This window comes from Arachis hypogaea, chromosome 5 (assembly GCF_003086295.3).
Source record: "Arachis hypogaea cultivar Tifrunner chromosome 5, arahy.Tifrunner.gnm2.J5K5, whole genome shotgun sequence".
Taxonomy (NCBI): domain Eukaryota; kingdom Viridiplantae; phylum Streptophyta; class Magnoliopsida; order Fabales; family Fabaceae; genus Arachis; species Arachis hypogaea.
The window spans coordinates 116211612-116329098 of record NC_092040.1 but is presented as its reverse complement, the minus strand read 5'-3'; the positions used below and the strand labels follow the sequence as shown (position 1 = coordinate 116329098).

General features: G+C 36.0%; 3 protein-coding genes, 7 long non-coding RNA genes and 1 other non-coding gene across 14 annotated transcripts; 3 read left to right on the top strand and 8 right to left on the bottom strand.

Moving 5' to 3' along the window:
- Positions 1–30508: 30508 nt before the first annotated feature.
- Positions 30509–32011, top strand: LOC140184780 (uncharacterized). The gene is made up of 2 exons (XR_011882469.1): positions 30509–30647; positions 31549–32011. It is a non-coding gene; the product is annotated as an uncharacterized lncRNA (long non-coding RNA).
- A 3924-nt stretch (positions 32012–35935) lies between these two features.
- On the bottom strand, positions 35936–40050 carry LOC140184779 (uncharacterized). Of its 2 annotated transcripts, none has more exons than XM_072237949.1 (7): positions 39727–40050; positions 38912–39030; positions 38477–38821; positions 38199–38245; positions 37761–37823; positions 37502–37634; positions 35936–36404 (listed from the first exon to the last, which is right to left on the bottom strand). In XM_072237949.1, exons 2-7 carry the CDS (start codon positions 38988–38990, stop codon positions 36388–36390), a joined length of 684 nt encoding a protein of 227 aa, XP_072094050.1. In that variant the 5' UTR covers positions 38991–39030; positions 39727–40050; the 3' UTR covers positions 35936–36387. The 2 variants fall into 2 exon arrangements, with proteins under 2 accessions (XP_072094050.1, XP_072094049.1); XM_072237948.1 differs by having other exon boundaries at positions 38912–39020.
- A 922-nt stretch (positions 40051–40972) lies between these two features.
- LOC112726196 (uncharacterized) lies at positions 40973–43563 on the top strand. 2 transcript variants are annotated; one of them, XR_011882468.1, is made up of 4 exons: positions 40973–41475; positions 41853–42400; positions 42945–43062; positions 43232–43563. It is a non-coding gene; the product is annotated as an uncharacterized lncRNA (long non-coding RNA). The 2 variants fall into 2 exon arrangements; XR_003165200.3 differs by lacking the exon at positions 43232–43563 and having other exon boundaries at positions 40975–41475; positions 42945–43170.
- Positions 43564–47088: 3525 nt separating this feature from the next.
- Positions 47089–49034, bottom strand: LOC112726197 (uncharacterized). The gene is made up of 3 exons (XR_011882467.1): positions 48971–49034; positions 48712–48844; positions 47089–47557 (listed from the first exon to the last, which is right to left on the bottom strand). It is a non-coding gene; the product is annotated as an uncharacterized lncRNA (long non-coding RNA).
- A 653-nt stretch (positions 49035–49687) lies between these two features.
- Positions 49688–59989, bottom strand: LOC140184776 (uncharacterized). Its single transcript, XM_072237945.1, has 8 exons — positions 58255–59989; positions 57820–58164; positions 57099–57161; positions 56912–56972; positions 54210–54426; positions 51585–51724; positions 50118–50226; positions 49688–50027 (listed from the first exon to the last, which is right to left on the bottom strand). Exons 1-3 carry the CDS (start codon positions 58331–58333, stop codon positions 57154–57156), a joined length of 432 nt encoding a protein of 143 aa, XP_072094046.1. The 5' UTR covers positions 58334–59989; the 3' UTR covers positions 49688–50027; positions 50118–50226; positions 51585–51724; positions 54210–54426; positions 56912–56972; positions 57099–57153.
- Positions 59990–60722: 733 nt separating this feature from the next.
- Positions 60723–63816, bottom strand: LOC140184775 (uncharacterized). Its single transcript, XR_011882466.1, has 3 exons — positions 63257–63816; positions 61273–63130; positions 60723–61182 (listed from the first exon to the last, which is right to left on the bottom strand). It is a non-coding gene; the product is annotated as an uncharacterized lncRNA (long non-coding RNA).
- A 159-nt stretch (positions 63817–63975) lies between these two features.
- On the bottom strand, positions 63976–66699 carry LOC140184635 (uncharacterized). Its single transcript, XR_011881735.1, has 3 exons — positions 66392–66699; positions 64408–66265; positions 63976–64317 (listed from the first exon to the last, which is right to left on the bottom strand). It is a non-coding gene; the product is annotated as an uncharacterized lncRNA (long non-coding RNA).
- A 411-nt stretch (positions 66700–67110) lies between these two features.
- Positions 67111–69834, bottom strand: LOC140184634 (uncharacterized). Its single transcript, XR_011881734.1, has 3 exons — positions 69527–69834; positions 67543–69400; positions 67111–67452 (listed from the first exon to the last, which is right to left on the bottom strand). It is a non-coding gene; the product is annotated as an uncharacterized lncRNA (long non-coding RNA).
- Positions 69835–70245: 411 nt separating this feature from the next.
- LOC140184633 (uncharacterized) lies at positions 70246–72949 on the bottom strand. The gene is made up of 3 exons (XR_011881733.1): positions 72662–72949; positions 70678–72535; positions 70246–70587 (listed from the first exon to the last, which is right to left on the bottom strand). It is a non-coding gene; the product is annotated as an uncharacterized lncRNA (long non-coding RNA).
- Positions 72950–81761: 8812 nt separating this feature from the next.
- On the bottom strand, positions 81762–90819 carry LOC140184778 (elongation factor G-2, mitochondrial-like). Of its 2 annotated transcripts, XM_072237946.1 has the most exons (12): positions 90176–90819; positions 89247–89468; positions 88565–88686; positions 88327–88477; positions 87621–87692; positions 86681–86776; positions 85565–85653; positions 84796–84862; positions 84304–84389; positions 82538–82663; positions 82131–82251; positions 81762–82019 (listed from the first exon to the last, which is right to left on the bottom strand). In XM_072237946.1, the coding sequence occupies exons 2-12, from the start codon at positions 89328–89330 to the stop codon at positions 81846–81848; spliced, it is 1188 nt and encodes a 395-aa protein (XP_072094047.1). In that variant the 5' UTR covers positions 89331–89468; positions 90176–90819; the 3' UTR covers positions 81762–81845. The 2 variants fall into 2 exon arrangements, with proteins under 2 accessions (XP_072094047.1, XP_072094048.1); XM_072237947.1 differs by lacking the exon at positions 87621–87692.
- A 15754-nt stretch (positions 90820–106573) lies between these two features.
- On the top strand, positions 106574–106677 carry LOC112731738 (small nucleolar RNA R71). The gene has a single exon (XR_003167502.1). It is a non-coding gene; the product is annotated as a small nucleolar RNA R71 (small nucleolar RNA).
- Positions 106678–117487: the final 10810 nt, after the last annotated feature.

Below are 117487 nucleotides of genomic sequence, written 5' to 3'. Positions count from 1 at the left end.
TGTTTTACGTTTTCCCTCCCTATTTTTGTGCTATGATTGAAAACATGCCTCTTTGGCCTTACATTTGCTAATTTTAATCCTCTCTTATTACCATTCGATGCCGTGATATGTGTGTTAAGTGTTTCCAGGGTTTATAGGGCAGGAATGACTTAGAAGATGGAAAGGAAGCATGCAAAAGTGGAAAGAATACAAGAAATTGAAGGAACTACTGAGCTGTCCAGCCTGACCTCTTTGTACTAAATCGATCATAACCTAAGCTATAGAGGTCCAAATGAGGCGGTTTCAGTTGTGTTGGAAAGCTAATATCCGGAGCTTCGAAATAATATATAATTTGTCATAGTGGCCATGCAGCTAGGCGACGTGCACGCGTGCATTGGTGCAGAAGACCCTTGACGCGCACGCGCACCTGGCGCATACGCGTTACATGCGCATAACACAATCGACGCGCTGTACCTGCAGAAATCGTTGGGGGCAATTTTTGGGCTGTTTTTGACCCAGTTTTCAGCTAAGAAAACATAGATTAGAGGCTGCAGAGTGGATCGCTCATCATTCTCTCATTCATTCACATAATTTTAGGTTTAGATGTAGATTCTAGAGAGGGAGGCTCTCTCCTCTCTCTAGGTTTTAGGATTTAGGATTTCTTCTTTCAATTTTTTCTCAAATCCAGGTTCAATGTTCCTTTAATTTAGTTTTCTTATACTTTTATTTATTCTATTAATTTAGTTTATCTTCTTCTCTTGTTAATTTATTAATACAAAGAGTATTTTTCTATTTAATTTCTTTATTTGCTTGATTATCTCAATTCAATTCTAATTATTATGTCTTCTTTCTACCCCTTGTATGTGTATGTGAAATTGGCATCCATGTCAATGGAGTAGACTTCCAACTTGGCTTTGGAGTTGATGAATATTTAATAGGAGACCTTTGAGTTGGAATACTCAAGAGTTAATTGTTAATTGGAAGTTGTTGGCTGGCTCTCTAGTTGCTAATGCTAATCCTTCCCAAAGGAGAGGATTAGGACTTGTGAATAGAAGTTGGCTTAATTACTTGACTTTCCTTTATTCGGTAAGGGTTAACTAAGTAGAAACAACAACCTATTACTATTAATCTTGGGAAATCCAACAAGGATAGAACTTTCGATTAATCTTCTCCTAGTCAAGGTTTTTTATTGTTATTTTATTTTTTCTGCAATTTACTTTCCCTGTTTCCTATCCAAAACCCCAAAACACACTTTTCCATAACCAATTATAAGCACACTTCCCTGCAATTCCTTGAGAGACGACCCGAGGTTTAAATACTTCGGTTATTATTTTTAAGGGGTTTGTTACTTGTGACAACCAAATTTTTGCATGAAAGGATTATTATTGGTTTAGAAATTATACTTGCAACGAGAATTTATTGTAAAATTCTAGACCACACAAAAGTCCGTTCGTCATATGTATAGGATGATGGTTATATAAATTTTAAAATTTAATTTTATTTATTGGATTTTAATAATTATAGGGGCGGGTTAGGGTTCAACATTTTACTACCCGCGGGTAGGAGCGGGGCGGGTTCTATGCGGGTTGTTGTACGGCGGGGTGGGGTCGAGTAGAGCAAAAGCCCACCCCTACCCGCCCCATTGCCACCCCTACTCATTAGCATGCAGATAGAGCTTGAAGATGAGCAACTGACTCATCTCTTAGCAGCCCCCAAAAATCTGTAACTCAATATCTCTTTTGTAGAGGTATTGGAGAAGAAAACCCCTTGATTGAAACCAATTCAATCCCTCCTAAGACCAAAAAAAAAAATTTGGTGTTGGATGTACACCATCCACCAATAAAGAAAGGCTCCAAAAGGAAGACGCATAAGGGTTGGAAAAACAACAATATCCATCAGAACAAGATCTTGACCCAGCAGGTCAATATGATCTCTCAGCATTTGATTGGAATGCAAGCTGCAGCTGACAGCACTCAGGAAGCTTCTTTTGAAGTAGAAGCTTATGATCCTGATCAACCCACCATGGAGGAGGTGAATTACATGGGAGAACCCTATGGAAACACCTATAATCCCTCATGGAGGAACCATCCTAACCTTTCATGGAAGGATCAACAAAAGCCTCAGCAAGGCTTCAATAATAATCAAGGTGGAAGGAACTAGAATAGGTTCAACAAGAGACTCAGCAACGACTATGAAGTTTGCCGGGATGTAGTAGTCTTCAACCTTCACCAAGAGATCCTCTACTAAGCCATATGGCTTCTTCATTGACTTGTCTGCCATCTCTAGTGAGATGTTTGCAGCTTGTACCTCAAAAATTTCCAGCTTCTCTGTACAGAGAGTGGCATGAGATTTATGCTTGACCCTAGGTCACACAGAGCCTTCTCAAAGGTCATGGTGCCTATGGTGCAAGGAATCAGGAAGCGTCCAGGATCTGGAAGCTTCTGAGGTAGCTTCTGCTGAACCAAAGCATTAAGTTCTTTAGAAAGCAATGGAGGTTCTTCCTCCAAAGGCTTTGTACTAAATAGCTTGGCATTCAGCTTCATGAGAGCTCCTAGGTACCGAGCAACTTGTTCTTCCCTAGTGTCTTCATCCTCATCAGAGGATGAGTATTCATTAGAACTCATGCATTGCAGAAGTGCATGCAAAGGAACCTCTATGGTCTCTATTTGAGCATTGGCTTCCTTTAGTTCTTGGATAGAGATTTCTTGAGTAGGTATTGAGCTCTCAGAGGGTGTGCTTTTACTGGCGTTCAATGCCAGCTCTAATGGCTCTTTAGGCATTGAATGCCCATGTTGTATACCCTTACTGGCGTTTAACGCCAGTTCCCTTACCATTTTGGGTGTTGAACGCCCAGCAGGGGTGTCCTGGCTGGCATTCAATGCCAGCTTCCCTGGATGTTTGGGCATTGAACGCCCAGTGAGGGCTTCCTCACTGGCGTTCAACGCCAGCTTTGCTGTCTGGTTGGGCGTTAAACGCCCAGTGGGGGCTTCCTCACTGGCGTTCAACGCCAGGCTTGTTACCAGGATGGGCATTGAACGCCCAATGAAGGCTTTCTCACTGGCGTTTAGCGCCAGGCTCTTAGCCATTTTAGGCATTGAACGCCCAGTGAGATCTTCCTCACTAGCGTTCAATGCCTTCCCAGCCTCTCCAGATTCGGCCTCTACCTCAGTGATGATGGCCTTGCACTCTTCTCTTAGGTTTACTTCAGTGTTACCAGGAAGAATGTCAGGAGAAGTCTCAGGGATCCTCTTGCTCAATTGACCAACTTGAATCTCCAAATTTCTGATGGAGGATCTTGTTTCAGTTATCAAACTGTAAGTAGTCTTTGAGAGGTTGGAGACTAGAATGGCTAAGTCAGAAAGGCTCTGCTTAGGAGTCTCCATATTCCCTTGAAAAGATGGGATAGTGGTCTCTTGTTGAACCTATTCTAGTTCCTTCCACCTTGATTATTATTGAAGCCTTGCTGAGGCTTTTGTTGATCCTTCCATGAAAGGTTAGGATGGTTCCTCCATGAGGGATTATAGGTGTTTCCATAAGGTTCTCCCATGTAATTCACCTCCTCCATGGTAGGTTGATCAGGATCATAAGCTTCTACTTCAGAAGAAGCTTCCTGAGTGCTGCCAGCTGCAGCTTGCATTCCAGTCAAATGCTGAGAGATCATATTGACCTGCTGGGTCAAGATCTTGTTCTGATAGATATTATTGTTTTTCCAACCCTTATGCGTCTTCCTTTTGGGGCCTTCCTCCTTGGTGGATGGTGTACATCCAACACCAAATTTTTTTTTTAGTCTTAGGAGAGAATGAATTGGTTTCAATCAAAGGGGTTTTCTTCTCCAATACCTCTACAAAAGAGATATTGAGTTACAGATTTTTGGGGGCTGCTAAGAGATGAGTCATTTGCTCATCTTCAAGCTCTCTATGCATGCTAATGAGTAGGGGTGGCAACGGGGCGAGTAGGGGTGGGAATTTTCTCAACTCGACCCCACCCCGCCGTACAACAACCTGCATAGAACCCGCCCCGCTCCTACCCGCAGGTAGTAAAACGTTGAACCCTAACCCGCCCCTGCGGGTACCCACCCCTATAATTATTAAAATCCAATAAATAAAATTAAATTTTAAAATTTATATAACCATCATCATATACATATGACGAACGGACTTTTGTGTGGTCTAGAATTTTACAATAAATTCTCGTTGCAAGTATAGTTTCTAAACCAACAATAATCCTTTCATGCAAAAATTTGGTTGTCACAGGTAACAAACCACTTAAAAATAATAACCGAAGTATTTAAACCTCGGGTCATCTCTCAAGGAATTGTAGGGAAGTGTGCTTATAATTGGTTATGGAAAAGTGTGTTTTAGGGTTTTGGATAGGAAACAGGGAAAGTAAATTGCAGAGAAAATAAAATAACAACAATAAAAAACCTTGACTAGGAGAAGATTAATCGGAAGTTCTATCCTTGTTGGATTTTCCAAGATTAATAGTAATAGGTTGTTGTTTCTACTTAGTTAACCCTTACCGAATAAAGGAAAGTCAAGTAATTAAGCCAACTTCTATTCAAAAGTCCTAATCCTCTCCCTTGGGAAGGATTAGCGTTAGCAACTAGAGAGCCAGCCAACAACTTCCAATTAACAATTAACTCTTGAGTATTCCAACTCAAGGGTCTCCTATTAAATATTAATCAACTCCAAAGCCAAGTTGGAAGTCTACTCCCTTGACATGGATGCCAATTTCACATACACATACAAGGGGTAGAAAGAAGACATAATAATTGGAATTGAATTGAGATAATCAAGCAAATAAAGAAATTAAATAGAAAAATACTCTTTGTATTAATAAATTAACAAGAGAAGAAGATAAACTAAAGTAATAGAATAAATAAAAGTATAAGAAAACTAAATTAAAGAAACATTGAACCTGGATTTGAGAAGAAATTGAAAGAAGAAATCCAAAATCCTAAAACCTAGAGAGAGGAAAGAGCCTCCCTCTCTAGAATCTACATCTAAATCTAAAATTATGTGAATGAATGAGAGAATGATGAGTGATCCACTCTGCAGCCTCTAATCTATGTTTTCTTGGCCGAAAACTGGGTTAAAAATAGCCCAGAAATTGCCCCCAGCGATTTCTGCAGGTACAGCGCGTCGATTGTGTTATGCGCATGTCACGCGTATGCGCCAGGTGCGCGTGCGCGTCAAGGGTCTTTTGCACCAATGCACGCGTGCGCGTTGCCTAGCTGCATGGCCACTATGGCAAATTATATATTATTTCGAAGCTCCGGATATTAGCTTTCCAACGTAACTAGAACCGCCTCATTTGGACTTCTATAGCTTAGGTTATGATCGATTTAGTACAAAGAGGTAAGGTTGGACAGCTCGGCAATTCCTTCAATTTCTTGTGTTCCTTCCACTTTTGCATGCTTCCTTTCCATCTTTTAAGCCATTTCTGCCCTATAAACTCTGGAAACACTTAACACACATATCACAGCATCGAATGGTAATAAGAGAGGGTTAAAATTAGCAAATGTAAGGCCAAAGAGGTATGTTTTCAATCATAGCACAAAATCAGGAAGGAAAATGTAAAACATGCAATTTCTATGAATAAGAGTATTAAAGATTGATAAAATCCACTCAATTGAGCACAAGGTAAACTGTAAAATAGCGGTTTATCAAATCTCCCCACACTTAAACATTAGCATGTCCTCATGCTAAGCTCAAGAGAACTAAAAGAGTGAAGGCAAAATGGTAGGATGTATGAAATGCAACCTATCCGTATGAATTCAGCTAAATGCAAAATGCTTTTACCTACTTGGTGAAAAGTAAATAAACCTTTCAAGAACAAATATGAACTGGATTTCACTAATTCAAATCATAAAAATGAAGTACAAATAGACTTGCAGAAGAAAATAGCTCACGAAAGCTGGGAACAAAAGATCGAGCATCGAACCCTCACTGAAAATGTATACACTCTAATCACTCTAGTGTTTGAGGGTCGAGTCTCTCGGTTCTCTACTAATCTTGCTCTCTAAGGCTTGCTTTTCTTCTACCAATCAACATAATTTAATGCACAAATACACATATCAAGAGGTCTTTTCAAGGGTTGTAATGGGGTTAGGGTCAAGGTAGGAATGTATTTTGTTAAGTGGACTGAAATTCAAATCCTTGATTAACCTCAACTTCTCACTTAGCCTAAGACATTCCATGTAATTACAATACAAAATCTAACTGCCCATTAACTATGTTTACCACATATTCATGCATCCCAAATTCAAGTACAACTCATATGCATTGATATTATTACTTAACTTAAGGAATTTTGTCCCTTTTTATTATTATTATTATTATTATTTTCTTTTCTTTTTCTCTTTTTATTTTTTTTTTATTTTTTTTTTGTTTTTCTCAATGCATATGATTAAGTGATTGAATGCGAGAATATGTGCTTAACTATCTCTTTCATAGAAATATATAATACCCAATTCCCAAACCAAATATTTCCAACCCAATTTCCCCACACTTAAATCATGAACACTCTCACTAGTCTAAGCTAACCAAGGATTCAAATTAAGGACATTAGTGTTTTCCGATTAGAGTTAGTGATGTGCTAAAATAAAGAACAAATGGGGTAAAATAGGCTCAAATTGGTTTGTAAAGGATAGTGAAAGGTTAAGGCCATTTGGGTATGTAAGCTTAGTGAAACAAGGCCTCAATCATATAAGTGCATATATACATCAAGCAATGAAAATATAGAATTAGGCAAGACAAAGATCACAATTTTAGAGAGAATAACACACACCAAAAATAAAATATTGGTTGATAAAATGCAACCAATCACAATAGGCTCAAAATCTCACTGGTTTTGCGTGTTCGAGCTCTAAACCATGTTCCAAAATAAATTTCTTCAAACAAGTTTAACACAAAAATTTTAATTCAAATTAGTGAAATATTATAAAAAGTTTCTTGAAAAAGTAAGTATTACTTCAACCAAGTAGTGGTAAAATATGCACAAAATCAAACAAACATGCAATTAAACATGCAAATACAACAACTAATTTAACAAAGAAAATTTAAACATTGGTGTTGAGTCAGAAAGTAGTTACCCGCGGAGGTCGGTATCGACCTCCCCACACTTAAAGATTGCACCGTCCTCGGTGCATACAGAGATGTACAAGTGGACGGGTGGCTCCAACTGATGCATTTTCTCCAAAGATTGTGCGGCAGACTTGTTTATTACTCTAGTTAGAAACTTTTCCTTTTCCCTCTTGGTGGCCATCCTGAAAGAAGAGAAAAAGGAAGGGAAAGAACCCACAAGGAAAGATATGAAAAGAAATAAAACATATGTGGGCTAGTGCCAAATAATAAGGTTCTCAACTACATGGTAGCTACAACATGTAAGTGAGAAAATAATAAAAGCACAGGGCATGTCAACTAAATAGCAAACAAGTCAAGGAGCACCCAAAATAATGCAAGAAATATGCAACAGTTGAGTAAGAAAATTTTAACACCAATGTGAAAACAACAAATATAGAAAAGAAAAGGAGAAGAAACAATGAAGTTAAAATGCCCTGAATGCGAGTATGCAAATGTAACAAATAGAAGAAAAGAAAGGGAATAAGGATGAGAGGGAAAGAGAAGAAAAAAAGAATTAGGATTTGAAAAGAGAAGAAAGGAAGGAGGAAAATGCAGAACAGGGTTGCGTGCTGAATAAGCGATGCGACACAACCGACGCGCACGCGTACTGCGTGCGTTCGCGTGGATGTGCACAAAAGGAAGGGGACGTGGAAGCGTCCCGTACGCGTGCGCGTGCTTGGGGCGGTGCCTTTAGCGCGAGTCCAGCCCCGCGCACGCACAACTTTCTGTAACTTTTGCACAGTGGCCAAAATTTCGTACGACGCGTGCGCGTGGATGACCATGAAGTGAAAGGGATGCGCACGCGTCATGCACGCTGACGCATGGGTCAATTTGTGCTTCTGGCACAATACCCACGCCAGGCCAGCACAACTGTCGGCCAAACACCCTTTTACGTCGATTTCAGGGGCACGCGTACGCGTCATGTACGCGTCCACGTCGAAGGCGGCTTTTTTTTTAATGCAGAATGCAGGTGATGATGCAGAATTTATGAAGTAACACTGAGAAAAATCAACTAGAATAAAACTAAGAATAGAAAGGGACGATCTTACCATGGTGGGTTGTCTCCCACCTAGCACTTTTAGTTAAAGTCCTTAAGTTGGACATTTGGTGAGCTCTTTGTCAGGGCGGCTTATGCTTGAACTCTTCCAGGAATCCCCACCAATGCTTACAATTCCAATAGCCTCCGGGATCCCAAACTAGGCGCATAAAGCCTTCAAGCAAGTTGAAGCAAGTGACAAGGCCCCAAGAGTGTTGATTGCTAGAATGAATTCCGGGGTCCCAAACCTTGCTTTTGCACCCGTCTTCGCATTGATCATCGTTGTTCCAATCGGGTGGCAAGCAATCTGAATTCTCAATGAAGTACCCAAACGAATTCCTATACCCATTCAATCGAGATCTACACCAATCCTTGCACTTTAACTTGGAGCATACAACCATATTGAACCTTGCATGACAACTCCAACCACTAACCATCTTCCTCTTACTCTTAATGCCACAAAGAGCCCTAAGTTGACCATCTGTCTCAAGTAAACCATATTCAAGTGGAATGAGAAAGCTAAGGGACATGAATTTTACCCACTTGAATGTTGTGAAGGATGATGGCGACTTAGGGGCAGGGGTCTCCAACAACTTTGGCAAGGTGATTTCAAGCTCCACTCCCGTGTGTTCTTTCTTGACAACTTCCACCTCTTTGCAAGCTTCTTCAACATCAACCTTTCCCTCTTGGTAGCTTTCTTCCATATCAATCTCTTCTTCATTGCTCACCAAGGGCATGGGAGGTTGTGCTTCTTCTTCTGTAATCTCCATGTCAAGTCCAATGGGAGAGGATTCAATTGTAGATAAGGATTCATCAATGATTGAATCCATCTCTTGATCAACCTCTTTAAAGTCTTCAACCATGATATGCCTTGGAGGTTGTACACCCTCCTCAACATCAATTTCAAGTGTCTTGGAAGGAGGTTCTATGACTTGAGTTTCCCATGGGGGTTCTGCATCTCCTAAGTCTTCAACCACTTCCTCCTCTTCTATAATTTCGGCTTTCTCCACTTGCTCTAATACAAAATTGAAATCCTCCTTGATGTCTTCCTTTACTAATTCTTCAACTACTCCTTCAACTTCAAGGGTCTCTCCTACCTCCACCTTTTGGGCCTCCTCTTGCTTATCTTGAAGTATGGTTGCGTGAAACCGATCGATTACGTCCCTAAGACGACCCCTTCTCTCTTGTTCCATATCAATAGCATAATTGGGATCATGTTGCTCTTGGATTGATGGATATAGATGTTCTTCCATAGAGGGGGGTGGTGGTGCACTAGAGCTTGAGGGTTGAGTATTCGAGGTAGAGGATTGGTCCATGCGGGATATAAGGGCTTGGAGAGTAGAGGTGAGATTAGTGAGAGTAGATGTAAGTGTGGTTTAAAGCTTTATTTGCCCTTGGTGAATAACATGAAGGGTGTTGCTATCCAGTAGGGGTTGGGGTGGATAGGAGGGTTCATTATTTTGGAGAAAGGGTTCATAATTGGAGGGTGGTTCATCTTGATAGGGATATGGAGGTGGTTCTATATGTGGTTCATATGGCTCATAAGGTGGTTGGTATGGTGGATATGGGTTAGGGTCATATGGAGGTGTTTGGTGGTAAGGGGCTTGTGAGTATGGTGGTTCAAAGTTATGTTGAAGAAGGGGCTCATAGATATGTTGTGGTGGGTATTGATTGTCACGAAAAGATCCACCATAACCATTGTCTTAGTATGCATCATGGAATGGTTGTTGCTCGTAGTACATTGGAGGGGGTTGTTGCTAAGACGGTTGATCAAATCCTTGTGGCTCCTCCCATCTTTGATTGTCCCAACCTTGATGCATGTTCTCATTGTAATATCCTCTTCCTGCAACATAATTATAACCACACTCGTAGCCAAAGGGGTGAGAATTCATAGTAGAAAAGAGAAACAAAAACTAATAAAAATAAGTAACTAAGTCCTAAAACTAACAAGAACTAACAAACAAGTAAAAAGCAAATATTTACAATAACCAATAACTGCACACGTTTGCAATTCCCCGACAACAGCGCCATTTTGACGAACGAACTTTTGTGTGGTCTAGAATTTTACAATAAATTCTCGTTGCAAGTATAGTTTCTAAACCAACAATAATCCTTTCATGCAAAAATTTGGTTGTCACAAGTAACAAACCCCTTAAAAATAATAACTGAAGTATTTAAACATCATGTCGTCTCTCAAGGAATTGCAAGGAAGTGTGCTTATAATTGGTTATGGAAAAGTGTGTTTTGGGGTTTTGGAAAGGAAACAGGGAAAGTAAATTGCAAAGAAAATAAAATAACAACAATAAAAAGCCTTGACCAGGAGAAGATTAATCGGAAGTTCTATCCTTGTTGGATTTCCCAAGATTAATAATAATAGGTTGTTGTTTCTACTTAGTTAACCCCTACCAAATAAAGGAAAGTCAAGTAATTAAGCCAACTTCTATTCACAAGTCCTAATCCTCTCCTTTGGGAAGGATTAGCGTTAGCAACTAGAGAGCCAGCCAACAACTTCCAATTACCAATTAACTCTTGAGTATTCTAACTCAAGGGTCTCCTATTAAATATTAATCAACTCCAAAGCCAAGTTGAAAGTCTACTCCATTGACATGGATGCCAATTTCACATACACATACAAGGGGTAGAAAGAAGACATAATAATTGGAATTGAATTGAGATAATCAAGCAAATAAAGAAATTAAATAGAAAAATACTCTTTGTATTAATAAATTAACAAGAGAAGAAGATAAACTAAAGTAATAGAATAAATAAAAGTATAAAAAAACTAAATTAAAGGAACATTGAACCTGGATTTGAGAAGAAATTGAAAGAAGAAATCCTAAATCCTAAAACCTAAAGAGAGGAGAGAGCCTCCCTCTCTATAATCTACATCTAAACCTAAAATTATGTGAATGAATGAGAGAATGATGAGTGATCCACTTTGCAGCCTCTAATCTATGTTTTCTGGGCCGAAAATTGGGTCAAAAACAGCCCCCAGCAATTTCTACAGGTACAGCACGTCGCGCATGTCACACGTACGCGCCAGGTGCGCGTGCGCGTCGATTGTGTTCTGCGCATGTCAAGCGTACGCGCCAGGTGCGCGTGCACGTCAAGGGTCTTCTGCGCCAATGCACACGTGCGCATCGTCTAGCTGCATGGCCACTATGACAAATTATATATCATTTCGAAGCACTGGATGTTAGCTTTCCAACGCAACTGGAACTTTCTCATTTGGATTTCTGTAGCTCATGTTATGATTGATTTAGTATGAAGAGGTCAGGCTGGACAGCTCAGCAATTCCTTCAATTTCTTGTATTCCTTCCACTTTTGCATGCTTCCTTTCCATCCTCTAAACCATTCCTGCCCTATAAACCTTGGAAACACTTAACACACATATCACAACATCGAATGGTAATAAGAGAGGATTAAAATTAGCAAATGTAAGGCCAAAGAGGCATGTTTTCAATCATAGCACAAAATCAGAAAGGAAAATGTAAAATATGCGATTTCTATGAATAAGTGTATGAAAGATTGATAAAATCCACTCAATTGAGTACAAGATAAACCGTAAAATAGCGATTTATCAACATAACCTAAATTAAAGTAAAAATTTAATTATGATATATTATTATTAATCATTTACTAATTATTTTACATATATTATACATATTATATATTAAAATTATATATATTATATATATAGCGGGGCGGGTAGGGGCAGGTATTACCTAAACCCGACCCCGCCTCACCCCTCCCAAGAACCCGCCCCGGTGCGGGACGGGTAATTACCCGCCCCGAGCGGGTAGGGGCAGGTTGGGTACCCGTGGGTTCGGGTGGTATTGCCATCCCTACCAATGAGAAATGGCTCTTGAGGCTCTTTCACCTCTGTAGGGGCATGCTCCTGAGGTTCGGTCTCCTTGGTGAAGACTACTGTCCTACCTTCTTTTAAGGTCTCCATGTCTAGAACTTCTGTCCTAGCTGGGATCTGAACATCTGTTGCTAACTTAGCCAATCTCTGCGAGGGAGAGAACCTTTTCAGGAATTTGTTAGCAACCTGATCCCAGGTGTTCATACTTCCTCTGGGTACCTGATGAGCGGATAATTTATACGCTTTTTGGCATTTTTTTTAGGTAGTTTTTAGTAGGTTCTAGCTATTTTTTAGTATGTTTTTATTAGTTTTCACGAAAAATTCACATTTCTGGACTTTACTATGAGTTTGTGTGTTTTTCTATGATTTCAGGTATTTTCTGGCTGAAATTGAGGGATCTGAGCAAAAATCTGATTCAGGCTGAAAAAGGACTGCTGATGCTGTTGGATTCTGACCTCCCTGTACTCGAAATGGATTTTCTGGAGTTACAGAAGTCCAATTGGCACGCTCTCAATTGCGTTGGAAAGTAGACATCCAGGGATTTCCAGTAATATATAATAGTCCATACTTTTCTCGAAGATAAAGGACGTAAACTGGCGTTTAACGCCAGTTCCATGTTCCATTCTGGCGTAAAACGCCAGAAACACGTTACAAGTTGGAGTTAAACGCCCAAAACAGGTTACAACCTGGTGTTTAACTCCAGAAACAGCCCAGGCACGTGAAAAGCTCAAGTCTCAGCCCCAGCACACACCAAGTGGGCCCTGGAAGTGGATTTCTGCACTATCTATCTTAGTTTACTCATTTTCTGTAAACCTAGGTTACTAGTTTAGTATTTAAAACAACTTTTAGAGATTTATTTTGCACCTCATGACATTTTAGATCTGAACTTTGTATCTTTGACGGCATGAGTCTCTAAACTCCATTGTTGGGGGTGAGGAGCTCTGCTGTGTCTCGATGAATTAATGTAATTACCTCTGTTTTCCATTCAAACACGCTTGTTTCTATCTAAGATATTTATTCGTACTTAACCGTGATGAATGTGATGATCCGTGACACTCATCACTATTCTCAACCTATGAACGCGTGCCTGACAACCACTTCCGTTCTACCTTAGATTGAATGAGTATCTCTTGGGTTCCTGGCTCGCAAGTCTGATTGCCTCTCCTGATAACAGAGCATTCAGATCCGTGAGATCAGAATCTTCGTGGTATAAGCTAGAATCTATTAGCAGCATGCTTGAGATCTGGAAAGTCTAAACCTTGTCTGTGGTATTCCGAGTAGGATCCAGGAAGGGATGACTGTGACGAGCTTTAAACTTACGAGTGCTGGGTGCAGTGACAGACGCAAAAAGATCGATGGATCTTATTCCAACACAAGTGAGAACCGACATATGATTAGCCATGTACATGGACCTTTTTCACTGAGAGGACGGATGGTAGCCATTGACAACGGTAATCCACCAATATACAGCTTGCCATGGAAGAAGCCTTGCGTGCGTGAAGAAGATGACAGTAGGAAAGCAGAGATTCAGAAGGCAAAGCATCTGCAAAACTCCAACATATTCTCCATTACTGCATAACAAGTATTTATTTCAGGCTCTTTTGTTCATTTGCAAGTCAAACTGATAATTATAATTGATATCCTGACTAAGAGTTACAAGTATTTATTTCTTGGACGACCCAGTGCACTTGCTGGTTAGTTGTGCGAAGTTGTGAAGAATTGTGATTTCCAATTTCGTGCACCAAGTTTTTGGCGCCATTGCCGGGGATTGTTCGAGTTTGAACAACTAACGGTTTATTTTGTTGCTTAGATTAGGAATAATTTATTTTGCTGTGTTTAGAGTCACTAGGATTGCATCTTATATTTTTCCTTTCAAAAAAAAATCCTTTAAAAATATTTTTTTTCCTTATTAATTTTTAATTTTTCTTTGAGTTTAGTTTCATATTTCAAGTTTGGTGTCCATTGCATATTTTTATTTTTCTTCATAATTTTTGAATTGCATGCTTTTTATTTTCCTTCAATTTTTCAAAAATACCTCTCTTTTGTTTAGTCCATGCATTTGTTGAATGTGTCTATGTTCTTGTGAATAGTTGCTCCTTTGAGTCTTTCTTTCTAAAATCTTTTCAAAAATTTATATATTAAATACCTTATTAAAATATGTTAAATTTGTAGCTCAATTGGCTAGAGCGTTGTGCCTATATTCTTGGTAATTGGGTATCTTCCTTTTAAAACTTTTTCAAAAATAATTTTTCTTTGATTAAATCTTGTGTCAATCTTTAAGTTTGGTGTTCTCTTGTCAATTTTTCCTTTATTTTTTGAAAATTTTATCTTGGTTTTCTAAAAATTTTCTTTGAGTCTTTGAATTTTTGTTCTTCGTGTTCTTGTGAATCTTCAAAGTGTTCTTGAGTCTTCTTTGTGTTTTGATCTTAAAATTTTTAAGCTTGGTGTTCCTTAGTGTTTTCCCTCCAAAATTTTTGAAAACAAGGAGCATTAGATCTAAAAATTTTAAGTTGTGTGTCTTTTGTGTATTTTTCTCTTTCATCATAAAATTCAAAAATAAAAAAAATATCTTCTCTAACTATTTTTAAGCAAAAATTTCGAAATTTTTCAAAAAAATTCAGATTTCAATTTCAAAATTTTATCTTATCATATCTTAGTTGTCAAGTTTTTAAAAATCATATCTTTTTCAAATATTTTCTCTTATTTATTTTCCTACAAGTATCTTCAATTTTAAGACATATCTTTTTCAAAACCTCCTAACCACTTTTTCTCTCTCTTCATTTTTCGAAAATCCTCACTCATTTTTCATTTATTTTATTTTATTTTATTTCATTTTTTTTATTTCCGTTTTCAAAAAAAATAAATAAATAAATTTAAAAATATATTTTTTAATAATACTATTTGAATCTCTAATTCACATCATCTCCCTTTCTCCATCATGGACCTAAGTGGAAATGAACAGTCCAGAAGGACTCTAGGATCATATGCTAATCCCACTACTGCTTCATATGGGAGTAGTATCTGTATACCCTCCATCGGAGTCAGTAGTTTTGAGTTGAATCCTCAGCTCATTATCATGGTGCAGCAAGATTGCCAGTATTCCGGTCTTCAACAGGAAGAACCTACTGAGTTTCTGGCACAGTTCTTACAAATTGCTGACACAATACGTGATAAGGAGGTAGATCAGGATGTCTATAGATTGTTACTGTTTCCTTTTGCTGTAAAAGATAAAGCTAAGAGGTGGTTAAATAACCAACCCACAGCAAGCATAAAGACATGGAAACAGCTGTCAGAAAAATTTCTGAATCAATATTTCCCTCCAAAACGGATGACACAGCTAAGGCTGGACATCCAAGGCTTTAAACAAAGAGATAATGAACCTCTCTATGATGCCTGGGAGAGATACAGAGAGATGCTAAGGAAATGCCCCTCTGAAATGTTTTCAAAGTGGGTGCAGTTAGACATCTTTTACTATGGGCTTACAGAAAAGGCTCAGATATCTCTAGACCACTCAGCTGGTGGATATATACACATGAGAAAGACAATTGAAGAGGCTCAAGAGCTCATTAATACAGTTGCCAGAAATCAGCATCTGTACTTAAGTAGTGAGTCTTCCATGAAAGAAGAGGCTAAAATAGTAACTGCTGAACTCAGTCCTGCAGAACAAGTTACTGAATTCAATCAGCAATTAGATTTTCTAACAAAACAGCTAGCCGAATTCAAGGAGATGCTACAAGACACAAGAATTGCTAATATGAATATGGAAGTACAGTTGAAGCAAACAAAATAGCAGTTATCAAAACAGATAACAGAAGAGTGCCAAGCAGTTCAATTAAGAAGTGGAAAAACATTAAATACCTCACTTCAAGGAAGCAGAAAGCCAAGAAATGAACAAACTGCTACCCAAAATCCCTCTGAGGACAATAAGAGCCCAGAGAGGAATAATTCTGGCGTTCAAAAGCCAGAAAAGGGTGAAAAGCTGGCGTTAAACGCCCAATGGAAGCTCAGATCTGGCGTTCAGATGCCAGAAACAGGTAAGGAGTTGGCGTCCAACGCCAATCCAGCTTCCAACCCTGGCATTCAAACGCCAGTGAGGGATCAGACACATACAAGTGCTGATAGCAACCCCTCTAAGAAGGCTTCTCTAACCACCTCTGTAGGAAATAAACCTGCAGCAACTAAGGCTGAGGAATACAAAGCCAAGATGCCTTATCCTCAGAAACTCCACCAAGCGGAGCAGGATAAGCAGTTTGCCCACTTTGCAGACTATCTCAGGACTCTTAAAATAAAGATTCCGTTTGCAAAGGCACTTGAGCAAATATTCTCTTATGCCAAGTTCATGAAAGAGATCTTGAGTCATAAGAAGGATTGGAGAGAAACTAAAAAAGTTTACCTCACTGAAGAATGCAGTGCAGTCATTCTGAAAAGCTTACCAGAGAAGCTTAAAGATCCTGGAAGCTTTATGATACCATGCACATTAGAGGGCACTTGTACCAAGACAGCTCTATGTGATCTTGGGGCAAGTATCAACCTAATACCTACATCCACTATCAGAAAGCTTGGCTTGACTGAGGAAGTCAAACCAACCTGGATCTGTCTTCAACTTGCTGATGGCTCCATTAAATATCCATCAGGTGTGATTGAGGACATGATTGTCACAGTTGGGCCATTTGCCTTTCCCACTGACTTTGTAGTGCTGGAAATGAAGGAGCACAAGAGTGCAACTCTCATTCTAGAAAGACCTTTCCTAGCAACTGGACGAACCCTCATTGATCTCCAAAAAGGGGAAGTAACCCTCAGAGTCAATGAGGATGAGTTCAGGCTGAATGCTGTTGAAGCAATGAAGCATCCAGACACATCAAATGACTACATGAGCGTTGATGTTATCGACTCCCTAGTAGAGGAGATCAACATGGTTGAGAGTCTCGAATCAGAGCTAGAGGATATCTTTAAAGATGTTCAGCCTGATTCGGAGGAACCAGAGGGAATAATAGAACCTCTGAAAATTCCTCAGGGAGAGGAGAAACCTCCTAAACCCGAGCTCAAACCATTACCACCATCCCTGAAATATGCATTTCTGGGAGAAGGCGACATTTTTCCTGTAATCATAAGCTCTGCTTTAAAGCCACAGGAAGAAGAAGCACTGATTCAGGTGTTGCGGACACACAAGACAGCTCTTGGGTGGTCCATAAGTGATCTTAAGGGCATTAGCCCAGCCAGATGCATGCACAAGATCCTATTGGAGGATAATGCTAAGCCAGTGGTTCAACCACAGAGGCGGCTAAATCCAGCCATGAAGGAGGTGGTGCAGAAAGAGGTCACTAAGCTACTAGAGGAAGGGATTATTTATCCCATTTCTGATATCCCCTGGGTAAGCCCTGTCCAAGTCGTCCCTAAGAAGGGTGGCATGACAGTGGTTCATAATGAAAAGAATGAATTGATTCCTACAAGAACAGTTACAGGGTGGCGTATTTGTATTGATTACAGAAGGCTCAATACAGCCACCAGGAAGGATCATTTTCCTTTACCATTAATAGACCAGATGCTAGAAAGACTAGCAGGTCATGATTACTACTGCTTTCTGGATGGCTATTCAGGTTACAACCAGATTGCAATAGATCCCTAGGATGAAGAGAAAACAGCATTCACATGTCCATCTGGAGTGTTTGCTTACAGAAGGATGCCATTTGGTCTGTGTAATGCACCTGCAACCTTTCAAAGGTGCATGCTCTCTATTTTCTCTGATATGGTGGAAAAGTTTCTGGAATTCTTCATGGATGACTTCTCAGTATTTGGAGACTCATTCAGCTCCTGTCTTGACCATCTAGCACTTGTTCTGAAAAGGTGCCAAGAGACTAACCTGGTTTTAAACTGGGAAAAATGTCACTTTATGGTAACTGAAGAAATTGTCCTTGGGCACAAAATTTCGAACAAAGGGATAGAGGTGGATCAAGCTAAGGTAGAGGTAATTGAAAAATTACCACCACCTACCAATGTTAAAGCAATCAGAAGCTTTCTGGGGCATGCAGGATTCTATAGGAGGTTTATAAAGGATTTTTCAAAAATTGCAAAACCTCTGAGTAATTTGCTAGCTGCTGACATGCCATTTATCTTTGATAAGGAGTGTCTGCAGGCGTTTGAGACTCTGAAAGCTAAGCTGGTCACAGCACCAGTCATCTCTACACCAGACTGGACATTACCATTCGAACTAATGTGTGATGCCAGTGACCATGCCATTGGTGCAGTGTTGGGACAAAGGCATGACAAGCTTCTGCACGTCATTTATTATGCCAGCCGTGTTCTAAATAACGCACAGAAGAACTACACTACCACAGAAAAGGAATTGCTTGCAGTGGTTTATGCCATTGACAAGTTTAGATCCTATTTAGTAGGATCAAAAGTGATTATGTACACTGACCATGCTGCTCTTAAATATCTACTCACAAAGCAGGATTCAAAACCCAGGCCCATAAGATGGGTGTTGCTTCTGCAAGAGTTTGATATAGAAATAAGAGACAGAAAAGGGACAGAGAACCAAGTAGCAGATCACCTGTCCCGAGTAGAATCAGTAGAAGGGGCGTCCTCCCTCTTACTGAGATCTCTGAAAACTTTTCGGATGAGCAACTCTTTGCCATCCAGGAAGTACCATGGTTTGCAGACATTGCAAACTATAAGGTTGCAAGGTTCATACCCAAGGAGTACAGCAGGCAGCAAACGAAAAAATTAATTTCTGATGCAAAGTACTACTTGTGGGATGAACCATATCTCTTTAAGAGATGCGCAGATGGAATAATCTGCAGATGTGTGCCTAGAGAAGAGGCGCAGAAGATCCTTTGGCACTGCCATGGATCACAATATGGAGGACATTTCAGAAGTGAGCGAACTGCCACAAAAGTCCTCCAATGTGGCTTCTACTGGCCTACCCTCTATAAAAACTCCCGAGAGTTTGTACGTAACTGTGACAATTGCCAGAGAGCTGGTAATCTGCCTCATGGTTACGCCATGCCTCAACAAGGGATCTTGGAGATTGAGTTGTTTGATGTATGGGGTATTGACTTTATGGGGCCTTTCCCACCATCATACTCAAATACCTATATTCTGGTAGCAGTGGATTATGTATCCAAATGGGTGGAGGCTATTGCAACACCCACTAATGATACTAAGATGGTGCTGAAGTTCCTCCAGAAACATATCTTCAGCAGGTTTGGTGTCCTAGAGCACTAATCAGTGATGGGGCACTCATTTCTGCAATAAACAGCTTTACTCTGCTATGGTCTGATATGGAGTTAGTCACAGGGTAGCAACTCCATATTATCCACAAACAAATGGGCAAGCTGAAGTCTCTAATAGAGAATTAAAAAGAATCCTGGAACGGACTATAATTGCCCAAAGAAAGGATTGGGCAAAGAGCTTTGATGATGCTCTATGGGCATACAGAACAGCATTCAAGACTCCGATAGGAACTTCTCCATACCAGCTTGTTTATGGTAAGGCCTGTCATCTGCCCGTGGAACTGGAGCATAAGGCCTACTGGGCAACCAGATTCCTAAACCTTAACGCCAAATTAGCTGGAGAGAAAAGATTGCTCCAGCTAAATAAGCTAGAGGAGTTCAGACTCAATGCTTTCGAAAATGCTAAGATTTATAAAGAGAAAGCAAAAAGGTGGCATGACAGAAAATTATCATCTAGAGTCTTTGAACCAGGACAGAAGGTCCTGCTATTTAACTCCAGGCTCAGGTTATTCCCTGGGAAATTAAAATCCCGGTGGAGGGGACCATATATGATTACAGGTGTGTCACCATATGGATATGTAGAGCTTCATGATATTGACTCTGACAAAAAGTTCATTGTTAATGGACAGAGAGTCAAGCATTATCTTGAAGGCAACATTGAGAAAGAATGCTCAAAACTGAGACTAGATTAAAGCTCAGTAAAGTCCAGCTAAAGACAATAAAGAAGCGCTTATTGGGAGGCAACCCAATTTTATTTATCTATGTTAAAATTCCATTGTTATTTTATGTTTTCTTTAGGTTGATGATCATGTGAAGTCACAAAAACAACTGCAAAAATTAAAGAAAATCAAAAACAGCATTAAAAACAGCATACCCTGGAGGATAAGCTTACTGGCGTTTAAATGCCAGTAAGAAGCATCAGACTGGCGTTTAACGCCAGAAAGGAGCATCAAGCTGGCGTTAAACGCCAGAAACAGGCTGCAAGCTGGCATTTAACGCCAGAAACAAGCAGCAGTCTGGCGTTAAACGCCAGGATTGCACTAAGAGGGCGTTTTACACGCCTAAATGGTGCAGGGATGAGAAATCCTTGACACCTCAGGATCTGTGGACCCCACAGGATCCCCACATACCTCACCATTCAAATTCAAACCATTTCCCTCCCAAACCCACCCATTCACACACCTCCATCTCCTCCACTTCTCCTTCTACTCCCTTCTTTCTTCTTTTGCTCGAGGACGAGCAAACCTTTTAAGTTTGGTGTGGAAAAAGCGTTGCTTTTTGTTTTTCCATAACCATTTATGGCACCTAAGGCCGGAGAAACCTCTAGAAAGAGGAAAGGGAAGGCAGTTGCTTCCACATCTGAGTCATGAGAGATGGAGAGGTTCATCTCAAGGGTCCATAGTTCAGTGGTAGAGCATTTGACTGTAGATCAAAGAGCCTTGAGGGAAGAGCAACAAAGGCAAGGAAGAGACATAGAGGAGCACCATTAGATCTTCAAGAGGAAGAACAAGCCGCCATCACTAAGGTGGACTCATTCCTTAACTTCCTTGTTCTTATTTTTCTATTTTTTTTATTTTCATACTTTATGTTTGTCTATGTTTTGTGTCTTTACTACATGATCATTATTGTCTAGTGTCTATGTCTTAAAGCTATGAATAACTCCATGAATCCTTCACCTCTCTTAAATGAAAAATGTTCTAAAAAACAAAAGAACAAGAAGTACATGAGTTTCGAATTCATCCTTGAAATTAGTTTAATTATATTGATGTGGTGACAATACTTTTTGTTTTCTGAATGAATGCTTGAACAGTGCATATTTTTTATATTGAATTTTATGAATGTTAAAATTGTTGGCTCTTGAAAGAATGATGAACAAGAGAAATGTTATTGATAATCTGAAAAATCATAAAATTGATTCTTGAAGCAAGAAAAAGCAGTGAATAACAAAAGCTTGCGAAAAAAATGGCGAAAAAAAAATATAAAAGAAAAAGAAAAAGCAAGCAGAAAAAGCCAATAGCCCTTAAAACCAAAAGGCAAGGGTAAAAAGGATCCAAGGCTTTGAGCATCAATGGATAGGAGGGCCCAAGGAAATAAATCCAGGCCTAAGCGGCTAAATCAAGCTGTCCCTAACCATGTGCTTGTGGCATGCAGGTCCAAGTGAAAAGCTTGAGACTGAGTGGTTAAAGTCGTGATCCAAAGCAAAAGAGTGTGCTTAAGAACTCTGGACACCTCTAATTGGGGACTTTAGCAAAGCTAAGTCACAATCTGAAAAGGTTCACCCAGTTATGTGTCTGTGGCATTTATGTATCCGGTGGTAATACTGGAAAACAAAGTGCTTAAGGCCACGACCAAGACTCATAAAGTAGCTGTGTTCAAGAATCAACATACTAAACTAGGAGAATCAATAACACTATCTGAATTCTGAGTTCCTATAGATGCCAATCATTCTAAACTTCAAAGGATAAAGTGAGATGCCAAAACTGTTTAGAAGCAAAAAGCTACTAGTCCCACTCATCTAATTAGAACTAAGCTTCATTGATATTTTGGAATTTATAGTATATTCTCTTCTTTTTATCCTATTTGATTTTCAGTTGCTTGGGGACAAGCAACCATTTAAGTTTGGTGTTGTGATGAGCGGATAATTTATACGCTTTTTGGCATTGTTTTTAGGTAGTTTTTAGTAGGTTCTAGCTACTTTTTAGTATGTTTTTATTAGTTTTCACGCAAAATTCACATTTCTGGACTTTACTATGAGTTTGTGTGTTTTTCTATGATTTCAGGTATTTTCTGGCTGAAATTGAGGGATCTGAGCAAAAATCTGATTCAGGCTGAAAAAGGACTGCTGATGCTGTTGGATTTTGACCTCCCTGCACTCGAAATAGATTTTCTGGAGCTACAGAAGTTCAATTGGTGCGCTCTCAATTGCGTTGGAAAGTAGACATCCAGGGCTTTCCAGCAATATATAATAGTCCATACTTTTCTTGAAGATAAACGACGTAAACTGGCATTTAATGCCAGTTCCATGTTCCATTCTGGCGTAAAACGCCAAAAACACGTTAAAAGTTGGAGTTAAACGCCCAAAACAGGTTACAACCTGGCGTTTAACTCCAGAAACAGCCTAGGCACGTGAAAAGCTCAAGTCTCAGCCCCAGCACACACCAAATGGGCCCCGAAAGTGGATTTCTACACTATCTATCTTAGTTTACTCATTTTCTGTAAACCTAGGTTACTACTTTAGTATTTAAAACAACTTTTAGAGATTTATTTTGCACCTCATGACATTTTAGATCTGAACTTTGTATATTTGACGGCATGAGTCTCTAAACTCCATTGTTGGGGGTGAAAAGCTCTGCTGTGTCTCGATGAATTAATGCAATTACCTATGTTTTCCATTCAAACGTGCTTGTTTCTATCTAAGATATTTATTTGTACTTAACCGTGATGAATGTGATGATCCGTGATACTCATCACTATTCTCAACCTATAAACGCGTGCCTGACAACCACTTCCGTTCTACCTTAGATTGAATGAGTATCTCTTGGGTTCGTGGCTCGCAAGTCTGATTGCCTCTCCTGACAACAGAGCATTCAGATCCGTGAGATCAGAATCTTCGTGGTATAAGCTAGAATCTATTGGCAGCATCCTTGAGATCCGAAAAGTCTAAACCTTGTCTGTGGTATTCCGGGTAGGATCCGGGAAGGGATGACTGTGACGAGCTTCAAACTTACGAGTGCTGGGCGTAGTGACAGACGCAAAAGGATCGATGGATCTTATTCCAACACAAGTGAGAACCGACAGATGATTAGCCATGTACATGGACCTTTTTCACTGAGAGGACGGATGGTAGCCATTGACAACAGTAATCCACCAACATACAGCTTGCCATGGAAGAAGCCTTGCGTGCATGAAGAAGATGACAGTAGGAAAGCAGAGATTTAGAAGGCAAAGCATCTCCAAAACTCCAACATATTCTCCATTACTGCATAACAAGTATTTATTTCAGGCTCTTTTGTTCATTTGCAAGTCAAACTGATCATTACAATTGATATCCTGAGTAAGAGTTACAAGATAACCATAGCTTGCTTCAAGCCAACAATCTTCGTGGGATCGACCCTTACTCACGTAAGGTATTACTTGGACGACCCAGTGCACTTGCTGGTTAGTTGTGCGAAGTTGTGAAGAATTGTGATTTACAATTTCGTGCACCAGTACCGCATACCACCAATATTTCACTCAATCTTTCATAGAAAATGGGAATGGTTTTAGCTTGAGTAATTCAGGGTTCATTCCATTGGTCTCTGCAGTGTCACAGAACTGCAGGAAGTCAGTGATGAACCTACTGTGGGTGTCCGTGAAACTGAAACTTCTACAATACTAAGGCAATCAGTTGTGGGTTGAGCTCAAAGCTGCTTGCTCTGATATGACGTATGGAGATACTTCTTCCATACAGGTCAAAAGTTGTTACAATGAAGTCACCAAGAACTTGTGTTGCATCTCCTCCATTGTTAGGTTCGCTGTCATGTCTGTATTTCTTGTTTCTTGTTCAAATAACTCTGTGAGGTTCCCTCTGGAGTATTGTGCTCTAATTTGTTGTAAGCTTCTCCTTAAAGTCCTCTCAAGTTCATGATCAAGATTAAAGATGGATTCTTTATCCCTGTTCCTAGTCATAAACAAGAAAAGAAGAAACCAAGGACAGAAAAGAATGGGAGCTCTATGTTCAAGAACAGAGGACTCCCTGTGAGATGTGAAAAAAGAAGAGGAAGAGAGAAGAATAAAGATAGAGGAAGGGGGAAGAATAATTCGAATAAATAGAAGTAGAGAGAAGAAGAATTAGAAATAGAAAAGATAAACAAGAATTAAAATAATTTTGTTTTTGTTGTATTTATTAATGCAATTCAAAAATAAAGGTTAATTAATCAAAAAGGAATTGAAAATTAGTTAATGAATTTTGAAAAAGAAGAGAGAGAAATAGAAGAAGGATTTTCAAAAATTAGGAGAGAGAAAAATTAGTTAGGAAGTTTTGAAAAAGAAGAGAGAGAAGATAAGTAACTAAAAGATTTGAAAACAAGATAAGATAGAAGATTAGAAAATATTTGAATTTAAAAATAATTGAAAAGTCAATAAGATAAGGTAAGAATTGAAAAGATTTGAAAAGTTTTTAAAATTAAAATTTAAAAGAAGATAAGATAGAAAAGGTTTTGAATTAAAAAGAAGATAATTTAGGTAAGAAAGATAAGATAAGGAAGTTAAGAAAAGATAAGTTTTAATTCAAAAAGATTTGAATTTAAAATTTGAAATTTAAAAATTAAATTTCAAATTTTGAATGTTGAAATTGAAATTTGAATTTTTGAAATTTGAATTTTAAATTTTAAATTTTGAAAAAGTCAATAAGATAAGATAAAGATTTAAAAAAGATTTGATTTTTGAAAAGGTTTAATTTTGAAATTTGGAATTTGAAATTTAAATTTTGAAATTTGAATTTTAAAATTTGAAATTGAGATAAGATAAGATAAGATTTTTTAATTTTAAATTTTAAATTTTGAATTTTTAAGAAAGATAAAAAGATAAGATAAGAATTGAAAAAGATATGATTTTTTTGAAAAGATTTGATTTTGAAATTTAAAACTAGGATAAGATAAGATAAAAATTTAAAATTAAAATCTGAATTTTTAATGAAAATTTCAAAAATTAATTAAAATAAAGATAGAAAAGATATTTTTTATTTTTGAATTTAATGAAGAAAGAGAAAAACAAGTAAAAGACACAAAACTTAAAATTTTTAGATTTAGAACCCTAAATTTTCGAAAATTTGAAGACAAACACCAAAAAGACACCAAACTTAAAATTTTTAAGATCAAAACAAAAAGAAAAACAAGAACACTTTGAAGATCAAGAAGAACACCAAGAACAAAACTCAAAAAATTCAAAAAACACAAGAACATGCAAAAGGCACCAAACTTAAAATTTTTGATAACCAAGAACAAAATTTTCAAAAATTTCAAATAAAAGATATAAGAAGACACCAAACTTAAAGATTGATATAAGATTTAAACAAAGAAACTATTTTTGAAATTTTTTTAGAAAGAAAGACTCAAAGAATTTTGAAAATTCAACAAAGAACATAAACAAAAGACTTAAACTAAAAACAAAGATTAAACAAAGAAAAGAAAAAAATTTGAAAATTTTTTTTATTTTTTCGAAAAAAAAAAGAATAAAATAAAATAAAAGACTCTAACAAAATTAAAGATAATACCTAATCTATGGAACAAGATAATCCGTCAGTTGTCTAAACTCGAACAATTTCCGGCAACAGCGCCAAAAACTTGGTGCATGAATCCCCACACTTTGTACAACTGTACCAGCAAGTGCACTGGGTTGTCTAAGTAATACCTGAGCGAGTCAGGGTCGATCCCACAAGGATTGTGGTTTGAAGCAAGTTATGGTTATCTTGTAGGTCTTAGTCAAGCGGATAGAAGAGTTGTTGGATTTATGAGATCTGAACTAGGTTGATATGTTTACAATGATAGTCTTAAATCTTAGATGGTTAAGGCTTGGAGTTGCTTTGTCCTTCTGGATTAACTCTGGTCTTACTGTCTTATTCAATTGTGAATGATTTCTTCTATGGCAGGTTGTATGTGATCAACGTCGTACGGCCGTGGTCGCCAATCTCCTCTGCTTCAGATCAAACACCGGGTCAACGGTCATCCAATCTGAATGAGGGTGAAGCTCCTGCAATTCATTCTCTTTGGTGATCCTACTCAAAATGTCACAGACAATGTCGAATCTTCCGGATCAGAGGATGCTGCGCCTTGGTTCTAGCCTCTACCACAGAGACCCTAATCTCCCCATACCTCGACTGAACTGGTGTCTTGAGAAGTCCCCAATGAAGTCGTAGATTAACCGTCTAAGAGATGTATAATCAAGCTAGTGATTCGATGCTTTCCAGTCACGTATTCCCACAAACCCAAGAAGAACACGGGTGGTTGTCAGGCATGTGGTCTTAGTATGAAGAACGAAGATAATTGTCACGGGTCATCCCGTTCATCATGTTGAAGAATGAATATACATCTTATAATTAAATCAAACACAGATTAAAGAGAAACAGTAATACTTTTATTAATTCATAGGACTCAGCAGGGCTCCTCCCCTCAACCTAGGAGGTTTAGAAACTCATACTGATAGGAAATACAGTGATAAATTTGAAATATGCTGGAAGAGATATAGATGTTCCCCGAATAGTATAAATCTAATCCCTTAAATAATAAACTAATGAGTAATGACTAAGGATTACATAAGAAGGATAAAACAGTCTTTTAGTGCTAAAATCCACTTTTGAGGCCCACTTGGTAAGTGTTTGGGCTGAGCCTTGATGAGATCCACATGCTATGAAGCCTCTAGGGGGTTGAAAGCTGGCCAGGGGGTCCTCTCTGGGTGTTTGGACGCTGGTCTCTTCTCCTTGGGCGCTAGACGCCTGGAAAGGGGCAGGACGCTGGCGTTGGACGCCAGTTTTGGGCCTTCTAATTTATACTTTTGTATAAACTATTATATATTTCTGGAAAGCTCTGAAAGTCAGCTTTCCATAGCCATTGAAAACGCTCCATTTGGACTTCTGTAACTCCAGAAAAGCTCTTTCGAGTGCAAGGAGGTCAGATCCGGACAGCATCTGCAGTGCTTTCTCTGTCTCTGAATCAGACTTTTGCTCCAACTCCTCAATTTCAGCCAGAAAATACCTAAAATTGCATAAAAACACACAAACTCAAAATAGAATCCAAAATGTGAATTTAACACTAAAACCTATAAAAACTTAATAGAAATTAAACAAAACATGTTAAAAACTATATGAAAATGATGCCAAAAAGCGTATATAATATCTGCTCATGAGGTGTCTTGAAATATACACTCTTTTCCTCCCTCCTTTAATTTTGATATAAGTACACTACTTACTTCTCCATGAATTTCTATTTCAGAACTTTTAGAGGCAAACAACTCTTTGGAACCGGTACCAACATACTAATTTTTTCGTATTCTATGGGTTTTTGCATGCGGTGATGTTACATTATTAACTTATCTAACTAAGTTTACCCAAGTTGGTCTAAAAGAGACACGTAAGAAGAAAAAAAATTCGGTTATACTTGATTACAAAAATTACTTGTTCGCATAGAATTGTTATATTTTATTTCACTTGATAAGTTATGGGATGGTTAATTTGTGTTTTAGTTTTACTCTCACTTAGTATGACTGCAGCTCATAACTCCATACTTGGTTTTCCCTGTTTAATTGCAATTTTACTCCCTCAATCTCAAATTAATTGTTGACTTCAACTCTGTTTATGGATACATCGGTTTTCTAATTTGCCAAAAGAGTGACAGTGATGATTAATTTGAAATGGAGGAAGTACTTGATGGTTAATGATATTGTGGTAGTTTGATCTTCGCTGTTGGTTTGTGTTGATTATTTATGTTAGAACGTTGGTTTCTTGTAATCTTGTTGATTATCTGTTATCGTTCTAATGAATACTTCATTGCTTTGTGATGAAATTGAACTTATTAAGTATTTCCCTAGCTGTAAAGGTGGAAAAGGATCAGTTATATGGATCATGTTAGAATATAATTAGGATCAATTAGCATTATTTAACATATCTGAATATTTATTATAGGATATTAAGCGCAGACGGAACTGCCACGAGAGAACGCAGACGGAACTACCGAAAGAGAGCGAAAACTATATCATTTCTTCGTGAGAATAGGTAAGCAGCGTGTAAGGGGTAAGATTTAAGAATAGAGAAGAATTAATTAATCAGAGAGAATTAAGAGGGAGAGAGATAATTCCATGAAAGGAATTCCAGAAAAGGAACTATATTCATTACCCAATTCATCCTTCCCTATTACATTTCTGTTATATCTATTTATAGTAAATCAATTACTAATGAATTGGGCCTTGGCCTATATTTTACTCATTACATTACATTCCCCTTAACGACAACCTTGCCCTCAAGGTTGTTGAAAAAAAAAAATTATAAACCCTAATTACAATTAATAAAAGTAACAATTAATCTTAAAGTAACATTTTTTTTTATTCCTATTCTACTGTCTAAAATAAAAAATTACCTCCAGGATCCCACTGTTTAAAAAAAACTAGGCCCTCCATCTTTTTAAAATATTTTTTGGTAGGCCTAAATCTATTTGTTGATGTGAATTGGACTCTTGTTGAGGTAAATTGGGCTTGGCACATTGGGAAAAGGCCCAACCCTTGAGGAAGGAACAGCTCCTCATTCTCTGCTTTCTCATTCTCGTTGCTGCTCTTGAGAAGAGAAGGCACCATTCCAAAACAGCCACCACTCATCTCTTGACCACTCTGCATCTCCGCCGTCTGCTTTGCCTGGGTAGGCTCCTGTGCTGCTGCTTGGTCCATCGCCACCCACGGAGACAACACCTCGTCCCGCTTCTTCTCTGTGCTGCCTCTATGCTCGCGGTCCCATGGAAAAACCGCCACCGTGAGTGGTGGTGGTTTGGCCACGATTGAGGGAACACAATGGAACAGAACGCCTCTTCTAACCTTCGCCGCTTCGTCAACTCGGGTCGTCGCGAGCTTTGCCTTCGCGGAGGCGCCGCTTGCTACCACCGCGTCGTTCGTCTTCCGTGGTCTTGGTTCTGGTGCGGGCTTTCTTGCAGCTGCTCCGCCTCTGACCACCGCGTCCGTAAACCTGCAAGGCGGCTTTGGTGTCGGTTCCCGATCCCATAGATCTGTGTCATCCACCTTCCCCTTCGCGACGGCGCCGTCCTCGGCGCCACTGTTGGCCTTGCTGAGCCTGCCGTCACTACTTCGAGCGGTTCTGTCGACGTGGACGTCGTCGTCCTCCGCAACGGGTGCTGTTTCCCTCCACGTACGATCGCTGGCGTTGAGAGGTCGCGGTCCGGCATTCAGGGAGGTCGTTTCTTGAATCTGAAGCTCCCTTCGCAGATCTGGAAGTGCTGTTGTTGATGCTGAAAACTGTTGTTGAGGTATTGAATTAGATAGTTGAATTCTTGAGGATGTAAAATCTGTATCCGCAGTCTGTAATTTCGCTTGATCTTGAGTTTGGATTGATGATTCTGCTTCTGAATTTCTGATTTTGTGTTCTGTTGATGATTTTTCTCTGGTGTCTACTGTGGAATTCTGGATTTGAATTTTTGCTTGAAATGCGGATTCTAGACTTTGATACAGTGATTGATAGGAAATTTTTGTTGATGAACTTTTCTGGATCTGGTGCTGAGATGATAATTTTGGCTTTGAAATTTCTGAAAATGGATTGCTCCAGCGTTCTTCATAATACTTTGCCAAATAAAATGCATCAGAAAGAGTTTTAGGATCATCAAAGATAATTTCTCTATGGATATAAGTTTCCAATCCATTGAGAAATGTCTTCAATATTTCAGTATCAGTCCAAATTACTCTTTGAACAGAAGACAAAAAAGCAGTAAAATATTCAGCTACACTTCCAATTTGCTCCATTGGAGGTGAGATCGCCAAACCACCATGAAAATAGAAAAATGGTGGTCAATGAAAGCACCAGCGTAAGGGGTAAGATTTAAGAATAGAGAAGAATTAATTAATCAGAGAGAATTAAGAGGGAGAGAGATAATTCCATGAAAGGAATTCCAGAAAAGGAACTATATTCATTACCCAATTCATCCTTCCCTATTACATTTCTGTTATATCTATTTATAGTAAATCAATTACTAATGAATTGGGCCTTGGCCTATATTTTACTCATTACACAGCGGATGACAATGGTGTTTGATCATTAATGCTAATTAATCCTAATTATATTCTAACAGATCAAACGATTCCATTGTTTCTTATCATGAATCATGTTTGAATTCACCCCACTAGGGGGAATTCTGATACTACAGAGTGACAATTTTTACATCTTGCCTTCTTCATTAGATTTTTCACTCCTACCATCCATGATGCACATACCTTTATGTAATTGTCGCCTTAATTTACAATGGCTTTGTGTTACGAGATGATTTACTGTAGGAGGATAAAGTGGAAGGATGTGCAGTGACTTATGAATAATGACAAACATAAACCATAGATGATGTGCCTTAACTACCTTAAATTGAAAATCGATGATGTTTTGGTTTCAGGTTTTTCATATGTCATCGTCTTTTATGTTGATGCAAAACTGAATCAGGATAAAATTTATGATGATACCTCAAAATACTTGACCATTTTCACACTGAGATCAAGGGAATTGCATTATGTGTATTGGGCAGTTGCTTAACCGTGTTCCATGTGTTATGTCTAGTCAGTTCTCTATCATTTAACTGTTTGGTTTCGAAGTCTAAAGTTCAAATTATGTTTCTCTTGCGCATCTCTTTGATTCTTTGCAGTACTATCTCAACTGATCTGGATGGAGCGCCCTTTGGGTAAGCATTTCCTACTTTTATCTGGCTGAATTCAGGAAAATTGCTTTTTACCAAGTGATTTTGAAAAGGCTGAGATTGTCGATTTCTTGGAAAAGAATAGTTGTTATTTCATCTTTGCACAACTGCATACTATTCGTTGTATGCGGCCAATGAAAACGAAATGGCAAAATAAATGCTAATCTCAATTGCTATATTTCATCTTTGACCCAGAGAACACTACGTGTTCAAAAATTACTCTAACTGGATAGGTGTGTGAAAAAAAATGAAATTCTGGTTGAATATATTCATGTAGGTGTTGCCGCTATGGTTTTCCATTAGTTGATCTTGGTCATTTTGTTCTTCAAATTTTCAGTCTTCCTTCATGCTAGGTTTTTCTCTTTGGTTGTTTTCCACCTCCAGACTAGTTGAACATGATGTTTCGGGCGAAAATAAAATTAACATTACGTCTAGTGGCCAACTAATGATGTAGCAATATCTATGGATCTTAGTCCTTCTGTATAAATTTTTCATTGAATCTCCAGCTTGTGGATTATTTCTTCAAAAGGAAAAGCAAAAGAATGACATTATAATGGACAATGCTACCCTTTTTACTCATATACTTCTTTCCTATCAATTATAAGAGATAATGTGAACCACACTATATAAATTGATGCAGATTTTTACAAAAATATCCTTCATATAGGTGCAAGGTCTGGTTTCTGAAGAACATTTGTGGTCATATTTAAAAGTCTGTAGTTCATTGATTTGTAAATGCCAACTTGTTTTCTTGTGCTCTTGTATAATACGTTATGTTCAAAGTTTTAAACAACTTTATTTGAGGAAAGGGAAAATCATAAAGAAATTTTGTGCTTCCTTTGATGATAAGTAACATGGATTTTGATAGCTGTCTCTTGTGTTTCAGCTTAAATTGGTTGATGATTCCGAGGAAGCCGAATTTGCAAGAATTTCCTTGTTTTCCAAGCACTGAGATGCAGGATAATACCTGAAAATCATTAAATTAGATTAGAATCCTATGTGTTTTATGTAGGATATTTGACTAGTTGCAAATTTTCAATGACCAGCTTTCTCCTCATTATATATTTGATTCTTGCTAAAAAAAACTTATTTCTGCTATTTTAATTTTGGTATTCTTTAACAGGTTGAACTGAGGGTCACAACTTTCAAGTCTTCAAATTAGAAATAGAAGATATATTTCTAATCGATTGGTATGGCGGTCCTAAACCTCTCAGTGTGGACGAGTACCTGCATCCCAAAATGTAGGTACTGCAGCAGAAATAATTTCCTTTAAATGGCAATGATATAACATGATAACCCCCCACCCTAAACAGTAACAAATGAATAAAAGTTTTATGCCATTTACGAAATTCTCATCTATGATTTCGTAATTAATTTTTATTCAATTCTGGTGGGTTATGTCATCCACAGGAACAGTTTTGGCTTCATTGTGTGAATGCTCTTCTAAGTCATTTCTATTTTGGGCTATCTGCAAATGCACATATTCATTGGAGCTATTGTAAATATAAGATAAGTTGTATATGTTGTTTCAAATCTTTGCATTCCTTCCCAAATACTCTTGTATTCTTGTACCATCGCTATATATCCCTTTGCCATTTGAGATGCTTCTCCAAGCATCGTAATGTTGAAGAGGAAACAGCGTAAGCTACTGCGGTTAACCCTCTACTTTTAGCTTTTTATATAGACAAGCAAATTGTGTATACTTGACCAGTGTGGCTATTAAATATGAACATATGTTGCAATGGTTCAGTGTGCCCTATTTTATTCGACCTCTTTTATGTTACCAGTATCATCTATGTATCAGTTGTCAGGTGAATGTTATGTATCAGTTACCTCAGGAGAATCTGATACGCTCATACGCACAACTTCTTTCTAATTTTTAATCATTATTTTTGTTTTTTAATTAAAAATTGCCTATGTAGATAAAAAATAAAGAATAAATGCACTAACCCGTTTAAGCTGTTGTTCTGGGAACTAAACTGAAAATCAGTTCGGTTAATTAGAAATCGATCACCAAATCATCGGTTCGATTCAAGATAAAAATCGTTTAGCAATGAACCGATCAAAAATTGAAAAAATCAATCTAACAATTAGTTAAGTTAAATTAGTCTTATTTTTTAACGGTTAATTGATTAAAAATAACAAAATTATTATTTTTAAATTATATATTTTATACATAAATATATTATTTTAAGTTTAATTGGTCCATATTTATTAAATTTATAAATAAGTTCTTATATTTTTTTTTTCAATTGGATCCTGAAGGTTGTTATATTTTTTTTTTTAATTGGATTCCGAAAGTTGTGTTTGTTTCTAGAGACGAAGACTGAGACTAGGCAATTAGTACTTAGGCAGCGTTTGTTTTAAGGTATTGAGACAAAGACTGAGAGATTCAGATTTGGTATCATGTTTGTTGGTTCAGAGACTGGTACTAAAATTTTTGTCTCTGTCCCTAAAATTTCAGTATTTCAGTACCTTCAAAAAGTATGGACACAGAGGACTAAAATTTTTAGAGATGGATACTGAAACTTTAGTAACATTTTATACCTAAAATATCCTCATTTCAATTAATTAATTCCAATTTTACCCTTTGTACAAATTAAATTAGAGCTTCATTCTTGTTTCAATTTATGTCTCCTACTTTGCACCAAACAGAATATTGAGATTTATTTCAATCTCTGTCTCTTAGTCTCTGTCTCTCAGTTTCAGTCTTTCTGTCTCTGTCTCTGCACTGAAATTTCTAAAAACAGACATTGAAACTTTACTAATATTTAATCTCGAAAATGCCCTCATTCAAAACGGTGGTTTCTGGGCAGTTCTGGCGGCCGAGTTTGATGATCACATGAAAACGGTAGAGACTCCTCCTTCCCTGCATTCCTGCCTTCCCAATAGTGCTCTCTCTCTCTCTCTGGCGTTGTCACTGCCTTCCTCTTCTTTTGACGAGCATCTCTCTCCTTTGTATTCTCTCTCCTGCTATGTGCGCACTCTCTCTCTCTCTCTTCGATTCTTCTCGAATCCTCTCCCCCTCTTCTTTGTCTTCTTCCAACAACCGTAGTAGTAATAGTGACTCCAATGGAATGGGTGTTCAAATCTAAACCGATCCAAATCAAACCGCTTATCCAATTCAAACCGAAACCAATTAAAACTGCATTAATTTGGATTTGATTGGATATTATTCTTGGCAAACCGCATGGATTGAATCGGATTCTAAATCTACCTCTTAAAACTAATTCAATCCAATCCAAACCACACAATGTGATATAATATAACTTTTTATTATTATATTTAAAATTTTACGTGTAATATGTTCAATTTGTTATACATTTTTATCTTATTCATGTATTATTATTATCGAGGTGAATACTAAATCGGTACCTGAAAGATTCTAGCACTGACAAGATGGTATCTGATTTTTGTTATTGACAAAATGGTCCCTAAGAGATTTTAAAATTTGACAAGCATGTCCCCAAGCTCACCGGAGCAAATCTTCAGCAAGCATAATGCTAACGTAGCCACTGTATTTTGGTGATCTGACAAACCACCCCCAAACCCCTAATCCCTTCCTCCCCAACGGACACTCACCCCTCCTTCTCCCTTCCTATCGCAGTCCTCCCTTCCACCTGGTGTCTCCCTTGAGGATGCTGCTAGTCTGCTAGTCTTCCTGAGGGGGGGCTGCGATGGGGAAGGAGAAGAAAGGGGGGCTGTGATTGGGAGGGGGGAGCAGGGAGTGTGGGAAGGATTAGTGTTTGGGAGTGATTTTCCAGTTCACCAAAATATGGTGGCCACGTCAGCATTGTACTTGTAGGAGATTTGCTCCGGCGAGTTCGGGGACACGCATATCAAATTTTAAAATCTTCTAGAGACCATTTTGTCAATAATGAAAGTCAGGTACCATTTTATCAGCACCAGAGTTTTTTGGATACCGATTTGGTATTTACCTCTATTATTATTATTATTATTATTATTATTATTATTATTATTATTATTATTATTATTATTATTATTATTTAATGAATATTTTATGAATTAAAAAAATTATTTATTTATTTTTACCAACTTATAAATTTTATTTCTATTATGTTATTGTTGATTTTTCGTTATACTATTGATATTCGTTATGTTGTTGTTGGTTATTTAAAATTTGATGTTGAAACTTATTATATTTAATTTTATTTACAAAACCGCAAATCTAATTCCATCCAAACTGCACCGCAAGTAAAATTAGTATTCGAATCAAGTGAATGTTTGACTCAAAACTTATCTAAACTGCACGAACACCCCTACCATTGGCGTCGTCTCTCCCTCCCCTCTTTTTTCTTTTTCCTTCCTTTTTTCTCTATCTTTTTGTTGTCTCTGCTCTCTCTTTCTTTGTTTCTTTTGTTTTCAATGTGTGGGATAACCGAATGAAAATTTTATTCTAATTTTAATTTTTTTTATTAGTAAAGATATTTTAGTAATTTTGTTTATTTCAATTTCTATATTTATCTTCAACTAAACAGGATCCTGACATATAACTTATTTTTATATACTTCCCACTAAATATAATACAGAGACTTTATCTTTGAGCGAAAAGTATGCCAATAGTCAGGCCATGGATTAAACACCAACTGCTTCAAGATAAAAAAAAACACCAACTATTTGCAACATAAGAAAAAATATTACGACGTAAACTCTATTAAACTCTAAAGTAGTCATTAAAATTGGCTGCTTGCATCGAAAAAAATCACCAAAATTTTAATTGCACTATAAAAATCTCTAAGATTAAAAAAATTGCACCACGTGGTTCCTATCCCCTCTCTGTCGAGTTACACATCATATCTTGAATAACTTGAATTAGACAAAACGACGTTACTTTAGTTTTGACGATAAATATTTGTTGAAATGATAATAATACAATTTTTTTAATCTTAAAGATATTTATAATGTATTTAAAATCTCAAAAACTTTTCCGGTGCAAACGAACAATCTTAAATGTATTTAATCCAAATTCTACATTGCAAACGTCGATAGGGTGAAAAAGGAGAAAGATTTATTGCACAATCAACTTACGTCTACCTTTTTATTTTCTTTTTTTATGGGATTGTATGCCGCTTGCTATTATTCTATTGCTTCTGCTATTACTTTCAAATTAAATACTACATGATGGTTTTCATAACAATATAAAACATCTATTAGCAAAGAGAATACACAATTCAAATTATTAAAATTTATAACACGAAGGGTTAACGAATGTCAATAGCCAATGGAATGCACGGAGGCTCAAACAAATTGAGTAGGCTGGGAGAAAAATCTAAGCATAAATTTAAAATGAGGTTGACGGATACAATCAATCATAGCTATCACTTACATACTCATTTTAAGTAGTTTGTACTACTCTTAACAGAATGAAACCAATCCTAACAACATATTTAGGAGAATAATTCTCATTACTGACTAAATAACTGAACCTCAATGTAACTATGTAATAATCTAACAATTATGCTTCCCCAAGTATAAACCAACACTGAATTTGAAACTATATGGTATAAGCAACTTTGTAGAATGGTCTAGCAACTGAAAACCAATACTTGCATTTCTTCGATCTAATTAGTCAATGGCATTCATCTAAAACTGTAGAACATTAAATGAAAAATGATGAACTAAGAGCCACCAAATTTACATGGCCATCCTCTAAGGAGATGAAGAGGATGGTACTGTTTGTGCGCATAATAGCTTTAGCAGGCATTTAATCTTCTTCTGACTCTGCAGATAATAATAGATATCATAACTAGAGTATTCTGGAAGATTCCAGGATTTTCATTCAGTGTGAAAGAACAAAAACAAAATCAAGGGTTGAATTTACGCAAAGTCAACCCCAAAATTGACAATGCTCAAACACAGCTTGATAATATTTAGCTCAACTCATGGTTTGACTGATTTATTATCGAGCTTAATCTTATTATGGAATCTTGATGCACGAGTAAAATTTCAAAGACCATTTTAAACATTAACCCTTAGATATTAATTAAGCTTTTGGCTATAAGTACATACTTATTTTCAACATATTTAATCTACAAGACACATTATGCAAATAATTGAGATATTATATATTATTATTGATAATATATAATGATATAGGTGATATTATGCCAAGGTCTCAAGCATCTACATATCTATGTGAACCGATAAATGAATATACAACCCTGCTCATGGAACATAGCAAAGTTAAGTTTGACTCATTTAATAAATGAGCTCAAATTTTTAGCTCAAGCTCAGTAGCTCACCGGCTCAGGAGCTTAGCTTATAAAGTAAGTAACAAATTGAGCTAAAAATAGCTCACATGCTATTAGGAACAAGGTAAACTACCAAAATTGCACCAAAAAACTCATATCGCTATGAAAAATAACCAAATAAGATTTCTATGAATGACAAAGAAGTCTCAAAAGATTTAAAAACGTGACAAAATTAACAAAAATATCATATTTTTTTTACATAAATGATAAAGGAATTTTGTATTTAGCAAACAACTTGTGCATTTTATTTTAACTATGACAAAGTCTCCTTTTTCTAATAATACTTACAAAAAATCGCATCGAAATCTAATATCTAAAGTATTTTATGAAAAAATATAACTAATATCCAGTTAGTTTTCTCACTTTTTAAATCTCTTGGAGCTTATTTGTTATCTTTCCAGGTTATTTTTATTAGTGGCATAAACTTTCGAGTACCATCTTGGAAGTTTATGTTTGGGAAAGTATGCAGATGTTAAACAAAAAGAGTTGTCGCCTTCTCTTAATGCAACAAGGAAACTAAATGAACAAGATATAGCATTAGTTTCAAATAGAACATTTGCTTCATACCATATATAGCTTCCATGTTATTTTCCTTGTAAACACCAAGAGGTGATCCATGGACAGAGAGAAGCATCTCGCCAGGTTTCGGCAGCCTAAGGGTTTTGGGTGTCATCCCAACAGACAAGCGCTGACTACTCACCTGCAAAAGGCAACAAAGCCAAATCAATCACAGCTGTTTAAAAAATAGCCTCAGCAATGAATACTAGAGTTCATAAAGTCATCCATAAAAAACATAAGGTAAAAAATAAAGGGAGAAAATACAGACATTGGGAGTCTGAAGACCTTCTTGACTTGTGAGAGTCTGAGCTTCACATGGCTCCTCAAAAACCTATGTAACAGACATTCAATCAATTCATATTATCACAATACATTGCAATCACTAATTAGTTGTTATTTGCAAGCTGTTTAAGTTAGTCATAATAGATTTAGCAGCATATGCAAAGAAACTAGTAATAGAGGTAAGTTCTCTTCCATCTGTACATGAAACAATCCTAAATGAATAGCAACATTTCTCATTCAAATCAATTCATGGATGTTTCAGCACATGATGGAAATGAGAATGGAAGTGCTATATTAATGCTGCTCTTACACAGCTACCCCAATTTTATGTCGCATCAAGTCCTGCGTAAGTGACCCAAACAAGCCAGCTAGGATGTTACAAAATACAATTAATCAAAGTGCATAGAGAAGATAGAGAACATACAAAGTCCTTAAAATGAAGATTTTCATCACTAAGAAATCCTGTTCTCCCTGCCAACAAAGAAGTAAACTAATAGGTATCAACTACAATCTATGCCAAAATGTATAAGAACTATAATATCTATAGTAAAATCGTTCAAAATTGAAGGAAGCCAAACAATTTAAGGGGCATAGAACAATAGTATGTTTCGTATCACACATTTCCATTTTTTTTAATTCAATTTAAGAAACTTTAATTCAGATATGAAATGAGTTAAATCGAAAGAGAAAACTAAACATTACCAGTATTGCTAGAGTATTCAAAACCACCAAACTGAGGAACCGAAGAAGGACATTCCGAAGGAAAAGCAATCGAAAGTCTCTGGAACAGAGAAGCGTGCAAATCTCTTCCTACACCACCACAGGTCGTGGACATTTTGCTCCCTCCCTCTTTCCACTTCACATCGAATTTCCCATTCCCTTCATCTTTCACAATTGAGAGATTCGGTAAGGTTTCTTCGAAGACCTGCAGCATTGGCTTCCGGAGCTGTTCCTCACTGAAACACGACCGAACCAAACGAAGTTCCATCAACAATCGTTCGATGTCAACATCACGAACCACCCTAATTGCACTGATTTGACGCTCCACTGCCACAAACACACAGGTAGAGTTTTAATGAAAATAAATAGTGAAAACTTTATGCTGATCAAGAAATTTGTTATTTGATCTTGCTGTACCTTCGATTTCAAGCTCCTTGAATTGAGGTTTCTGCGTTTGGGTTTTAAGTTCCTTCAATTGAGTTGACTGTTTGACCATTTTCTTTGATATACGCCTTGGAAATTTTGCCTTTAATATACTAAAAATAATATAGTAAGAAAAAATGGCTACAATCTACAATCATAGTTATCAGCATAGTTGTAAAAACCGAACCGATGATCGAATCGGTCAGGTTACTGGTTCACTGGTTCAACCGATAAACCGCTGGTTGAACTGATAAAACCGGTTTCACATAAATAAAAAATATAAAATACTAAAAATAGTCATAAACTTAATAAATTCAAAATACATATTGTTAGTTCTTCCCCAACATTTTAAAAACAACCAAATTTCAAAGTCTAAATATAACTAATACAAAGATAAACATTCAAAATACATATTGTTAGTTGCCTTAATTCCTATTTTAAAACAATAGCAATCCTAAATTTCCTAATTCCTATTCCAGTATTCCCTATTCAGCAAGACAGCAACCTTAAAGGCTTAAATAGTTAAATTCACAGCAATCTTAAATAGTTAAATTCACAGCACAAGCATATTCATCCTAGACAAGCATTAGTCAACAAGCAATCTTAAATAGTTAAATTCCCTATTCAGCAAGACAAGCATATTCATAAATCATAACAGAACAATATTAGATTAACATTATTCATAACAGATTCAAGCTTTCAAGTTTCAACAAGCATGTTCATCCCAGAAATTTCAACAAGCATAAATATGCATAACACTGTAACAGCAAGAAGTGCAGAACAGACTACAGAGGAGAACTGGAGCTAACCTGTTTGACAGAGCAGAAGAGCGAGGCAACGGCGAGATCGACGGCGCAGCAACGGCGAGGGCGACGGTGCGGCGACGGCGATGAGAGACAGCCGCGGGTCTGTCTCTGTCCTGTTCCTACTTCGTTGGTTCCTTCAGACTTCAGAGTTCTGACCGGCGGTGAGACGAAGAGGACGACGGCGGGCGGCTGGCGGCGGTGGCTGGGTGAGTGACGTAGAATGAGGTGAGGCGGAGAGGGTTAGCAGTTCGCACATTAGGGTTGGGGGGAGGGGAAAAGTGGAACTGGGGTTGGGGTTTGGGGCTGGGGTCCGTAATTACGAGGACCTTTCTTTTTTTAATTTCTTTTTTTTTTAAAATAAACCAAAACGACGTCGTTTTGGAAAAGGAATAAAAAAAAAACGTTTTCGAACCGGTCGGTTAATCAGAAACCGCCGGTTTTCCGGTTTTCAGCAAAACCAGCCGGTTCAACCCGGTTCTCAACGGTTCTCTTTCTTATCCGGTCATACCACTTGTCCGGACTAGTTATGGGTCCAGTTCACCGGTTTTTACAACTATGGTTATCAGAACCGAACCGATAATCTACCCGGTCATATGACCGGTTCACCGGGTCACTGGTTCAACTAGTGAGTTACTGATTCACCCGGTTGACTCGGTCATAATTTAAAAAATATAAAATTATATAAATGAAATTAAAATTACATACTAAAACTTAAAATGCAAGTCTTTACAAACATATTAATAATAATCAAATGTTAATTTTTGACAACTAATAATGTAAAAAGAGATAATAAACTAGTTTCTAGTACAAAATACTTTCTCTATTTAAATAAATAAGAGCAAGCAAAAGATAACATAATCGATAATCAAGTCCAAGTGATCTTAAAATCTACATCTATATCTTCATAGGACAAATTTGGAGCTTGATCAACATTTTCCTCATCTTATATGCAATACATCATAGAGGTCACATTCAATAATTTGATTGACTTGAAGCTCATTAAAAAAAGAAATAAAAATTAAAACCAAGGTTCTAAAAAACGGACCGGACCGGCCGATTCGACCGGTTTAACCGCAAACCGACGCTGCAAACGATCCAGTCCTCATCTGAAAACTGTGCACAGAAGAACCGCTCAAGAACCGGTGAACCGGTCAAAAACCAGCTAGTTGGACCGAACCGGTGACCGGCCGGTTACGCTGAACGACGCCGTTTTATGAGTTTTAAAAAAAAATAAAAAAATGAACCCGACCCGACTCGCTCGTGGAGCACCCAGAGCACCCCACCCCCCTTTCTTCCCCCGACCCCATTCATTCATGATTCATCTGAATCATCTCCAATGGATAACCCTAGCCGCCCTGAACCATAGCCCCCCTGTCGCCATCCTTCGTCCCTGCGGTCACAGGTCGTCAGCGCCACCGCCATCGCCTGGACCTCAGCCCCAGTAACCCTCCATCGTCGCCTGGTTCCCTGCCCAGTAGCCCTCCATCTCCATCGTCTTCATCTTCTCAACACCAGCAAGCAGTAGCCCTCTCATCGCGCGGTCCTCAACAGTCAACACCGGCAGCCCTCCATCCCCCATTCATTCGTCTCAGTCTCGTCTCGTGAACCCTAGCTCTGAAGCATTCATAAATCCCAGCCCAGTAGCCACCGCCGTCGCCGGGGTTCTCAGGTCGTCAGCGCCACCGCGGTCGCCTAGTCTCTTGCTTCGTCTTCGCTGACCTCTTGCTTCGTCTTCGCTTCGTCAGCACCCAGGTGAGTGACTCCTCTGTTTCATACTTTCATCTTCTATGTTAGAATGTATGGTTCTGATTCCAGAACGCGTCGTCTTCGCTGGCCTCTTACTTCGTCTTCATAATCTTCGTCTTCGCATAATGTTCTGTTTCATACATTCATGTTTTTGTGTTTTGCTTTGTTACTCTGTTTCGGTGTTTTGTCAAGGCTGGAAAGTGGATATTTACTCTATTTAAAAAAAAGTTGAATGGGTGAATGCTGTAGGCAGAATTGTATTGTGTTGAATGGCTGAATGTTGTAGGCAGATAAGGTGTTGTGTTGAATACTTGAATGGCTCCTGAGTGTTTCTCAAATAAACTAGTTATTCTTAACCAAGCATATGATGGTTGATTGTGCAGGCTTTTCAGCAGTTTACAGGCATTAACACAGTAATGTACTACAGCCCAACGATTGTGCAAATGGCTGGCTTCCGCTCTAATGAGTTAGCTCTTCTTCTATCCCTCATAGTTGTGGCTTGAATGCTTGCGGCACCATTCTTGGCATTTACCTTATCGACCACGCAGGGCGAAGAAAACTGTCCCTCTATAGCTTAGCAGGAGTAATAGTATCACTGATCATCCTGTCCATTTCATTTTTCAAGCAATCATCTGAAAATGCTTTGTATGGATGGCTTGCGGTTCTAGGATCGGCCCTGTATATTGCATTCTTCTCACCGGGGATGGGGACTGTGCCTTGGACAGTAAACTCAGAGATATATCCCGAACAATACCGAGGAATTTACGGCGGCATGTCTGCAACTGTCAATTGGGTTTCCAATTTGATTGTAGCAGAGTCATTTCTGTCAATTTGATTGGGCAGAACCTCTGTGGACCCCACCGACCAGGGTGGTGCTGGTCTCCTCTTTGGGACCCACTTTCAGGATGCTTGGGATGATCTTGTCCTTCAGGTAATTATTCTCTGTTCTACTCCTACACTACATTTTTATGCCTCTCTCTCTATGCAACAGTGTGTTGCACTTGCACACTACTTATTAGACCATGTTTTTCTCATTGCCAAACCCAAAACAATTTATAAAGCCTTGGTTAATCATGTGTTTTCTTAGGTGTATTTCTGAGTTGTTTAATTTAGTGTAGGTTGATTCTAATGAATTAAAATAGCTACTGCATATAACAAATGTGACTCAAAATAAATATATAATTCGTGATATAGATTAATTTGAATCATATGAGTAATAATTTTATTCACGTATATTAGAATTGAAATGATGTGAACTTAATTCAACTCCAAAAACTAATTTATAAAATAAAAAATATCTTATATTTATAAATTATCTAAACACCTTCATTAAATTAGATTAGAATCCTATGTGTTTTATGTCGGATATTTGACTAGTTGCAAATTTTCAATGACCAGCTTTCTCCTCATTATATATTTGATTCTTGCTAAAAAAAACTTATTTCTGCTATTTTAATTTTGGTATTCTTTAACAGGTTGAACTGAGGGTCACAACTTTCAAGTCTTCAAATTAGAAATAGAAGATATATTTCTAATCGATTGGTATGGCGGTCCTAAACCTCTCAGTGTGGACGAGTACCTGCATCCCAAAATGTAGGTACTGCAGCAGAAATAATTTCCTTTAAATGGCAATGATATAACATGATAACCCCCCACCCTAAACAGTAACAAATGAATAAAAGTTTTATGCCATTTACGAAATTCTCATCTATGATTTCGTAATTAATTTTTATTCAATTATGGTGGGTTATGTCATCCACAGGAACAGTTTTGGCTTCATTGTGTGAATGCTCTTCTAAGTCATTTCTATTTTGGGCTATCTGCAAATGCACATATTCATTGGAGCTATTGTAAATATAAGATAAGTTGTATATGTTGTTTCAAATCTTTGCATTCCTTCCCAAATACTCTTGTATTCTTGTACCATCGCTATATATCCCTTTGCCATTTGAGATGCTTCTCCAAGCATCGTAATGTTGAAGAGGAAACAGCGTAAGCTACTGCGGTTAACCCTCTACTTTTAGCTTTTTATATAGACAAGCAAATTGTGTATACTTGACCAGTGTGGCTATTAAATATGAACATATGTTGCAATGGTTCAGTGTGCCCTATTTTATTCGACCTCTTTTATGTTACCAGTATCATCTATGTATCAGTTGTCAGGTGAATGTTATGTATCAGTTACCTCAGGAGAATCTGATACGCTCATACGCACAACTTCTTTCTAATTTTTAATCATTATTTTTGTTTTTTAATTAAAAATTGCCTATGTAGATAAAAAATAAAGAATAAATGCACTAACCCGTTTAAGCTGTTGTTCTGGGAACTAAACTGAAAATCAGTTCGGTTAATTAGAAATCGATCACCAAATCATCGGTTCGATTCAAGATAAAAATCGTTTAGCAATGAACCGATCAAAAATTGAAAAAATCAATCTAACAATTAGTTAAGTTAAATTAGTCTTATTTTTTAACGGTTAATTGATTAAAAATAACAAAATTATTATTTTTAAATTATATATTTTATACATAAATATATTATTTTAAGTTTAATTGGTCCATATTTATTAAATTTATAAATAAGTTCTTATATTTTTTTTTTCAATTGGATCCTGAAGGTTGTTATATTTTTTTTTTTAATTGGATTCCGAAAGTTGTGTTTGTTTCTAGAGACGAAGACTGAGACTAGGCAATTAGTACTTAGGTAGCGTTTGTTTTAAGGTATTGAGACAAAGACTGAGAGATTCAGATTTGGTATCATGTTTGTTGGTTCAGAGACTGGTACTAAAATTTTTGTCTCTGTCCCTAAAATTTCAGTATTTCAGTACCTTCAAAAAGTATGGACACAGAGGACTAAAATTTTTAGAGATGGATACTGAAACTTTAGTAACATTTTATACCTAAAATATCCTCATTTCAATTAATTAATTCCAATTTTACCCTTTGTACAAATTAAATTAGAGCTTCATTCTTGTTTCAATTTATGTCTCCTACTTTGCACCAAACAGAATATTGAGATTTATTTCAATCTCTGTCTCTTAGTCTCTGTCTCTCAGTTTCAGTCTTTCTGTCTCTGTCTCTGCACTGAAATTTCTAAAAACAGACATTGAAACTTTACTAATATTTAATCTCGAAAATGCCCTCATTCAAAACGGTGGTTTCTGGGCAGTTCTGGCGGCCGAGTTTGATGATCACATGAAAACGGTAGAGACTCCTCCTTCCCTGCATTCCTGCCTTCCCAATAGTGCTCTCTCTCTCTCTCTGGCGTTGTCACTGCCTTCCTCTTCTTTTGACGAGCATCTCTCTCCTTTGTATTCTCTCTCCTGCTATGTGCGCACTCTCTCTCTCTCTCTTCGATTCTTCTCGAATCCTCTCCCCCTCTTCTTTGTCTTCTTCCAACAACCGTAGTAGTAATAGTGACTCCAATGGAATGGGTGTTCAAATCTAAACCGATCCAAATCAAACCGCTTATCCAATTCAAACCGAAACCAATTAAAACTGCATTAATTTGGATTTGATTGGATATTATTCTTGGCAAACCGCATGGATTGAATCGGATTCTAAATCTACCTCTTAAAACTAATTCAATCCAATCCAAACCACACAATGTGATATAATATAACTTTTTATTATTATATTTAAAATTTTACGTGTAATATGTTCAATTTGTTATACATTTTTATCTTATTCATGTATTATTATTATCGAGGTGAATACTAAATCGGTACCTGAAAGATTCTAGCACTGACAAGATGGTATCTGATTTTTGTTATTGACAAAATGGTCCCTAAGAGATTTTAAAATTTGACAAGCATGTCCCCAAGCTCACCGGAGCAAATCTTCAGCAAGCATAATGCTAACGTAGCCACTGTATTTTGGTGATCTGACAAACCACCCCCAAACCCCTAATCCCTTCCTCCCCAACGGACACTCACCCCTCCTTCTCCCTTCCTATCGCAGTCCTCCCTTCCACCTGGTGTCTCCCTTGAGGATGCTGCTAGTCTGCTAGTCTTCCTGAGGGGGGGCTGCGATGGGGAAGGAGAAGAAAGGGGGGCTGTGATTGGGAGGGGGGAGCAGGGAGTGTGGGAAGGATTAGTGTTTGGGAGTGATTTTCCAGTTCACCAAAATATGGTGGCCACGTCAGCATTGTACTTGTAGGAGATTTGCTCCGGCGAGTTCGGGGACACGCATATCAAATTTTAAAATCTTCTAGAGACCATTTTGTCAATAACGAAAGTCAGGTACCATTTTATCAGCACCAGAGTTTTTTGGATACCGATTTGGTATTTACCTCTATTATTATTATTATTATTATTATTATTATTATTATTATTATTATTATTATTATTATTTAATGAATATTTTATGAATTAAAAAAATTATTTATTTATTTTTACCAACTTATAAATTTTATTTCTATTATGTTATTGTTGATTTTTCGTTATACTATTGATATTCGTTATGTTGTTGTTGGTTATTTAAAATTTGATGTTGAAACTTATTATATTTAATTTTGTTATTTACAAAACCGCAAATCTAATTCCATCCAAACCGCACCGCAAGTAAAATTAGTATTCGAATCAAGTGAATGTTTGACTCAAAACTTATCTAAACTGCACGAACACCCCTACCATTGGCGTCGTCTCTCCCTCCCCTCTTTTTTCTTTTTCCTTCCTTTTTTCTCTATCTTTTTGTTGTCTCTGCTCTCTCTTTCTTTGTTTCTTTTGTTTTCAATGTGTGGGATAACCGAATGAAAATTTTATTCTAATTTTAATTTTTTTTATTAGTAAAGATATTTTAGTAATTTTGTTTATTTCAATTTCTATATTTATCTTCAACTAAACAGGATCCTGACATATAACTTATTTTTATATACTTCCCACTAAATATAATACAGAGACTTTATCTTTGAGCGAAAAGTATGCCAATAGTCAGGCCATGGATTAAACACCAACTGCTTCAAGATAAAAAAAAACACCAACTATTTGCAACATAAGAAAAAATATTACGACGTAAACTCTATTAAACTCTAAAGTAGTCATTAAAATTGGCTGCTTGCATCGAAAAAAATCACCAAAATTTTAATTGCACTATAAAAATCTCTAAGATTAAAAAAATTGCACCACGTGGTTCCTATCCCCTCTCTGTCGAGTTACACATCATATCTTGAATAACTTGAATTAGACAAAACGACGTTACTTTAGTTTTGACGATAAATATTTGTTGAAATGATAATAATACAATTTTTTTAATCTTAAAGATATTTATAATGTATTTAAAATCTCAAAAACTTTTCCGGTGCAAACGAACAATCTTAAATGTATTTAATCCAAATTCTACATTGCAAACGTCGATAGGGTGAAAAAGGAGAAAGATTTATTGCACAATCAACTTACGTCTACCTTTTTATTTTCTTTTTTTATGGGATTGTATGCCGCTTGCTATTATTCTATTGCTTCTGCTATTACTTTCAAATTAAATACTACATGATGGTTTTCATAACAATATAAAACATCTATTAGCAAAGAGAATACACAATTCAAATTATTAAAATTTATAACACGAAGGGTTAACGAATGTCAATAGCCAATGGGATGCACGGAGGCTCAAACAAATTGAGTAGGCTGGGAGAAAAATCTAAGCATAAATTTAAAATGAGGTTGACCGATACAATCAATCATAGCTATCACTTACATACTCATTTTAAGTAGTTTGTACTACTCTTAACAGAATGAAACCAATCCTAACAACATATTTAGGAGAATAATTCTCATTACTGACTAAATAACTGAACCTCAATGTAACTATGTAATAATCTAACAATTATGCTTCCCCAAGTATAAACCAACACTGAATTTGAAACTATATGGTATAAGCAACTTTGTAGAATGGTCTAGCAACTGAAAACCAATACTTGCATTTCTTCGATCTAATTAGTCAATGGCATTCATCTAAAACTGTAGAACATTAAATGAAAAATGATGAACTAGGAGCCACCAAATTTACATGGCTATCCTCTAAGGAGATGAAGAGGATGGTACTGTTTGTGCGCATAATAGCTTTAGCAGGCATTTAATCTTCTTCTGACTCTGCAGATAATAATAGATATCATAACTAGAGTATTCTGGAAGATTCCAGGATTTTCATTCAGTGTGAAAGAACAAAAACAAAATCAAGGGTTGAATTTACGCAAAGTCAACCCCAAAATTGACAATGCTCAAACACAGCTTGATAATATTTAGCTCAACTCATGGTTTGACTGATTTATTATCGAGCTTAATCTTATTATGGAATCTTGATGCACGAGTAAAATTTCAAAGACCATTTTAAACATTAACCCTTAGATATTAATTAAGCTTTTGGCTATAAGTACATACTTATTTTCAACATATTTAATCTACAAGACACATTATGCAAATAATTGAGATATTATATATTATTATTGATAATATATAATGATATAGGTGATATTATGCCAAGGTCTCAAGCATCTACATATCTATGTGAACCGATAAATGAATATACAACCCTGCTCATGGAACATAGCAAAGTTAAGTTTGACTCATTTAATAAATGAGCTCAAATTTTTAGCTCAAGCTCAGTAGCTCACCGGCTCAGGAGCTTAGCTTATAAAGTAAGTAACAAATTGAGCTAAAAATAGCTCACATGCTATTAGGAACAAGGTAAACTACCAAAATTGCACCAAAAAACTCATATCGCTATGAAAAATAACCAAATAAGATTTCTATGAATGACAAAGAAGTCTCAAAAGATTTAAAAACGTGACAAAATTAACAAAAATATCATATTTTTTTTACATAAATGATAAAGGAATTTTGTATTTAGCAAACAACTTTTGCATTTTATTTTAAATTCAATCATTCACAAAACACATTGAAAAAATTCCTTGACAAATCACCAAATTTTAACTATGACAAAGTCTCATTTTTCTAATAATACTTACAAAAAATCGCATCGAAATCTAATATCTAAAGTATTTTATGAAAAAATATAACTAATATCCAGTTAGTTTTCTCACTTTTTAAATCTTTTGGAGCTTATTTGTTATCTTTCCAGGTTATTTTTATTAGCGGCATAAACTTTCGAGTACCATATTGGAAGTTTATTTTTGGGAAAGTTTGCAGATGTTAAACAAAAGGAGTTGTCGCCTTCTCTTAATGCAACAAGGAAACTAAATGAACAAGATATAGCATTAGTTTCAAATAGAACATTTGCTTCATACCATATATAGCTTCCATGTTATTTTCCTTGTAAACACCAAGAGGTGATCCATGGACAGAGAGAAGCATCTCGCCAGGTTTCGGCAGCCTAAGGGTTTTAGGTGTCATCCCAACAGACAAGCGCTGACTACTCACCTGCAAAAGGCAACAAAGCCAAATCAATCACAGCTGTTTAAAAAATAGCCTCAGCAATGAATACTAGAGTTCATAAAATCATCCATAAAAAACAGAAGGTAAAAAATAAATGGAGAAAATACAGACATTGGGAGTCTGAAGAACTTCTTGACTTGTGAGAGTCTGAGCTTCACATGGCTCCTCAAAAACCTATGTAACAGACATTCAATCAATTTATATTATCACAATACATTGCAATCACTAATTAGTTGTTATTTGCAAGCTGTTTAAGTTAGTCATAATAGATTTAGCAGCATATGCAAAGAAACTAGTAATAGAGGTAAGTTCTCTTCCAACAACATGAAACGATCCTAAATGAATAGCAACATTTCTCATTCAAATCAATTCATGGATGCTTCAGCACATGATGGAAATGAGAATGGAAGTGCTATATTAATGCTGTTCTTACACAGCTACCCCAATTTTATGTCGCATCAAGTCCTGCGTAAGTGACCCAAACAAGCCAGCTAGGATGTTACAAAATACAATTAATCAAAGTGCACAGAGAAGATAGAGAACATACAAAGTCCTTAAAATGAAGATTTTCATCACCAAGAAATCCTGTTCTCCATGCCAACAAAGAAGTAAACTAATAGGTATCAACTACAATCTATGCCAAAATGTATAAGAACTATAATATCTATAGTAAAATCGTTCAAAATTGAAGGAAGTCAAACAATTTAAGGGGCATAGAACAATAGTATGTTTCGTGTCACACATTTCCATTTTTTAATTCAATTTAAGAAACTTTAATTCAGATATGAAATGAGTTAAATCAAAAGAGAAAACTAAACATTACCAGTATTGTTAGAGTATTCAAAACCACCAAACTGAGGAACCGAAGAAGGACATTCCGAAGGAAAAGCAATCGAAAGCCTTTAGAACAGAGAAGCATGCAAATCTCTTCCTACACCACCACAGGTCGTGGACATTTTGCTCCCTCTCTCTTTCCACTTCACATCGAATTTCCCATTCCCTTCATCTTTCACAATTGAGAGATTCGGTAAGGTTTCTTTGAAGACCTGCAGCATTGGCTTCCGGAGCTGTTCCTCACTGAATCACGACCGAACCAAACGAAGTTCCATCAACAATCACTCGATGTCAACATCACAAACCACCCTAATTGCACTGATTTGACGCTCCACTGCCACAAACACACAGGTAGAGTTTTAATGAAAACAAATAGTGAAAACTTTATGCTGATCAAGAAATTTGTTATTTGATCTTGCTGTACCTTCAATTTCAAGCTCCTTGAATTGAGGTTGCTGCGTTTGGGTTTTAAGTTCCTTCAATTGAGTTGATTGTTTGACCATTTTCTTCGCTATACGCCTTGGAAATTTTGCCTTTAATATACTAAAAATAATATAGTAAGAAAAAAGGGCTACAATCTCCAATCATAGTTATCAGAACCGAACCGGCAATCCACCCGGTCATATGACCGGTTCACCGGGTCACTGGTTCAACCAGTGAGTTACTGATTCACCCGGTTGACCCGGTCATAATTTAAAAAATATAAAATTATATAAATGAAATTAAAATTACATACTAAAACTTAAAATGCAAGTCTTTACAAACATATTAATAATAATCAAATGTTAATTTTTAGACAACTAATAATGTAAAAAGAGATAATAAACTAGTTTCTAGTACAAAATAATTTCTCTATTTAAATAAACAAGAGCAAGCAAAAGATAACATAATCGATAATCAAGTCCAAGTGATCTTAAAATCGACATATATATCTTCATAGGACAAATTTGGAGCTTGATCAACATTTTCCTCATCTTATGTGCAATACATCATAGAGGTCACATTCAATAATTTTATTGACTTGAAGCTCAATAAAAAAACAAATAAAAATTAAAACTCCTTGATTCTTCATTTCTTTGGCAACCAAATGATTGAAAAGATAAGTGAACATAGACCAAATATGCAGAGGTTGAGCACTAACATTTTGAAAATTAGCAATACTCAACATCTAAAACAGAGAGAACAATTGTACAAAAATAGATATTAACAGTTAATAATTTGTAGAAGCATTGACATTTGCTTATACTATTGTTGTGAAACATGATCATTAATAAACTTCAATACATGGAATTCATGTAAGTTGTTTATGCTATTTTTGCATAACTCATGACATTTGCTTATGTTTTTTTGTGGGAATTAACTTAATATTCTATAGTTTGTGGAAGCTTTCTACTCCTTTTAGTTTCTTTTTTTCAATGGAAACAAGATTTAACAACAATAAAAATTCCATCATTCATTTTAATCAATTCAAAACAAGATACAACTTGGCAAAATTTAACTAAAAAATTTAATAAATAAATTCAGTTTAATACAATAGAGAAGACTCAATCATTCATATAAAAGCTCATGCTTTAGTATCATTTTAACAAAGTGATTACATTGAACAAATAAAAGCTCACACCTCACCATAATTTTAACAAAGATTAGTAACATTTTCAGCAGACAGCAGATTGATCAAAATTTTAACATAATTAACAAAGAATTATCAAAGTTTCAGTATAATTATTTCAATACAGCATAGAAAAAAAACCAAACAGAGTACAGCACAGCAGTAGCAACAGAGTTAATCATTCAACAATAGTGTTAACAGTAGTAAAACCCTAAACACTTCGTTCTCACTTCTGAACAGAGCATAAAAAAAGAAGAACAAGCAATAGCAATGTGCATCGACCTTCGATCTGAGCAGTTGAGTGCGACAGCGAGTAGACGACGGCGAGCAGGACGGCCACCAGACGACGACCACTGTTATTCCTTCTTCTCCACTTCACCACTTCCTCAAAAATTAAAAAGAGCAGCAGCAGAGTAACAAATCTATTTTAACAACACAAAATCAACCATTTAATTTCAATCCACATTCAGAAATCAGTAAATCACTAAACAGAGCATAAAAGCAAGAACCGAAGAAGTGAAAAACCCTGTAAGCCTGTAAGCAGTGCCACTAATTCTACTTCAGTTATCCAGTAACAAATTCTACTTCCAGCAACAACCACATTTATGATAGGTTCAGCATCAAATTCAACTTACAGCTGACAACAAATTCTACTTCTAGAGTTCTAGCAATAAATTCAGCTATGATAACTATGATAACTTTAAGATAGCAACAAAAAAAACAAGAAAATTGAAACAGAAAAAACAGGGAAAACTCACTAACAAATTCAAGGTTCATGATAATCAGTAACAAATTTTAGCATCACGTTCAACTTTTAGCAACAAATTATTTTGGCAACAAAATCAAAGTGCAGTAATGCAGCAACAAAATTGAAACAGAAAGAACAGGGGGAACTCACCAAATCGGTTTGCACGAAGGAATCTGACGGCAAGGCTCAAAGCAAGAAGACGACAACGAAGACCAGCCCACCAGGATCTGTTGCCTCTGTTACCGGCGATGAAGAGCGTAGGGAAGGGAGAGATTGAGACCAGGTGTGAGGCAGAGACCGTGAGAAGCAAGAAGATGACCACTACCACCACCCAAGGGACCAGATGCGGTTCCATTTGCTTCTGCCGCCAGCGAAGCGAGCGCATGGGTATGGGATCGTGACGACGACCAAGGTGAGTGGACGAGGTGAGAGACTGAGAGAGCGACGAGGTGAGGCCGTGAGAGATTGAGAGTGACGACTGTCGAGGTGAGGGGAGAGACGAGAGAGGGACTATTGAGTACTGAGTTCTGACTACCGAGCTAGAGATGGAGAGAGCACAGAGACTAGCTGGGTTGGGGGGTTCTACTCAGACTCTCAGAGTCAAGAGTATCAGATTTGGCATTTGGGCATATGGTTTCATCGAAAGGGAAAGGGGAGGAGGGGGTTATGAAATGATGCCAGACTGGGTTAAATTAACTGGTCGGGTTACCGGGTTTCACAAAAACCCGTCGAGTCGAACCGGGATTCGACCGGGTTTGTTGCACAATCGGTTCAACGAGTGGCTCGGCCCGGCCAGGTGACCGGAGTCAAGCCGAGTTTGATAACTATGTCTACAATAGACCACAAATAAAAACACAAATATCCTAAATAATATAATTTGCAACATCCATGTACAGGTCTCCAACATTCATTAAAAGTTTTCACCTATCGTCATTTTAATCTACATTATTACTTAATAGACCAAAAATTACAGCAGATGGATAGCTTTTTGTCATCTCCCAAAGCAATCACTCAATATTTCCTCACAACATCCTTCATTATTTTCCCTCCATCTTAGGTTATATGTCCATTCCCTTTGTAGCATTTAGCAACATGATACATATATAGAAATATCTTTTAGTCATCACAATATGTTTTTAGATGCCCTTTATATCAATGCATATCTCAACTTTTCTTTCTTACTTATTTCTTTCTCTTTTTTTGCTTAACCCATTTTCTTCCTTAACACCTTTTGATTGTAAACTATTATTTTTTTTAATCTAAAATGGGACAAAAGTTATCCCAGAGATTGTGTTTCTTCAACTTCTCAACTTTTTCAATGAATAATAATATTCTGTGTGATCTGATATATTTCAATTAACAAATTAACATAGACAATAATAAAAGACAAGAATATGGTTAGTTTAACAAGCAGTCATCAATTGCATAGCCATAAAGGAGTCTCATTACATGAATAAAAGATAAATTGAGAATTGCAAACAATCATATGCAAGACACTTATTACATTGTATTTAATGAAGATGGATTAGTGAACCTAAATGGTAAGGCAAACCGAAGCAAACTAAGGCCTTCATTCTTCCATTTGTCTTTAATTAAATTCAAATGACAAGCAGATTAAGGCCCCAAAATGTTAACTAGTTCATTCTTTTATAAAGCAACAAGGTTTAATCATACACAAGCAAATTAAGGCTCTATTTTGAAAGAACACATCACAAATATTAAAAAGCTCTCACTGAATTGAATAAAGTTTAATTACACTGTATTTTTATCTTATAAAAAGACAACCCAGAACTAACCTAATAAAAAAGATAGATGAACAAAGAAATTTAAAAATACAACTAATCCATATTCTTAACTGATCAACTCGTCAATATTCAATAATCAATTAATCAAAAATCAAGAGATGCACAAAAAAATAGAAGAAGAAACACGCTATCAATGTCCATTCCATTAAGCAAATTCTAGTGCCAAAGTTCTATCATTCCAGAAAATGACACAAAACAATCATACAAAATACCATAGTTTAAAAATAAATAAATTCAATTCATAGAGGAAGAGAAAAAAAACAAATATTTAGATAAAATAAAATAAGAGACACAAATTTAGGTTCCAAAATGAGAAATGACAACAAATAGAAGATGAAGAAAGAGAACGCATACCTAATTTTCTGAAGGAAGGAGACATTTGTTGCAGTGCTGGCAGCAGAGTTTGCAGGCGGCAGCCGAGGCTGCTAGTGGATAGAACAACGGCGGTGTGCGTAGAGAAAGTAAAAGGTTGGAGAGAGAGTACATAGTAGAGAGCAGATCGGCATCAAGCTCAAAGGTTGCAGCCTCAACAGCAACAGCAACAATGTACAATGAAGAGATCGGAGGGATGCTGAAGAAAGAAATGGCTGCCGTTATGGTCTATGACAGAGCGGGAGACTGAGGGGCTGTGGAAGAAGAAGATTGGGGATTTGAAAGTAGTGGATATTGTTGGGTAAGCAAAGAGAAAATGGGATGTCATAGTCGTTGGGGTATTTTTTGGGGGGTTTGCCACTCATGTATTAATTTGAAATCTTTAGATTTTTCATTTTTGTTAATAGTTCATTAGTTTAACAATATTTTTTTATATTTAAAGATAAAATTAAAAATATGATTAAAAATCAAATATTTAAAATTTAAACAATAAAATTTAAGTGGCTAAATTGGAATAATTTAAAATAGTTTGAATACTTTAACAATAAACTATGTCAAAATATGATAAATTAGAGGATGAGAGATTGAGTGTGACTAATTTACATCTTATATATGTATATGTTATAAAAATATGTTATAGATGGGTATTAAAACAAGGACCTCTCACTTGGTGAAAAATCCTAGAAAAATCCTAAAAAATCCTAAAAAAATCTTAGAAAACCTTAAAATATCCTGGAAAACCCTAGAAAATACAAAAAAAAAACCTAGAAAACTTTAGAAAAACACTAGAGAACACTAGAAACCCCTAGAAAAACCCTGGAAAACAATAGAAAAATCCTAAAAAATCTAAAAAATTCTGAAAATCTTAAAAACCATAAAAAAAAACCTTAGAAAACCCTAAAGCCCTAGAAAAAACCTAGTAAACACTAAAAAATCCTAGAAAAATCCTAAAAAACTTAGAAAACCCTAGAAAATCCTAGAAAACTCTAGATAACACTAGAAAAACCTAGAAAAAACCTAGAAAATCCTAGAGAATTCTAAAAAACACTAAAGAACCCTAGAATACCCTAAAAAATCCTAAAAAACCCTAGAAAATTCTAAAAAAACCGAAGTATCCTAACAAACCCTAAAAAACTCTAGAAAATCCAAGAAAAACCCTAAAAACTCTAGAAAACCCTAGATAATCTTATAAAAATCTAGAAAATCCTAGAAGAATCTTAGAAAACCCTACAAAATCCTAAAAAACCCTAGATAACCCTAGAAAACTTTAAAAAAAATCCTAGAAAATCCAAGAAAACAATAGAAAAATCCTAAACCTTCGAAAAATCTAGAAAACCCTAGAAAAATCCTAAAAAACCCTAAAAACCATAAAAAAATCTAAAAAAAACTAAAAACCCTAGAAAATCGTAGAAAACCCTAGAAAAATCCAAAAAATCATAGAAAACCTTAGAAACCCTAGAAAACCCTAGAAAAATCCTAAAAAACCCTAGAAAACTCTAGATAACCCTAGAAAAACTTAAAAATTCTAGAAAATTCTAGAAGATCCTTGAAAACCCTAGAAAATTCCAAAAAATCCTAGATAACACTAGAAAAACACTAGATAACCCTAGAAGATCCTAAAAAACCCTAGAAAACCCTACAAAACCCTAGATAACCTTAGAAAATCCTAGAAAAACCCTAGAAAACTCTAGAAAACCCTAAAATCACCCTAAAAATCCTAGAAAAATCCTAAAAAACCCTAAAAACTCCTAGAAAAACTCTAGAAAATCCTTAAAACCCTAAAAATCCTAAAAACCCTAGATAACCCTAGAAAAATCTAGAAATCCTAGAAACCCCTAAAAAATCCAAGAAATTCTAGAAAACCCTAGAAAACCTTAAAAATCCTAAAAATCATAAAAAATCCTAAAAATCCTAGAAAATCCTAGAAAAACCTAGAAAACACCAGATAACCCTAGAAAACCAAAGAAAATTCTAGTAAAATCCTAGAAAATCCTAGATAACCTTAGAAAATTTTAGAAAACCTTAGAAAACCCTAAAAAACCCTAGAAAAACCTAGAAAACCCTAAAAAATCCTAGAAAACCCTAGATAACCCTGAAAAATCATAAACAACCCTAGAAAATTCTGGGTAACATAGAAAACCCTAAAAAAACTAGAAAATCCTAGAAACTCCTAAAAACCCTAGAAAACCTTAGATCACCCTAGAAAACCCTAAAAAATCCTAAAAATCCTAGAAAACCCTAAAAATCCTAGAAAACCCTAAAAATCCCCCTAAAAATCGTAGAAAATACTAGAAAACCCTAGAAACATCTAGAAAATCCTAGAAAAATCTTAAAAAAACCCTAAAAACCATAAAAATGCTAGAAAACCCTAAATACGCTAGAAAACCCAAGAAAAACCTAGAAAATCTTAGAAAAACCTAGAAAATCCTAGAAAACCCAAGAAATTCCTAAAAAGCCCTATAAAAACCTTAGATAATCCTAGAAAATCCAAGATAACCGTAGAAAATTCTAGAAAATCCTAAAAAAACTCTGGAAAATCTTAGATAACCCTAGAAAAACCTAGAAAAATGAACAAGATATAGCAATAGTTTCAATTAGAACATTTGCTTTATACCATATATAGCTTCCATGTTATTTTCCTTGTAAACACCAAGAGGTGATCCATGGACAGAGAAGTATCTCACCAGGTTTCGGTAGCCTAAAGGTCTTGGGTGTCATCCCAACAGACAAGTGCTGACTACTCACCTGCAAAAGGTAACAAAGCCAAATCAATCACAGCTGTTTAAAAAATAGCCTCAAAAATGAATAGTAGAGTTCATAAAGTCATCCATAAAAAACAGAAGGTAAAAAATAAAAGGAGAAAATACAGACATTGGGAGTATGAAGACCTTCTTGACTTGTGAGAGTCTGAGCTTCACATGGCTCCTCAAAAACCTATGTAACAAATATTCAATCAATTCATATTATCACAATACGTTAAAATTACTAATTAGTTGTTATTTGCAAGCTGATTAAGTTAGTCATAATAGATTTAGCAACGTATGTAAAGAAACAAGTAATAGAGGTAAGTTCTCTTCCATCTGTACATGAAACGATCCTAAATGAATAACAACATTTCTCATTCAAATCAATTCATGGATGCTTCAGCACATGATGGAAATGAGAATGGAAGTGCTATATTAATGCCGCTCCTACACAGCTACCCCAATTTTATGTCGCACCAAGTCCTGCGTAAGTGACCCAAACAAGCCAGCTAAGGATGTTACAAAATACAATTAATTAAAGTGCACAGAGAAGATAGAGAACATACAAAGTCCTTAAAATAAAGATTTTCATCACCAAGAAATCATGTGTCAACAAAGAAGTAAACTAACAAGTATAAACTATAATATATGCCAAAATGTATAAGAACTATAATATCTGTAGTAAAATCATTTAAAATTGAAGGAAGTCAAACAATTTAAGGGGCATAGAACAATAGTAAAATCATTTATAATATCTGTTGTCACACATTTCCATTTTTTAATTCAATTTAAGAAACTTTAATTCAGATATGAAATGAGTTAAATTGAAAGAGAAAACTAAACATTACCAGTATTGCTAGAGTATTCAAAACCACCAAACTGAGGAACCGATGAAGGACATTCCGAAGGAAAAGCAATCGAAAGCCTCTGGAACAGAGAAGCGTGCAAATCTCTTCCTACACCACCACAGGTCGTGGACATTTTGCTCCCTCTCTCTTTCCACTTCACATCGAATTTCCCATTCCCTTCATCTTTCACAATTGAGAGATTCGGTAAGATTTGTTCGAAGACCTGCAGCATTGGCTTCCGGAGCTGTTCCTCACTGAAACACGACCGAACCAAACGAAGTTCCATCAACAATCGCTCGATGTCAACATCACGAACCACCCTAATTGCACTGATTTGACGCTCCACTGCCACAAACACACAGATAGAGTTTTAATGAAAATAAATAGTGAAAACTTTATGCTGATCAAGAAATTTGTTATTTGATTTTGCTATACCTTCGATTTCAAGCTCCTTGAATTGAGGTTGTTGCGTTTCGGTTTTAAGTTCCTTCAATTGAGTTGATTGTTTGACCATTTTCTTCGCTCTATGCCTTGGAAATTTTGCCTTTAATATACTAAAATTAACACTAGAAAACTCTAAAAAATCTTGGAAAATCCTAAAAAATCCAGGAAAATCCTAGAAAACTCTACAAAACCCTAAAAAAACCGAAGTATCCTAACAAACCCTAAAAACCCGAGAAAATCTAAGAAAAACCCTAAAAAATTCTACAAATTCATAGAAAACCCTAGAAAACCCTTGATAACCCTAGAAAATTTTAGAAAAACCCCAGAAAATTCTAGAAAAACCCTAGAAAACAATAGAAAAATCCTAGAAAACCCTAGAAATATCTAGAAAACCCTAGAAAAATCCTAAAAAAATCCTAAAAACCATAAAAAACACCCTAAAAAACTAAAAACCCTAGAAAATCGTAGAAAACCCTAGAAAAACCTAGACAATCCTAGAAAACCTTAAAAACCCTAGAAAATCATAGAAAAATCCTAAAAAACTCTAGAAAACCCTAGATAACCCTAGAAAAACCTAAAAGTCCTAGAGAATCCTAGAAGATCCTAGCTAGAAAACCCAAGAAAATCCTCGAAAACCCTAGATAATACTAGAAAAATCCTAGAAAAACCCTAGATAACCCTAGAAAATCCTAAAAAATCTTAGAGAACCCTAGATAACCTTAGAAAACCCAAGAAAAAACCTAGAAAACTCTAGAAAACCCTAGAATAACCCTAAAAAATCCTAGAAAAATCCTAGAAAACCCTAAAAACTCCTAGAAAAACTTTACAAAACCCTAAAAACCCTAAGAATCCTAAAAACCCTAAAAAATCCATGAGAATTCTAGAAACTCCTAGAAAAATCCTAAAAACCCTAAAAACCATAAAAAATCTTAAAAACCCTAGAAAATCCTAGATAAACCTAGAAAACCAAAGAAAACCCTAGAAAGACCCTAGAAAATCCTAGATAACCTAAAAAAATTCTAGAAAACCTTAGATAACCCTAGAAAATCCTGGAAAATCCTAAAAAATCCTAGAAAACTCAGATAACCCTAAAAAATCCTAAAAAACCCTAGAAAATTCTAGGTAACCCTAGAAAACCCTAAAAAAATTTAGAAAATCCTAAAAACCCTAGAAAACCTTAGATCACATTAGAAAACCTTAAAAAATCCTAAAAATCCTAGAAAACCCTAAAAACCCCTAAAATTCCTAGAAACCCTAGAAAATCTTAGAAAAACCCTAGAAAATCCTTGAAAATCCTAGAAAAACACTAGAAAAACCTAGAAAACAATAGCAAGCCCTAGAAAAATCTAGAAAATCCTAGAAAAATCTTAAAAAACCCTAAAAATCATAAAAATGCTAGAAAACCCTAAATACGCTAGAAAACCCAAGAAAAACCTATAAAACCCTAGAAAAAATCAAAGAAAACCCTAAAAAGCCCTAGAAAACCTTAGATAACCAAAGAAAACCCTAAAAAACTCTGGAAAACCTTGGATAACTCTAGAAAATCCTAGAAAAATGAACAAGATATAGCAATAGTTTCAATTAGAACATTTGCTTTATACCATATATAGCTTCCATGTTATTTTCCTTGTAAACACCAAAACGTGATCCATGGACAGAGAAGCGTCTCGCCAGGTTTCGGCAGCCTAAAGGTCTTGGGTGTCATCCCAACAGACAAGCGCTGACTACTCACCTGCAAAAGGTAACAAAGCCAAATCAATCACAGCTGTTTAAAAAATAGCCTCAGCAATGAATACTAGAGTTCATAAAGTCATCCATAAAAAACAGATGGTAAAAAATAAAAGGAGAAAATACAGACATTAGGAGTCTAAAGACCTTCTTGACTTGTGAGAGTTTGAGCTTCACATGGCTCCTCAAAAACCTATGTAACAAATATTCAATCAATTCATATTATCACAATGCATTGCAATCACTAATTAGTTGTTATTTGCAACCTGATTAAGTTAGTCATAATATATTTAGCAGCGTATGCAAAGAAACTAGTAATAGAGGTAAGTTCTCTTCCATCTGTACATGAAACGATCCTAAATGAATAGCAACATTTCTCATTCAAATCAATTCATGGATGCTTCAGCACATGATGGAAATAAGAATGGAAGTGCTATATTAATGCTGCTCCTACACAGCTACCCCAATTTTATGTCGCATCAAGTCCTGCATAAATGACCCAAACAAGCCATCTAAGGATGTTACAAAATACAATTAATCAAAGTGCACAGAGAAGATAGAGAACATACAAAGTCCTTAAAATGAAGATTCTCATCACCAAGAAATCATGTTCTCCCTATCAACAAAGAAATAAACTAACAGGTATAAATTACAATCTATGCCAAAATGTATAAGAACTATAATATCTATAGTAAAATCGTTCAAAATTGAAGGAAGTCAAACATTTTAAGGGGCATAGAACAATAGTATGTTTCGTAACACACATTTCCATTTTTTTAATTCAATTTAAGAAACTTTAATTCAGATATGAATTGAGTTAAATCGAAAGAGAAAACAAAACACTACCAGTATTGTTAGAGTATTCAAAACCACCAAACTGAGGAATCGAAGAAGGATATTCCGAAGGAAAAGCAATCGAAAGCCTCTGGAATAGAGAAGCATGCAAATCTCTTCCTACACCACCACAGGTCGTGGACACTCTGCTCCCTCTCTCTTTCCATTTCAAATCGAATTTCTCATTCCCTTCATCTTTCACAATTGAGAGATTCGTTAAGGTTTCTTCGAAGACCTGCAGCATTGGCTTCCAGAGCTGTTCCTCACTGAAACACGATCGAACCAAACGAAGTTCCATCAACAATCGCTCGATGTCAACATCACGAACCACCCTAATTGCACTGATTTGATGCTCCACTGCCACAAACACACAGGTAGAGTTTTAATGAAAATAAATAGTGAAAACTTTATGCTGATCAAGAAATTTGTTATTTGATTTTGCTGTACCTTCGATTTCAAACTCCTTGAATTGAGGTTGCTGCGTTTCGGTTTTAAGTTCCTTCAATTAAGTTGATTGTTTGACCATTTTCTTCGCTCTACGCCTTGGAAATTTTGCCTTTAATATACTAAAATTAACACTAGAAAACTCTAAAAAATCCTGGAAAATCCTAAAAAATCCAGGAAAACCCTAGAAAACTCTAGAAACCCCTAAAAAACCGAAGTATCCTAACAAACCCTAAAAAACCCAAGAAAATCTAAGAAAAACCCTAAAAAGTCTAGAAAACCCTAGATAATCCTAAAAAGTTATACAAAATCCTAGAAAAATCCTAGAAAACCCTACAAAATCCTAGAAAACCCTTGATAACCCTAGAAAACCTTAGAAAAACCCCAGAAAACTCTAGAAAAACCCTAGAAAACAATAGAAAAATCCTAGAAAACCCTATAAATATTTAGAAAACCCTAGAAAAATCCTAAAAAACCCCTAAAAACCATAAAAAATACTCTAAAAAACTAAAAACCCTAGAAAATCGTAGAAAACCCTAGAAAAACCTAGACAATCCTAGAAAATCTTAGAAACCCTAGAAAATCCTAGAAAAATCCTAAAAAACTCTAGAAAACCCTAGATAACCCTAGAAAAACCTAAAATTCCTAGAAAATCCTAGAAGATCCTAGAAAACCCAAGAAAATCCTAGAAAACGCGAGATAATACTAGAAAAATCCTAGAAAAACCCTATATAACCCTAGAAAATCCTAAAAAACCTTAGAAAACCCTAGATAACCTTAGAAAACCCTAGAAAAAACCTAGAAAACTCTAGAAAACCCTAGAATAACCCTAAAAAAGCCTAGAAAAATCCTAGAAAACCCTAAAAACTCCTAGAAAAACTTTACAAAACCCTAAAAACCCTAAGAATCCTAAAAACCCTAAAAACCCTAAAAAATCTATGAGAATTCTAGAAACCCCTAGAAAAACCCTAAAAATCCTAAAAACCATAAAAAATCTTTAAAACTCTAGAAAATCCTAGAAAAAACCTAGAAAACCCTAGGTAACCCTAGAAAACCAAAGAAAACCCTAGAAAGACCCTAGAAAATCCTAGATAACGTTAGAAAATTTTAGAAAACCTTAGATAACCCTAGAAAACCCTATAAAAATCCTAGAAAATCCTAAAAAATCATAGAAAATCCAGATAACCCTGAAAAATCCTAAAAAACTCTAGAAAATTCTAGGTAACCCTAGAAAACCCTAGAAAAATTTAGAAAACCCTAAAAACCCCTAAAAACCCTAGAAAACCTTAGATTACCCTAGAAAACCTTAAAAAACCTAAAAATCTTAGAAAACCCTAAAAACCCCTAAAATTCCTAGAAAACCCTAGAAAATCTTAGAAAAACCCTAGAAAATCCTTGAAAATTCTAGAAAAACACTAGAAAAACCTAGAAAATAATAGAAAGCCCTAGAAAAATCTAGAAAATCCTAGAAAAATATTAAAAAACCCTAAAAACCATAAAAATGCTAGAAAACCCTAAATACGCTAGAAAATTCAAGAAAAACCTATAAAACCCTAGAAAAAACCTAAGAAAACCCTAAAAAGCCCTTGAAAACCTTAGATAACCCTAGAAAATCCTAGATAACTCTAGAAAACACTAAAAAACTCTGGAAAACCTTGGATAACCCTAGAAAACCCTAGAAAAATGAACAAGATATAGCAATAGTTTCAATTAGAACATTTGCTTTATACCATATATAGCTTCCATATTATTTTCCTTGTAAACACCAAAACGTGATCCATGGACAGAGAAGCGTCTCGCCAGGTTTCGGCAGCCTAAAGGTCTTGGGTGTCATCCCAACAGACAAGCGCTGACTACTCACCTGCAAAAGGTAACAAAGCCAAATCAATCACAGCTGTTTAAAAAATAGCCTCAGCAATGAATACTAGAGTTCATAAAGTCATCCATAAAAAACAGATGGTAAAAAATAAAAGGAGAAAATACAGACATTAGGAGTTTGAAGACCTTCTTGACTTGTGAGAGTCTGAGCTTCACACGGCTCCTCAAAAACCTATGTAACAAATATTCAATCAATTCATATTATCACAATACATTGCAATCACTAATTAGTTGTTATTTGCAACCTGATTAAGTTAGTCATAATATATTTAGCAGCGTATGCAAAGAAACTAGTAATAGAGGTAAGTTCTCTTCCATCTGTACATGAAACGATCCTAAATGAATAGCAACATTTCTCATTCAAATCAATTCATGGATGCTTCAGCACATGATGGAAATAAGAATGGAAGTGCTATATTAATGCTGCTCCTACACAGCTACCCCAATTTTATGTCGCATCAAGTCCTGCATAAATGACCCAAACAAGCCAGCTAAGGATGTTACAAAATACAATTAATCAAAGTGCACAGAGAAGATAGAGAACATACAAAGTCCTTAAAATGAAGATTCTCATCACCAAGAAATCATGTTCTCCCTATCAACAAAGAAGTAAACTAACAGGTATAAATTACAATCTATGCCAAAATGTATAAGAACTATAATATCGATAGTAAAATCGTTCAAAATTGAAGGAAGTCAAACATTTTAAGGGGCATAGAACAATAGTATGTTTCGTAACACACATTTCCATTTTTTTAATTCAATTTAAGAAACTTTAATTCAGATATGAAATGAGTTAAATCGAAAGAGAAAACAAAACACTACCAGTATTGCTAGAGTATTCAAAACCACCAAACTGAGGAATCGAAGAAGGATATTCCGAAGGAAAAGCAATCGAAAGCCTCTGGAATAGAGAAGCATGCAAATCTCTTCCTACACCACCACAGGTCGTGGACACTCTGCTCCCTCTCTCTTTCCATTTCAAATCGAATTTCTCATTCCCTTCATCTTTCACAATTGAGAGATTCGTTAAGGTTTCTTCGAAGACCTGCAGCATTGGCTTCCAGAGCTGTTCCTCACTGAAACACGATCGAACCAAACGAAGTTCCATCAATAATCGCTCGATGTCAACATCACGAACCACCCTAATTGCACTGATTTGATGCTCCACTGCCACAAACACACAGGTAGAGTTTTAATGAAAATAAATAGTGAAAACTTTATGCTGATCAAGAAATTTGTTATTTGATTTTGCTGTACCTTAGATTTCAAACTCCTTGAATTGAGGTTGCTGCGTTTCGGTTTTAAGTTCCTTCAATTAAGTTGATTGTTTGACCATTTTCTTCGCTCTACGCCTTGGAAATTTTGCCTTTAATATACTAAAATTAACACTAGAAAACTCTAAAAAATCCTGGAAAATCCTAAAAAATCCAGGAAAACCCTAGAAAACTCTAGAAACCCCTAAAAAACCGAAGTATCCTAACAAACCCTAAAAAACCCAAGAAAATCTAAGAAAAACCCTAAAAAGTCTAGAAAACCCTAGATAATCCTAAAAAGTTATACAAAATCCTAGAAAAATCCTAGAAAACCCTACAAAATCCTAGAAAACCCTTGATAACCCTAGAAAACCTTAGAAAAACCCTAGAAAACTCTAGAAAAACCCTAGAAAACAATAGAAAAATCCTAGAAAACCCTAGAAATATTTAGAAAACCCTAGAAAAATCCTAAAAAACCCCTAAAAACCATAAAAAATACTCTAAAAAACTAAAAACCCTAGAAAATCGTAGAAAACCCTAGAAAAACCTAGACAATCCTAGAAAATCTTAGAAACCCTAGAAAATCCTAGAAAAATCCTAAAAAACTCTAGAAAACCCTAGATAACCCTAGAAAAACCTAAAATTCCTAGAAAATCCTAGAAGATCCTAGAAAACCCAAGAAAATCCTAGAAAACGCGAGATAATACTAGAAAAATCCTAGAAAAACCCTATATAACCCTAGAAAATCCTAAAAAACCTTAGAAAACCCTAGATAACCTTAGAAAACCCTAGAAAAAACCTAGAAAACTCTAGAAAACCCTAGAATAACCCTAAAAAAGCCTAGAAAAATCCTAGAAAACCCTAAAAACTCCTAGAAAAACTTTACAAAACCCTAAAAACCCTAAGAATCCTAAAAACCCTAAAAACCCTAAAAAATCTATGAGAATTCTAGAAACCCCTAGAAAAACCCTAAAAATCCTAAAAACCATAAAAAATCTTTAAAACTCTAGAAAATCCTAGAAAAAACCTAGAAAACCCTAGGTAACCCTAGAAAACCAAAGAAAACCCTAGAAAGACCCTAGAAAATCCTAGATAACGTTAGAAAATTTTAGAAAACCTTAGATAACCCTAGAAAACCCTATAAAAATCCTAGAAAATCCTAAAAAATCATAGAAAATCCAGATAACCCTGAAAAATCCTAAAAAACTCTAGAAAATTCTAGGTAACCCTAGAAAACCCTAGAAAAATTTAGAAAACCCTAAAAACCCCTAAAAACCCTAGAAAACCTTAGATTACCCTAGAAAACCTTAAAAAACCTAAAAATCTTAGAAAACCCTAAAAACCCCTAAAATTCCTAGAAAACCCTAGAAAATCTTAGAAAAACCCTAGAAAATCCTTGAAAATTCTAGAAAAACACTAGAAAAACCTAGAAAATAATAGAAAGCCCTAGAAAAATCTAGAAAATCCTAGAAAAATATTAAAAAACCCTAAAAACCATAAAAATGCTAGAAAACCCTAAATACGCTAGAAAATTCAAGAAAAACCTATAAAACCCTAGAAAAAACCTAAGAAAACCCTAAAAAGCCCTTGAAAACCTTAGATAACCCTAGAAAATCCTAGATAACTCTAGAAAACACTAAAAAACTCTGGAAAACCTTGGATAACCCTAGAAAACCCTAGAAAAATGAACAAGATATAGCAATAGTTTCAATTAGAACATTTGCTTTATACCATATATAGCTTCCATATTATTTTCCTTGTAAACACCAAAACGTGATCCATGGACAGAGAAGCGTCTCGCCAGGTTTCGGCAGCCTAAAGGTCTTGGGTGTCATCCCAACAGACAAGCGCTGACTACTCACCTGCAAAAGGTAACAAAGCCAAATCAATCACAGCTGTTTAAAAAATAGCCTCAGCAATGAATACTAGAGTTCATAAAGTCATCCATAAAAAACAGATGGTAAAAAATAAAAGGAGAAAATACAGACATTAGGAGTTTGAAGACCTTCTTGACTTGTGAGAGTCTGAGCTTCACACGGCTCCTCAAAAACCTATGTAACAAATATTCAATCAATTCATATTATCACAATACATTGCAATCACTAATTAGTTGTTATTTGCAACCTGATTAAGTTAGTCATAATATATTTAGCAGCGTATGCAAAGAAACTAGTAATAGAGGTAAGTTCTCTTCCATCTGTACATGAAACGATCCTAAATGAATAGCAACATTTCTCATTCAAATCAATTCATGGATGCTTCAGCACATGATGGAAATAAGAATGGAAGTGCTATATTAATGCTGCTCCTACACAGCTACCCCAATTTTATGTCGCATCAAGTCTTGCATAAATGACCCAAACAAGCCAGCTAAGGATGTTACAAAATACAATTAATCAAAGTGCACAGAGAAGATAGAGAACATACAAAGTCCTTAAAATGAAGATTCTCATCACCAAGAAATCATGTTCTCCCTATCAACAAAGAAGTAAACTAACAGGTATAAATTACAATCTATGCCAAAATGTATAAGAACTATAATATCGATAGTAAAATCATTCAAAATTGAAGGAAGTCAAACATTTTAAGGGGCATAGAACAATAGTATGTTTCGTAACACACATTTCCATTTTTTTAATTCAATTTAAGAAACTTTAATTCAGATATGAAATGAGTTAAATCGAAAGAGAAAACAAAACACTACCAGTATTGCTAGAGTATTCAAAACCACCAAACTGAGGAATCGAAGAAGGATATTCCGAAGGAAAAGCAATCGAAAGCCTCTGGAATAGAGAAGCATGCAAATCTCTTCCTACACCACCACAGGTCGTGGACACTCTGCTCCCTCTCTCTTTCCATTTCAAATCGAATTTCTCATTCCCTTCATCTTTCACAATTGAGAGATTCGTTAAGGTTTCTTCGAAGACCTGCAGCATTGGCTTCCAGAGCTGTTCCTCACTGAAACACGATCGAACCAAACGAAGTTCCATCAACAATCGCTCGATGTCAACATCACGAACCACCCTAATTGCACTGATTTGATGCTCCACTGCCACAAACACACAGGTAGAGTTTTAATGAAAATAAATAGTGAAAACTTTATGCTGATCAAGAAATTTGTTATTTGATTTTGCTGTACCTTAGATTTCAAACTCCTTGAATTGAGGTTGCTGCGTTTCGGTTTTAAGTTCCTTCAATTAAGTTGATTGTTTGACCATTTTCTTCGCTCTACGCCTTGGAAATTTTGCCTTTAATATACTAAAATTAACACTAGAAAACTCTAAAAAATCCTGGAAAATCCTAAAAAATCCAGGAAAACCCTAGAAAACTCTAGAAACCCCTAAAAAACCGAAGTATCCTAACAAACCCTAAAAAACCCAAGAAAATCTAAGAAAAACCCTAAAAAGTCTAGAAAACCCTAGATAATCCTAAAAAGTTATACAAAATCCTAGAAAAATCCTAGAAAACCCTACAAAATCCTAGAAAACCCTTGATAACCCTAGAAAACCTTAGAAAAACCCCAGAAAACTCTAGAAAAACCCTAGAAAACAATAGAAAAATCCTAGAAAACCCTATAAATATTTAGAAAACCCTAGAAAAATCCTAAAAAACCCCTAAAAACCATAAAAAATACTCTAAAAAACTAAAAACCCTAGAAAATCGTAGAAAACCCTAGAAAAACCTAGACAATCCTAGAAAATCTTAGAAACCCTAGAAAATCCTAGAAAAATCCTAAAAAACTCTAGAAAACCCTAGATAACCCTAGAAAAACCTAAAATTCCTAGAAAATCCTAGAAGATCCTAGAAAACCCAAGAAAATCCTAGAAAACGCGAGATAATACTAGAAAAATCCTAGAAAAACCCTATATAACCCTAGAAAATCCTAAAAAACCTTAGAAAACCCTAGATAACCTTAGAAAACCCTAGAAAAAACCTAGAAAACTCTAGAAAATCCTAGAATAACCCTAAAAAAGCCTAGAAAAATCCTAGAAAACCCTAAAAACTCCTAGAAAAACTTTACAAAACCCTAAAAACCCTAAGAATCCTAAAAACCCTAAAAACCCTAAAAAATCTATGAGAATTCTAGAAACCCCTAGAAAAACCCTAAAAATCCTAAAAACCATAAAAAATCTTTAAAACTCTAGAAAATCCTAGAAAAAACCTAGAAAACCCTAGGTAACCCTAGAAAACCAAAGAAAACCCTAGAAAGACCCTAGAAAATCCTAGATAACGTTAGAAAATTTTAGAAAACCTTAGATAACCCTAGAAAACCCTATAAAAATCCTAGAAAATCCTAAAAAATCATAGAAAATCCAGATAACCCTGAAAAATCCTAAAAAACTCTAGAAAATTCTAGGTAACCCTAGAAAACCCTAGAAAAATTTAGAAAACCCTAAAAACCCCTAAAAACCCTAGAAAACTTTAGATTACCCTAGAAAATCTTAAAAAACCTAAAAATCTTAGAAAACCCTAAAAACCCCTAAAATTCCTAGAAAACCCTAGAAAATCTTAGAAAAACCCTAGAAAATCCTTGAAAATTCTAGAAAAACACTAGAAAAACCTAGAAAATAATAGAAAGCCCTAGAAAAATCTAGAAAATCCTAGAAAAATATTAAAAAACCCTAAAAACCATAAAAATGCTAGAAAACCCTAAATACGCTAGAAAATTCAAGAAAAACCTATAAAACCCTAGAAAAAACCTAAGAAAACCCTAAAAAGCCCTTGAAAACCTTAGATAACCCTAGAAAATCCTAGATAACTCTAGAAAACACTAAAAAACTCTGGAAAACCTTGGATAACCCTAGAAAACCCTAGAAAAATGAACAAGATATAGCAATAGTTTCAATTAGAACATTTGCTTTATACCATATATAGCTTCCATATTATTTTCCTTGTAAACACCAAAACGTGATCCATGGACAGAGAAGCGTCTCGCCAGGTTTCGGCAGCCTAAAGGTCTTGGGTGTCATCCCAACAGACAAGCGCTGACTACTCACCTGCAAAAGGTAACAAAGCCAAATCAATCACAGCTGTTTAAAAAATAGCCTCAGCAATGAATACTAGAGTTCATAAAGTCATCCATAAAAAACAGATGGTAAAAAATAAAAGGAGAAAATACAGACATTAGGAGTTTGAAGACCTTCTTGACTTGTGAGAGTCTGAGCTTCACACGGCTCCTCAAAAACCTATGTAACAAATATTCAATCAATTCATATTATCACAATACATTGCAATCACTAATTAGTTGTTATTTGCAACCTGATTAAGTTAGTCATAATATATTTAGCAGCGTATGCAAAGAAACTAGTAATAGAGGTAAGTTCTCTTCCATCTGTACATGAAACGATCCTAAATGAATAGCAACATTTCTCATTCAAATCAATTCATGGATGCTTCAGCACATGATGGAAATAAGAATGGAAGTGCTATATTAATGCTGCTCCTACACAGCTACCCCAATTTTATGTCGCATCAAGTCTTGCATAAATGACCCAAACAAGCCAGCTAAGGATGTTACAAAATACAATTAATCAAAGTGCACAGAGAAGATAGAGAACATACAAAGTCCTTAAAATGAAGATTCTCATCACCAAGAAATCATGTTCTCCCTATCAACAAAGAAGTAAACTAACAGGTATAAATTACAATCTATGCCAAAATGTATAAGAACTATAATATCGATAGTAAAATCGTTCAAAATTGAAGGAAGTCAAACATTTTAAGGGGCATAGAACAATAGTATGTTTCGTAACACACATTTCCATTTTTTTAATTCAATTTAAGAAACTTTAATTCAGATATGAAATGAGTTAAATCGAAAGAGAAAACAAAACACTACCAGTATTGCTAGAGTATTCAAAACCACCAAACTGAGGAATCGAAGAAGGATATTCCGAAGGAAAAGCAATCGAAAGCCTCTGGAATAGAGAAGCATGCAAATCTCTTCCTACACCACCACAGGTCGTGGACACTCTGCTCCCTCTCTCTTTCCATTTCAAATCGAATTTCTCATTCCCTTCATCTTTCACAATTGAGAGATTCGTTAAGGTTTCTTCGAAGACCTGCAGCATTGGCTTCCAGAGCTGTTCCTCACTGAAACACGATCGAACCAAACGAAGTTCCATCAACAATCGCTCGATGTCAACATCACGAACCACCCTAATTGCACTGATTTGATGCTCCACTGCCACAAACACACAGGTAGAGTTTTAATGAAAATAAATAGTGAAAACTTTATGCTGATCAAGAAATTTGTTATTTGATTTTGCTGTACCTTCGATTTCAAACTCCTTGAATTGAGGTTGCTGCGTTTCGGTTTTAAGTTCCTTCAATTAAGTTGATTGTTTGACCATTTTCTTCGCTCTACGCCTTGGAAATTTTGCCTTTAATATACTAAAATTAACACTAGAAAACTCTAAAAAATCCTGGAAAATCCTAAAAAATCCAGGAAAACCCTAGAAAACTCTAGAAACCCCTAAAAAACCGAAGTATCCTAACAAACCCTAAAAAACCCAAGAAAATCTAAGAAAAACCCTAAAAAGTCTAGAAAACCCTAGATAATCCTAAAAAGTTATACAAAATCCTAGAAAAATCCTAGAAAACCCTACAAAATCCTAGAAAACCCTTGATAACCCTAGAAAACCTTAGAAAAACCCCAGAAAACTCTAGAAAAACCCTAGAAAACAATAGAAAAATCCTAGAAAACCCTAGAAATATTTAGAAAACCCTAGAAAAATCCTAAAAAACCCCTAAAAACCATAAAAAATACTCTAAAAAACTAAAAACCCTAGAAAATCGTAGAAAACCCTAGAAAAACCTAGACAATCCTAGAAAATCTTAGAAACCCTAGAAAATCCTAGAAAAATCCTAAAAAACTCTAGAAAACCCTAGATAACCCTAGAAAAACCTAAAATTCCTAGAAAATCCTAGAAGATCCTAGAAAACCCAAGAAAATCCTAGAAAACGCGAGATAATACTAGAAAAATCCTAGAAAAACCCTATATAACCCTAGAAAATCCTAAAAAACCTTAGAAAACCCTAGATAACCTTAGAAAACCCTAGAAAAAACCTAGAAAACTCTAGAAAATCCTAGAATAACCCTAAAAAAGCCTAGAAAAATCCTAGAAAACCCTAAAAACTCCTAGAAAAACTTTACAAAACCCTAAAAACCCTAAGAATCCTAAAAACCCTAAAAACCCTAAAAAATCTATGAGAATTCTAGAAACCCCTAGAAAAACCCTAAAAATCCTAAAAACCATAAAAAATCTTTAAAACTCTAGAAAATCCTAGAAAAAACCTAGAAAACCCTAGGTAACCCTAGAAAACCAAAGAAAACCCTAGAAAGACCCTAGAAAATCCTAGATAACGTTAGAAAATTTTAGAAAACCTTAGATAACCCTAGAAAACCCTATAAAAATCCTAGAAAATCCTAAAAAATCATAGAAAATCCAGATAACCCTGAAAAATCCTAAAAAACTCTAGAAAATTCTAGGTAACCCTAGAAAACCCTAGAAAAATTTAGAAAACCCTAAAAACCCCTAAAAACCCTAGAAAACCTTAGATTACCCTAGAAAACCTTAAAAAACCTAAAAATCTTAGAAAACCCTAAAAACCCCTAAAATTCCTAGAAAACCCTAGAAAATCTTAGAAAAACCCTAGAAAATCCTTGAAAATTCTAGAAAAACACTAGAAAAACCTAGAAAATAATAGAAAGCCCTAGAAAAATCTAGAAAATCCTAGAAAAATATTAAAAAACCCTAAAAACCATAAAAATGCTAGAAAACCCTAAATACGCTAGAAAATTCAAGAAAAACCTATAAAACCCTAGAAAAAACCTAAGAAAACCCTAAAAAGCCCTTGAAAACCTTAGATAACCCTAGAAAATCCTAGATAACTCTAGAAAACACTAAAAAACTCTGGAAAACCTTGGATAACCCTAGAAAACCCTAGAAAAATGAACAAGATATAGCAATAGTTTCAATTAGAACATTTGCTTTATACCATATATAGCTTCCATATTATTTTCCTTGTAAACACCAAAATGTGATCCATGGACAGAGAAGCGTCTCGCCAGGTTTCGGCAGCCTAAAGGTCTTGGGTGTCATCCCAACAGACAAGCGCTGACTACTCACCTGCAAAAGGTAACAAAGCCAAATCAATCACAGCTGTTTAAAAAATAGCCTCAGCAATGAATACTAGAGTTCATAAAGTCATCCATAAAAAACAGATGGTAAAAAATAAAAGGAGAAAATACAGACATTAGGAGTTTGAAGACCTTCTTGACTTGTGAGAGTCTGAGCTTCACACGGCTCCTCAAAAACCTATGTAACAAATATTCAATCAATTCATATTATCACAATACATTGCAATCACTAATTAGTTGTTATTTGCAACCTGATTAAGTTAGTCATAATATATTTAGCAGCGTATGCAAAGAAACTAGTAATAGAGGTAAGTTCTCTTCCATCTGTACATGAAACGATCCTAAATGAATAGCAACATTTCTCATTCAAATCAATTCATGGATGCTTCAGCACATGATGGAAATAAGAATGGAAGTGCTATATTAATGCTGCTCCTACACAGCTACCCCAATTTTATGTCGCATCAAGTCTTGCATAAATGACCCAAACAAGCCAGCTAAGGATGTTACAAAATACAATTAATCAAAGTGCACAGAGAAGATAGAGAACATACAAAGTCCTTAAAATGAAGATTCTCATCACCAAGAAATCATGTTCTCCCTATCAACAAAGAAGTAAACTAACAGGTATAAATTACAATCTATGCCAAAATGTATAAGAACTATAATATCGATAGTAAAATCGTTCAAAATTGAAGGAAGTCAAACATTTTAAGGGGCATAGAACAATAGTATGTTTCGTAACACACATTTCCATTTTTTTAATTCAATTTAAGAAACTTTAATTCAGATATGAAATGAGTTAAATCGAAAGAGAAAACAAAACACTACCAGTATTGCTAGAGTATTCAAAACCACCAAACTGAGGAATCGAAGAAGGATATTCCGAAGGAAAAGCAATCGAAAGCCTCTGGAATAGAGAAGCATGCAAATCTCTTCCTACACCACCACAGGTCGTGGACACTCTGCTCCCTCTCTCTTTCCATTTCAAATCGAATTTCTCATTCCCTTCATCTTTCACAATTGAGAGATTCGTTAAGGTTTCTTCGAAGACCTGCAGCATTGGCTTCCAGAGCTGTTCCTCACTGAAACACGATCGAACCAAACGAAGTTCCATCAACAATCGCTCGATGTCAACATCACGAACCACCCTAATTGCACTGATTTGATGCTCCACTGCCACAAACACACAGGTAGAGTTTTAATGAAAATAAATAGTGAAAACTTTATGCTGATCAAGAAATTTGTTATTTGATTTTGCTGTACCTTAGATTTCAAACTCCTTGAATTGAGGTTGCTGCGTTTCGGTTTTAAGTTCCTTCAATTAAGTTGATTGTTTGACCATTTTCTTCGCTCTACGCCTTGGAAATTTTGCCTTTAATATACTAAAATTAACACTAGAAAACTCTAAAAAATCCTGGAAAATCCTAAAAAATCCAGGAAAACCCTAGAAAACTCTAGAAACCCCTAAAAAACCGAAGTATCCTAACAAACCCTAAAAAACCCAAGAAAATCTAAGAAAAACCCTAAAAAGTCTAGAAAACCCTAGATAATCCTAAAAAGTTATACAAAATCCTAGAAAAATCCTAGAAAACCCTACAAAATCCTAGAAAACCCTTGATAACCCTAGAAAACCTTAGAAAAACCCCAGAAAACTCTAGAAAAACCCTAGAAAACAATAGAAAAATCCTAGAAAACCCTAGAAATATTTAGAAAACCCTAGAAAAATCCTAAAAAACCCCTAAAAACCATAAAAAATACTCTAAAAAACTAAAAACCCTAGAAAATCGTAGAAAACCCTAGAAAAACCTAGACAATCCTAGAAAATCTTAGAAACCCTAGAAAATCCTAGAAAAATCCTAAAAAACTCTAGAAAACCCTAGATAACCCTAGAAAAACCTAAAATTCCTAGAAAATCCTAGAAGATCCTAGAAAACCCAAGAAAATCCTAGAAAACGCGAGATAATACTAGAAAAATCCTAGAAAAACCCTATATAACCCTAGAAAATCCTAAAAAACCTTAGAAAACCCTAGATAACCTTAGAAAACCCTAGAAAAAACCTAGAAAACTCTAGAAAACCCTAGAATAACCCTAAAAAAGCCTAGAAAAATCCTAGAAAACCCTAAAAACTCCTAGAAAAACTTTACAAAACCCTAAAAATCCTAAAAACCATAAAAAATCTTTAAAACTCTAGAAAATCCTAGAAAAAACCTAGAAAACCCTAGGTAACCCTAGAAAACCAAAGAAAACCCTAGAAAGACCCTAGAAAATCCTAGATAACGTTAGAAAATTTTAGAAAACCTTAGATAACCCTAGAAAACCCTATAAAAATCCTAGAAAATCCTAAAAAATCATAGAAAATCCAGATAACCCTGAAAAATCCTAAAAAACTCTAGAAAATTCTAGGTAACCCTAGAAAACCCTAGAAAAATTTAGAAAACCCTAAAAACCCCTAAAAACCCTAGAAAACCTTAGATTACCCTAGAAAACCTTAAAAAACCTAAAAATCTTAGAAAAACCCTAGAAAATCCTTGAAAATTCTAGAAAAACCTAGAAAATAATAGAAAGCCCTAGAAAAATCTAGAAAATCCTAGAAAAATATTAAAAAACCCTAAAAACCATAAAAATGCTAGAAAACCCTAAATACGCTAGAAAATTCAAGAAAAACCTATAAAACCCTAGAAAAAACCTAAGAAAACCCTAAAAAGCCCTTGAAAACCTTAGATAACCCTAGAAAATCCTAGATAACTCTAGAAAACACTAAAAAACTCTGGAAAACCTTGGATAACCCTAGAAAACCCTAGAAAAATGAACAAGATATAGCAATAATTTCAATTAGAACATTTGCTTTATACCATATATAGCTTCCATATTATTTTCCTTGTAAACACCAAAACGTGATCCATGGACAGAGAAGCGTCTCGCCAGGTTTCGGCAGCCTAAAGGTCTTGGGTGTCATCCCAACAGACAAGCGCTGACTACTCACCTGCAAAAGGTAACAAAGCCAAATCAATCACAGCTGTTTAAAAAATAGCCTCAGCAATGAATACTAGAGTTCATAAAGTCATCCATAAAAAACAGATGGTAAAAAATAAAAGGAGAAAATACAGACATTAGGAGTTTGAAGACCTTCTTGACTTGTGAGAGTCTGAGCTTCACATGGCTCCTCAAAAACCTATGTAACAAATATTCAATCAATTCATATTATCACAATACATTGCAATCACTAATTAGTTGTTATTTGCAACCTGATTAAGTTAGTCATAATATATTTAGCAGCGTATGCAAAGAAACTAGTAATAGAGGTAAGTTCTCTTCCATCTGTACATGAAACGATCCTAAATGAATAGCAACATTTCTCATTCAAATCAATTCATGGATGCTTCAGCACATGATGGAAATAAGAATGGAAGTGCTATATTAATGCTGCTCCTACATAGCTACCCCAATTTTATGTCGCATCAAGTCCTGCATAAATGACCCAAACAAGCCAGCTAAGGATGTTACAAAATACAATTAATCAAAGTGCACAGAGAAGATAGAGAACATACAAAGTCCTTAAAATGAAGATTCTCATCACCAAGAAATCATGTTCTCCCTATCAACAAAGAAGTAAACTAACAGGTATAAATTACAATCTATGCCAAAATGTATAAGAACTATAATATCGATAGTAAAATCGTTCAAAATTGAAGGAAGTCAAACATTTTAAGGGGCATAGAACAATAGTATGTTTCGTAACACACATTTCCATTTTTTTAATTCAATTTAAGAAACTTTAATTCAGATATGAAATGAGTTAAATCGAAAGAGAAAACAAAACACTACCAGTATTGCTAGAGTATTCAAAACCACCAAACTGAGGAATCGAAGAAGGATATTCCGAAGGAAAAGCAATCGAAAGCCTCTGGAATAGAGAAGCATGCAAATCTCTTCCTACACCACCACAGGTCGTGGACACTCTGCTCCCTCTCTCTTTCCATTTCACATCGAATTTCCCATTCCCTTCATCTTTCACAATTGAGAGATTCGTTAAGGTTTCTTTGAAGACCTGCAGCATTGGCTTCCAGATCTGTTCCTCACTGAAACACGATCGAACCAAACGAAGTTCCATCAACAATCGCTCGATGTCAACATCACGAACCACCCTAATTGCACTGATTTGACGCTCCACTGCCACAAACACACAGGTAGAGTTTTAATGAAAATAAATAGTGAAAACTTTATGCTGATCAAGAAATTTGTTATTTGATTTTGCTGTACCTTCGATTTCAAGCTCCTTGAATTGAGGTTGTTGCGTTTCGATTTTAGGTTCCTTCAATTAAGTTGATTGTTTGACCCTTTTCTTTGCTCTACGCTTGGAAATTTTGCCTTTAATATACTAAAATTAACCCTAGAAAAATCCTAGAAAATAATAGAAAAACACTAGAAAACCCAAGAAAATTCTAGAAAAACCTTAAAAAACTTTAAAAACCATAAAAAAAACTTTAAAAAACGCTAAAACCCTAGAACACCCTTGAAACCCCTAGAAAATCTTAGAAAACCCTAAAATCACTAAAGAATCCTAGAAAACCCTAAAAACCATAAAAAAAAACCCTATAACACCTTAAAACCCCTAGAAAACCCTAGAAAATCTTATAAAACCCTAAAAAACCCCTAGAAAATCCTAGAGATCCTTGGTTTTCTAGGATTTTTTAGGATTTTTTAAGAGTTTTCTAGGATTTTTTAGGATTTTTTAGGGTTTTTTTAGGGTTTTGCACTAAGTGAGAGATCCTTGGTTTAATACCCACCTATAACATATTTTTATAACATATACATATATAGGATGTAAGTTAGTCACTCTCAATTTCCAATCCTCTAATTTGTCATATTTTGACATAGTTTATTTGTAAGGTATTCAAACAATTTTAATTTATTCCAATTTAGCCTCTTAAATTTTATTGTTTAAATTTGAAATATTTGATTTTTAATCATAATTTTAATTTGATCTTTAAATATAAAGAAATATTGTCAAACTAATAAACTATTAACAAAAATAAAAAATATAAAAATTTCAAATTAATACATGAGTGACAAACCCCCAAAAAAATACCCCAACGACTATGACATCCCATTTTCTCTTTGCTTACCCAATAATACCCACTACTTTCAAATCTCCAATATTCTTCTTCCACAGCCCCTCAGTCTCCCACCCTGTCATAGACCAGAACGGCAACCACTTCTTTCTCCAGCATCCCTCTGATCTCTTCATTGTACACCGCTACTATTGCTGTTGAGGCTGCAACCTTTGAGCTCGATGCCGATCTGCTCATTTCTTCTCTCTTCGCTGCTGCTGTGCTCTCTACTATGTACTCCCTCTCCAACCTTTTGCTTTCTCTACGCACACCGCCGCTATTCTATCCACTAGCAGCCTCCGCCGCCGCCTGCAAACTCTGCTGCCAGCACTGCAACGAACGTCTCCTTCCTTCAGAAAATTAGGTATGCGTTCTCCTTCTTTATCTTCTATTTGTTGTCATTTCTCAATTTGAAACCTAAATTTGTGTCTCTTGTTTGATTTTATCTAAATATTTTTCCTCTTGCTCTGTGAATTGAATTTATTTATTTTTAACCTATGGTATTTTGTATGATTGTTTTGTGTCATTTTCTCGAATGATAGAGCTTTGGCACTAGAATTTGCTTAATGAAATGGACATTGATGACGTATTTTTTCTTCTACTTTTCTGTGCATATCTTGATTTTTGATTAATTGATTATTGAATATTGATGACTTGATTAGTTAAGAATATGGATTAGTTCAATTTTTAAATTTCTTTGTTCATCTATCTTTTTTATTAGGTTAGTTCTAGATTGCCTCTTTATGAGATTAAAATATAGTGTGATTAAACTTTATTCAATTTAGTTAGAGCTTTTTAATATTTGTGATGTGTTCTTCCCAAATAGAGGCTTAATTTGCTTGTGTATGATTAAACCTTGCTGCTTTATAAAAGAATGAACTAGTTAACATTTTAGGGACTTAATTTGCTTGTCATTTGAATTTAATTAAAGAAAAATGGAAGAATGAAGGCCTTAGTTTGCTTCGGTTTTGCTTACCATTTAGGTTCACTAATCGATCTTCATTAAATACAATTTAATAAGTGTCTTGCATATGAATGTTTGCGATTCTCAATTTATCCTTTATTCACGTAATGCAACTCCTTTATGGTTATGCAATTGATGACTGCTTGTTAGACCAACCATATTTCTGTTTTTTATTATTGTCTATATTAATTTGTTAATTGAAATATATCAGACCACAGAATATTATTATTCATTGAAAAAGTTGAGAAGTTCAAGAAACACAATCTCTGGGATCACTTTCGTCCCATTTTGGATTAAAAAAAAATTAACAATTTACAATCAAAAGATATCAAGGAAGAAAATGAGTTAAGCAAAAAGAGAGAAAGAAATAAAAAGAGAAAGAAAGAAGGAAGAAAGAAAAGTTGAGTATGCATTGATATAAAGGGCATCTAAAAACATATTGTGATGACTAAAAGATATCTCTATATATGTATCATGTTGCTAAATGCTACAAAGGGAATGGACATATAACATAAGATGGAGGAAAAAATAATAAAGGATGTTGTGAGGAAATATCGAGTGATTGCTTTGGGAGGTGACAAAAAGCTATCCACCTGCTGTAATTTTTGGTCTATTAAGTAATAATGTAGATTAAAATGGCGATAGTTGAAAACTTTTAATGAATGTTAGAGACCTGTACATGAATGTTGCAAATTATATTATGTAGGATATTTGTATCTTTATTTGTGGTCTATTGTAGACATATTTATCAAATCCGGCTTGATCTTGCCGGTTCGACCGAAAACTCGGTCACCCGGTTACTTGGTCGGGCCAAGCCACTCGTTGAACTGGTTGTGCAACAGACCAGGTCGAACCCGGTTCGACCAAACGGGTTTTCGTGAAATGAGTTAAGCAAAAAGAGAGAAAGAAATAAAAAGAGAAAGAAAGAAGGAAGAAAGCAAAGTTGAGATATGCATTGATATAAAGGGCATCTAAAAACATATTGTGATGACTAAAAGATATCTCTATATATGTATCATGTTGCTAAATGCTACAAAGAGAATGGACATATAACATAAGATGGAGGAAAAAATAATAAAGGATGTTGTGAGGAAATATCGAGTGATTGCTTTGGGAGGTGACAAAAAGCTATCCACCTGTTATAATTTTTGGTCTATTAAGTAATAATGTAGATTAAAATGGCGATAGTTGAAAACTTTTAATGAATGTTGGAGACCTATACATGAATGTTGCAAATTATATTATGTATGATATTTGTATCTTTATTTGTGGTCTATTGTAGACATATTTATCAAATCCGGCTTGATCTTGCCGGTTCGACCGAAAACTCGATCACCCGGTTACTTGGTCGGGCCAAGCCACTCGTTGAACTGGTTGTGCAACAGACCAGGTCGAACCCGGTTCGACCAAACGGGTTTTCGTGAAATCCGATGACCCGGCCGGTTAATTTAACCCGATCCGGGTCTTTTTTATTTTTTTTCCTTCCTAATACTTGAAACGACGTCCTTTCATAACCCCCCTCCTAACCTTTCCCTTTAGATGAAACCCTATGCCCAAATGCCAAATCTGAGACTCTTGACTCTGAGAGTCTAAGTAAAACCCCCCTAACCCAGCCAGTCTCTGTGCTCTCTCCATCTCTAGCTCGGCAGTCGGAACTCAATACTCAGTAGTCCCTTTCTCGTCTCTCCCCTCACCTCGACAGTCGTCACTCTCAGTCTCTCACGGCCTCACCTCGTCGCTCTCTCGGTCTCTCACCTCGTCCACTCACCTTGGTCGTCGTCGCGGTCCCGTGCCCCGGTGTTCGCTCCGTTGGCGACAGAAGCAGACGGAACCGCATCTGGTCCCTCGGGTAGTGGTGGTGGTCATCTTCTTGCTTCTCACGGTCTCTGTCTTGCACCTGGTCTCGATCTCTCCCTTCCCTGCGCTCTTCGTCGCCGGTAATAGAGGCAACAGGTCCCGGTGGACTGGTCTTCGTTGTCGTCTTCTTGCTTCGAGCCTTGCCGTTAGCTTCTCCCTCACCATCAGCTTCTCCTTCGCCGTCAGATTCCTTCGTGCAACCCGATTTGGTGAGTTCCCCCTATTCTTTCTGTTTTAATTTTGTTGCTGAAAACCGAATATGTTGCTGAAATTGGTGAGTTCCCCCTATTCTTTCTGTTTTAATTTTGTTGCTGAAAACCGAATATGTTGCTGAAATTTGTTACTGATTATCATGAACCTTGAATTTATTAGTGAGTTTTCCCTGTTCTTTCTGTTTCAATTTTCTTGTTTTTTTTTTGTTGCTGCCTGAAAGTTATCATAGTTATCATACAATGTAACTAGTTTCTTGTATCTCTCTCTTCAAACTCTTCTTTTTCAAACTCTTCTTTCTCCTATTCTGATGTCTTGCATAACATCATAATGCAGTGTTTCTTATGAAAGATATAGATGCAAATCAAAATGAGAAAAATGTTGATCAAGCTCTAAATTTGTCCTATAAAGATATAAATTTCAATTTTAAGATCACTTGGACTTGATTATCAATTATGTTATCTTTTAATTGCTCTTGTTTATTTAAATAGAGAAAGTATTTTGTATTAAAAACTAATTTATTATCTTTTTTTGCATCATTAGTTGTCTAAAAATTAACATTTGATTATTATTATTATATTTGTAAAGACTTACATTTTAAGTCTTAGTATGTAATTTTAATTTTATTTATATAATTTATATTTTTTAAATTATAACCGGATCAACCGGATAAACCAGTGACCCACCAGTTGATTCAGTAATCGGGTCACCTGGTCATTTGGTTATGATAACTATGATTAATATTATATTAAAGTGTGTTTATGTATCGATTAGGATATACTAGAATTAATTAAGATCAATTAGGACTCATCATGTTCTTCTTTATTATATATTATAATTATGAGTAATAATTAATTAGTGTATATAAATCTAAAAATTGAGGAGTTCATTAACCTTTTTCACATTATAATCACCGTCTAAAAGTGGTATCAGAGGCAAAGCATAGGTTTTGTCAGTTTTTTTCTCAAAAAGCATTCTGTCAGTTTTTCTAACCACTAATTAAGATGACTTAAAAACTTTTAACCTAAATTAAAATTTAATAAAAAAAAAAATCTGACATCGTATACCATAGATAAAAATATCATAAATAAACCAATATCAAAGATAGAATAAAATAAACCAATATCATAAACCAATACCATAGATAAAAATATCATAAATAAACCAATATCATAAATAAACCATTTGAAAAGAGAAACAAGGATAGAATAAAATAAGAACCCCACTTGTTAATGTCACCAGCAACAGCTCCTTGGAATTCTGTTGGTACTTTCAGCTCAACAAGCATAACAGGTTCTAATATAAATGGCCTGGAAGCTGTATAGCACTGATACAAATATCAAAGAATATGGTCATTACTATGAGAACAAAACTATGGACAATATTATCAGGATGATATGTGCAATGTTATGAATATGGATGCAGAATTGTAAAGAACCTGTCTGAAAGCATAGATAGAAGCCAACTTAAATGCAAGTTCACTAGAATCAACGGCATGAGCAGCACCATCTGTCAAGACAACTCTAAGATTTTCGACAGGATGTCCAATTAAAGCCCCCCTGTATGAAAGCAACATTACGTTACCATAAAATGAGTATTGTAATACTATCATGGCTGAATCGCATAATAAAATTGATGTTTCGTAAATATGCCAATGAATGAACTTTGGCTTCCTCAATATTACATTCTTAGTCCCCATAAATTACTTTTGAATGCTCACTTATTCCATCATTACATTTTTCGGTGGTCTTTATTACATTCATGGGGAATAAGATAATATATGTTGAACGACAATTAGACTTAAAGTAGAAATCACAAATAAGCAATGATGAAAATTTCACTCACGAGTTGGCGGCTTCCTTAAAACCTTTTTCAATTGCAGGGATAAAACCTGATGGAATAGCTTGCCCAACAAGGAGGTTTTCAAATTCGAATTTAGTTGGTGATCCTGCCCGAAGTGGTTCAATATACCTGCAAACATAGAACATAGTGAATTCACTAAGCATCAAGAAACAAAAGGTGATTAGGGATAAGTTGGAACATCACAAATTCACAATCAGCTGCTATCATAAAGTAAGATATACTTTATACGGAAGCCATTAGCCCAGAACCAGAACCAGAACCACAGCAAAGAGAAGAAGGCTTTATCCAATTTGTTTTAAATCTAAGGATTATTACACTTTTATTGAGAAAAGAAAAAGGATATTTATACACATGGAGAAGTCTGGAAGTAAATGAAAATCCCTTTCTAAAATTTGATTGCCCTTGAATACCAGCAATTTTCTGTTCCTAAGAGACATGCATTTAGTTTGGATGACATTGTTTGAAAATCACAATGTATACTTTCTTCATTTATTAATTCACAACACCTTTTATTTAACAAAACTTTTTTGACTAACTTTAAATTTTTTTAATAATGCATCAACTTAATTTTATTTCTAATCACACAGAAAAGAATATAAATTTGAGACAAATTTGTTTAAAAACTAACATGGACAAAAATGCCTCTTTTGTCAAGTGCTTATATTAAAAGGAACTTCTCAAAAAGTAATTTCTGAATAAACAATTTGCTGTAAGATTAATATAAGTTACTTTTTTTTTATCCTTTAGAAAGTACTTATTGAGCCTAATATAAAAAATATATAATTTACACACTACAACGACATATTTATCTTGTAATATTCAGTAAGTTAAAACTTGGGGAAAAATAATTAATCAATCTTGTAATGATCAAACAGTTCTTCAAACAGTGCCTACTCCCTAATCTTGCCTTGCATGCAAGGTCTATGCATATTTAGACATGCGGTTGTTTGAGAGAAAGTTAATCACGACTAAGTCACAGTCATTATATTTCTTGCAAGGTTGGTTCACATGATTTCTATGCTCCAACCATAGGGTATTGAAAATTGTAATTGTAATTGCAATTAAACTTTATTTGGAGTTATATCTTTGATGCTAACAGTTTGTCAGTAAGTATCTCTCCTAAAGTTGTAATTATTGTAATTGGATAAAGGTAAAACTCAAAAGAATGGTTTAATATAGAACAGGCCCCTTCACACGAATGTCGCTTATTCTTTTTGAGTTTGAAGAATGGACAATGCACAGGTCCATCCTATCTTGGGATGCAGCTTTTATTAAGAATAATTGAGAGACAACAAGGATTGAACCCTCTGTCTAGTCATAGAAGCTCTTACACCATTATTGAAACTCAGTCACTCTAATTAAACTTTAAAAAATAGCTCAAGGGAGAGGGTTGCCCTAGACTTGTAAAGGCTTCTACCACACCTTATCCTTAGGACATGTGGAACTATAATATAGCTTCTCATGCTCAAGACTGGACAAAGACTTGCTATTTGGTTGACTAGACATTTTGGGGTGACCCAAAAACAACCATAGAATAGGTTCTGGTACAGTAATATACCATGATATGAACCATCTTTCCCATGAACTTAAATTGTTGGTCAGCGACACGATTTTATATCTAACACTTTCATGAGAAACAAATCCAAAAAGAAGACTTTTTTTAATATGAAGAGAAAACTAAACAAACTGGGTAGGACAAGGGGATAAGAGTTACTCTTTACCATAAAAAAATAATGAGAAAAAAATACCAATAACATGAAAATCCGCCAGTAATACTGTAAATCCAAAACCTAACCTCCATCTCATCAGAATGCATCCTAACTAAGTGAGGAACCTGCATCCATTAAGAAAAACATTTAGCCAAAAATTCATTCTAATTTTGAAATGCAATACATGAAAGCACAGACCTAATGATCTAACTAGTGAAAATATTACATCACTGGTAGCACAGCAACAAAATTTTGGTGCATAGTTTTAAAGAAATTCATGAACCCAGGGTAGATTAAAATTGAATAATTGCTATAATCTTATGTCATGTAATTTATTACTCTTCCCAAGATGAAATCTAAAGGAAATAATAAAAAGCTGAAGATTTCAACAAAATACTGCAAAGTTGTGTTTGGAAAAATCTTGAGAGTTACACCTATGATTTATAGCATAGCATTAGCCAAAAAAAAATCCAGGATTCAATTGCACATATGCACATGAATAACACAATCACAAAAAGCCTTAGATTTTACCTTGATCTTCTTGCCGGTGTTTACATTAATAATAAACTCGCCCTTGCGGATCACACCCTCGTAAATTCTTCAACACCCAAAGCCGGGGGGAGGGAAAATTGAGAAAACAATCCAATAATTTTGTGTAATTTACAAAGTTAACACATTCAAAACAAAATATATGCAGACAAACACACGCAGGGAAAGTGATAAAATGGTTAATGGTGAGAATAAAATGAGTAAATCTCGGTTGTGGAAAAACAAAATGCTCAGGACGGGGAGGAGGGGAGCGCAATATGGGCCCGAGGGACTGGTAACTCTGGGTGGCAAGACTGGTGGGGAGGGGTAGTGAAATGATTTTGTTAGAAAAGAGAGTTGGGGAGTATATTGGGAGGTGACAAAATGCTGAGGAGGGCATTCAGATTGTTGGGATTAGAATCAGACTAGGAGAGAGTCAGGTCTCTCAAAAGTCTGCCATTTGTCACACATTGTTTTTTCCTTTCTCAGTAAAGAACACATATGACCTGGGGAAGGGTAAAGCCACATTGGATTTTACCCATTTCCTTCAGTTTCTGTACTGTTTGATCTCTTTTCTACCTACAATTGGTACCAGTTGTTACATACAGTCATACGAGAGGCGACTTCTATATGTAATCATGTGAGCTCTAAAGTACGTCAACCATTCATGTACGATGATGCAGCCAAGAATTGCTCTCACTCTCATAACAGCCAACTTCTCTCACTTGATACTGCCATATATATGTTGAAAAAGAGTTTGAAGTTATATTACCTTAAATATGTCAACTGGCCAAACCGCCCTTCCTCCAACTTAAATGCCAACGCTACAAGTGGCCCATCAAGACTTCCAGTCAACTCAACCTGAAAGTGCATAGATAAATTATTCAATAAAAAAAGAAACAAGAGCACAAATGCAAAATCGGCTTGCAAAATCATTTGCAGGCCTCTCATTGCCACAGCAAGAACTCTTGAGACCTTTTGGTATCATTTAAAATCCTTGGGTTTTTCCCGATGGATTTGCATCAGTTTCTAATTACCACATTCAGAGTTTTGGATCATACCAAGAAGCAAATACAACTGGTAACTTTTCAGTGTTTTGGCGCATTCGGTTGAAACTTGTAAAGGAAGTCCATGCCTTTTAACAGCTCCTTTTCGACTACTCATTTAATTGAGATACGATTACCTTTTCGGCCTCGCTTTGGTGCTTAGTACATGGTCTGTCTAAGGGTGTTCCTCACTTCCTCTAGCTAACATTCAAAGGGATTGGCATGCTTTAGTACATGGTCCTGTTTGTTGGGTGATACCATTTTGTATCCATGTGAGGATATTCCATCCTCTTGTGTACATTCTTCTCTCTCCTAATAAAATTTCTTTTTCTATCAAAATAATTTAACCTTCCCTTGACTAAGTTGTGATTTATATTTTGAAAACTTATGCAATAGTTATCATCCCGGTTAAATCTAAGTTATGTTATTTTTCATTTTGTATTTACTTTTTCTGCCTGGAGTCTTACAAATGCTACTATAGATGCAAGAAAATGTCCACATGAGAATTTTTAACTTTTTTAAAGATTATGTTTAACTAGTAATTACATTTTAAAAAATCCATGAAAATTTAATTATTCGAGTAATTAACCAAGTTCTTAATTGATGTTTTTCCCCTTTTTCTAGGTTTTACTCTATTCTCCATATATTTTCTTGTATGATTCTTCAAACCAAATATTCTTCTTTCACTCCCACTCAAATATATATCTAATCTATAAATATAAAGAAACTTATAAATCATCATTAAAAAATAGCCTGCAAATTCAGAGGCCAATTGACAATTTATGACAAATAGATCATAATATCAAAGCAAAACAAAGATAAACATCTTACAAATCAGGTACCTTTTCCTCATTCTTTGTTTGGTCAAGGGCATAACTACTAACTTCAATTGGACATGGCAAATAATTAAGTACACCATCCAGAAGTGGCTGTACTCCCTGTATCAGTAACAGAAGACAATGAAAAGCATAAGAGGCAGAAGGTAAAAATAGGGATGCCTGCAAGCATATGCATGTACAAGAGAACCTCTTGGGGGTTTGGGAGTTTGAACTTGAGAGCAAGGATACCAACCCAAGACGAATTGATGATAAAAAGATTCATCAATTACACAAACCCGATCAAAAGGTAACTTAATAAATGATACAAATTACAAAACATTACACGCCACATTAACAGAGCAATCCAGAATATCACAAGCAAGATAGGAGATCGAACACAAATAGGAGACTAGTAGTCAGTAATAGATAGTTATAAACACAGCAGCATTCTAATAAAAATTTATCAGGACAAAATATTTTATTCCTTTATATTTATTGTGTATGGTCATAAATTGACCTGTATTTGATTTCATTTGGGCATATGATGGGATCAAAAATCCCAGACATCTATGATCCAATCAAAACAAACGTAAAGGATCTAGTAGGTTGGGCAACTTAAGCTACCTCTTGCAATATTTGAATATTTTACACTCCTAATATTTTGAGCCATCCTGACAAATATTAAATACCTGCTAACATGATGCATGCCATTTATGATCCCATATGATATGCATACTCAACCATTATAGCAGTTGTGTATTACAGAATGTCGAGGCAACTATGCCAAGAGGATTTAAGTTCTCAAAAAAAGAAAAGGAAAAAAAAAAAAATCCAAATTAGGTGCATTGTGTACATATGGAAAATAAGGATACAACATATTAATAATGTAAAGAGGAGGAATACAGAAAGCAATGACTATATAGCATAGAATACACATAATAACTAAAGGTAATTCAATGGTTGCCTTATTTTTAAAAGCACTACCCATGAACACTGGTACAAACTTCAGTGCTATGGTGGCCCTACGAATTGCTTCCTGCTCAAAGAAAAATGACATCACAATAATAAAACTCAATATTTAATAAAATAATTAAATATTCTAAACTACATATAAAGCTAAAGGAGAATGCCGTACATCAACTTCATGATAATCTATTGGTGAAAAACCATAGGCCGAAGTGAGTGAAAAATGCAAGAACTAAGCATCAACGAAGAACCAAAGAACCATGCTTACAACTTTTATTAGCAGAAACCATACATATTACAATATAAGCAATTTTTTTCACTGATAATCATAAAATAACAAGACCACTTCCCATTGACACACCTATGCCTTTACTATTTCTGATACACATCTAGAATGCTCAAGACTTCTATGTAATCAACAATAAAACATCCCAACAAAACAATTGTCAGAGGTAAACCAAATTCGATGCATATCCTATAAATCAAATAATGAACATACCTAATAGAGAAAGCTAGAAAACTCTCTAACTTGATTAGAAGAGTAGGGACTTAAGAAACTGACCCTACCAGCTAGATTAGGATAAATACAACAGATTCAGAAAATATCTTCTCTCTCTACTCAGTTTCAGTTAATACCAAACTTCAATAGGGATGAGGGAAAGGGAAAAAAAAAACCGAAAAATGAAAAAAGAAAACCCACAGACCTGAAGGTCAGCAGGTGATATGGGCTCATCACCAAGAAAAGCTTCAGCAAGTTGATCATCAACTTCTGACACAGCTTCTATGAGCTCACGCCTTTTTTCTACTTCCAAGGCTTCCATATCTGCAGGCACCTCTTCAGTGACAACTTTTTCACTGAAATAAGCAACAACAGAGCATGCTAAAAGTAAGCCATAAGGAGAATTAATTTTAGTAATAAACAGCAATAATTTTGAAACAAACCCATTAGAACCCCGAAAATAGTATGCTTTTAACTGCACAAGATCAACAAGTCCCTCAAAATCATCCTCCAAGCCTATCGGAACTTGCATTGCAGCACTATGATGCCGAAGTTTAGATCGTGCCTGTAAAAGTATAGTCCTCAAATGAGAAAAAAGTTATACAACTATAATGATGATGTAAGCACTTTTGGCTATATTTTGCTATTGTATATATGATCTCTTATCCTCCTTCTCCTTCTATCCGTATTAATGATATTCTTCTTTTGTCAATATAAATACAATAAAAAAGAAAGTATGGTGACAATGATATAATGAATCAAAAGGAAACTAAAAGGATTTCCAGAATGCACAAAGGTAATAACAAATAATACTTACTAAACTACCAAACTAAAATTTGATAGCTTATATATTGCTGCAAAATCTTAATTAATGTGATGCTATATACATATAAAAATTAAGGTGAAGTCATAGAAGATTTTTAGTAAACAGGTTACAGAAGGTTTTATCATGAAAAATCAGCTTTAGAAGAGGTTCAACTTTTTCAAATTCCTTAATTTCTCAAAGATCAGCAACCAAGGGATTGAGGAACCAAATCTGCGAAATTCTCTTCCATAAAATCGTATGAATGGCAATAAAACTATAAAACATATCATCTATACGGTCTTCATTAATCTCCAATGAACCTGATTTAAAACTTTCCATGGATCTGCTCCCATTCGATCAAGCTTGTTAATAAATGCAAGTCTTGGAACCTCGTATCTTCTCATTTGTCAATCTACCGTGATGGACTGACTTTGCACACCACCAACACTACAAAGTACAAGAATAGCACCATCAAGGACACGCAAAACCCTCTCAACTTCAATGGTGAAATCAACGTGACCAGGTGTGTCAATTATGTTAATCTGCAATGACAAATTTCCCAAAAGAAATACAGATACAATTATATTTATACCCAAAAATTAGAAAGTATAAATAATTAGCAAGTCAAAGAGATGAAAGAAGGAAGTCATCAGTACTGCAAGTATAATATAGAATTCTTATTCCAATATTCCAATGTTTCAACATTTCTGACTGTCATCGAGACAATTTACTTTTGCTTAGCAGACTAACTTTTTTATTTTCTCAATTCCACTTAAGAATGATTACACAGAGAAACCTTTTCAACCTTTTCTCCATTATCCATCATAACTAATAACTAATCCATAACAATAATTAGTATGTTAGGGATTGCAGTAACAGCAGCACTCAAATCTCACTATACATTAAAAGCTCATTAGCTCTTCAAAATTGATTTAATACTTAAATTCAGTCTGAGCTCAGTCAACTCATAACCACATAAAATTCATCCAACTGAATCTCAACTCCAATCATAACTGCAACACTGAAATGAAACTGACTGATTCATCATAGTCACTAGTAGATTGACAGGTACTTCAATACACATTTTCTTTACAGAAAACGTAAAAAAAATAATTACTTTTTGAAAAATTAGACTAAAATTGGAGTAAATAACTACTTTTATATTGTTTTATCATTTGAGGAATAGCAAAACAACAAAACCATTTGGAGAAGGGGAACAGTTTATCAATAGCAGAGAAAGAGATATTACCTTATAGTCTTTCCAAGAGCAGTAAGTAGCAGCAGACTGGATAGTGATACCTTTCTCCCTCTCCAAGTCCATGGAATCCATCTTGGCGCCGACGCCGTCTCTGCCCCGAACCTCGTGGATCTCGTGGATACGACCAGTGTAGAAAAGCACTCGCTCCGTCAAAGTTGTCTTGCCAGAGTCGATGTGAGCAGAGATCCCGATGTTGCGTAACCGCTCCATGGACTCCTTCCACCATGGCTCCTTGTCCGCCGCCGCCGCCCTCGCTCGAGCAGCGTTGCCCGACGAGAAGTGCCGCAGGTGGAATGCACCGGCAAGGAGGGACGACGCCGGAGACGGAGACGGCGATGGGGATGCCGGGGGCACGGAGGAGGAGAAGAAGGTGTAGAGCAGGCGCGGCGCAGAGGACCTGGCTATCCGTGCCATGATGGTGGTGGAAGAGGTGGCGCAGGGTTTGTCGTTTGGTTTGTGGTTTTGTGGGGGCTTACTGGTGCGGAAACCCTGTGGTTCGAAATAGGAAATTATTAGGCAAATGTTCTTAGGATTTTTTTTAATAAATAAAATAGAGTATATACGGTCAAATAAGATTCAAAAAATTTCATATTCCACGTTTTGGTGTAATGAAATTTTTTTACAATCAAAGTTTTCGAATTTTATAAAACAATTAGGCTATTAATTACTAACAGTCAAAGACTACGTGAGCATTAAATTGCTGACTATAATGTTATTACGTATCGCCAATCAAATTAATAGGTTCTTTAATTAAATTTTTTGGACAAAATACTGCATTTTTATTTAAATTAAAACAACAATATTCATATTCAGATATACCAATCGCATTCAAATTTATATCAAAATTTTTTGCATTGACATTCACATAAGAACTCTTGTATTCTGTCATTCATTTCAGAATTTAAGTAGAAAAGCAGCATTTTATCAAAAAAAAAAAAACGACATTGCTTTTGTCCTTTAATTTGGAAGACCTATTAGTCCGACTGGCGACACGTGACAACGTTATGGCCACGTCAGCAACTTAACGACCACATCTACTTTTACTGTTAGTAGTCAACGACTTTGACTAACTAGATATCTAAAATGTCTCGTTTATGTAAAGTTTGGGGGACCTTGATTATAATAAAAAATTGTCAAAGACTAAATCGTCTTATACAAAATTTTTTGGAACCTATTTGAATATATACTCAATAAAATATTTAATAATTATATATTTGTGTACTTTTTTAAAAAAATTAGCCAAATGTTGTTATGAAAATACAAAATATTATATAAAAAAAATAAGGTATTAAATTAATTATTATGTATTTATATGTATATAGATATATATAGTATTTAACTTATTTTTAATATATTATTATATTTTTATATATATTTTATATGAATAGTTAATTTTTTAAATACACAAAGTATGATTAGTTAAAATAATTTCTATTTTTCTTTTGTATTTTTATTTTTGAAAATAATTTTTATTTTTAACTTTTTATATTTTAAAAATATAATTTGTTTGTGAAAATAATAAAAACATGTTGGATTAGTCTATTTATAAAATATGTTTTTAATATTGATTTTAGAATATAAATTTATGCTTTATTGAATTTATAATTTTATTTATTTTTTATAAAGTTAACAATTAATTTTTATAAATTTCAAAAATAAAATTAATTACTATCATAAAGTAATTAACTTAATTCATAATAAAAATAGATAATTTAACCAAATAAACAATAGGGTTAAGTACAATTTTGGTCTTTAATGTATAGGCCGAAATTTTTTTTGTCTCTAATCTTTTTTTCATACAAAATCGTCCCTAAGGTTCGAGTTTGTTTTAAATCGTCCTTCGGGCTAAAAAATACTTTTTAAAGACGATTTTGCTCTTTATGGTTTCTTTTCCTTCATGTTATTCTCGTGAAATCATTTCGTCTTCCTCAAATAACTCACAATATTTGAGAACACACTTGGTCTTTGAAACATTTGCGTGAAACCCTACAAAAGTGTTCCTGCGAGGATGATCTACGCTAGTAGTTGAAGACATTTTGTTGTTAGGAGTTTGACCGAGGGTGTGGCGTGATGTCGCATTCGTCACTCATCTTCATCGCTGTAGATAGCCGTTGTTGAGGTAAGCTTGCTTTCCATGCAATGTCGCTTCACCTCAAATATTTCTTACATTTGGGTGGTTTAAGCTTTACAACAATGTTGCTGCATCTGAATTGTTTAGGGTTTAATGTAGACTGCATTGACGGTGGATAAAGCTAGGTTTGTGATGATCTATTTCTTTTCTTTCTTGTTTGTTTTAGTAATGTATTATGTTGAATAATAATAAGGTTGTTTGAGTAGAAGACGGTGTACTTTACATGAGGGTGCATCATGGGGTGCATTCGGATATGAGAACGGGGTATTTAAGCATTTGAAGGGGCAAACTACAATTATCGAAAAAATTGATGGCAATCGGTGCTCTGTGTTGAGGCCTGTGAAGAGTTAAGACGGTTTGGATACTTGGAGTCCAACATTGCAGCATTATGGTATAAAGATCCAACTACGGAAGATTCTGAAAATAACTTGAAGATGTTAAAAGGTGACTCAGATGTAATTGAGATGTGCAAAATAGCTGAGATGTGGGGTTTGGTGATTTGTTTGTGGTCTATGATGTTGGGGATGCGGATGGATTTCCGAAAGTTAGTTATATTAATGTAGGGGGAGTTATTGGGGCGTTGAAAGTGAGAAACTTAATGGTGCTGGTGTTGAGATAGTTGGTATTTGAAGGAAAGCAAGAAAGGAGTGTGATAGTAAAGGATGATGACCCTTTGACTGAAGCAGTTGATGATGAGGTTGAAATAGAATTTCAGAATGCAGAAAGTGGGGAACATAACGAGGGTGTTTCAGGAGAGTTAGGAGGTGGAGGACAGATTGGAAGAGGGCTGTTTGTCACAAAGAGTGCCTCTTTTGGCTTTATGCACACAGGATTGGCGGGGAGGAGTCAACATGGCAATTAAGAAGCTTAAATTTGCAACATACTTGCATGCAAACACACAGGATTGGCATAATGAACTCCAAATGGCTAGACAACCAGTTTAAGAAGAAGGTGGAGTCTAATCCAAGAATCAAAATAAAGGAGTTGGTGGCAAAGGCATACAAAAAGTGGAATCTGACTGTGACTAAATCAATGGCAGTAAAAACCAAGCAAAAGGCATTGAGCCAGATTCAGGGCATTTAGAGAGCAGTATAAGAGGATTAACGATTATTGTTTGAACTTCTAAGAGCAAATCCAGGATCATCCGTTTACCTGAAAATGATTCGGTCCCTAGATTTTGCTCAGGAGATCCAGAACCCAATCTTGATGAATTATTGTGTATTCCAGAGACTGTATGTATCCTTTGATGCATGCAAGAAAATCTTCCAACACTGTAGACCGTTTGTTAGTTTGGACGGATGCTTCTTAAAGACTCCTCAGGGTGGACAACTGTTAACTGCAATTGGAAGAGACCCGAACGATCATATGCTTCCAATTGCTTATGTAGTGGTTGAAGCTGAGACATATGACTCCTTGATTTGGTTTTTGCGCCATCTTGTTGAGGATTTGGAGTTGGAAAAAATTGGAAAATGCACCTTCATGTCTGATCAGCAGAAGGTAATGATACAGTTTACATTATTGTTATGCTTTAACAAATAATGATTGTTTCAAATTAGATATAATGATTTCTGGACTAACCAAATGCATGCTCACCTTCATTTCATAAGGTTTGTTACCAGCATTTGAAGAGGTCATACCAGGGGTGACAACAGACTCTGCATGAGGCATCTCTATAGCAATTTCAGATAGAAATTTCCTAGTTTAGAGCTGAAGAACAGAATGTGGCAATGTGCAAAGGCAACTCATTGGAGGGATTGGGAGAAGGAAATGAAATCTCTGAGACTTGTAATGATGGGGAATTTTGACATTTAAACGGCATTGCACACAGGTTTTGGTCGCGTTCTAGATTTATATTTCATTCAAAATGTGACACCCTTGTTAATAACATGAGTGAAAGTTTTAATGCTGTCATAGTAGAGGCAAGAGAAAAACCTATTGTAACCATGTTAGATGACATTATGGTGTATCTCATGACTAGATAGGTTGCCAATAGAGATAGGATTAAGCTTTACTAGGAAAATATTATGCCAATAATTAGGAATAAATTGGAGAAATGGGCAAGGTTAGCTAGGGACTGGAGGCCATACTGGTCAGCTACTAATAAATATGAGGTCATGTGTGGATTAGATAAATTTATTGTGGATCTGGCTGCTGCTTAGTGTTCTTGTAGGAAGTGGCAGATGAGTGGAATTTCATGTCCTCATGCCATTAGTTGCATTAACTTCAAAGGACTAGATTTAAAATCCTATGGGGATGATTGCTAAAAGAAAGATGCTAACCAGAAGTGCTGCTACCAGAAGGTGATATACCCTCTGAATGGACCGGATTTATAGGAGAGAACCCAATATGATGATGTCATGCCACCTCCATATAGGAGGCCAAGTCACATACCTGTGAAAAAGAGGAAGCGAGGATCTGGAGATGAGGAGAATAGAAGCCAGAATCACCTATCACAGAGGGGTCAAATTCAAAGATGCTCTAATTGTGGTGATGTAGGGCACAAGAAGGGGGCTGCACAAAATCTAATAAGAGTATATGTGTGGTGCACGGAATTGTTGTTCGCTCCCTCGTGGGCAATGGCACCAAAGACTTGGTCGCATTAAATTGTTATTCACAATTCCGATACAACTAACCAGCAAGTGCATTGGGTCGTCCAAGTAATACCTTACATGAGTAAGGGTCGATCCCACGGAGATTGTCGGCTTGAAGCAAGCTATGGTCATCTTGTAAATCTCAGTCAGGCGGATTCAAATGGTTATGGGATTTTGATAACTAAAAGATAAATAAAACATAAAATAAGATAGAGATACTTATGTAATTCATTGGAGGGAGTTTCAGATAAGCGTATGGAGATGCTTTGTTCCTCCTGAACTTCTGCTTTTCTATTGTCTTCATCCAATCATTCATACTCCTTTCCAGGGCAAGCTATATGTTGGGGGATCACCGTTGTCAATGGCTACCATTCGTCCTCTCAGTGAAAATGGTCCGGCTACGGGTTACGTAGGGCTAATCATCTGTCGGTTCTCACTCATGTCGGAATAGGATACAATTATTCTTTTGCACACTGTCACTGCGCCCAACACTCGTGAGTTTGAAACTCGTCACAGTCATCCCATCCCGGATCCTACTCGGAATACCACAGACAAGGTTTAGACTTTCCAGATCTTAAGAATGCTGTCAAATGATTCTAGCTTATACCACGAAGACTCTGATCTCACGGAATGGAATGCTCTGTTGTCAGGAGAGGCAATCATGCGTCGTGAACCAGGAGGCCAAGAGATATGCATTCAAGCTTATTTTCAGGTAGAACGGAAGTGGTTGTCAGGCACGCGTTCATAAGTGAGAATGGTGATGAGTGTCACTTGATCATCACATTCATCATGTTGAAGTGCGAATGGATATCTTAGAACAAGAATAAGCATGAATTGAATAGAAAAACAATAGTACTTTGCATTTATTCATGAGGAACAGCAGAGCTCCACACCTTAATCTATGGTGTGTAGAAACTCCACCGTTAAAAATACATAAGTGATGAAGGTCCAGGCATGGCCGAATGGCTAGCCTCCAATACTAGAGGATAAAATGATCTTCGGATGAAAATACAATAGTAAAAAGTTCTATTTATAATGAACTAGTAACCTAGGGTTTATAGAAATAAGTAAATGATGTAGAAATTCACTTCCGGGCCCACTTGGTGTGTGCTTGGGCTGAACATTGAAGCTTACACGTGCATAGGCTTTTCCTGGAGTTAAACGCCAGCTCTGGTGCCAGTTTGGGCGTTTAACTGCAGCTTTTATGCCAGTTTGCGTTATCAAAACTCGGGCAAAGTATGGACTATTATATATTGCTGGAAAGTCCAAGATGTCTACTTTCCAACGCAATTGAGAGCGCGCCAATTGGGTATCTGTAGCTCTAAAAAATCCATTTCGAGTACAGGGAGGTCAGAATCCAATAACATCTGCAGTCCTTTTTCAGCCTCTGAATCAGATTTTTGCTCAGGTCTCTCAATTTCAGCCAGAAAATACCTGAAATCATAGAAAAACACACAAACTCATAGTAAAGTCCAGAAATGTAAATTTTGCATAAAAACTAATAAAAATATAATAAAAACTAATCAAAACATACTAAAAACTACTTAAAAATAATGCAAAAAAGCGTATAAATTATCCGCTCATCACAACACCAAACTTAAATTGTTGCTAGCCCCCAAGCAACTGAAAACACAATAGGATAAAAAGAAGAGAATATACAATAAAGTCCAAACTATCAATGAAGCTTAGTTTCAATTAGATGAGCGGGACTAGTAGCTTTTTGCTTCTGAATAGTTTTGGCATCTCACTTTATCCTTTGAAGTTCAGAATGATTGGCATCTATAGGAACTCAGAATTCAGATAGTGTTATTGATCCTCCTAGTTTTAGTATGTTGATTCTTGAACACAGCTACTATATGAGTCTTTGCCGTGGCCCTAAGCACTTTGTTTTCCAGTATTACCACCGGATACATAAATGCCACAGACACATAACTGGGTGAACCTTTTCAGATTGTGACTCAGCTTTGCTAAAGTCCCCATTTAGAGGTGTCCAAAGTTCTTAAGCACACTCTTTTTCTTTGGATCACAACTTTAACCACTCAGTCTCAAGCTTTTCACTTGGACCTGCATGCCACAAGCACATGGTTAGGGACAGCTTGATTCAGCTGCTTAGGCCAGGAATTTATTCCTTTAGGCCCTCCTATCCATTAATGCTCAAAGCCTTGGATCCTTTTTACCCCTGCCTTTTAGTTTAAAGGGCTATTGGCTTTTTCTGCTTGCCTTTTCTTTTTCTTTTCTTTTTCGGCCTTTTTTTTTGCAAGCTTTGTTCTTTACTACTTTTTCTTGCTTCAAGAATCAATTTTATGATTTTTCTGATAAACAATAACATTTCTCTTTTTTCATCATTTTTTCAAGAGCCAACAATTTTAACATTCATAAACTTCACTAAAAAAAATATGCACTGTTCAAGCATTCATTCAGAAAACAGAAAGTATTGTCACCACATCAAAATAATTAAACTAATTTCAAGGATGAATTCGAAATTCATGTACTTCTTGTTCTTTTGCATTTAGAACATTTTTCATTTAAGAAAGGTGAAGGATTCATAGGACATTCATAGCTTTAAGACATAGACACTAGACACTAATGATCATGTAATGAAGACACAAACATAGATAAAACATCAAGCATAAAAATCGAAAAACAGAAAAATAAGAACAAGGAAATTAAAGAACGGGTCCACCTTAGTGATGGCGGCTAGTTCTCCTTCTTGAAGATCCTATGGAGTGCTTGAGCTCCTCAATATCTCTTCCTTGCCTTTGTTGCTCTTCCCTCATAGCTATTTGATCCTCTCTAATTTCATGGAGAATAATAGAGTGCTCTTGGTGCTCCATCCTCAGTTGCTCCATATTGGAACTCAAATCTCCCAAAGAGGTGTTGAGTTGCTCCCAATAGTTGTATGGAGGAAAATGCATCCCTTGAGGCATCTCAAGGATTTCTTGATGAGGGACTTCCTCATGCTCTTGTTGAGGTCCATGAGTGGACTCTCTTGTTTGCTTCATCCTCTTTTTTAGTGATGGGCTTGTCCTCTTCAATGAGGATGTCTCCTTCTATGACAATTCCAGCTAAATTGCATAGGTGACATATGAGATGAGGAAAGGCTAACCTTGCCAAGGTGGAGGTTTTGTCAGCCACTTTGTAGAGTTCTAGAGATATAACCTCATGAACTTCTACTTCCTCTCCAATCATGATGCTATGGATCATGATAGCCTGATCCACAGTTACTTCGGACCGGTTGCTAGTAGGAATGATAGAGCGTTGGATGAACTCCAACCATCCTCTAGCCATGGGCTTGAGGTCAAGCCTTCTTAGTTGAACCGACTTGCCTTTAGAGTCTCTTTTCCACTGAGCTCCTTCTACACATATGTCCATGAGGACTTGGTCTAACCTTTGATCAAAGTTGACCCTTCTAGTGTAGGGGCATGCATCTCCTTGCATCATTGGCAAGTTGAATGCCAACCTTACATTTTTTGGACTGAAATCTAAGTATTTCCCCCGAACCATTGTAAGCCAATTCTTTGGGTTTGGGTTCATACTTTGATCATGGTTCTTAGTGATCCATGCATTAGCATAGAACTCTTGAACCATTAAGATTCCGACTTGTTGAATGGGGTTGGTGAGAACTTCCCAACCTCTTCTTCGAATCTCATGTCGGATCTCCAGATACTCATTCTTCTTGAGCATGAAAGGGACCTCAGGAATCACCTTCTTCTTGACCACAACTTCATAGAAGTGGTCTTGATGGACCTTTGAGATGAATCTCTCTATCTCCCATGACTCGGAGGTGGAAGCTTTTGCCTTCCCTTTCCTCTTTCTAGAGGTTTCTCCGGCCTTAGGTGCCATAAATGGTTATAGAAAAACGAAAAGCAACACTTTTTACCACACCAAACTTAGAAGGTTTGCTCGTCCTTGAGCAAAAGAAGAAAGAAGGGCGGAGAAGAAGAAGAAACAGAGGAGATGGAGGGGGAAGAAAGGTTCGGCCAAGTAGGGAGAAAGTGTATAAGATGTGTGGAAATGAAGGAGTGATGAGGGGTTTATATAGGAGCGGAAAGAGAGGGGTGTCCGTGTGTGAGGGTTGGGTTTTGGGAGGGAAAGGTTTTGAATTTGAATGGTGAGGTAGGTGGGGGTTTTTGGGAAAGAATGGGTGGATGTAATTGGTGAGGGGGTATTTAGGGAAGAGAGATGGAGGTGATTGGTGAAGAGTATTTGGGGAAGGGTGTTATGGGAAGGTGTGAAGAAGAGAGAGAGTGAGTTGAGATAGGTGGGGATCCTGTGGGGTCCACAGATCCTGAGGTGTCAAGGATTTCTCATCCCTGCACCATTCTGGCGTGTAAACGCCCATTCCTGTGCTAATCCTGGCGTTAAACACCAGGTTGCTGCCCATTTCTAGCGTTTAACGCCAGCTTTTCTTCCCTTTCTGGCGTTTAACGCCAGCTTTTTGCCATTTTCTGGCGTTAAACGCTAGTCTGGTGCCCTTCTCTGACGTTAAACGCCAATCTGGTGCCCTTTTCTGGCGTTAAACGCCCAGAATGGTGCCAAACTGGGTGTTTAACGCCCATTCTGCTACCCTTACTGGCGTTTAAATGCCAGTAAGCTCATCCTCCAGGGTGTGCTGTTTTTAATGCTGTTTTTGATTTTGCTTTAATTCTGTAGTTGTTTTTGTGACCTCACATGATCATCAACCTAAAGAAAACATAAAATAACATAGATAAATAAAATTGGGTTGCCTCCCAATAAGCGCTTCTTTAATGTCAATAGCTTGACAGTGAGCTCTCATGGAGCTTCACAGATATTCAGAGCATGGTTGGGGCCTCCCAACACCAAACTTAGAGTTTGAATGTGGGGGCTTTGTTTGACTCTGTATTGAGAGAAGCTTTTCATGCTTCCTCTCCATGGTTACAGAGGGAGATCCTTGAGCTTTAAACACAAGGTGGTCATCATTCAATTGAAGGACCAACTCTCCTCTGTCCACATCAATCACAGCTCTTGCTGTGGCTAGGAAAGGTTTTCCAAGGATGATAGATTCATCCTCATCCTTTCCAGTGTCTAGGATTATGAAGTCAGCAGGGATGTAAAGGCCTTTAACCTTCACGAAGGCATCCCCTACTAGTCCATAAGCCTGTTTCATGGATTTGTCTGTCATCTCTAGTAAGATTCTTGCAGCTTGTACCTCAAAGATTCCCAGTTTCTCCATTACAGAGAGTGGCATGAGATTTATGCCTGACCCCAGGTCACACAGAGCCTTCTCAAAGGTCATGGTGCCTATGGTACAGGGTATTAAGAATTTTTCGGGATCCGGTTTCTTCTGAGGTAATGTCTGCCTAATCAAGTCATTCAGTTCATTGGTGAGCAAGGGGGTTCATCCTCCCAAGTCTCATTACCAAATAACTTGGCATTCAGCTTCATGATTGCTCCTAGGTACTTAGCAACTTGCTCTTCAGTAATATCTTCATCCTCTTTAGAGGAAGAATACTCATCAGAGCTCATGAATGGCAGAAGGAGGTTCAATGGAATCTCTATGGTCTCTGTATGAGCCTCAGATTCCTTTGGTTCCTCAAAGGGGAACTCCTTATTGGTCAGTGAACGTCTCATGAGGTCTTCCTCACTGGGAATCACTGCCTTTTCACTCTCTCCAGGTTCGGCCATTGTGGTTACAGTTATGGCCTTGCACTCTCTCTTGGAATTTTCTTCTGTATTGCTTGGGAGAGTGCTAGGAGGAGTTTCAGTAACCTTTTTACTCAACTGACCCACTTGTGCCTCCAGATTCCTGATAGAGGACCGTGCCTCATTCATGAAACTGAGAGTGGTCTTGGATAGATCAGAGACTATGGTTGCTAAGCTAGAGAGGCTCTGCTCAGAATTCTCTGTCTGTTGCTGAGAAGATGATGGAAAAGGCTTGCTATTGCTAAACCTATTTCTTCTACCATTATTATTGTTGAAGCCTTGTTGAGGCTTTTGTTGGTCCTTCCATGAGAGATTTGGATGATTTCTCCATGAAGGATTATAGGTGTTTCCATAGGGTTCTCCCATGTAATTCACCTCTTCTATTGCAGGGTTCTCAGGATCATAAGCCTCTTCTTCAGAAGATGCTTCTTTAGTAGTGTTGGATGCAGCTTGCAATCCATTCAGACTATGAGAAATCATATTGACTTGCTGAGTCAATATTTTGTTCTGAGCCAATAAGACATTCAGAGCATCAATTTCAAGAACTCCCTTCTTCTGAGGCGTCCCATTATTCATAGGATTCCTCTCATAGGTGTACATGAACTGGTTATTTGCAACCATTTTAATAAGTTCCTGAGCTTTGCAGGTGTCTTCTTTAGATGAAGAGATCCTTGGTGGGCGAAATTGTGATCATCAACAATGGCTCGAAAGACTTGGTGCTCTCAAACGTGAATCACACTTTGTCATAACTCCGCTCAACTAACTAGTAAGTGCACTGGGTCGTCCAAGTAATACCTTACGTGAGTAAGGGTCGATCCCATGGAGATTGTTGGTATGAAGCAAGCTATGGTCACCTTGTAAATCTCAGTCAGGCAGATTCAAAGTGGTTATGGGTTTTCGAAAATATAAAGATAAATAAAACATAAAATAAAGATAGAAGAACTTATGTAATTCATTGGTGAGAATTTCAGATAAGTGTATGGAGATGCTGTGTTCCTTTTGAATCTCTGCTTTCCTACTGTCTTCATCCAATCATTCCTACTCCTTTCCATGGCAACTGTTATTGTTGGGTTTCACCGGCGTCAATGGCTACCTCCCGTCCTCTCAGTGAAAATGGTCCAACTACGGGTTACGTAGGGCTAATCATCTGTCGGTTCTCAATTGTGTTGGAATAGGATCCAGTGATCCTTTTGCATCTGTCACTATGCCCAGCACTCATGAGTTTGAAGCTCGTCACAGTCGTTCAATCCCTGAATCCTACTCGGAATACCACAGACAGGGTTTAGACTTTCCGGATTCTCAAGAATGCTGCCAATGGATTCTAGCTTATACCACGAAGACTCTGATCTCAAAGAGTTGACGGCTCTATTGTCAGGAGAGGCAATCAACACGCATAAGCCAGGAATCTAAGAGATAAATGCTCCATCTTAGGTAGACCGGAAGTGGTTGTCAGGCACGCGTTCATAGGTGAGAATGATGATGAGTGTCACGGATCATCACATTCATCAGGTTGAAGTGCGAGTGAATATCTTAGAACAAGAATAAGTTTGAGTTGAATAGAAACTAGTAGTAATTGTATTAAAACTCGAGGTACAGCAGAGCTCCACACCCTTAATCTATGGTGTGTAGAAACTCCACCGTTGAAAATACATAAGAACAAGGTCCAGGCATGGGCATGAGGCCAGCCTCCAAAACGTGATCAAAGGATCAACAAATAATCCAAAGATACGGTCTAAGGACTAAATGTCCAAAGATCCCCGCCTAAAAGACTCCGTATACATTAGTAAAAAGTCTTATTTATACTGAGACTAGCTACTAGGGTTTACAGAAATAGATGATTGATACAGAAATCCACTTCTGGGGCCCACTTGGTGTGTGTTGGGCTGAGCATTAAGCTTTTACTCGAGCAGAGGCTCCTTAGAGTTGAAACGCCAGCTTTTATGCCAGTTCTGGCGTTTTGACTTCAGAATAGGGCAGAGAATGGGCGTTTTGACGCCATTTTACGTCATCAAAACCCGTACAAAGTATGGACTATTATATATTTCTGTAAAGCCCTAGATGTCTACTTTCCAACGCAATTGAGAGCGCGCCATTTGGAGTTCTGTAGCTCCAGAAAATCCATTTCGAGTGCAGGGAGGTCAGAATCCAACAGCATCAGCAGTCCTTTTTCAGCCTCTGAATCAGATTTGTGCTCAGGTCCCTCATTTTCTGCTAGAAAATACCTGAAATCACAGAAAAATACACAAACTTATAGTAAAGTCCAGAAATGTGAATTTTGCATAAAAACTAATAAAAACATCCCAAACAGTAGCTAGATCCTACTAAAAACTACCTAAAAATAATGCCAAAAAGCGTATAAATTATCCGCTCATCACAACACGAAGCTTAAATTGTTGCTTGTCCCCAAGCAACTGAAAATCAATTAGGATAAAAAGAAGAGAATATACTATAAATTCCAAAATATCAATGAAACTTAGCTCCAATTAGATGAGCGGGACTAGTAGCTTTTTGCTTCTGAACAATTTTGGCATCTCACTTTTTCCTTTGAAGTTTAGAATGATTGACATCCATAGGAACTCAGAATTCAAATAGTTTTATTGATTCTCCTATTTCAGTATGTTAATTCTTGAACACAGCTACTTTTATGAGTCTTGGCCGTGGCCCTAAGAATTTTGTTTTCCAGTATTACCACCGGATACATAAATGCCACAGACACATAACTGGGTGAACCTTTTCAGATTGTGACTCAGCTTTGCTAAAGTCCCCAATTAGAGGTGTCCAGAGCTCTTAAGCACACTCTTTTTGCTTTGGATCACGACTTTAACCACTCAGTCTCAAGCTTTTCACTTGGACCTTCATGACACAAGCACATGGTTAGGGACAGCTTGATTTAGCCGCTTAGGCCTGGATTTTATTTCCTTGGGCCCTCCTATCCTTTAATGCTCAAAGCCTTGGATCCTTTTTACCCTTGCCTTTTGGTTTAAAGGGCTATTGGCTTTTTCTGCTTGCTTTTTCTTTTTCTTTCTTTTCTTTTTTTTTTCCGCAAGCTTTTTCTTTTTCACTGCTTTTTTTTGCTTCAAGAATCAATTTTATGATTTTTCATATCATCAATAGCATTTCTCCTTTTTCCTTATTCTTTCAAGAGCCAACAATTTTAACATTCATAAACAACAAGATAAAAAATATGCACTGTTCAAGTATTCATTCAGAAAACAAAAAGTATTGCCACCACATCAAAATAATTAAACTAATTTCAAGGATAATTTCAAAACTCATGTATTTCTTGTTCTTTTGTAGTTAGAAACATTTTTCATTTAAGAGAGGTGAAGGATTCATAGAGTTATTCATAGCTTTAAGGCATAGACACTAGACACTAATGATCATGTAGTGAAGACACAAACATAGATAGCATATCAAGCAAAAATTCGAAAAAACAGAAAAAAAAAATAAACAAGGAGATTAAGGAATGAGTCCACCTTTGTGAGGGTGGTGTCTTCCTCCTCTTGAATGACCAATGGTGCTTTTGAGCTCCTCTATGTCTCTTCTTTGACTTTATTACTCTTTTCTCGTGGCTCTTTGATCTACAGTCAAATGCTCTACCACTGGACTATGGACCCTTGAGATGAATCTTTCCATCTTCCATGACTCGGAGGTGGAAGCTTTTACCTTCCCTTTCCTCTTTTTAGATGTTTCTCCGGCCTTAGGTGCCATAAATGGTTATGGAAAAACAAAAAGCAATGCTTTTACCACACCAAACTTAAAATGTTTGCTCGTCCTCGAGCAAAATAAGAAAGAGGGGAGTATAAGGAGTTGAGGTTGGTAGGGATCCTGTGGGGTCCACAGATCCTGTGGGGCCAAGGATTTTTCATCCCTGCTCCAATTGGGCGTTCAAAACGCCTTAGGAGTGCAATCCTGGCATTTAAACGCCAGATTGCTGCCTTGTTTTGGCGTTTAAACGCCAGCTTTCCTTCCTGTTCTGGCATTTAAACGCCAGCTTTCCTTCCTGTTCTGGCATTTAAACGCCAGCTTTCCTTCCTGTTCTAGCATTTAAACGCCAGCTTCCTGCCCTGTTCTGGCATTTAAACGCCCAGAAAGGTGCCAGGATGGGTGTTTAAATGCCCATTTTGCTACCCTTACTGGCGTTTAAACGCCAGTAAGTTCTTCCTCCAGGGTGTGCTGTTTTCGACTTCTGCTTTATTTTTATGAGTGTCTTTGTGATTTCACATGATCATCTACCTAAAAGAAAACAAAAATTACATAGATAAAATAAAGTTAGATAAAATAAAATTGGTTGCCTCCCAATAAGCGCTTCTTTAATGTCAATAGCTTGACAGTGAGCTCTCATGGAGCCTCACAGATGATCAGAGCATGGTTGAGATTTCTCAACACCAAACTTAGAGTTTGGCTGTGGCCTCCCAACACCAAACTTAGAGTTTGAATGTGGGGGCTCAGTATGACTCTGTATGGAGAAAAGCTTGTCATGCTCACTCTTCATGGTTACAGAGGGAGAACCTTGAGTCCTTACTACAAGGCATTCGTCCTTTACATAAAGGATCATCTCTCCTCTGTCAACATCAATCACAGCTTTTGCTGTGGTTAGGAAGGGTCTTCCAAGGATGATGGATTCATCCTTATCCTTCACAGTGTCCAGGATTATGAAATCAGCAGGGATGTAAAGGCCTCCAACCTTTATCAACATGTCCTCTACTAATCTATAAGGCTTTTTTGTAGAGCTGTAGACCATCTCTATTGAGAATTTTGTAGCCTGTACCTCAAAGATTCCCAGTTTCTCCATTACAGAGAGTGGGATCATGTTTATCCCTGACCCTAGGTCACACAGAGCTTTTTCAAAGATCATGGTGCCGATATAAGAATTTACCAGGATCCTGTCTCTGTTGAGGTAGAGTTTGCTGAACCAATGCATTCTCTTCATTGGTGAGCAAGGGAAGTTCATCTTCCCAAGTCTCATTACCAAACAATTTGGCATTCAGCTTCATGATTGCTCCTAAGTACTGGGCAACTTGCCCTTCAACAATATCTTCATCTTTCTCAGAAGATGAATAATCATCAGAGCTCATGAATGGTAAAAAGAAGTCCAATGGAATCTCTATGGTCTCTGTATGAGCCTCAGATTCCTTTGGTTCCTCATTAGGGTACTCCTTACTGAATGGTAGACGTTCCTTGAGGTATTCCTCATTGGAATTTTTGTCCTCCTCCTCCTTCTCAGGTTTGGCCATTTTGATTACTTCAATGGCCTTGCACTCTCCTTTTGGATTTTCTTCTGTATTGCTTGGGAGAGTGCTGGGAGGAGTTTCAGTGACCCTTTTACTCAGCTGGCCCACTTGTGCCTCCAAGTTTCTAATGAAGGACCTTGTTTCAGACATGAAACTGAGAGTGGCCTTAGATAGATCAGAGACTAAGTTTGCTAAGCTAGAAGGGTTCAGCTCAGAATGCTCTGTCTGTTGCTGAGATGATGATGGAAAAGGTTTGCTATTGCTAAACATGTTTCTTCCACCATTGTTATTATTGAAGCCTTGTTTCTGTGGGTCCTTCCATGAAAAGTTTGGGTGATTTCTCCATGAAGGATTATAAGTGTTGCCAAAGGCTTCACCCATGTAATTTACCTCTGCCATTGCAGGGTTCTCAGGATCATAGACTTCTTCTTCAGAAGTTGCTTCTTTAGTACTGTTGGATGCATGTTGCAATCCATTCAGACTCTGAGATATCATATTGACTTGTTGAGTCAATACTTTGTTCTGAGCCAGTATGGCATTCAGAGCATCAATTTCAAGAACTCCTCTCTTCTGGGGCGTCCCATTATTTACAGGATTCCTCTCAGAGGTGTACATGAATTGGTTATTTGCAACCATCTCAATGAGTTCTTGAGCTTCTGCAGGCGTTTTCTTTAGGTGAATGGATCCACCTGCAGAATGGTCCAGTGACATCTTAGAAAACTCAGATAGACCATCATAGAATATATCTAAGGTGGTCCACTCTGAGAGCATGTCAGAAGGACACTTTTTGGTCAGCTGCTTGTATCTTTCCCAAGCTTCATAGAGGGATTCACCATCTTTTTGTCTGAAGGTCTGAACATCCACTCTAAGCTTGCTCAGCTTTTGAAGAGGAAAGAACTTGGCCAAGATGGCCGTGACCAGCTTATCCCAAGAGTCCAGGCTATCTTTAGATTGTGAGTCCAACCATGTTCTAGCTCTGTCTCTTACAACAAAAGGGAAAAACATAAGCCTGTAGACTTCAGGATCTGCTCCATTAGTCTTAATAGTGTCACAGATCTGCAAGAACTCAGTTAAAAACTGATAAGGATCTTCTGATGGAAGTCTATGAAACTTACAGTTCTGTTGCATTAGAGAAACTAATTGAGGCTTTAGCTCAAAATTGTTTGCTCCAATGGCAGGGATTGAGATGCTTCTTCCATGGAAGTTGGATTTAGGTGCAGTAAAGTCACCAAGCATCTTCCTTACATTGTTATTGGGTTCGGCCATAGTTGTTTCTTGGGCTGCCTCTTTTTCAAAAATTTCAGTGAGGTCCTCCTCAGAGTTTTGTGCTTTAGCTGCTCTTAGCTTTCTCTTCAGAGTCCTTTCAGGTTCAGGATCAGCTTCAACAATTATGCCTTTATCCTTGTTCCTGCTCAAGAGAAGAAAACAAAGAAAATATGGAATCCTCTATGTCACAGGATAGAGATTCCTTGAGGTGTCAGAGGAAAATAAGAATAGAAGGATGAAGGAGAATAAGAATTCGAACACTCAAGGAGAGATGGGGTTCGAATTGATAATGGAGGAGGAATGTTAGTGTTCAATTTAAAAAATGAGAAAAAGGGGGGAAATTTTTCGAAAATTAAAATTAAAATTTGAAAAAGTAGTTAATAATTTTTGAAAACTAGAGAGAGAAAAATAGTTAGGTGGTTTTAAAAAAGATAAGAAATAATAAATGTGGAAAGATAAGAGGTTAGAAAAAGATTTTGAAATCAAATTTTGAAAAGATATAATTTGAAAAAGATATGATTGATGTGAAAAGATATGGAAAAGATAAGATTTTGAAAAATTTTTAAAAATTATGAAGATTTTGAAAAAGATTTGATTTGAAAACAATTTCCTCCCCTAGTGCTTTCTGGCGTTAAACGCCCAGGAGCTGCACGTTTTGGGCATTTAATGCCCACTTGATGCATGTTTTGGGCGTTTAAACGCCCAGCCAGGTATCATGGCTGGCGTTTAAACGCCAGTTTTCCTTCCTTATTGGGCGTTTAAACGCACAACCAGGTACCCTGGTTGGGCGTTTAAACGCCAGTTTTTCTTCCTCATTGGGCGTTTAAACACCCAACCAGGTACCCTAGTTGGCGTTTAAACGCCAAGTTTCCTTCTTCACGGGGCGTTTTGAATGTCCAGCTTTTTCTCTGTAAATCTTCTGCTTTTTGTTCTTGAAACCTCATTTTGCTATATTCTTTATTCAAGAAGATGTATTTTCAATTTTGAAAAACAGCAAAATGAGTCAAAATATATAATTCTTGGATCAAACACAAGATATATGCAAGAACAGTATGAATGTCAAGATGAACACCAAGAACAATCATAAAGATTATGATGAACATCAAGAACTTAGTTTTCAATAAAAGAAAACATGGAAGACACCAAACTTAGAATTTTCTCATGTTTGGTCCATATGCTTTGCAAGAATGCACATGTAAAACATTATGCAATGCAAAACAAGGAATCATGAAGATCAAACAAGGCAATTCATCAAGAACAGCTTGAAGATCATCAAGAACATTATGCATGTTCTTCGAAAATTGCAAGATAATTAAATTCATGCAATTAACACCAAACTTAAAATTTGGCACTAGATTCAAACAAGAATCATGAAATATTTATTTTTTTGGATTTTTATAATTTTATGATTTTTTTTCGAAATTAAAGAAAAACAAAATAAAATAAAATTACCCAATCTGAGCAACAAGATGAACCGTTAGTTGTCCAAACTCGAACAATCCCCGGCAACGGCGCCAAAAACTTGGTGGGTGAAATTGTGATCATCAACAATGGCTCCAAAGACTTGGTGCTCTCAAACGTGAATCACACTTTGTCACAACTTCGCTCAACTAACCAGCAAGTGCACTGGGTCGTCCAAGTAATACCTTACGTGAGTAAGGGTCGATCCCACGGAGATTGTTGGTATGAAGCAAGCTATGGTCACCTTGTAAATCTCAGTCACGCAGATTCAAAGTGGTTATGGGTTTTCGAAAATATAAAGATAAATAAAACATAAAATAAAGATAGAAGAACTTATGTAATTCATTGGTGAGAATTTCAGATAAGTGTATGGAGATGCTGTGTTCCTTTTGAATCTCTGCTTTCCTACTGTCTTCATCCAATCATTCCTACTCATTTCCATGGCAAGCTGTTATGTTGGGTTTCACCGGCGTCAATGGCTACCTCCCGTCCTCTCAGTGAAAATGGTCCAACTACGGGTTACGTAGGGCTAATCATCTGTCGGTTCTCAATTGTGTTGGAATAGGATCCAGTGATCCTTTTGCATCTGTCACTACGCCCAGCACTCATGAGTTTGAAGCTCGTCACAGTCATTCAATCCCTGAATCCTACTCGGAATACCACAGACAGGATTTAGACTTCCCGGATTCTTAAGAATGCTGCCAATGGATTCTAGCTTATACCATGAAGACTCTGATCTCAAAGAGTTGACGGCTCTATTGTCAGGAGAGGCAATCAACACGCATAAGCCAGGAATCTAAGAGATAAATGCTCCATCTTAGGTAGAACGGAAGTGGTTGTCAGGCACACGTTCATAGGTGAGAATGATGATGAGTGTTACGGATCATCACATTCATCAGGTTGAAGTGCGAGTGAATATCTTAGAACAAGAATAAGTTTGAGTTGAATAGAAACTAGTAGTAATTGTATTAAAACTCGAGGTACAGCAGAGCTCCACACCCTTAATCTATGGTGTGTAGAAACTCCACCGTTGAAAATACATAAGAACAAGGTCCAGGCATGGCCGTGAGGCCAGCCTCCAAAACGTGATCAAAGGATCAACAAATAATCCAAAGATACGGTCTAAGGACTAAACGTCCAAAGATCCCCGCCTAAAAGACTCCGTATACATTAGTAAAAAGTCTTATTTATACTGAGACTAGCTACTAAGGTTTATAGAAATAGATGATTGATACAGAAATCCACTTTCGGGGCCCACTTGGTGTGTGTTGGGCTGAGCATTGAGCTTTTACTCGAGCAGAGGCTCCTTAGAGTTGAAACGCCAGCTTTTATGCCAGTTCTGGCATTTTGACTTCAGAATAGGGCAGAGAATGGGCGTTTTGACGCCATTTTACGTCATCAAAACCCGCACAAAGTATAGACTATTATATATTTCTGGAAAGCCCTGGATGTCTACTTTCCAACGCAATTGAGAGCGCACCATTTGGAGTTCTGTAGCTCCAGAAAATCTATTTCGAGTGCAGGGAGGTCAGAATCCAACAGCATCAGCAGTCCTTTTTCAGCCTCTGAATCAGATTTGTGCTCAGGTCCCTCAATTTTAGCTAGAAAATACCTGAAATCACAGAAAAACACACAAACTCATAGTAAAGTCCAGAAATATGAATTTTGCATAAAATCTAATAAAAACATCCCAAAAAGTAGCTAGATCCTACTAAAAACTACCTAAAAACAATGCCAAAAAGCGTATAAATTATCCGCTCATCAATCCTCTAGCAGAGCTGTCCAATGACATCTTGGACAGTTCAGACAGACCATCATAAAATATGCATATGATGCTCCATTCTGAAAGCATGTCAGAAGGACACCTTCTGATCAATTGCTTGTATCTTTCTAAAGCTTCATAGAGGGATTCACCTTCCTTCTGTCTGAAGGTTTGGACTTCCACTCTAAGCTTGCTCATCTTTTGAGGTGGAAAGAATTTAGCCAGAAAATCACTGACCAACTTTTCCCAAGAGTTCAGGCTTTTCTTAGGTTGTGAGTCCAACCATATCCTAGCTCTGTCTCTTACAGCAAAGGGGAAGAGCAGTAGCCTGTAGACCTCGGGATCAACTCCATTGGTCTTAATAGTGTCACAGATTTGCAAGAATTCAGCCAAAAACTGATGAGGATCTTCCAATGAAAGTCCATGAAACTTGCAATTCTGTTGCATCAGAGAAACTAATTGAGGCTTAAGCTCAAAATTGTTTGCTCCAATGGCAGGAATAGAGATGCTTCTCCCATAGAAGTCGGGAGTTAGTGCAGTAAAGTCACCAAGCACCTTCCTTGCATTGTTGTTGTTGGGTTCGGCCATGACTGTTTTGTCTGCTTCCTTTTCGAAAATTTCTGTCAGGTCCTCTTTAGAGTATTGTGCTTTAGCTGCTCTTAGCTTTCTCTTCAAGGTCCTTTCAGGTTAATGATCAGCTTCAACAAGAATGCCTTTGTCCTTGTTCCTGCTCATATGAGAGAGAAGAAAATAAAAAAAGTATGAAATCCTCTATATCACAGTATAGAGATTCCTTGATGTGTCAGAGGAAAAGAAGAACAGAAGGATGAGGTAGATAGAGAAGAATTCGAACATATAAGGAGAGTAGAGAGTTCGAATTATTAAGAGAGGAGAAGTGTTAGTGATTAAATAGAAAGAGATGAGAGAGAGAGGGAATCTTCAAAAAATTTTTAAAATAAAATAAACTAGAGTTCAAAACAATTATTTAATTAGAAAGAATTTTGAAAAATGGTTAATGGTTTTCAAAAATTGAAAGTGAGAAAGTGGTTGGGTGGTTTTGAAAAAGATAAGAAATAATAAATTTTGAAAAGATAAGAAGTTAGAAAAAGATTTTAAAATCAAAGGGTTTTAAAAAGATATGATTGAAAAAGATTTAATTAGAAAAAGATATGATTGAAAAACAAAATTAAAAAGATTTGATTTTTAAAATTGATGACTTGACTAACAAGAAACTAAAAGATATGATTCTAAAATTTCAAAGATTGAACCTTTCTTAACAAGAAAGTAACAAACTTGAAATTTTTGAATCAAAACATTAATTGTTAGCAAGGGTTTCAAAAATATTAAAAGAAAATTGAAAAAGATTTGATTTTAAAAAGGATATGATTAAAAAGATAAGATTTGAAAAAGATTTGATTTTGAAAAGTTATGAGAATTTGAAAAAGATTTGAATTGAAAACAAGCTTACCTCCCTTGTGTCTTCCTGGCGTTAAATGCCCAGAATGGTATCAATTCTAGCGTTTAACGCCCAAATCACTACCTTTTTGGGTGTTTAACGCCCAGCCAGGTACCCTGGCTGGCATTTAAATGCCAGAAATCCTTCCTCACTGGACGTTTTGAACGCCCAGTTTTTTCTCTGTAATTCCTCTACTGTATGTTCTGAATCTTCAATTCTCTATATTATTGACTTGAAAAGATATTTTTTTTATTTTTTTTGAATTTTTAATGATGAGAGAGAAAAATAACAAAATGACTCAAAACAGAAAAATTTAAGATATAAACTAATAATGCATGCAAGAACACTTTGAATGTTAAGATGAACACCAAGAACACTTTGAAGATCATGATGAACATCAAGAACACATTTTTGAAAATTTTTAAGAAAAGATAGACATGCAAGACACCAAACTTAAAAATTTTTATACTAGAGACACTAACAATTTGAAAATGCATATGAAAAACAACAAAAGACGCAAAACAAGAGAATTTAAAGATCAGAACAAAGAAAATCATCAAGAACAACTTGAAGATCAATAAATAACACAATGCATAAAATTTCGAAAAAAATGCAAGAAAAAAAAAAGAAAAACATGCAATTCACACCAAACTTAAAACTTGACACTAGACTCAAACAAGAAACACAAAATATTTTTTTTAGTTTTATGATTTTTATAAATTTTTTTTTGTATTTTTTGAAAGTATTTTGGAAAAAAGAAAATAAGGAAATCAAAATTCTTAATGAGAATTCCAGGAATCATGCAATGTTAGTCTAAAGCTCCGGTCCAGAGATTAGACATGGCTTACTAGCCAGCCAAGCTTTAAGTGAAAGCTTCGGTCCAAAACACTAGACATGGCCAATGGCCAGCCAAGCTTTAGCAGATCATTACATTCAACAGCAAGATTGATAGAAATCAACAAGCTCTTGTGATGATAAATTGAAGCCTCGGTCCAAAAGATTAGACATGGCTTAACAGCCAACCAGACTTCACATATCATCTGAAACTCTAGAATTCATTCTTAAAAATTCTGAAGAACAGAATAAAATTTTTTGAAATTTTTGATTCTTTTTTAAAATAAAAAAATAAAAGAAGGTTTAATCATAAAATAAAATTACCCAATCTAAGCAACAAGATGAACCGTCAGTTGTCCAAACTCGAACAATCCCCGGCAACGGCGCCAAAAACTTGGTGCACGGAATTATTGTTCGCTCCCTCGTGGGCAATGGCCAAAGACTTGGTCGCATTAAATTGTTATTCACAATCCCGATACAACTAACCAGCAAGTGCACTGGGTCATCCAAGTAATACCTTACGTGAGTAAGGGTCGATCCCACGGAGATTGTCGGCTTAAAGCAAGCTATGGTCATCTTGTAAATCTCAGTTAGGCGGATTCAAATGGTTATGGGGTTTTGATAACTAAAAGATAAATAAAACATAAAATAAGATAGAGATACTTATGTAATTCATTGGAGGGAGTTTCAGATAAGCGTATGGAGATGCTTTGTTCCTCCTGAACTTCTGCTTTCCTATTGTCTTCATCCAATCTTTCATACTCCTTTCCATGGCAAGCTGTATGTTGGGGGATCACCGTTGTCAATGGCTACCGTCCGTCCTCTCAGTGAAAATGGTCCGGCTACGGGTTACGTAGGGCTAATCATCTGTCGGTTTTCACTCATGTCAGAATAGTATACAATTATTCTTTTGCACACTGTCACTGCGCCCAACACTCGCGAGTTTGAAGCTCGTCACAGTCATCCCATTCCGGATCCTACTCGGAATACCACAGACAAGGTTTAGACTTTCCAGATCTCAAGAATGCTGTCAAATGATTCTAGTTTATACCACGAAGACTCTGATCTCACAAAATGGAATGCTCTATTGTCAGGAGAGGCAATCATGCGTCGTGAACCAGGAGGCCAAGAGATATGCATTCAAGCTTGTTTTCTGGTAGAACGGAAGTGGTTGTCAGGCACGCGTTCATAAGTGAGAATGGTGATGAGTGTCACTTGATCATCACATTCATCATGTTGAAGTGCGAATGGATATCTTAGAACAAGAATAAGCATGAATTGAATAGAAAAACAATAGTACTTTGCATTTATTCATGAGGAACAGCAGAGCTCCACACCTTAATCTATGGTGTGTAGAAACTCCACCGTTGAAAATACATAAGTGATGAAGGTCCAGGCATGGCCGAATGGCCAGCCTCTAATACTAGAGGATAAAATGATCCTCGGATGAAAATACAATAGTAAAAAGTTCTATTTATAATGAACAAGTAACCTAGGGTTTACAGAAATAAGTAAATGATGCAGAAATCCACTTCTGGGCCCACTTGGTGTGTGCTTGGGCTGAACATTGAAGCTTACACGTGCATAAGCTTTTCCTGGAGTTAAACGCCAGCTCTGGTGCCAGTTTGGGCGTTTAACTCCAGCTTTTATGCCAGTTCTGGCGTTTAACGCCAGAAAAGGGTAGAAAGTTGGCGTTTAAACGCCAGTTTGCGTTATCAAAACTCGGACAAAGTGTGGACGATTATATATTGCTGGAAAGCCCAAGATGTCTACTTTCCAACGCAATTGAGAGCGCGCCAATTGGGTATCTTTAGCTCCATAAAATCCATTTCGAGTGCAGGGAGGTTAAAATCCAACAGCATCTGCAGTTCTTTTTCAGCCTCTAAATCAGATTTTTGCTCAGGTCCCTCAATTTCAGCCAGAAAATACCTGAAATCACAGAAAAATACACAAATTCATAGTAAAGTCCAGAAATGTGAATTTTGCATAAAAACTAATAAAAATATAATAAAAACTAATCAAAACATACTAAAAACTACTTAAAAATAATGCTAAAAAGCGTATAAATTATCTGCTCATCAATGTGCCATTATGCTCTAGGGTTTACTTGGGTTTATGCTATGTATATATTTTACTTTTTGGTTATGTATTTAATTCTGATTCTTTTTATATAATTGTGATTACCTTCATAGGCCCAAATATCAACACAACAAGCTGCCAAAGCTCCTAAGAGAGGGAGGAAGGCTTCATCCTCACAACTCCCTGGTCAAATAGTTCAAAAAGGGAAGTAGAGGAAGACTTCATCCTCACAACCCAACCCTCCAGCAACTCAACCCAAAAAACCAGCTTCTAAACCCAAGAAATCAGCAGCTCAACCCAAGAATGCAACAACTCAGTCCAATAACCAATTCTAGTCCAATCCTAAAACACCTTCAGCCTAACCGTTGGCCAAGAACAAACGTACAGTAGCAATAACCTCCTCCAATAAGAAATAGTCACTGAGTCAACTAACTAAGAGAAAGAGACATTTTTCTGTCATCCAAACTGGTGCACCACATGTTCTTCTACAGAAGTTCAAGCTAATGGCAAAATTACCTTCTAGTAAATGGAAAAATCTTTAGATATTGCTCGTTATGTTTGTTTTGTTATCAATGTGTTACTTAGTTGGAAACAATGTTTTATGCAACATTCCAGATACTGTTACTTGGTTTTAGGTATTTCAACACACTATCTTGAATTGTGTTTTTTGTTTAAGTGGCATGACATCCACTGTAAGCTATGGTTTCAATTTAGACTTGTATAATCCATGGGTTAAATTGTGAAAGTTTTAACTTGTCTTTAATTAAAATTGGCCATTAGGTCATTACTAGATTTACAAATCTCATTCCTACATATTGCTATACTAAGCTTCTGATTTAAGCTTCGCAATATTATTATTATTATTATTATTATTATTATTATTATTATTATTATTATTATTATTATTATTATTATTATTATTATTATTATTTAATGAATATTTTATGAATTAAAAAAATTATTTATTTATTTTTACCAACTTATAAATTTTATTTCTATTGTGTTATTGTTGATTTTTCAACATACTATTGAGATTCGTTATGCTGTTGTTTGTTATTTAAAATTTGATGTTGAAATTTGTTATGTATGTTTAATTTTGTAATTTACAAAGACACAAATCCGATTCCATCCAAACCGCACCTCAAGTAAAATTAGTATTCGAATCAAATGAGTGTTTGACTTAAAACCGATCCAAACTGCACGAACACCCATACCATCGGCATCGTCTCTCCCTCCCCTCTTCTCTCTTTCCTTCCTCTTCTTCCCTATCTTTTCTTTCAGTCTCTGCTCTCTCTTTCTTTATTTCTTTCGTTTTCAATGTGTGGGATGACCGAATGGGATTTTTATTCTAATTTTAATTTTTTTTATTAATAAGGATATTTTAGTAATTTTGTTTATTTCAATTTCTATATTTATCTTCAACTAAACAGGATACTAACATATAACTCATTCTTATATACTTTCCACTAAATATAATACAGAGACTTTATCTTTGAGCGAAAAGTGTGCCAATAGTCAGACCATGGATTAAACACCAACTACTTCAAGATAAAAAACACCAACTATTTTTTTTTTTTTGGTGACTTAAACACCAACTATTTGTAACATAAGAGAAAATATTACGATGTAAACTCTGTTAAACTCTAAAGTGGTCATTAAAATTGGCAGCTTGCACAAAAAAAAAATCACCGAAATTTTAATTGCACTAACAAATCTCCAAGATTAAAAAAATTACACCACGTGATTCCTATCCCTTCTCTGTCGAGTTACACATCATATCTTGAGTAACTTGACTTAGACAAAATGACGTTACTTTAGTTTTGACGATAAATATTTGTTGAAATGATAATAATACAATTTTTTTAATCTTAAAGATATTTATAATGTATTTAAAATCTCAAAAACTTTTCCGGTGCAAATGAACAATCTCAAAAACTACTTTGGACTTAATCCAAATGCTACATTGCAAACGTCGATAGGGTGAAAAAGGAGAAAGATTTATTGCACAATCAACTTACGTCTACCTTTTTCTTTTCTTTTTTTTATGGGATTTGATAATGAGATATTGTCGTGTCGGTTTAGATTTTCTTCTTATAGAAAGAATTACTTCGTTGTAAGCATAGCTCCAAACCAACAAACAATTCTCACATAAAAAATTTAGGTTGTCACAATTAACAAACCCCAAATAAGAATTAACCGGAGTATTTAGACCCCGGGTCGTCTCACGAGGAATTGCAATGAAGTGAATGATTATTGGCTATGAAGATACAAGGGGGTGTTTGATTTGTAAGAAGGGATAAGAAATTAAATGGGCAAGAAAAGTAAATCAAGCAAGTCACTAAAGGAAGCAACTAATAAAGAGAGACATTCATGGCAAGAATTGAGATCATAGGCTTTCTATCCTAGTCATACAATGATTAATTCATCTTTTCTAGTCAACTCCAACAAATGGAAGAAGGTATCATGTTATCTTCACATAGGGAGAATGTCAAATAAAACTAATCAATCATATCACAATAATAACAAGAATCTATCTCATTTCGTCATCTCCAATATTGGAAGAAGGTATCACATTATCTTCCATAAGAGAAAGTCAAACAAGACTAGTTAACCTCAATCCAAATGTATAGCAAAAGATTAGAGTCAATGGAATTCATATTAATTAACAACTCTAGATCACCAACATTAGTTGGGTATTCATGACTCAAGATTGCCTAATTATTCTTTCCAAGCCAAGAATGCTCAAAGTCTACTCTAAAGCCCAACCAAGCATTTTGTCAAACACTTGATGGGTACAAATGGAAAGCATGGTAAAAGTGCAAGAA

Coding starts and splice junctions, on each gene's coding strand:
- LOC140184776 (XM_072237945.1), bottom strand. CDS start 58,333: ATGGTCAAACAATCAACTCAATTGAAGGAACTTAAAACCGAAACGCAA. Junction 58,165..58,254: donor CAAGGAGCTTGAAATCGAAG/GTATAGCAAAAT, acceptor TGTTTGTGGCAG/TGGAGCGTCAAATCAGTGCA.
- LOC140184779 (XM_072237949.1), bottom strand. CDS start 38,990: ATGGTCAAACAGTCAACTCAATTGAAGGAACTTAAAACCCAAACGCAG. Junction 38,246..38,476: donor TGAATACTCTAGCAATACTG/GTAATGTTTAGT, acceptor CTTTGTTGGCAG/GGAGAACAGGATTTCTTAGT. Junction 37,635..37,760: donor AAGGTCTTCAGACTCCCAAT/GTCTGTATTTTC, acceptor TGCCTTTTGCAG/GTGAGTAGTCAGCGCTTGTC.
- LOC140184778 (XM_072237946.1), bottom strand. CDS start 89,330: ATGAGAAGATACGAGGTTCCAAGACTTGCATTTATTAACAAGCTTGAT. Junction 88,687..89,246: donor CATGGAAAGTTTTAAATCAG/GTTCATTGGAGA, acceptor ATACTTTTACAG/GCACGATCTAAACTTCGGCA. Junction 82,664..84,303: donor GGCGGATTTTCATGTTATTG/GTATTTTTTTCT, acceptor CTATGTTTGCAG/GTATATTGAACCACTTCGGG.